Source organism: Caretta caretta, chromosome 2, assembly GCF_965140235.1.
Source record: "Caretta caretta isolate rCarCar2 chromosome 2, rCarCar1.hap1, whole genome shotgun sequence".
Classification (NCBI taxonomy): domain Eukaryota; kingdom Metazoa; phylum Chordata; order Testudines; family Cheloniidae; genus Caretta; species Caretta caretta.
This window is the reverse complement of record NC_134207.1, coordinates 120132748-120270588: the sequence shown is the minus strand read 5'-3', so window position 1 is coordinate 120270588 and position 137841 is coordinate 120132748. Positions and strand designations below refer to the sequence as shown.

Genomic DNA, 137841 nt, shown 5'->3' with positions numbered 1-137841 from the left:
CCTAAATTTTTCCTTTGCTAATATCATCCCTTTACTTTCATTTGTATCTACTTATATCATCTTCAAATAATTCCTCTGAAATCTCTGGTGTTTACAGCTGACAAATACCTGTACAAAGTTTGTACATCCTTCTCTTGCTTCCAGGATTCTGTCCTTTGCTTGTTCTTCTGTGACCTCTTTAATTGCTCCTTCTTAGCCAAACTATATGCATTTAGCTCTAATCTTTCCTGATAAATCCTCCCCTTAAACCACCTGATACTTGTTGCTCTTTTCTTAGTTCTTTTTAGTCCATCTAAAAGACCGGGAAAACCGAGAAGTCTGCTGCTTGCCAGGAGCTAGGATTCACGCTGTGACGGAGAGACTGCCGTGACTCATCAAGCCCTCGGATCGCTACCCCTTCCTGCTTCTCCATGTGGACACCAGTGATACTGCCAAGAATGACCTTGAGTGGATCACTGCGGACTACGTGGCTCTGGGAAGAAGGATAAAGGAGTTTGAGGCGCAAATGGTGTTCTCGTCCATCCTCCCCGTGGAAGGAAAAGGCCTGGGTAGAGACCGTCGAATTGTGGAAGTCAATGAATGGCTATGCAGGTGGTGTCGTACAGAAGGCTTTGGATTCTTTGACCTTGGGATGGTGTTCCAAGAAGGAGGAGTTCTAGGCAGAGATGGGCTCCACCTAACGGACAGAGGGAAGAGCATCTTCGCAAGCAGGCTGGCTAACCTAGTGAGGAGGGCTTTAAACTAGGTTCACCGGAGGAAGGAGACCAAAGCCCTGAGGTAAGTGTGGACGTGGGATACCGGGAGGAAGCATGAGCAGGAGAACGCGAGAGAGGAGGGCTCCTGCCTCATACTGAGAAAGAGGGATGATCAGCAAGTTGTCTCAAGTGCTTATACACAAATGCAAGAAGCGTGGGAAACAAGCAGGGAGAACTGAAGTCCTGGCACAGTCAAGGAATTATGATGTGATTGGAATAACACAGACTTGGTGCGATAACTCACATGACTGGAGTACTGTCATGGATGGATATAAACTGTTCAGGAAGGACAGGCAGGGCAGAAAAGGTGGGGGAGTTGTACTGTATGTAAGGGAGCAGTATGACTGCTCAGAGCTCTGGTATGAAACTGCAGAAAAACGTGAGAGTCTCTGGATTAAGTTTATAAGTGTGAGCAACAAGGGTGATGTCATGGTGGGAATCTGCTGTAGACTACCGGACCAGGGGGATGAAGTTGATGAGGCTTTCTTCCAGCAACTAACGGAAGTTACTAGATCACTTGCCCTGGTTCTCATGGGAGACTTCAATCACCCTGATATCTGCTGGGAGAGCAATACAGCAGTGCACAGACAATCCAGGAAGTTTTTGGAAAGTGTAAGGGACAATTTCCTGGTGCAAGTGCTGGAGGAACCAACTGGGGCAGAGCTCTTCTTGACCTGCTGCTCACAAACCGGGAAGAATTAGTAGGGGAAGCAAAAGTGGATGGGAACCTGGGAGGCAGTGACCATGAGATGGTCGAGTTCAGGATCCTGACACAGGGAAGAAAGGAGAGCAGCAGAATACAGACCCTGGTCTTCAGAAAAGCAGACTTTGACAACCTCAGGGAACTGATGGGCAGGATCCCCTGGGAGGATAACATGAGGTGGAAAGGAGTCCAGGAGAGCTGGCTGTATTTTAAAAGAATCCTTATTGAGGTTACAGGGACAAACCATCCCGATGTGAAGAAAGAATAGTAAATATGGCAGGCGACCAGCTTGGCTTAACAGTGAAATCCTTGCTGATCTTAAACACAAAAAAAAAGCTTACAAGAAGTGGAAGATTGGACAAATGACCATGGAAGAGTATAAAAATATTGCTCAGGCATGCAGGAGTGAAATCAGGAAGGCCAAATCACACCTGGAGTCGCAGCTAGCAAGAGATGTTAAGAGTAACAAGAAGGGTTTCTTCAGGTATGTTAGCAACAAGAAGAAAGTCAAGGAAAGTATGGGTCTCTTACTCAATGAGGGAGGCAACCTAGTGACAGAGGTTGTGGAAAAAGCTAATGTACTCAATGCTTTTTTTGCCTCTGTCTTCACAAACAAGGTCAGCTCCCAGACTACTGCACTGGGCAGCACAGCATGGGGAGGAGGTGACCAGCCCTCTGTGGAGAAAGAAGTGGTTTGGGACTATTTAGAAAAGCTGGACGAGCACAAGTCCATGGGGCCAGATGCGCTGCATCCGAGAGTGCTAAAGGAGTTGGTGGATGTGATTGCTGAGCCATTGGTCATTATCTTTGAAAACTCATGGCGATCGGGGGAGGTCCCGGATGCCTGGAAAAAGGCTAATGTAGTGCCCGTCTTTAAAAAAGGGAAGAAGAAGGATCCTGGGAACTACAGGCCAGTCAGCCTCACCACAGTCCCTGGAAAAATCATGGAGCAGGTCCTCAAGGAATCAATTCTGAAGCACTTAAGAGGAGAGGAAAGTGATCAGGAACAGTCAGCATGGATTCATCAAGGGCAAGTCATGCCTGACTAACCTAATTGCCTTCTATGACAAGATAACTGGCTCTGTGGATGAGGGAAAGCAGTGAACGTGTTGTTCCTTGACTTTAGCAAAGCTTTTGACACGGTCTCCCACAGTATTCTTGCCAGCAAGTTAAAGAAGTATGTGCTGGATGAATGGACTATACGGTGGATAGAAAGCTGGCTAGGTCATCGGGCTCAAAGGGTAGTGAGCAATGACTCCATGTCTATTTGGCAGCCGGTATCAAGTGGAGTGCCCCAAGGGTCGGTCCTCGGGCCGGTTTTGTTCAATATCTTCATTAATGATCTGGAGGATGGCGTGGACTGCACCCTCAGCAAGTTTGCAGATGACACTAAACTGGGAGGAGAGGTAGATACGCTGGAGGGTAGGGATAGGATACAGAGGGACCTAGACAAATTAGAGGATTGGGCCAAAAGAAATCTGATGAGGTTCAACAAGGACAAGTGCAGAGTCCTGCACTTGGGACGGAAGAATCCAATGCACCGTTACAGACTAGGGACCGAATGGCTAGGCAGCAGCTCTGCAGAAAAGGACCCCGGGGTTACAGTGGACGAGAAGTTGGATATGAGTCAACAGTGTGGCGTTGTTGCCAAGAAGACCAATGGCATTTTGGGATGTATAAGTAGGGGCATTGCCAGCAGATCAAGGGACATGATCATTCCCCTCTATTTGACATTGGTGAGGCCTCATCTGGAGTACTGTGTCCAGTTTTGGGTCCCACACTACAAGAAGGATGTGAAAAAATTGGAAAACGTTCAGCGGAGGGCAACAAAAATGATTAGGGGACTGGAACACATGACTTATGAGGAGAGGCTGAGGGAACTGGGATTGTTTAGTCTGCGGAAGAGAAGAATGAGGGGGGATTTGATAGCTGCTTTCAACTGCCTGAAAGGGGGTTCCAAAGAGGATGGCTCTAGACTGTTCTCAGTGGTAGCAGATGACAGAACAAGGAGTAATGGTCTCAAGTTGCAGTGGGGGAGGTTTAGGTTGGATATTAGGAAAAACTTTTTCACTAGGAGGGTGGTGAAGCACTGGAATGCGTTACCTAGGGAGGTGGTGGAATCTCCTTCCTTTGAAGTTTTTAAGGTCAGGCTTGACAAAGCCCTGACTAGGATGAATTAGTTGGGGATTGGTCCTGCTTTGAGCAGGGGGTTGGCATAGATGACCTCCTGAGGTCCCTTCCAACCCTGATATTCTATGATTCTATGATTCATCTACAATTAAACTGTCAAAATGTAAGGTACAGAGGGTATAGCCTTTTTTCAAATCCCAAAATTGTGCAAACTGTGAGTTAGTTGTAAAGCTGGCATTCTTTTATCATCTCATCCAGTGTTCCTGGAATAAATACTGCCCAGGTACAGACAGGAAGGACATAAAAAATGGATTAGAGCATTAGATGCATCCATACTCACAACTGAAAGGGAAAACGTTGCAGAAGATTCATTACTACAATCATTACTAATGCACAAATGTATGGTTTGAAATCTTGGTAACTAATGTGCTGGGATGGTAAGAGTGAGAGACTTTTCAATTTCATTCTCAGTCACTTCAGTTTAGTCTGACTGAAAGTATAGAAAATAATGACATGTTAGCAAAAGAAGTGGTTCAGTTGTTTGCTGTACGTGTGTGCTAGTTACAGTGATCTGAATGGCAGAAGAGAGCATAAGCACTTTGTCAATTCATAACAGTGGATTGTGCACAGCCTTACAACGCTGCCTGTCCTGCAGGGGATTTCACCTGCTGCTGAGTGAATTCCTTTAAATAACACGGTGTTCCTGTAAACATAAATACTCTTCTCTCACAACAGGAGACAGTAGACGGTGCATTATTTCATTTCCAGATACAAGCTTGTTTGTACCAAGGACATGATCCACTGGAAAGTCTCACTGTTGGAGTTCACCCAGCCTTCTCCTAAGCAGGGCCACTGAGAGAAAAAAACGAAGAGCAGAGTAGAGGTACTTTGACCAATATTTTTGATAGACAAAGCAAAAGAAAGAAATGTTGGTTACTATCATTCTCAGGCCAAAGGAGACCACTCAGCTCCTGTTACGCTCCCAAGAAAGAAAAGCCTAGCCGATGAAGTAGATGGTCAGCATGGGTTTCCATTATCTGATAATGAATTAACTTCTAAACTTTGGCTCACTCCCATCTAGTTGTGCACATTGCTGGCCTACACAAATGCCTGTTCTTATTACCATTTCTCTCATCCTTCCAGTGATGTTTGTTCCATCCATTTGTTGCATCTTGTAAGATCTTTGTAAGATCTTTGGGGCAGAGGCATCCTTTTACAATGTTTTTGAGTTGCACCTAGCATATTGAGGCCCTGATCCTCAATGAGGTTTACAGGTGCTACTGTAATATAAGTAGTAATAAAAAAAAAAGCAAAGCTACTCAGACAGTCACCGGCCATATACATGAAGTAATTCTTCCCCCTAATCACAGGCCCATCATACTGCATTTCAAGGAGAGTGCAAACACTAATGAAAACACATTTTCATACCACAAGTGCAGTACAGTTTGCTATTGCTTAAGCAGGACAAGAGGAGGAACTCAGCAACATAACAGGCTGGGCTGACTAATTGTCCATTCTGTCTTCTTTAACACGAATACAAACATTTATTGGTTGAGTAAAATTCTCATTTCCATGACAGCAATCACCTAGTGGGACAGCAACTAAACAAACTGAAACCTGACTTCCTACCTCAGTTTCCCTCCAGCTTCGAAGGAGCCAATATTGCTAGTATTGAGAGATTTATATTATGTGGTGTGGAGATTCAGGTTCACAGCCTTTACTACCAAAACAGGAGACTGTGGATCATCTTTCTGTAATCAGAAATACACCCAGGATTCTTTTGACCTCAGATTTGCAATTTATGTAGAAGGTGGTGGGTGGGGGTGGAAGTCGTTCTCTTTCACCTTTCCATCCTGGGTTTGTTCATCATCCTTGACTGCTGCACAGTAGGATGTTTCCTATCTTGATGCCCAGCATTTCAGGTTGAGATTTATAAACCACAGCAATTAATCACAGTACAAATTACTGTAGCTTGCGTGATTGAGTGAGACAAGAAGCTACGTGGGGATAGGTCAATGAAAAGGTCAAAAAAGACAAGTTGGGGGAAAAGGCCTCCGCAGGGTGAGTGCTGACAGAGGTGTGCTAGATAATGACGTAGATGAAAAGGGGCTTAGGAGATTTCTCAACGCTGCTCACATGCTTTGGGGGTTTGCAGGACTGTGGGCAGCACAAAGGAAATGCGGCGGGGGGGAGAAGAACCACGCAGATGTACATTAAGGAAGTAATTCTAAAATGTGCGAGTTCTGTTTAAAGCGGTGGTGGATCTGGAAGACTAGTTAGAGTGTTTCAGGGAAGTTGGTCTTCTGTGTGGGAGGGATGTGTACGGGGGGGATACCCCCACACTGGTGTAACAAAAAAATGAAAATGTGTGTGGCAGTATGTGATAAATGCAAAGAGTCTGTTCCACCTTGCATTTTGCTCTGAGGCTGGGAGTACCTGTCCCAGATCTGAAGATGAGCTGTGTGTGGCTCAAAAGCTTGTCTCTCACCAACAGAAGTTGGTTCAATAAAAAAGATGTTACCTCACCCATCTTGTCTCTCAAATGTTGTGGGACCAACACAGCTACAACTATGCTGCACACAACTTATCACATGGGCCATGCCTCTTTGACTGCCTCACTTAAGCTTTGCCAACTAACTAATTCACACAGACATGTGGCAGGATACTCACTCTGAAGCAGCAGATAACATTGACCAGACACAGTTTCGGTTCATTTTACACTGACAATGCTTCATCAGATAAGGGATACATTTCTTAAAACCAGAACTCTCAAGAGATGCACAAAACACGGTGCCCACACAATAATTCAGCCCACAATGACCTGCATCTATGCCATATCTGATTTTAAATCAACACAGTGTGGCCATATTCAGCCACATGCCAAAATCTAACTATAGTCCTAGATTTAGAAGGTTGTAATACTCTAATTTAGTTTCACCAGTAGTCATCCTAGGCTGTGTATTTAGAATGCAGTAATAAGTTATGCCTATCAAGAAGAAAACATCCCTCTGTAGGAGTGCTTTCTGGTGGAGGGCAGTTGGAATATTTCTGTTAAATCTACTCTTGAGAAGGCCCTGACTGCTCTTTTGTAGGGGATTGATGGGCATACGGCAGATCAAGCTAAAGCCCTAATCCTGCAAAAGATTTACACACATGCTTAATGTTAGGCACTGTGAATAGACTTCAAATGAGACACTCAGGGTGTACAATTAAGCATATGTGTTTAACTTTTGCAGGATCATGGCCTAAATCTCTGTGTCTCATTTTCCCCACCTCTAAAATGGAGATAATCATATTTCCCTACCTCACAGGGTGTTTTGAGGATAAATCCATAAATAATAGGGAAGTGATCAGATATTAGGGTGTGTAAGTATATAAATAATAGTTTATCTATATAGGTATTTCTGTGCTCAGCACCACAGTAGCTGAGTGCTTTTCATACATTAGTGGATTTACCCATAGTGCAAACTATCCATATTACAGATAATAGTAGCTTTGTCCTTCAAGAAAGGACCACTGAAGTAACTGCAGTTAGAGCAGGATGACATTTTTTTTCCAAAACTTGGGGGTGGGGATGGGCAATGTTTTGTAAATTTGTATCAGTTTTGCCAAACTGTATACCTTCTGGGGGGGGGGAGGGGGGCCTGAAAAAGTCAAAAAGTTACAACATTTCCTAAAGGAAATGTTTCCATTTTGTAGGTCTAAGTGATTTTGCATTTCAGAATTACCTTCTGTAATTCTGCAGAAAATGCAAAAACATGTTTAAAATCTAGAAATTGAAATGAAACATGTTGTTCAACCCAGAACGATTTTTCTTTTTTAATTTTTTGGATGTGATGCGGAATTGAAAACTCCATTATTCGCCCCCGGGGGAAGCAGGGAATGAAAGCACTAAAATGAGCCATATAATACATTTGAAAAGATGGCGCTCAGGTTCGTGGGAAGATTTATAAGGGGTCAGGCTAACACAATAAAAGCTTTGGATAATTGTTTATTTAGCCAGTTACTGCTGTAGGACAAAATAAGTGAGAATTTATTGGTTTGTGGACCCATTGTTGTATAACTACCCATTTTTTTAATGGCGTTCTTAGCTCTCTTCCTCCCTCTTGTGGATTTTCCTCAAGTAAGCAGAGCACTGTTCTCACTAGAACAAGATTCAGAGGAACAGCCGTGTTAGTCTGTATTCGCAAAAAGAAAAGGAGTACTTGTGGCACCTTAGAGACTAACCAATTTATTTGAGCATGAGCTTTCGTGAGCTACAGCTCACTTCATCAGATGTGATGAACATCTGATGAAGTGAGCTGTAGCTCACGAAAGCTCATGCTCAAATAAATTGGTTAGTCTCTAAGGTGCCACAAGTACTCCTTTTCTTTTTACTAGAACAAGAGTACTTTTATTTCAGTTGTTCAGAGCGGGGGCAAGTGTTGAAGACATAGATGTTTGTTTGTCCCTACTAAAGTCTTGAAGACTCTCTACTGCAGTAATTCAGAGACTTCTCTGAAATTGTCCGTGTTACCATTTATTCCATAGGACAATACAAAAGGTTTTGTGTCTATCTTGAAACTATCTGAACTTCATAGCTGCCTGCTGTCCCAGATACCAGGTTTTAACCTATATGGTATAGGGGAAAGATTGTGCTCCAAGTCACTTGTAACTATGGCCAGCCTTATGGGTGGGTGACATGGGTGACCGCCCAGGGCACAGTGGTCAGGGAGGTGCCATCCGAGTGCCGCAAGCTGGTGGGCCTGGGCTGCCAGAGCAGAGGTGAGTGCAGGTGAGCCCAGGTCTGGAGCCCCTGGCCAGCCAGGTGGGGGGTGGGAAATGCCACCCAGAGCTACCAGCCTGACGGGGAGGTGCAAGCAGCAGGGCTCACCCCTGTGAAGCCAGCGGGCCAGCCCCTTCCCATGGGCAGGAGCCACACACCCGCTCTCCTCCTGCTAGGTGGTCAGGGGGTGTATGGCCAGAGGACCCCTGGGCTCAGAAACTCCTCCCTGTGCAGCCTGACCAGGATCTGGGGCCAGAAGCTGGTCCTCGCTCCCTAAGGCCCACATTGCTGTTCTCAAACTCAAAGAAAGGGCACCACAATATAAGTTTGACCAGTGCATCATTTTCCCTAAATCATGGAACACTATTCTAGTGAGGGCTCTCTTGGTTTTTGGTTCCTCCTCAGCTGGCTTGCAGCTGGACAGACGTAGTATGAGCAGATGTTGCTCACCAACTAGTAGTAAACTGTTCAGTCCCCTAACCCCTTTCAACACAAAACCCACCACAACACAATGGAGAATCAGAACCCCCCTATAAACTACTGTGTAAGAGGAACCTGTGAAAAGCAATCTGGAAAGAATAACTAAAATTAGTTGTTTCTTAAGCACTTTTTGTCACACATGATTGACTCAGCAGGGGCAGCACCTTATGCACCTGGTGAGGTTTACTTAGAGTTCATTATTTTAGATGATGAAATTATAGTCTCCCTCAGCCTAATAGTTTACTAGAGCTCCCTCTTAAAGCTTTATTTTCCCTTCATATGTGTATTTATTTGCCTAGAAAGTCAAAGTCCCAACTTGACCCATAATTTTTACCCCTCACCAGATAGATGAGAACCGGACATCTATGGCAGCGAGTAACTATGAAGTCCAGTAGCTTAAAAACAGACATCCCCTACCCCCCCAAAGCCCTTTATTTTGTTCAAAGGTATGTGGAAAAAATCAAAGCTCCTTAATACTAAAATCCATCACAGAGCTAGAGTTTAAAACTAAATTGGCAAAGCCCTGGAAGTTATACAGGTGAAAAAAATCATTCTGAAAACAACCGCTCAGTCAGATACACATAGATTTTTTTCAAATGTCATAAGACTAACTTCTTGCATTCTGGGATTTAAAACTCATACAAAGTGTTTGCCATTAAAGTCAGTTTTGCAGCCATCACCACAATTTTTACATGAAGACACCTGTGGTAAGTAGGTGGCAATGGCTTAATCTGTTGACTTGTCAAGGATTCCTGCTGTAGGAGAATTCTTAATTGGGGAGAAAGGAATCAGACTAGCTTTAAAAAGAAAAGGAGGACTTGTGGCACCTTAGAGACTAACAAATTTATCTGAGCATAAGCTTTCGTGAGCTACAGCTCACTTCATCAGATGCATCCAATGAAGTGAGCTGTAGCTCACGAAAGCTTATGCTCAAATAAGTTTGTTAGTCTCTAAGGTGCCACAAGTCCTCTTTTTCTTTTTGTGGATACAGACTAACACGGCTGCTACTCTGAAACCTGTCATTAGACTAGCTTTAGGATCTGGTTGTCTTTTTTTTTTTTTGCAATGAAAAGTATTTTTACATTGAAATGGATATGTCAATGTAAAATCCTTATGAAGACAAGGCACTGTAATTTTTCCCTTGATGTAACTGGTTGAAGTAAACCCCAAATGGGAGTATAGGGTTCACTTCAATTTAGGGCTTGTCTACATGGGAAGTTAAACCAAATGCACTAAAGGTGTGAATTTAAGGTGCACTGAACCCTTGTATGGGTGCTCTCATTCAGAAGAAAGGTGACCAGATAGCAAGTATGAAAAAATCGGGACACTTCTGTTTTTCGGACGGGGCGGGGCATCCTTGCTTGTACAAGACAAAGCCCCTAATATCATGACAGTCCCGATATTATCGGGACATCTGGTTACTCTATTCAGAAGCAAAGACCATGTCTACAGGATGAGGACTAGAGTGGCATAACTATGATGCCATAGCTATGATAACATAACCCCGTAGCATAGTTGCAGCCCACAGGGGGGATTTTCGACTGATGTAGGAACACCTCCTCCCCAGGTGATAATAGTTACGGCGATGGAATCATTCTTCCATTGACCTAGCCACATCTACACTGAGGGTGGTGTTCCCACACCATGAAAAAAATGCTTCTGTCCCCTGCCTATACACTGCAGGGTTATTCACAGTGTGAGTGCTATAACTCAAGCAGAACTAAGTTTTAAGTGTAGACCAGGCCTTAGGGCTTGGCTACACTTGCGAGTTACAGCACAATAAAGGAGCCCCAGGCACACTAGCTCACTACCCGTCCACACTGGCAAGGCACGTAGAGGGCTCTGACTCCGTGGCTACAGTGCTGCTGGTTCTCCACCTCGGCGAGTGGAATAACATTTGCTGTGCCCCCGCTGGAGCGCCGCAGCACCAGTGTGAACGAGGTGTTGCATTACTGCGCTCTGATTGACCTCCGGAAACATCCCATAATCCCCTTAAGTCAAGTGGCCACTCTTGTCATTGTTTTGAACTCACGGTAGGAATGTGGATATGCCCTTTCAAAGCTCCGTTTCTGACAGCTGGCTGCTTATCTGCTCCGAGACAAAGGAACCATTACTGAGGAATGCTGCTTGCTGTGAGTGAGTGAAAGAGAGGCCGGGGGGAGGAGGAAGAGGGGGGTCTGCTGCTGTCTGAACTTACAAGACAGCATGCTGACATGCTCTCAGCCCCCCCAAAAACCCACTCTCTCTCCCTCGACATACACACAACACACTCCCTGTCACACTCCACCCCACTCCCCCACATTTGAAAAGCACGTTGCAGCCACTTGCATGCTGGGATAGCTACCACAATGCACTGCTCTCTGTGGCGTTGCAAGAGCTGCTAATGTGGCCACACCAGCGTGCTTCCAGTTGAGAGTGTAAACACTCGGCAGCGTTGTTCCTGCTGTGCTCTCCGAAGGCTGGTTTAACTCCCAGCGGTCTACAACTGCAAGTGTAGCCACGCCCTTAGTATCCCTTCAAAGGGAATTAAGCGAAAGTGAACTAAGGCCACTTTACCTCTGAATGACCATCCACACAGGATGCACTTTCAATCCACACCTTTAGTTGATTCGTCTTAACTTTCCTGAGTGTCCACAAGAGATATGCCCTAACTCCATAGAGGTAAAAACTACCTGCTGTGCCTGTGGGTCCACTAAGATTTTATGTTGGGATAGCTAATCCAATGTAGAAACATACCTTTTTGTAGTGAAACCAAAGCCTGCATCTTCACAAGTCAAAGGGTCTGTCTTCTACAATGAGCCAGCTACGTCATTGTAAAATCTTAGTGAAGACAAGGAAAGTGGTAGTTTTACGTCAGTGCAGCTGGTGTAGGCAAACCCCAGCCCTCTGCCCTCCAACTGCTTCCAATTACCTCGACTAGCTGCATCAAGATAAAACTAATAGTACCTTAAGGTTGCCTTTTCTACACTAGGATTTTACAACAAGGTAGCTAACTCTCTCTCTTAAAACACACCCCTTTATTGTAGTGAAGACACACTCTCAGTTGTGTCTGGTTTAACTTGACCCATGAAACTAACAACTAGGTAACATGGATGTTCTTGGAGATATCACATCTTTATATGGATGAAGATGCCTGCTGTTCCCATTTTGCTCCTCTCGCCCCACTTGGATCAGTTATATATTTAGGGTATAGTAGAATAGATAAAACTCTCATAAAATTCTTAATTCATGGAAATTCATCCACTTGGTTATTCCCTGGGATATAATTACTGCCTTGCTGCTGAGGATTTCTTACTCTTACTGAAAAACTTAGGGGCCAATCCCCTCACTTCTTAGTAAAGATTTAGCAGCAGAGGCTGTGAGAAGTTTCATATTATTAAGGCTTTTTAAAATGTGTAAAGAAATATACTACATCATATTTACTAGTCTGCTACAAAATATGACTGTAATTACAACTCAGTAGTTAAATAGGTGTTCCAAGATGCATTATCCTTGCAAATATTGTGTTTTACTTAGAGCTAGCATGAAGATTTCTCAACTTTAGTTGTTGCCATTGTTGTTCCTATTACTCGCTACTGACCTCAGAGACAGAGGGGAAAAAAGCCACATGTAAGTAGCTCTCTCAGTTACACACTCTTCCTGCTTCCTTTTCCTGTGTTACCCAGCCCTGCTGTCACCTCTGCTGCTCTAAAGATTGGTATCACTGAATGACTATGCCTCATTACTGCTACCTGAGAGGAAAATGTCAGGTACTGCCCAACATACCCTGTGGTGATACCAAAAGCGTCTCCTGTAGTGTCCTGATCCTCAGTTGCTCCTGCAAGCCCCGCTAGCCCAGCATGAGAGAATTCACTAGAATAGTCACAGAAAAGAAACATGGGAGGGGGATAGACAAGAGTGAAATTTTTCCCCTCCCCTCAGGATTCACTCAACTCTAATGAATAGGATTTGCCTTATGCATTCTTGTGGTGATGGGAATTCTCTTTGTTGAAATGTGTCCTGCCAGGGCCCATTGGCTACTTAAAACGCTTTCTTATATATTTACTTTGGGTCAGGATGTTTGTTCTGTTAAAAATGTAAACCCCACAGTCCTGTCACGTAGGACTTTGCAGCTTATATTATCAGGACATTCCCTCGCATTAGCCACTAGGTGGCACTACATGGACACGCTGAATAGATTTCAGAGTAGCAGCCCTGTTAGTCTGTATTCGCAAAAAGAAAAGGAGGACTCGTGGCACCTTAGAGACTAACCAATTTATTTGAGCATGAGCTTTCGTGAGCTACAGCTCATATGCTATTTTGAAAGCCCAAAAGATTTCAGCCCAGAGAGTGAACAATGGTTACAAAGACAGTTGGTCTTGTATTGCTGGTTTAAGTGACACAGGTAAGAAGAAAGAGTTGCTTTTGAGGGATAAAAGAAAAGGAGTACTTGTGGCACCTTAGAGACTAACCAATTTAGTTGAGCATGAGCTTTCGTGAGCTACAGCTCACTTCATCGGATGCATACTGTGGAAAGTGTAGAAGATCTTTTTATATACACACAAAGCATGAAAAAATACCTCCCCCCCACCCACTCTCCTGCTGGTAATAGCTTATCTAAAGTGATCACTCTCCTTACAATGTGTATGATAATCAAGTTGGGCCATTTCCAGCACAAATCCAGGTTTTCTCACACACACACCCCCCCCCCCCCCACACACACACAAACCCACTCTCCTGCTGGTAATAGCTTATCTAAAGTGACCACTCTCCTTACAATGTGTATGATAATCAAGGTGGGCCATTTCCAGCACAAATCCAGGGTTTAACAGGAACATCTGGGGGGTGGGGGCGGGGTAGGAAAAAACAAGGGAAAATAGGTTACCTTGCATAATGACTTAGCCACTCCCAGTCTCTATTCAAGCCAAAGTTAATTGTATCCAGTTTGCAAATGAATTCCAATTCAACAGTTTCTCGCTGGAGTATGGATTTGAAGTTTTTTTGTTTTAATATTGCGACCTTTAGGTCTGAGATCGAGTGACCAGAGAGATTGAAGTGTTCTCCGACTGGTTTATGAATGTTATAATTCTTGACATCTGATTTGTGTCCATTTATTCTTTTACATAGAGACTGTCCAGTTTGACCAATGTACATGGCAGAGGGGCATTGCTGGCACATGATGGCATATATCACATTGGTAGATGCACAGATGAACGAGCCTCTGATAGTGTGGCTGATGTGATTAGGCCCTATGATGGCGTCCCCTGAATAGATATGTGGACACAGTTGGCAACGGGCTTTGTTGCAGGATAAGTTCCTGGGTTAGTGTTTTTGTTGTGTGGTGTGTGGTTGCTGGTGAGTATTTGCTTCAGGTTGGGGGGCTATCTGTAAGCAAGGACTGGCCTGTCTCCCAAGATCTGTGAGAGTGATGGGTCTTCCTTCAGGATAGGTTGTAGATCGCTAATAATACGTTGGAGGGGTTTTAGTTGGGGGCTGAAGGTGACGGCTAGTGGCGTTCTGTTATTTTCTTTGTTAGGCCTGTCCTGTAGTAGGTGACTTCTGGGAACTCTTCTGGCTCTATCAATCTGTTTATTCACTTCCACAGGTGGGTATTGTAGTTGTAAGAATGCTTGATAGAGATCTTGTAGGTGTTTGTCTCTGTCTGAGGGGTTGGAGCAAATGCGGTTGTATCGCAGAGCTTGGCTGTAGACGATGGATCGTGTGGTGTGGTCAGGGTGAAAGCTGGAGGCATGTAGGTAGGAATAGCGGTCAGTACGTTTCCGGTATAGGGTGGTGTTTATGTGACCATCGTTTATTAGCACTGTAATGTCCAGGAAGTGGATCTCTTGTGTGGACTGGATCAGGCTGAGGTTGATGGTGGGATGGAAATTGTTGAAATCATGGTGGAATTCCTCAAGGGCTTCTTTTCCATGGGTCCAGATGATGAAGATGTCATCAATATAGCGCAAGTAGAGTAGGGGCGTTAGCGGACGAGAGCTGAGGAAGCGTTGTTCTAAGTCAGCCATAAAAATGTTGGCATACTGTGAGGCCATGCGGGTACCCATAGCAGTGCCGCTGATCTGAAGGTATACATTGTCCCCAAATGTAAAATAGTTATGGGTAAGGACAAAGTCACAAAGTTCAGCCACCAGGTTAGCCGTGACATTATCAGGGATAGTGTTCTTGACGGCTTATAGTCCATCTTTGTGTGGAATGTTGGTGTAGAGGGCTTCTACATCCATAGTGGCCAGGATGGTGTTATCAGGAAGATCACCGATGGATTGTAGTTTCCTCAGGAAGTCAGTGATGTCTCCAAGGTAGCTGGGAGTGCTGGTAGCGTAGGGCCCGAGGAGGGAGTCTGCATAGCCAGACAATCCTGCTGTCAGGGTGCCAATGCCTGAGATGATGGGGCACCCAGGATTTCCAGGTTTATGGATCTTGGGTAGTAGATAGAATATCCCAGGTCGGGGTTCCAAGGGTGTGTCTGTGCAGATTTGATCTTGTGCTTTTTCAGGGAGTTTCTTGAGCAAATGCTGTAGTTTCTTTTGGTAACTCTCAGTGGGATCAGAGGGTAATGGCTTGTAGAAAGTGTTGTTGGAGAGCTGCCGAGCAGCCTCTTGTTCATATTCCGACCTATTCATGATGACAACAGCACCTCCTTTGTCAGCCTTTTTGATTATGATGTCAGAGTTGTTTCTGAGGCTGTGGATGGCATTGTGTTCTGCATGGCTGAGGTTATGGGGCAAGTGATGCTGCTTTTCCACAATTTCAGCCCGTGCACGTCGGCGGAAGCACTCTATATAGAAGTCCAGTCTGCTGTTTCGACCTTCAGGAGGAGTCCACCCAGAATCCTTCTTTTTGTAGTGTGGGTAGGGAGGTCTCTGTGGATTAGTATGTTGTTCAGAGGTATGTTGGAAATATTCCTTGAGTCGGAGACGTCGAAAATAGGATTCTAGGTCACCACAGAACTGTATCATGTTCGTGGGGTGGAGGGGCAGAAGGAGAGGCCCTGAGATAGGACAGCTGCTTCTGCTGGGCTGAGAGTATAGTTGGATAGGTTAACAATATTGTTGGGTGGGTTGAGGGAACCATTGCTGTGGCCCCTTGTGGCAAGAAAGTTTAGTGTCCTTTTTCTTTTGTAGAGAAGCAAAGTGTGTGTTGTAAATGGCTTGTCTAGTTTTAGTAAAGTCCAGCCACGAGGAAGTTTGTGTGGAAGGTTGGTTTTTTATGAGAGTATCCATTTTTGAGAGCTCATTCTTAATCTTTCCCTGTTTGCTGTAGAGGATGTTGATCAGGTGAATCGAGATGGGTTTCTCTTTGGCAGAAGCTTGCTATCCCAATGCTGTAGACTCAAACATAACTTCAAACAAAAAGAATCTGCTGCATAATAATCCTGTGCCGAATGGGACGGAGATGGTGTTTACCATTTACTGGTGACCATAGGTCTGATCCAAAGCCTGTTGAAGCCAATGGGAATTACTCCCAGAAGACTCCAGCATGTGTAATAGGAGAATCAGGTTCACTGTATTGATGGTGGTTAGGTTGTGTCTACACTAGCCTCCCCCTGCCCCCCCAAAAAATCTTCCACCAATAGAAGCTTGGAAGGAGTAATCATAGAGCCAAGCTGACAGGAGTCTTCAGTTTTTAACCATTGTGTTGTCTAAGCCTGGGGCTAGATAACATGGTTGTTCAAATCCCAACTTGCCTTACTCTGGGGTACAAACCTAGATCCAAGAGGGAGGTATTCTTTTTTCATAGTTACAGTTTTCATTCAGAGATCTCAAAGCACGGCATAGAGGAAACCAGATGGGGAAGCTGAGTCAAAGAGGGGAAGTAACGTATTCAGGGTCACACAGCAGGCCTGTGATATTGGACTCCAGGAAGATTTTGTTACTAGCTACTTATATTCCAAATTGGTCATTAGTTTGTATCACACATGGGGTGGAAGCAATGATTAGACCACCTGGATCCCAGACAATTTTCTGGGTCAACTTCACATACCAGCTTGGCCTTATTTTGTAGTATTCCCAGGAACGGGCATAGTGCCCTTGGGAGCAAGCATCAGCACAAAGGTAATAGGAGCCAAACTGCCTCAGACCCACCCTGTTCAGCAAACAGGCTAGATGCACTAAATAGGGCATACCTGTGGAGTCTCTAGGCCCACTGAAGGAGGGATAAACACAATCTGGTCCCTGGTGTCATCAAACTTGCACCAATATTACATCTTTAAAGTGGATTCCTCTCGGTCTCTCAGCTCCTTATGCAGTCACACAATTCTAGCTGTTCCGCCGGTGATCAAGGGCAAGTTTTACAAACTCCGGCTGTTCAATCCACTAAGAGTACATTCAGTGGAGAGTTTTCTCAGGTCTCTCCAACCAGTGCACTCCAGCTCCTGCCTGGGTTAGAAAAACCATTTGGGACTGGGCTTTTATCATTAATCTCAACCCTGTCTCACTCAAGAAAAAAAGCCAGAGCTAAAGTTCAAATTTATTAATAAAGTCAGTGGAAGAGATTCTTGGTAGGAAGAGAGAGGATCTTCAAAAGGACCTTGAACAAAACAGAGCTTTGTTTAGATACTGTGGGGAATGCTGTTGAGTGGCTTAAAATCAATAAATGCTCATGAGACCAGACTGGAAGCCGTATAGGAGGTTCTTAACACACACATTAAGGAGGACAGCCCTTTGTGAAGATGCGTGGAATTCTTGGGAATAATCCAACCATGCCCTCTTGGAATACCACTTGACACCCCGAGTTGAGCAGTGACTCATTTGCCAGTCTTGTCTATGAGCTATTGGAGGAAGAGCAGGGAGAGATTCCACAGAGTCCTCTCAAACCAAGGATTTGCCCAACCAGAGGATCAGAGTAATTCCTGCCGAAGTCAGTGGAAGTTATTTCTAACCTGGGAAAAAGAATCAGGCCCAAGGCTTATATGAAAGACTGTCTCCCTCACGCATTACATGGGTCTTGGCATTTTGCATACAGCTTATTTTTGACAGTGGGTAGCCAAACTTTCTTCCTCACTTTACACTGCTTATTCTTTCCTTGTCCAGTTTGGGTTTGTTCTAGCCTCCTTCTTGCCCTGTCAGACTCTGCAAGTTTCTGTCTCCTGGTCACACTATATCCCAAGTCGTCTTTTCAAAAGACAACAGTAGTTTAGGGACTGGAATCGGTTTGCCTTTATTTCTCGAGATCAGATGCTACATTCTAGGCAAGATGAACAATTCTTTGTCCCCTCTGTAGAAGTATGGGGCCAGAGGAACAGCTGTAACATTTCCAGTGTTCTCCATTTGCCCATGCAGCCAACTAGAGGAATTCGGTGAGCTACTGTTGTGATGGGATCCCCAGGGTGCAACCTGGGACTGTGGGACCACAGTGCCCCCTGAACTCTCTCCAGCCTGGGCTGTCTCTCACAATGCCTTGCTAGTGACCAGCAGCAAACCCCTCCAGGAGCTGTGATCACTCAGCACAACCACAGGTGGAGACCCTCCACCCAGCTAGATTGCATGAATGCTCCCAGAGCCACTCATGAATCACACAGAGAAAGGCACCAGAGCCAAATCCCCCCAGCTCCAAGCACTGTACCTCAGGGATATACCATCTTGCAATGCTGAAGACGAGCAGTGCAAATTTATTAGTTGGTTCACCACTTCATCAATGGAAAGTGGATATACACCTGATCAGATTTACCACACACTTCAGGCAAACCCACTAGTAACAATAAACAGTTAAACAAATTTATTGACTACAAAAGATAGATTGTAAGTGATTATAGTGATAGGCAAAAAGTCAGAGTTAGTTACCAAAATAAAATAAAATATAAGCATGCAGTCTAAACTCTCAACTCTATTAGACGGGGCAACATCTAGATTAAGCAGTTTTTCTCACCCCACTGGATATTGTAGTTCATAGTGTGCAGATTTCACCCTTGAAACCTGGGCCAGTCTCCTCTCTTGGAGTCTTAAGTGTCCTCGGTACTTGCAGCATAGTGGGGGTAGGAGAAAGGCCAAGCATGAGGCCCAAGTGTTCTGTTTTATACCCTCAGTCACATGTGCTTGGAGAGCACAAGTCCAGGCATGTCTGGTGGGCACTGCTGAGTCCCCAGGCAAGGTTAAGCAATTCCCTTGGAGTGGCCTCATCCAGGTGAGTCATTGCATTGTAGCTCCCTTGCTGGACAATGGCTGGTGGTCTCTGTTCAACTGCACCTACCCAAGTATTGGTTACCTCCCTTGCCATTGTCTCTGTATAGCTAGTATCTGGGTGCCTCCCAAATCCACAGCATATTTTAGTGAAAACCATACAACACAATTCTTATAATCTCATATGCATTGGTGATACACATATTTAGATAGAACAATGTCTTTCAGCAGATCATAACCTTTCCCCTGATACCTCATAAGGCATGCTTTATATGCAAGATCACAATGATATAAAAATGAAGAATATGGGGGTTACAGGACGCTCCCCCAAGGTATAGAATGTCACAACCGTCCTTCAGGATGTCTTGCCTGAAATGTTTCAGTATAACAGTCATCCCTCTCTTTTGTCCATCCAGAAATGCCCCATTTTACCTATTCCTTAATCTTAATTTGAAGGTCTCCCACATACACGCTCTAACCACCAAGCAGCAGAGTCATTCTCATTCTGTCTTGGTCTCTGGCCCAGTGACTCTTTAATTATTTATCCACAGTGGATCAGCTCCAACAGGAGGCTTGAGAGAGCCCTACCACAAAATATCCCACCAGGATTACACATACTGCCTCCACTCATGCTGATTTGCTGTGAGTCCTTACAGCAGCACAGTTGGGTTATTGGGGTGATTGTGAGGAAATAGCTAACAGCCAGTCTGTGTCCCAAGTGGAAGAGAACAGCTGCTACTGTCACCCCAATGCAGGGGAAACCCTAAACCGATAATCCTCCCTTTACACAAGTATGGCTCCACTGAGTTCAGTCCTCCTGATTTACAGTGGGATGAGAGGAGAATCTCTGCCCAGCTCTAGCTGCGCGTGAGCTGCAACTATTCTGCATCACTCAGCAATTAACTCCTTAGGCAGAGCAATAAATAATGGAAAGAGAATGTCCTTTCTGCTCTGAGGGAGGGTTGGAGAGATGAATGTTGTCGAGAGAAAAGAGGATGAAGAAGACAGCCAGCTAATTACCTTATTGGCCCTGAATACACAAATTCTCAGTGCAGTGAAGGCGAAATGCCCGGGGAGGTGGGAGGGGAGGCCCATTCAAGAGATGCATATTCAGGGATCCTTTAACATAAAAAATAGGGAGGCAAGCAAGCAACTCTATTCTCTACCATACAGTTACATAAAAGGGGAGGAATAAATCAGTTCCTAAAACTGATTAGGCTGCTCTGTCCCAGAGTTCTGTTGAGAGCCTTGAAGAAGCGTTGATAGCTCTACCCAGAAATACATAGATGTTTCTGCTTAAAAAAAAAAATGAAATGGTGAAATGATTAACAATGCTGACATTTAACTCTTCACAGTTAATAGCCCAGAGAGCTGAATGGGGGCAGTTAATTATCTGAAAGGTCCCAGTCCTGCAAACATTTATGCACGTGCTTAATTTTACACGCATGACTAGTGCCATGGAGTTCAATGGGAATACGCACATGTGTAAAGTTAAACACACACTTATTGACTTATATATTTGCAAGATTGAGGCCTTGCGCTCTTCTTTGGATGTCTGTTTGCAGGGATGGAAGAAGTTAGTAAATACGTATTTAGCTCTCTTACCTTGCCTTCCTCATGAGGATTAATTATGTAATGCTTGTAATGGTTTTGTAGTAGAAATTTTTATTCTTGGTATTATTTACATAGCTCTAACTGTGCTGCGTGTGCTAGGGACAAATATAAAGACAAAGGCCCAGATGTTTGAAGGCACTTAGGGGGCACTCTGCCCAGCGTACCAACACCTAACCTCTAAGGGTACGTTTATACTGCAAATATATATCTATAGAAAATAAAACCTGCAGCAGCAAGTCTCAGAGTGTGGGTGTGTAGATTCAGGCTCGTGCTACAAAGCTAAAAATAGTAGTGTAGATGTTCCTGTTCGGGCTGGAGCTTGAGCTCTGACTGAAACCCAGCAAGCAGGGGGAGGGGTGTCTCAGAGACCGAGCTCCAACCTGAGTGGGAACATCTGTACTGTTATTTTTACCACCCACTATGATAATGATGCCAGAATGCATGGGAAGAATTAGGTGCCTAAGAAAGGGATCCTCAGAAACCAGCAAGCTGCATAGGGAGCTGCTAAAGCTAGCCAGGAGTGAAATACCAAGCAGAAGGGAAGGGAGAAGAGAGGGTCTTAGGCACCTAAGCAGCTGATCTAATGCAGCTGGCTGGTGGAACAGAGATAGGCACCTCTCACCACTCAGGATCTTCAGCCATGCACTCTCTCCTGGAGCTGGGCACTTAAGCCAGGTCAGCTGCTGAAGTAGCCCTGCCAGTGTCTGCAGAAAGCAGTTCATTATGGAGCCTGAATAGTAAATAGCACACATACAGTTCAGCCTCTCCCTAAGGCCCCCTTTGTCTGTGGAATTGGGAGCATGATGCGATCTAGCCCTAATGAAAAGTTGGGGGGGGCCTCCCAGTATCCTAGGGGTCCTTTCAGGGGGTGTGAGATCAGACAAAAATGTGGAAATTCACATCCTTGCCTTGAAAGTTGTGTCACGGCTGCTGAAGATCGTGCATCAGTACAGGAGGCTGTCTACAAAGTGAATCAACAGCATTCCCAAGGCCATAACAAGAGGGTGGGGAGGGCCTCCTCTGGCGAGCTACCAGGGGGCAGAGAGAAACAAGGTAGCAATCAGCAGAAGCATTAGGGAACCAATCATGTGGGTCCTTGGCACTCTTGAAGGTAGGGAGAGTGCTTCCAACAGTCTCCTATTGGTCTGACTCTGCAGCTGTAACAATGAAAGGAGGGAGGAGGTGGAGGGTGTCCACTAGGTGGGAGTTTCATTTGTCGGTGGAGCTAGTTACATTCCTCTCTCTCCCCGCCCTTCACACTGTCCTTTCCAACCCTGTAAAGAGCAGCAGCTTCCCTTTCATCCAGGAACAGGATTCTTCCCTTCTGACCCAGACAACAGGTAAAAAGGGCCCAGTCTGCAAAACACTGGGGGCATATCTACGCTGCTGACCTACCTTAGGCCGACTTACAACCGCTGCAGTAGTTACTGTGGTGGCTGATGTCCACACTGCCCTCCTGTCGGTGGTGTGTGTCCTCACCAGGAACGCTTCCACCAACTGAAGAGCGGCAATGTGGGGGGCTGGAAGCCAGGGCTCTCAGCTCCGCGCAGATCCCTGCTGGGAGCCCAGCTGCCCCCAGAGCTTTTTGCTTCCCTGAGTGGGCAGCTGGCTGTAGGGGAGCCAGGGCAGCAGCCCAGCTGGGAGTGGGGAGCTAGAATGGGGGGGAGCTAGGCTCCAGCTGGAACCCACCACCGGCCCAGGCATGGAGCCAGGGGCAGCGCATGACACCTGTATTGGGGGAGGCTGGTCCTGAGTGCCAGATGCTCCTTAGAAGGGGGGGCCGTCCGTGCCCGGACCATGACCCTGCCCCCCTGCTCCATCCCGAAGCCCACCCCCGCTCGGCCTCCTCCCCACAAACCCACCCGCATTCCACCCCCACCCTGTCCCGAGGCTCCTGCTCCACCTGTGGCTCGTGCCTCTCTCTATCCCCTCCTCTGAGGCCCCCCCACCTGCCGCTAGCTCCTCTCTGCCTCTCAGGGGGTGAAGAGGTGCGAGCGTTGGGTGGGCGGGGCGTGGAGGAAAGTGGCAGAGTGAGGGCGGGAAGAGGAGGAGCGTGGGCAGAGCCATGGGGGAAGAGCGGGATGCGGGAGCAGGGTCTCAGGGCAGATCGCGGGCGCCCTTTTGGCAGCGGTGCTCCTCCAAAAGGAGGTGTACCTCATCCTGTTTGGGGAGGCTTAGCCTCCCCTGGCCTATTCTACCCATTGTCCATGCATGGAGCCATGCAATTGACAAGTATGACAGCCAACAGCTGATGTGAATAACATAGTGTCTAGATGGACACTGCATTGCCCTAACTAGACTGACAGAAGCCCTTTGCCTCTCCTGGAGGTGGCACTATTATGGCGGGGTAGTGGGGCACTTACATGGGCAGCAGCAAGGCTGTAGTATAGGCAGTGACATAACAACATCGACGTAGGCTGCCTTACGTCGACCTAATTCTGTAATGTGTAGACCAAGCCTGAGATGCATGCAGCTTTCCTTGTGATGTGCTGCATATTGTAAAGACAGCTAGAGCCTACATCTTCACTGCAAAATCTTGTGATTTTTGACACTGAGACTAGGGTTGCTAACCCTCCAGGAATTTAATATTAATCTTTAATTAGAGATAGTTATGTGATGAAATCTCCAGGAATACATCCAACCAAAGTTGACAACCCTGACACCCCACCTTCGTGTAAAAGTACACAGTTTTTTTGCAGCGAAGACATAGTCTTTATGCCAGTGCAATAGGTTGTCTGGAAGTGGTGTTGATGGGTTTGAACTTTACACAGACGCTAAAGCAGCCAGGCAGCAGGGGACTTGCAAAGGTTCCACAACTATAGAAGTTGTCAGGAGGATGGTTTGAAAAACTCAGCAAAGACTCGGCAGTGCTAGGAAACAGATTTATTAGACTTATACTAAGTGTAGGGTGACCAGATGTCCCATTTTTAAAGGGACAGTCCCATTTTTGGGGACTTTTTCTTATATAGGCGCCTATTACCCCCCACTCCCTGTCCTGTTTTTTCCACAGTTGCTATCTGGTAACCCTAGCTAAGTGGCAAACCTCGCACACATATGCATGCCATGCCTCTTATTGTAACCTTTTAATGGGGAAGAAAAGCAGAGTGAGCAGATGTCAGAGCCCCATCTGCTTTCATGGAGATTAATTTAAAATGTTTTATTGCGGGCAATGACGACACTGGTAGTGTATACAGATTAGGACTCTCTGGGCCAGTCTAACTGTTACGCCTATTGAAAAGTACTTTACTCCGCCGGTAGTCCCATGGACTTCAGTGAGGCTACCTGCAATATAAGGCATCCTTCACCATAAATAGCATGCATTTAGCCTATGATTTTAATGAGAGGCAAACACAAAGGGGCATTTGGTGAAGCTCTTAACACACCTTGGTGAGCAGTTACAGCTATGAGTATGTGTGTGAGAAAATGCTCACCAGTGTGAGTAAGGGGTCACACTGTGACCCAAAGAGTCGTAACCAAAAGCACTAAGCTGCCTTCAGGCTGGGTTTGAGTGTTTTGAAGGCAGCTGTTTGAGGCTGAAATGCAGGTTTCAATGTTTGCCTGTGATAAACACAATTCAATGAGTATTTAATATAAATCTTTATAATGTATGCTGAGGCATGGAGAGTTGTGGATAGAGATGATTTTGAAGTGTGTTTTTGAGAAGCTATGAGAGGAATTAGCACCTTCCAAATTAGTAAAATTTGCTGTAGACATTGATGAAAGCAGCTGTAAATCCAGTTTAACCAGATAGTTAAGGTGAGTTTACAGATGTTTTGCTGGAGCAGTGTAAAGTAGCCAGAGCATACCAATGATTCTGGCCCAATATGTGTCTATACTTGTGTGAGATGATGTACATAACTTATGTGTCACTTCACCACTAGTGACTAAAGCAGCCATCCAAAATTTACATTGATAAAACCTTCATACCACAGTACACCATCATATGCTCCTTGTAGTTATAATGCAATCTGTATAGCGACACCACCTCTTGTTTCTTTAATTATTCTTTCGCAACCTGTCTCCTTCTGTTTCAGACTCAGTGTGCGCTTTCCGCCAGGTTGTACTGAAAGGGAAAGCGTGTCCTTTTCACTGTTATGGTGTTTCTCCAATGAGCACATCTCTCTTTTGGGAGTCTGTTATAGGCAATAGTGGATTTTCTAGAGAGGAAGACTATTAAAAAATGGCAGGTAAGAAGAGATCATTTTCCTTTGGTAGCGATAGAATGTTACTCATTTCAGAGCTGTGCACACTGGAATCAGAAATGTCCTAGCTCCATCAGTGCTTGGACGGGGCTGTGAGGTAAAATTTGCAAAAGCACCTAAGTCACTTACTTTCTTAAATCCCAGTGCACTTAGGTGCTTTTGCAAATTTTACCCCAAACCTACAGTGCTGAGTGCCTTCAGCTTGATGGGAATTGATGCTACTCAGCACTTTGCAGACTATTCAGCATGTAGTGTTTGCAGGAACAGGCTCTTAAGCAGCAAATGTGTGACTGTCCTTCCTTACTTTCTTGAATAAGTTACTGAGTGAGATCATAGTTGTTTCAAATGGATTTATATTCTTATTACATCAACCATATGAACACAATGCTTGAGGATTGTAATGACCTCTTGGCAGGGATGCTTTGTTACTTTTATGTGATGCTAGAATCAGCAACACACTTGGTTAATAGATCAACATCTGCTCTTTACAGTATTCTTTATATTGACTGATGATAAAGCAGAAAAGTGGTTGTTCAAGCCCTTAACTGAGATACTCCTGGCTATATTTGAAACTGCCAACTTAATTATCAGGCTGATGGAGACCTGGCATATCCATCCCTTGCTTCTACCACCAAAATTTAGTTAATCAGATAACCAAGCCTTTTTCTGTGTTGGCTCTTCAAAGATGCAGCTTTTCCTCCCTGCAGGTCTACCTCACCTCCGTTTTAAGCCGTGTGTGAAAGTTTCTCTCACTGCAGTTTTTATAAATAAACCACTGTCTTCATGTATGTAGGAACATCACCCACCCCCTCTTTGTGCTCAGTGAATCAAAAATACTGCTATGGTTCTATTAAAAAATTATATTGTATTATGGATGTTAACTATTTGTTTAGTTCCTTGAGTATACTGCCAGGAGACAGTGGGGCCATGCATAAAATAAGCAGAAGATTTTAACTTGTAACTCCAGGCACTTTTGGTTTTTTCTTTCCCCTCAGTCCACTGAGTTCCAGTTAGGGAAGCTCACTTCAGCAAAGATTAACTCAGTGGGCCAGATTCACCATTGCCCAGCACTTCACATAGTCTCTTACCAGTGGTAGGTGGATATAAAATGCTACCATTATGACCGAGTAGTGTTTTCCTCACTTTGCACTTGTCCGAAAGTAAACAAGGTGCTGAACAATGGAGAACGAGGCCCTGTCTCTGCATACTATTTTTAGATGTATCCATCACCACGGTATCTGGAGATTTTCTTTTCTTTTTAACTCCAGGGAGAAAAGTACTAATAATTTATGCACATCAAGAGCCCAAATCTCTAAATGGATCCTTAAAGAATCTTGCAGTAGAAGAATTGAGCAAACAGGGCTGCAACATCACCACATCAGATCTGTACGCAATGCAATTTGAGCCACGAGCAACAAGAAATGATATCATTGGTGAGACTAGTTGAAGTACATTTTTAAAATCTCTCTCTTTGGGATTGTAAACACAGTTTTACCAGTTTGACACACCAGAGCTGCATTGTTTGATGTAAGGGTCAGGTGCTCTATAGAGAAAAAACAGGGAGACTTTTGGTGTAAAGCCATAGCTAATTAGTAAGACTGAACTTTTTCTTCCTGTGGGCATTTACTAGAGCAGTAGTTTTCAATCATTTTCCATTTGCAGACCCTTAAAAAATGTCAAAAAGAAAGGTGTGGACCCCTTTGGAAATTCAACATGTGGTCCATGGACCCCTACTATAGAATCATAGAATATCAGAGTTGGAAGGGACCTCAGGAGGTCATCTAGTCCAAGCCACTGCTCAAAGCAGGACCAGTCCCCAATTTTTGCCCCTGATCCCTAAATGGCCCCCTCAAGGATTGAACTCACAACCCTGGGTATAGCAGGCCAATGCTCAAACCACTGAGCTATATAGAAGTCTTAGACTGAAAACTGGCTGAACGGAATTCAACTATAAATGTTGCACGTGCTTGGCCTGGCATTTGATACAGAGTGAGAAAGGGTGTTAGACATATCTATTCAGGGGACACCATCATAGGGCCTAATCACATCAGCCACAATATCAGAGGCTCGTTCACTGCACATCTACCAATATGATATATGCCATCATGTGCCAGCATTCCCCTCTGCCATGTACATTGGCCAAACTGGACAGTCTCTACGTAAAAGAATAAATAGACACAAATCAGACGTCAAGAATTATAACATTCAAAAACCAGTTGGAGAACACTTCAATCTCTCTGGTCACTCACAATTACAGACCTAAAAGTGACAATACTTCAACAAAAAAACTTCAAAAACAGACTCCAACGAGAGACTGCTGAATTGGAATTAATTTGCAAACTGGATACAATTAACTTAGGCTTGAATAGAGACTGGGAGTGGATGGGTCATTACACAAAGTAAAACTATTTCCCCATGTTTATCCCCCACCCCCCACCCTCCACTGTTCCTCAGACGTTCTTGTCAACTGCTGGAAATGGCCCACCTTGATTATCACTACAAAAGGTGTCCCACCCCCACCCCCGCTCTCCTGCTGGTAATAGGTCACCTTAAGTGATCACTCTGGTTACAGTGTGTATGGTAACACCCATTGTTTCATGTTCTCTATGTATATAAATCTCCCCACTGTATTTTCCACTAATGCATCTGATGAAGTGAGCTGTAGCTCACGAAAGCTTATGCCCAAATAAATTTGTTAATCTCTAAGGTGCCACAAGTCCTTTTTGTGAATACAGACTAACACGGCTGCTACTCTGAAACCTGTGGTAACAACAACACTTCCAGGTTTTGACCTGTAGATGGGGGTATTCGCATGCTTTTGATTGATCATAAAAACAGAATGCCTTTTCTTGGCTCTGAAACTTTATTTTCATAGTTACCTTTTGCAGATCCCTTAGACATAGGGCAAGTCTACACTACAGTGCTACATCAGAGCAGCTGCACTGATGCAGCTACGTCGCTGTAGCACATCTGGTGAAAACACGCTATGCCGACGGGAGACAGCTCTCCCGTCAGCATAATTACTCCACCTGGACGAGAAGCAGAAACTATGTTGGTGAGAGAGTGGCCCCTGCCGACTTAGTGCTGGTGTGGACAGCGTGAAACTTGCGTCACTTGCGGGGGGGGGGGAGGGGGAGGAGCTTTTTCACACCCCTTAGCAAGATAAGTTAGATCAACGTAATCGGTAGTGTAGACCTGCCCATAGTCTGCAGAGCCTCCAAGGGTTCAAGGACCACTGGTTGAAAACCACAGTACTAGAGGATATCACTTTAGGAATCCATCCTACACCCTTGAGTTTGACAGTTTTGCCATTGACTACAACAGTAGCAGGATTTGGCCCTTACGAGTAAGACTGGAGGTTTTTTAATAGCCCTGTGCCTTTGGGCCCAAATGTTTGTGTATTATAACTTACAAGTCTTTGTGTCTTCTTAAAGAGGCATCATTACAAAACACCTCCTCCCAAGGAGCAGTCTGGTTACAGATGCTTTCTGCAAATAATTCCCAAGTGTTCATTCGTGTATGTTTGGGGTTTGTGTCAGCTATTAAGTATGATTCACATTGATGGAATATGGTAATGCCATTGTCCATTTATTAGTTTAGTAAAAACTTGAGAGAAACCCAGTGGAGATCATATTAAATTTAAAACTGGTTTCCAAGTGTTTATCATAGTTAAGAAAGCCATTCACCAAGAGGTAGGTTTTTAATCCTGATGCTGTCCTAATTTAGGAAGTGAAAGCGCAAAGCCATTACACAATTTGGCAGAGTTGTCAGTGTCTGTTAAAGGAAAACGTAGAACCGAAAGACTGATGTTACAAGAGCACTGGCAGAAGTGGGCAAGGAAGGTTGCAGACTGTCTGATTCAAACCCATGCTCCGCGTCAGGTCTTTGAAAGTCCTCACCCACTCTGGTCGCATGGACTTCAGGAAGAGATGAAGCTCCTTAGCAGATGCTCAGGATCAGGCCCTAAACTCTGATGGCCTGATTTTCATTTACATTAAGGCCCTTTTACACCACTCTGGTAGCATAAAGGGGGACAGAGGGGCCTTAATGTAAACGAGTACTGATACTTTTGTAAGTACTAGATTCACCTCCACTTTAAAAAAAAAAAAAAAAAAAAAATCAGCAGTTCATCTATCACTCCTTACAATATGGTGCGGCTCGTGATAAATCAATGGGATGAAATATTCCAATCTAGGACAGCAGATTGTGACTTGTATTGAATTATCTTATGTGGATTTAATGCTAGAAGTGGGATAAACAATGTCCATGTTTTTTCCACAGGCTGTCTGCACAACTCAGAACACTTTGATTATGGAGTGGAATCATGGGAAGCTTACAAGAGAAGATGCTTGGCTAGTGATTTGATTGAGGAACAGAGGAAGGTTCAAGCTGCTGATTTAGTGATTTTTCAGGTCATGATTTTTCTTATTAATAATCTTATGGTCTTAATATGGCGTTAAAACAAATACAGTAATAAAGAAACTATAAAAAGCTGGAAAGTTTAGACACCTAATTCCCACTGTCATTTACTTTCAATGCACTGCTCATGCTGATAATGCAGATAAGGCTTGGGCTGTGATCTTACAAGGTCTAGCCCAGGGGTGGGCAAACGTTTTGGCTCAAGGGCCACATTAGGGTTGTGAAACTGTATGGAGGGCCGGGTAGGGAAGGCTGTGCCTCCCCAAACAGCCTGGTCTCTGCCCCCTCCCACTTCCCTCCCCTTGACTGCCCCCCTCAGAACCACTGACCCATCCAACTTCTCCCCCACTGCTTGTCCCCTGACTGCCCCCTCCTGGGACCCCACAGCCCCTAACTGCCTCTCCCCAGGACCTCCCCCCAGAACCTCCGCCCCTTCTACCCCCCCTGCTCCCTGTCCCCTGACTGCCCCTCCTGGGACCACCCGCCCCTGACTATCCCTCCCGGGACTCCACCCCCTATCCAACCCCCCTGCTCCCTGTCCCCTGACTGCCCCAATCCCTAGCCACACCCTCACCCCCTGACAGGCCCCCCGGGACTCCCATGCCCATCCAATCCACCCTGTTTCTTGTCCCCTGACCACTCCACCCCATCCAACCACCCCCTGTCCCCTGACTGCCCCCCAGGGACCCACTGCCCCTTATCCAGCCCTCTCCCCCACCCCCTAACCATGCCACTCAGAGGAGCAGAACTGGCTTATTGGAAAGGCTGGGAGGTGGGTGGGCGCAAGCCGCACTGCCCGCGTAACTACAGGGGAGGGGGGACAGCAGGGGAGGGGCCAGGGGCTAGCCTCTCTGGCTGGGAGCTCAAGGGCCAGGCAGGATGGTCCCGCGGCCAAAGTTTGCTCACCTCTGGTTTAGTCAATAGCAGAAATGAAAAAAAACAGGTGCTACAGAAAATTGACAGTCCCTCTGCCCCATGAATCCAGTGTCTGTCAGAAGGCTCATCTTTTGGTTGAGGTGTAAGAGATTCTGAAAACTCATGGACATTTGGAGATCTCATGGCATTTTTCAAAAGAATATTACAAAAAAAAACCCCACAACCATAAGCAAATATAGTTCCTCCATTCTCTGAATGATACGCTTTATTTACAGTGCTTGATCTGTGAATGGCTTGACTGATTAAGGTGATAAGATGTTCTTAGCATAGAAACAAGGCCAAAGGAAATGGTGTACCTCTGCCAATTACATCTCACTATTAACAGGAGCCTTTGCTTTGCTTTTCAGTTTCCCTTGTATTGGTTCAGCATGCCTGCCATCATGAAGGGCTGGATAGACAGAGTCTTGGTCCAAGGATTTGCTCACAATTTCCCACAGTGTTATGATGATGGCTTACTCAAGGTATGTTCCCTGGACTGTTACATTAGGCTAAACAATATTTTTTTTGTATAATTCTTGTCTGTTCCTATGCTGTAATTTTATTTTTAATCTAAGTGGATAAATGAGATTTAGGCTTTTTAGTGGCACTCAGTGATCATTCAAAATCCTTCCTAAAAACTTATTTCTTCTCTGTACCTTAGAGTTTTATACTGCCCTCTAGTATACAAGTGCCAACATCATGGAGTCTCAGGCACTTCTGCCTTTTCAGAATAAAAACTCTGCGTAGGGAAGGGGGTGTTGTTTAATTTTGGGTAAGAGTGGAAGGCTGGTAGTGGTTTGGGAATAGAAAGGGGTGTCTGTATAGCGAAAGGCTTTGCACCATTTCATATAGATGGTCAGACTCTCTACTCACCGAATATCCTCCTTCCATCTTGCCTAGGACAAGTGTGCATGGGGGAAAGATGATGCAAATAGGACTATCAAGATGCGTGCAAGCCTCAGCCATATGCTATTATCACCCTTCTCCTCTTCCTGGCTTGGCTGGGACCCTCACGTTAGGTTTTTCTGAAAGTGGATTGCAAAATCTGCAGGGGAGGGAAGATGTATTTGTTTTCTGGGGTGTGTAGTACATTCTTGGGCATGCAATTTATTTAAAATAACTAAAAATCCTCCTGTACTAGGCTTTAAGTACACACACATTAAGAAGCAATTCAAAATTTCAGCAGCATTACATAATCACTCCAGCAAGAATTTAGCCAGCCTGCCACCGACGAAAACTCCTTTCCACCGCTCCATCGTCTAGGAAGCACACCTTTGCCTTCTCCAAAAACACAAACGTGTCTTTTGCAGCATGCTTGAATGATCATCAAACGCTGCCAATATCAGAGCAAGGAGGATGGGGGGAGCAAGTTCCAGAGACTTGATCTTGTGGAGAATGCCTTGTGAGCTGCCCCTCTCTTTTACAACCATAGGATCCAACTTGAGCCCTCCTGCTAAGCACAGTTGTGGCAGTATGGCATAGAGAAAGAGGCAGTGCCTTAGGTAGGCTGCCCCCAGCCCATTCATAAAACCCTGGTGCTTTATTGGTCATAACTAACATCTTAATCTCCACCTAGAGACCAATAGGCAGCCAGCGCAGATCCTGCAGGAGCCCTCTATGCTTAGTAAGCTATCTGGAAGATACAATAAGCAGCTATAGCAGTCTCTGCCTTTTAAAATAGATGTATTTTAGCGCATTAGAAAGTTCTGGTGTAACAGGAAGAAATGCTTGACGTAGTTACTGGTGACAGACTATTCATTTTAATCAGCTGTTGCGTATTAAGCACAGAGGGGAAGCACTACCGCTTGTCAGCCCTAATGCATGTGTCTTTTCTTTTACCTTTCCCTGCTATTCTATGAAAATAAATTATTTAATGGGCAAGAGAGTAAGAAATACAAAAGAATAGGGAGTACGATAATTAGTTACAGGCAAGAAAAAACCCTATACCCATTGCAAACCTAAAAAAAAAAACAGTTTTTCATGGTAGAAAATACTTTTTAGGGTGTTTTTTTTTTTTTAATCCAGTAATGCGCACACATAGCTGAAGGAAGGAGGGGTGAGGAAATGAACAAGGATCTAGCATTTCAAGAAGACAAGTACAGTGGGACATGGAGCCAGATTGCATGGTCAGTCTGTAGTAAGTGGATCATTTCTGGGTCCCACCCGGTCCAAACCAGCTGGGTCTAGGTCATAACTAGTCACTGTTTCTAGCTCTAGGTCCCAAGGACACACTCCCAGGCTCAGACTTCTTGTCTGATGCCCTTCCTTGGAATATAGGATGCTGCCATCCCAATCCCTCCAGTCAGTTTACAAATGCTTCACCAGAGCCTCCCCTGGGCTGTGAGCACTCTGGGCTTCTAGTTTAACCTTTCTAGGAACCATGTGGCAGGCAAGCAAGAAGCACAGGCTGAGCAAAGGAATTTCTTAACCACAATCACTTTTCTCTTAAAAACATTAGAGAGTTACTGATCTTTGAAAAGGAAACAAGTCCTGAGACACAGCCTCCCCGCTTCTGATCTCAGCCCTTCTGTGAGTCCAAAGTACCTCACTGTTCAGGCTGGGCAGAGTCCTTCCTGCCCTCTGCCCTGCAACAAAGCCTCCTATGTGGTGATGGTCATCTTCCCCCCTTCCCCCCACCCCCCCCCATTCCAGATCAGTATCCGACGCCAAATAGACTTCTGTCTCTCTATTATATGCTCCAGTGGGGTGCTCCAAACCTTCCTCGAGTCATACTTGCCCCACCTGCATAGAGAGCTCATTGCTCTGTAGGAGTAGGCAAGTTGTTGAGTGACAAAGTAGGTGGCCGTAAATTGTAGTCTTGCTGGTCCTTTGAGGATTCAGTAAGCTTCCCTACCTGGGAAAGGTGTCTGGAATGCAGGACAATAGGCTCCCCTCTGCGTTCAACTTAGACATGTGTTCAACACCTAATAAAAAACGAGTTCATAATTTGATGCAAACAGATCCCACTCTGTCAAGGTCATCCGAATTTGTGACCAGTTTAAGTTGGTCCATAGCTCTAAATTGTTCAAACTGTGCCACCTTACTATGACATGAAGACTGAGATAATCTATAACAAATAGCGGTGAATTGGGTAGAAAGATTTCTGCTCCATGATTAATGCCAGAGGTTGGGCTCAGGCTATAAAATCTCATTTGGAGTATTATAAATGGAGTGCTCAGTATTATTTGTGGTTCGTGTGTGTGGATTTTCGTGACCTCCTGTCTTAGCTATTCACTTTTGCCCTTTTCAACTTTCTACCCTATAAATCAAGCAAGATTGGCATGTCCAGACACCAATTCATAACTTTTGAGCTGTTCTTGGCATTGTGAATAGCAGAGCTAGTCATTAGCTGAAGATTTGAAGATGCTTATTTCTCAAGTCCAATATCCCACAATGATGGATATGTAGATTACTTGACTATTTAATTTGCTGATCATTTTAACAATGCCAACATTTAAGTTTTCATTATTAGATTTCAGAAATAGTCCAACGAGACAAACACAGGTGATTCAGACCCTTTAAAAGCTGTCATTTTGGCCTGTTTGCAAATTTGGGACAACGAGGCTGCTGCATCCATTGTGTTCAGTTCACATTTGGAAGGTTCCCTTGGCAGCCATAAATAAGAGTTAGATGCTGGGGTACAAGTCTGTGTCAGATCCCATGGTTATAGAATCTGAGGAAACATGGTTCTGGTAAAATACTTAGTGCAAGGAATACACCTAAAGAACATAACAAATACCCAACTAATCTATTCTCAGGCAACTGAGAAGCTTTAAATGAAGACTACTATGTATACAGGATGCAGTTTCCATCTGGGGGAGAGGGAGGAGCATAAACACACTTAGCACTCAATTTTTCCAACCATAGATCTCAAAGCACTTTACAAGGAAGGGCAAGCATCTTCCCCATTTTACAGATGGCAAAAGGTAAGGGCCCAAGTAACATGCATTTTTATGTATGTTTTCCCACAGAGCTATTTTCACACACTTTACTACTCCATATATCAACAAGCTGTGTACCAGAGATGCAGTAAGTGGTACTGTGTGAAAAGGCCAGGGAATGAGGAGGACAGAAAAGGGGGTCAGCTTCCTCAGCCATCTCTGTTCTGCCAAGTTAATCTAGTGTTTCTGAAGTGTCCTTTTTGGCTACCGGGTCACTTGTTCTTAAACTAATGTGCCTAAGTCTTATTTTCTTCATTCCAGAATAAACTAGCCCTACTTTCATTTACCACTGGAGGAGATGAAGAAATGTTTTCAAAAGGAGGGGTCAGTGGTGACATTCGCTATCTCCTGTGGCCCATCCAGGTACAATATATGAATATTTGCTCAATAACTGTGCACCTTCATAGTACTGCCAACTCCAAGCATTCAAAGTCAGGAGACAGGCCCCACAGAAATCATGATTCCTTTTAAAAAAATCCATCCGATTTTGAAAGAGCAATGTTAGGTCTTTATTTTCCTTCTGATTTGAGACGTAGGTTTCATGTTTTCCAGTTTCTCTGCCGCTATTAGGGCAAAAAAAATTAAAGAAGAGATTTGCATATAATAGCATGACTAGGGAAGAGCCAGCTTGTTGGGAAATCTTTGTGTGGCTGGCATGGTGTGCTGTGACATCTACCTGCTGACATAAACTAGTTGAATCACTTGTCCTAGATCTTCCAGAAACACTTCCATCTTCTAACAAACTCTTCTGCAGTTTCTAGCTAGGCAGACTCATTAACATTACTAAGCCCATTTGGCTGCATCATTTAAAAGGCAACTAATGGAAAGGTGCTAATCGTAAATATATCCTGAAGTTCGGAAAAGAGGAAGGTTAGTGAATTTAGCTCACTCAGAGGGCATTAAAACTCATTCAGAACTGTGTGAATCAGAATTGCATGACTCAGCTAGATTCAGAAGTGCCTAAAACAAATGTAGAAGTACAGGGATGAAACATGAATTTCATTCAGGAACAATCCAAGAAGAGTCAATAGTATCCTAAATGTTCAGCCATCAAACGTGGAAGTGTATGACAGTTGAAAGGGTAAGTTAGTTATATAGCTTCAATAGCATTTCAAAACTGTTCCAGGAACTGGGGAACAACGTACACTAATCAAACTCAGAAGCATCATAGGCTAGCCTTCAACACTTGTCCACAAGTGTGGTTGCAAAGGTACATTCCCGCATCCTTTTGTCCTTCCACATGGATAGTTTAAAGCAATGCTGTTTTATCAAAGAAAACATGCCCCACATGGGGTAGGAGAAATATTTTAAAATCTGAATTCTTTAACTGTAGCAAAAATGGAGTTGAACCATTTTCTGACATGTGTCTCTTGTCCTTTGAATCTAGCATGGTATAATGCACTTCTGTGGTTTCAAAGTCCTTGCTCCTCAGATCTGCTTTGCTCCCAAGTACGTGACAGAAGAGAAAAGAAAGGAGATGCTGACCTCCTGGGCACAGCGACTGAAGACTATCTGGGAGGAAAAGCCTATAAACTGCACTCCTGAGTTGTATTTTAAGTAATGTTCAGGCACAACACTAGAGAGAGATGGGGGCGGGGAAGTTGCAGGAATTGTCTCAGTTGTATCTTTTCTCTTTCCTTCATGCTGTACCTTACCATGTATGGGGGGGGGGGAGGGAAGTCACAATGCATAATGTCAGTCTCATAAACTTGCTGGATTGTATTACACCTAAAGACAGCCAATTGGTAATAGCTCAGTTAGCAATATGGCCTCGATCTTCCTGTCTTCTTAGGAGTACAGTGTAATGATGAGTGGTGCAGCTCCTTGCTGTGTGGGACATGGCTCCCTAACTAGTAAATATTAGTGCCTAGTATACAATCAGGTTGTTTTTTTTTGTTTTTTTTTAGAATAGTGCCTGTTCATACAAGGATAGGATTGAATCACAGATAATGGCTATTGCCCTAAGACACAGGTGACCTGCAAAACACCTGAAAGATATTGCCAGATTTACTTCAACACTTTTGTGCACCAGCTGCCATTTTTGTTAAATTGACCTGGAAATATCCTGTGATAAATAAGATTTGTCACAGCCAGTTATCAGTCAACTCTGATCTCTTAAGCAAGTTTTGTCTACATTTGAATTATTGTACAGTTTGAGTATATAGGATATGCAGTAATTTAGGTTACATGAGAACTATAGCCAGCCTTAACCTTCAATACCAAAACAGATCTATGTGTCGGTTCCTAAATTCCTAAGATTATTTACAACTGAACTATAGTAAAGCAGCTTTAAGACAGTTTCAGATGCCAATAAAGGAAGCAAATTCAAAGTGAAGTATGAATATACAACACTGGTGCCTTCACCATTGCATTGTTCTGTGTGTACACAAGGAAGGGTACGTGAAGCCCCCTGCCATTTTTGCCTCCTCATACATTTTAATGGATACTTTTTTCTGAGTTCAAGGACTGATCCCCACTTACGCTGCCACTAGCTACCCCATTAGGAAGAGAGAGGAATCAAGGGCAATTGCTGTGGCCCCTCACACTAATCAGCAGAGCTATTCAGCCCTGGAGTTGAATGCCTGATGTACCTTCCCCTAAATACTATAGCAGCAAATGTGCTTCTCCGGGGGACTCTGGCACTGTGGCTGGCTTGGTGAGGCACATTGCCCACTACATCTGCCGTGGCCACTGTCCCAGTGTGGGTCAATGCCTAATAGGATACACCAGTAGGTGTGGGTTGGCTCTTAATGTTTGGGAATTTTGCCATGGACTTCAGTGGGATAATTTGGCTCTGGAAAGTAACTGATGATTTTTTTGTGGTAGATATATGGTATGTTTCATGCTTAATTGTGTATTTCCTGGCTCTGATCAGTCGCTGTCACAACCTTAACATACTGTTAAACGTACTATTATGCTTCTTTGTGAATGTTTACCCGTTGTATGCAAGATGTAGATACCAGATTACAATGTTTCCAGTCACCTAAATTCATGTTCAGACTGAAGAAGGTGGACATAGTAAGATACAAATGCAGTTGCTGTCCATGCATATTTACTTTTTCAGAATAAAAATCCTCAGTTTGTTTGGAGACTGATCAAAGGTGTTATTCAGAAGACAAATGCGTATTCTGCTCACAAAAAATTAAGAGGATGTATACAGAGAAGTCTTGCTCCTATAATCACTAAAGTCAACAGGAATTGATAGACTGCAGTCAGGGTAAAATTAGGCACATCTCTTAAATTCTATTACAGCACAACGCAGATGCTTGGAAATTCTAGCTAAGAGTATTTGTGAGGAAGTCACATGGGATTAATTCCACAAAACTGCTAATCAGTCTCCTATGATGCTTAGTGTCAGGATACACATACACTTTAAAAAAAAAAAGTGTCATGAAGCTAGGCATAAGGGGGTCTTGAAGGTTTAGAAGGAACTGTGCCGGGAAGAGAGAGCAATATAGAGCCGTATCAGCAACTGGGGAGAGATTATCAGGAGAGCTCAGCTCCGCACTAGGTACCAAAATTAAGTGGCCAGATATTTTTTTTAAAACTCAACATGTTAGGTACTGAGCTCTTCTGAAAGGCTCTCCCCAGTGATGGTGGTTGAGCTCTTCTGAAAATTTTGGCTTTAAGGGATACTATTTTTATTTATTTGACTAAAGTTTCTGGTTCAGTTGCATTAAATAAAATTCCTGAGTCTTTGCCACAGTTGTATGACACTTATGATTTCACATGCAGGGAATACATTTGCCACTTCTTTTTTTAATAACTTATTACCTGCATCCAAAGCTGTTATGTCCTCTCCAAGAGGGAAACCCCATTGACTCCAAACAGACTAGTGTGGAACATTAAAGAGCGTACAACTTTGTTGCTCTGCTTTTTCCCCATGAAGGTGAGTCATGCAAGTGGATTCTTCCACATCAGCTGAGTTTGCAGCTGAATGCATATGGTAGGAGGGGGAATAAAACCCCTAAACAGAAGGAAGTGAGGATCTCTATGCTACTTGGACTCTGGGAGGGCAAGGTTTTCTAGGTATAAACAAGAGGTCCCCAGCTGTTTAGCCTGGGTTAGCCCAAAGAGCCATATAGAGCTTGCTTGCTTAGTTATAGAAGCTTCTATTACCTTTCGTAACAAATTGTCATTCATTTGTGTATCCATGTTTACCTGCTTATACCTTATAAATAATTGTTTCCTTTTTCCTATTAATAAATCTGTATATAGTTTATTGTAGGATTGGCTACAAGCATTGTCTCTGGTGTGACATCGAAGGTGCGATTGACCTGGGGTAAGTGATTGGTCCTTTGGGACTAGGAGTAACCTGAATATTGCTGTGATACTTGGTATAAGGGACCACCTATCACAAAGGCAAGCTTACCTGGGTGGTGAGTCAGATCTGAGTATCCAAGGAGACTGACTGATAGTTAGCTGGTGAAATCTAAATTTAGAGCTCACAGCCAATTAGGGGTTTTTGTCTTGGTTCTTAACAGTCACTCTCTTGAGTCACTGGAGTCAGCTTGACAGTCCTCTTTACTGATATGTTGTTAGTAATTTCTCTCTTGGTTGTCTAACATATCTTGTATCCCTTAATCCAATTACCTCTCTAAATATTTCTGATAAAAGATTGACAATGAATTGACTGTGAAATGTGATCTTCAAGACATGGAGTAAAATAGAAATGGACGTTGTCTGATCATTAATCCAAGGACCACCGACATGTGGGAGGGGGAAGCATATAATATCCTCTACAGTATATTCCTTTCTTGATTTTTTACATTACTGATTTCTCAGGACAGCCCATAAGGACATTGAAGTGATAGGGCAATTTCTGCTAAAAAAAAATAGTAACTATTCATTTTATCTTTATTGGTTCAGCTCAGTAAGTTTAAATTTCTGTATTAGATGAAAAAATCATCCGTGATTCTGGTCCTTCTAATTTCTATTTCAAAGATTAAACACATTAGCCTTCCTACACCCAGCTTCACGCTAATGTTTATATTTGGTAGCCAGTGTGTGTGTTGTGCATAATACATATTATATGAACTTTAATATTGTACACCTTATCAGGTATAAATCCATGGTAGGCCCACACCTTGAATACTGTGTGCAGATGTGGTTGCCCCATCTCAAAAAAAAAAAATTGGAATTGGAAAAGGTTCAGAAAAGGGCAACAAAAACAATAAGGGGGTGTGGAACCACTTCCATATGAGGAGAGATTAATAAGACTGGGATTTTTCAGCTTGGAAAAGAGACAACTAAGGGGGGATATGATAGAGGTCTATAAAATCATGACTGGTATAGAGAAAATAAACAAGGAAGTACTATTTACTCCTCCTCATAACACAAGAACTAGGGGTCACCAAATGAAATTAATGAGCAGCAGGTTTAAAACAAACAAAAGGAAGTATTTCTTTACACAACGCACAGTCAACCTGTGGAACTTTGTCAGAGGATGTTGTGAAGGCCAAGACTGTAACAGGGTTCAAAAAAGAACCAGATAAATTCATGGAGGATAGGTCCATCAATGAATATTGGCAAGGATGGTGTCCCTAGCCTCTGTGTGCCAGAAACTGGGAATGGGTGACAGGGGATGGATCACTTGTTGATTACCTGCTCTGTTCCTTCCCTCTGGGGCACTTGGCATTGGCCACTGTTGGAAGACAAGATACTGGGCTAGATGGACCTTTGGTCTGACCCAGTATGGCCATTCTTATGTATGATTGCTGGGTAGTTATGCTAAGTTGCACACCTGTACTCTGTATTATGCTTTTCCCAGAATGCTGTTCACACTTGTTCACTCACACTAAGGTGTAGCCCATAACACTTTGCACAGCTGAATTCTGGTCTTGGCTCAAACAAATACATAACCTGACAGAAACAAGATGTATGACTAATAAGTCCTGGTACAATTAAGAGGTGCCTGGAAGGAGGTATCCAAGACAAAGATAAGAAAAGTACAGGACAGTGTAGAAAAATCAGTATAAAACTGCTAGAGACAAGTGGGGTTATGTATGGAGTGCCTTTAGCTTGTAAACAGCCACAATATAAATACACATAGTCTTGAGTGCATACTTTGAAAGCAGACCTATGTAAGGTGAATGCTATGAGATTACTTCTCTGAAAGGGTGGTATGTATGTCTCCTTTTTATGTTGCGCTGCTTTCCCTTTGACTAATAAGCTGACTATGCGCAGCTATTTGCGCTCAAATATTTTTGAACCGCAAGTGTAGTCAAGTAATTGGCTATAGCTAGTCAAATTGCAAAAGAGTGTAGAACTAGATCAATTAGGTACTTTTTGGACATAGATAATCTAGCTATAATAATAAGGGTGCAGACACTTTTTTTATATAAACAGATTAGAGTACATGCACTGATATTTTATTACCCTGCATTATTTTGAAAGCTGTTCGATTGGAGAGAACTCCAGACTAAACCTTTTCCTGGTTATATACAGGATAGATCGATAGAAAAGAAATTATTAGTTATTCACCGCCCCATGATGTCAGCCTTTCCCTTCACATTGCTATGTAAAGTAGCAAATATGGATGAATTCCTGGCCTATTGAGGTCTAGAATTTTTGCCACTGAAATCAGTGGAGTGAGGATTTCATCCAACCTTTTTAAAAGCAATCTTAACCAAGCGACTGTACTCTGAATCAGAATTTGGTAACTATATCCATGATGTCTCACAATTTGCTAACATGGCTATCAATAATTAGCTTGTATTAATAATGGCCTATTCCATCTGAGGATGCCTAGACCCACCAATCAGTTGAACTGCAAAAGTCAGCTCTAGAAATTATTTTGGGGATATTTCATGGTCTGTGTTATACAGGAGATCAGGCTAGATGTCACAATGGTCCCTTCTGGCCTTGGAATCTATGAAAACAAGACTTGTATTAACGCTACAGATTAGAGAGAATCAAATTTCAGTTTGACAGTGCAATTCTCTTGACATATTTTTAAAATACAATGCTAGTTATCTCTTTAAGAAAAGGAGTTCAAAACTGTCAGCTTTTTTTTTTTTTGAGGGGGGAGGGGAGGGTGAGAGCAGGTGTCTACTTGTAAGTTAAGTCAGCCACAACAAACAGTGGCAGAGAGAGCCATTCAGTTCCCCTGTGCCACATCCTGGCCAGGCAAGCAAAGTATAAAAGTTTTGCCTACAGATATTTCAAGGACATTGGGGGAACCAGAACCCTTGTATTCATCCTAGAGAAAGCCCAGGGCAGCTGTGCAGCCTTGTCATTCCCAGGTCTGGGAATTTCCTCTTTAAGATGATGACGATGTTTCTTAAGTCATGAGAATGGGTATCTAGCCTGTACTATAGTTTAGTACAACACCACCTGAAGATGGAAATTCAGATGCTTCAGTGCATATTCTTTGGTACTTAATATTTTTGTTGTTCAGAGAAACAATTAATACCTCACGATAGAATTTCTGTGTCAAAGTATTCTTTAGAGATTCTGATGCATACATAGCTATTTTACAAGTACTACGTGAACTGTAAATTTCCTTGAACAGGAGCTATTTAGTTCCTGGAATTGAGTAGCTCTGCTTTCATCATGAAAACTTTGTCAACTTTTATTTCTTGCCAACTATTTCCCCTCCAAGGAACTGATAAACTCCACCAGATTCACCAACAGAACTTTGAAGCTTCTTAAAGTACAGCTATACTAGGTTGTCCACAGACCTTCTCATCTCCTTGACCCCCACGCTACTTACCTGGTCCCAATTGCCATAGCGTTGGAATGCCTCACAAACTTGAGTGACTTTATCCTCGTAGGCATCCCTGTGTTGCAGTGTTCCCTCTTATTTTTTCCACGCATGTGCGGAATGAATTTTGTTATGTCACACATCACCTCCATATTGGTGCACATAACAAAATTAATGTGGTGGAGGTGGGGCCGATGGGTTCGGAGAGGGTTCCAGCTGGGGGTGCAGGCTCTGGGGTGGGGCCAGGGATGAGGGGTTTGGGGTGCAGGCTGCTACAGGACTCCCTGCAGCACTCTCTCTCCCCGCAGCAGCCCCGGGGCTGAAGGTGGTGGAAGAGGCGCCTCTCCCCCAGCCGCAGCAGGTCCATGCTGGGGGAGAGGTGCCTCTCCCCCGGCTGCGGAACTGAGCCCCTGTGTGGGGCTTAATAGGCAGCTGCACAGCCACGTAGTTTAGAGGGAACTTAATCTGTGAGGTAGGAAAGTATTCTGTGCACATGGAGGTTGGGCCACAGAGATTAACTGACTTGCCCAAGGTCAGCACCATAGGTTGCAACAGGTACCTCACCACAGCAGGTGCCTCACTACAGGATGAAGCTCTCTATAGCATAATGTGCAAAACTAAGGCTTTGTCTTCACTGGAGATTTAATCTGGGTTCAACCATGATTTTTCCCCTTAACATGTTCTGTGTTCACACAGCAATGCGCCTTTATTCCTGCTGCACAGTGAGGGGGCCACTGCACTCTGAGCTACAGCGTGGACTCCCAGTTAATTTATCTTGTGTATTGCTAACATAAGGTTAACTGCGATGCAAACAAGGGCCATAGCAAATCAACAAACCTTTGCAAATCCTTTTAAAAAAAAAATCTCGTGGCAGGTGGAGACAAGGTGGGTGAGGTAATATCTTTTATTAGATCAACTTCTGGTGAGGAAAGAGACAAGCTTTTGAGCTACCTACAGCTCTTCTTCAGGTCTGGGACAGGCAGTCTTATCATAGAATATCAAGGTTGGAAGGGACCTCAGGAGGTCATCTAGTCCAACCCCCTGCTTAAAGCAGGGCCAATCTCCAATTTTTGCCCCAGATCCCTAAATGGCCCTCTGAAGGACTGAACTCACAACCATGGGTTTAGCAGGCTAAGGCTCAAACCCCTTATGATTTTTGATCTTTTGGGGCTGTCAGTACACCATTTTACGCACTGACCTCCATGTGGCTTCACAGTCTGTAAATCCGGGCAGAACTTAATCTTTGAAACTAGAGAGTCCTGTAAGAATGGCACAGTTTTTCATTAGCTTGTCCAGGGGTTCCCCTCTCTTCCTCAGCCTGCTGGCATGTACGCAGCTGGGGATCCGGTTTTGTTGATGTGGTTTCACATGACTCCTCCCACTGCAAGGCGGGCGTCAGCGAGAAGGAATCAATCCAGGCTTGGTAAAAAGAGCTGAAGCCCAGACAGCAGTGGCTCGATCTTCCTGGAGTTAGTGCTCCGTGCACAGGCAGGTAAGAGAGCACTTTCACTCTGTGAGTCTTTAACTGGAGACTAGATTTTTGTTGGTTTGTTTGTACAGGTTCGTTGAGTTACACGTAGGTCTGCCTGGAACCCGCTTCCCTTTTATTTTCCGGGACGTTTGGGTATAGATACTGCATGTGTTAGGGTGTAATAATATTAATATCAAGGGCTTTTGGGGTGATGAAATGGGAGAGGAGGGGAAATATGTGATTCTTCGATTGTCTTTCTTCAGCAGACTTCCTTTGCTATTGCCGAAGAGGGAGAGTTAGTTTCAATTTCTCAACCCCATGTTGTGGAGGCCGATTTTTTGCAATCTCTTACCAAATGCTAATGGTGGAACAAGCCTTCTATATCCCCTCCCCCTGCTCCAGCTCCCAGCGCAGGTCAGCCTCCTAGACTATGGTGAATATCGTGTATAATATTTAGACAAACTTTCGCTCTTACAAACGCATCCGCTCCTGTCACAGGAGGTTTTCAGACGCGATTGTTGTGTCCTGATCCCTCGATTGACTTGCTTCTTCTGGTGTGCTTGAAGAACCGGCCCACCAACCCCCAGCCGAAGGAGGAAAGCGGATCCCCCCCGTCAGACGGGCCTTAGCCCCAGACAGCTGCCTGTCCTTCCCTGGGACTCCTTTAAAGCGGCTGGGTTCAGTGGGGAAGCGGGTCTGCAGGAGAGGAGACGGTCTCTTTAACAGCCACCTCGCCCGGGAGTGGCTCCGAACTGTGCGGCTCTGCTGTGCGGAACTGAAGGGGAGCGTGCGCACGGGGGAGCCCCCCCGTTTGTACCTGGGTCCCGGAGCAGACCTGGGGCCGTCTGTGCGAATGACGGTGTGATGCGAGGAAAGAGTTCTCGGCGCCCTGCCGGGGGTTGTTTGCCCAGACAGCGACGGGCATAGGTCATAAATCTCATCCACGGGGCTGCCTCCGCCACTGCTTCCTTTCGGTGACGGTCTCGGTCTGCACAAGGCAGTAGTAGAGGAAGAGGATTTTTGATCTCCTCTTGTCCCACCCCGGGCCTGAGGTGGGGAGCCCCCGGCCTGCTGCCAGCGCAGGGATCTGTCTGCTCATCCTCCCTGGCTGGGAGAGCAGTGGGGATTTCCATACCCCATTCCCACGCCCCGGGTGGAAGGGAGAAGTAGTGAGAATTTTCACCCCTGCCCCCGCTCTCCTAGCACTTGCTATGGGTACACCCTACCTCGGTTTTGGTAAAAAGGGCCCTCATTTATAGGGCTGCCAGCTGTCCGGTTTTCGATCACAACGCCTGGTCGAAAAGGAACCCTGGCATCTCTGGTCAGGCCGTTAAAAGTCCGGTCAGCAGCGCAGGCAGGCTCCCTACCCGGCTCCATGCAACTCCCAGGAAGCTGCCAGCATCTCCCTCTGGCTCCTAGGCAGAGGGAAGGCCACAGGCTCTGTGCGCTGCCCCTGCTCCCAGCACCAGCTCCGCTGCTCCCATTGGCCAGGAACCACGGCCGGTGGGAGGTGAGGGGGCGGTGCCTGCAGGCACAGGCAGCACAGAGAGCTATGTGCTCACGCCTCTGCTAAGGAGCTGGAGGGAGATGCCGGCAGCTTCCCTGGAGCCGCCTGAAGTAAGCACCACCCAGAGCCTACACCCCAAACTGTTCATCCCTGGCTCCACCCCCAGAGCCCACACCCACAGCTGGAGCCCTTGCCCTCTCCTGCACCCCAAACCCCTCATCTCCAGCCCCACGTCCAGAGCCCATATCTGCATCCGGAACCTTCACTGCCACTCCCCCGGCCACACCCCAACCCAGTGAAAATGAACGATGAGGGTGGGGGAGAGTGAGCAACTGAGAGAAGAGGATGGAGTGAGCAGGGGCGAGGCCAGGCAAGTTTGGTTTTCTGCCAATAGAAAGTTGGCAACCACACTTATTCAACACTTCAAGAAATGGGTGCAGGACACTAATGAAGCATAAAACATGGTTAATCCCCTGAAGGGGTGGGGCAGAACTCAGTGACCGGTGAAAATACTCAATACTCAAGATACTCAAAGGGAGATGTAACAGGCACTGATTTGTGGGTGAAATTAAGGCCACATGAAGGTACCGCCACCATTCCACCCACATGACCCAAGCAAGACTGGAGGACCTTCAATTTATGAAATAGGGAAGTCACTAGTGATCCCCAAGAAACAGAGAATTATTATTTTTCTTTTAGTGTTGAATAAGCTAAGTGGTTATTCACTTCTGGTGATTTCACTAGAAAGTAGAATAATTGACATATGCCAAGAAACCACCAGAAGTCCCTCAACATAATGAGCTCTAATCTACATCTAGTACATCCTTCATGAGGTTTCAGATTAGTTATATGAAAAATGTCATTTAAAAAAATAAATCAGAACTGAATTTTAAGTAATGACTTGAACACCCAAATAATTGCTTTGGTGACAGGAAATTTTAGCTTTGGATTTTACGTTTTAACAGGCTCAGTATACTGTTGTCCTAACAGAAAATAGATCACTCACCACTGAACATAGCACCAGTGAGAATCCCTATGAGGAGGACATTGTGCACGTCATCTCAGGGGGGAGGAGATAAGAAGTAGAGTTCAGACTGAGAGGAGGACAACTATACTGAGTTGTAAAACAAGGAACTGGGCTTACAGAAAAATAATCTTACAGTTATGCAGCATTACTCCTTGTGCAGCGACACCTAAATGTATAACTTGCATGTCCACCTTATGAAGTATTGTAGCATTGGGGTTTTTAATGTAATTCATTTATTTCTCCTGGAATTTTGCTTCCTTGGGCTGAAATTAATTCACATCTAGATGCTGGCAAAAGAGGCAAAAGTCTAATTTAAATCCACATCCTCAAAAAGGTATTTAGGTGTCTAACTCCTATTGAAATCAGGTGTCCACATACCTTTAAGGATCTGATCGTGTGTGCGTAATCCCAAAGGTGCTAAGTATCTCCCATGAGACACTGAGTACCCTGGACTCCCATTGCAAGAAGTCCTCAGCACTTTGCAGAATTTGGACCCTAGTTGGTGTTGGCCCTCAATCAAGATGTATTTCACGCTTACAATTTCATACGAGTCCTGTTTCAACATTTAGGATTGTTAATATTCAAAAATATATGCCCAGTGTTCTATTTTATCAACGTGACTATTTGCTGACCTGCAATTACTTACATTCATAAGTGATTTGGGACAGGATTAGGGCCTTAGATTGTAAGCTATTTGGGGCAAAAACTGTCTTCACTCAGGAAGTTTTACAGTACTTAATATAACAGTAATTCCAAATTTCAACAGAATTGGTGTAGTTTTAAAGGCCTGATTTTCAAAAATGTACATGCAGTTCTTGCATGTGCATACTGGCTATGTGGAAGAGAAATGACTAGTTAGTAATGTACTTGACCAATTGCATGTGCAAATGTCTGATTTAGAGAGGCAAGTTATAGTAGGTGTGCAGTTGTGTACATGCATTTTGAAAGTCGGGCTATAGGGAACTGCATAGGGAACTGCGTTCCCTGCATCACGTTAAGTATTAATTGTTCTGTTGTAGAAGGAAAAAGACGACCCTGAGGGCATGAATTCATTTCTTGGTAATATAAGACCATGAATAGTGTTTGTGTGTGTAGAACTGTATTTTTAGGTCTACTCATATATTGTCACTGAGTTAGGATCTTAATGTTATGGGTTTATAGATTTTAAAATGCATTTAGTCCCATGTTTACATTACATGGGATTTCTTTCATTTCAATTAAAGGATTCCAGTTTTCTCAGGGTGTTGGGTTTTTTAAGCTACACACTTTGCTATTTTCCTCCCATTGCATTCTTTGAAGTAAAACTTTAAAATATTACATCTGACTTCAAAAAGTTTAGCCTTCCAACACCTGTATGTGGTAGGGCAGCATCTTCACTCCATTTCATACATGGGGAACTGAGGCAAAGACACAATATTGCCAACCTTAAATGTTCAAAAGGCATGAGTCAGGGCTAGCTTTCTGCTCCCTGCCCTCCCAAAAGATATGATTTTAAAAAGATTCCAAAATTAACTTTCTATTTGCCTTCTTGTTTGAGTCTTTATGGGTCACATTTTCAAGCTTTTCTCGGCAACCATCAGGGCTAGGAACTATTTTTATTTTTAAAATGAAAGCTGAGATTTTCATGTAATCCCATTAGCCCACGATCTATCATTCTTATTTCTTGCTTACTTTCTCATTTTTACCACACCTTAAGAAAGGACACTAAAAGTGTCACAAGACTTGCAATAAAATCAAGTGTTAGCAACATTGCCGTTGGCACTTGCCCAAGGTCTAGGGCAGAACTTGGAATAGAACTCAGATCTTGACTTTCAGTCCCATGACATTATCTTCACAAGTGTGAAAATCCAGACTGAGGAAGATTTAGGGTAGGGTAAGAGCAGCTAGAGTATGATAGATAGATTTAGGTGTCAGAAATATACAATACAAATACTTTGTCTTCATATAGCAGGACCTTTTATTTAAGGATCTTAAAGTGTTTTTACAAGTTTAGTTAAGCCTCACAGCTCCCTGATGAGATCAATGACATGCATACCATATAGCCTAGCCCATGTACCAAAACTGATAGCCATGTATGGTAGGGGCTTACCTTCTGTCCATCTGAGTGCAGCCATTGCTCGAGTTTCCTTGCTTGTAGGATAGCTCTCCAACTAACTGAAACGATATCCTTTCAAAGTAATGACAAGTGAGAAGAGAAGAATCTGATGTAGATATGTTCTAGCTTCTCTTCTTGGGCCATGGGCTCTCCCTCAGGATTCCATGTCAATCCAGCAGCACCCTGCTGGTGGGCCCTCAGGGAATGATGAGCTCAAGCATGGGTCCTTTGACAAAAGAGCAGGCACTAGATGCAGCCACACACTCTCCCTTCTTCTCTTTCCCCAAGTTTACACCCTTTACCCTCCCTTTTCCCAGTTCAAGATGGCAGGTTTCAGAGTAGCAGCCGTGTTAGTCTGTATTCACAAAAAGAAAAGGAGTACTAACATCTCTAAGGTGCCACAAGTACTCAAGTTCAAGATGGGTTTTTCTAGCTCTGCAGTCAAAAAGTTCCTCCTCCAGGTTCCCTATTCAAAGGCAGGCCAGTTGCTATGGAACCTTGGTGTGCTAGTCAGTCAAGTAAAAGTTAAGCTCCATTACTGATTCTGCCCTTCCCCTGCTTGAGGAGGAGAAAAAGGCCAGACAACCACAGGCCAGCATTGTCAGCATTCACAGTTTGTTTAGCCACGTTCTAGACACTCACTTCTCCCACTCCTTAATGCAGTTATGTTTCCTGCTGCCTTAAAGGGCTAATCTGCTGCAGCTGCTAGCAGCCAACCCTTGACAACAATACCCTGTTCCCAGGTCTGTGTACTTGGGCTACTATAATCATCCAAACCTATTAATTAAGCCCCTGGCCAGGGTTTGAGGGAGAAGAAAGCAACCTAGCACAAACCCAGGTAGCCTCTTAAATCCTGTCTTCATTACAAAAAAGAAAAATAGGTGTGTTCCTAACTCGTTAGTTAAACGCAAGGTAAAATCCTAGTGAAGACGAGGCAGTTTGTAGTTTTCACACAAGTTAGCAGGTTGAGTTAAAGTTTAATGTGAAAATTCTAAACTGCCTTGTCTTCACTAGGATTTTACCTCTTCTTAGTTAACTCAAGTTAGCTAGCACAAATAAGAGCACACCCCTTTTTTCCCCATAGTGAAGACAAGGTCATAAGGTACACTTTTACTCAGCTGTCTTTTCAGGCCTTTTCGTCAGCTCTTACCTGGCTTTTTCCAAAGCCTCTCCCAGGCTGAAGAGACTAAGAACTCTGTGACTTTCTTTATGGTGTATGCAGGGATCCTCACAAGAATTCTTGCTCCTTTTGTACTCTCCCTTTGTTCTCAGGGAAAGGGGCTACTTATATTCCCTGGCACCCTCTGACAGCCTCTAACTCTTATCAACCTAAGACTACATTTTTCAGAATTCCAGCCATTCTGGATTGAAACTGGGGTAGGGCTGTCTCTAAGCATGTCTTAGAGAGCCAGGACACTCTGTTATACTGTGAGAAGAGAAATTTTCTTCTGTGCTTAACAAACCACAATCTCTGTTGAGGGTTCACACTGTTTACAGAGTGTTAGTTCATAATTCATGAGTGTGTTAAGGGAGGATCCTGAGGGACGTGAAGAAGCAATAAGAAACGGTGCAATTCTGCCACCTTTACTCACACTGAGTAATACCTTATTCTACAAGTAGTCCCATTGATTAGGCGCTAGGCATTTTTGAAAATCCCACTGTGTCTATCTGTATCTCTAGGTGCCTAAATACGTTTGAAAATCTGGTCCTTAACTTCTCTGCCCTTCAATAGTCTCGTCTATAAATAGGGGTAATAATACTCAACTACTGTACATTACAAGCTGAGAACTGATTCATCAATTTTTGTACAATGCATTGAGATCCTCCAGTAGAAAAAACAAGTACTATTATGATCTAAATGTTAGAGTGACAGTAAGTCACCATAAACCACCACTTGTGATTTTTGGACCTGATTTTATGAGATGCTGCTTAGTTGCCAACTTTCTAATCAGTCAAAACTGAACGCCCTTGCCCCGCTCCTTCTTCGAGGCCCCGCCCTCCTCACTCCATCCCCCCTCCCTCTGTCGCTTGCTCTGCCCCACTCTCACTCACTCGCTCAGTTTCACCAGGCTGGGGAGGGTCCCTTTTCGAGCGGATGTTCCAGTTGAAAACCGGACACCGCAACCTGAATCAGCTCTGAGTTGGGCCCACTTACCTATCATTTTGTGATGCTGATAAATAAACAAGATACTATGTGCCTGTGATGGGGTTCCCGGGTGCAACCTTAACTGTGGGACTGCTGAGCCTTCTTGTCCCACCAACTTGGATTATCCCTCTCACATTGTGATGCTGTGACAAGCCACAAACTTATGGCAGGTATTGTTCTTATACAGACATCCACAGACAGGGACACACCCAACTGAGTTACATGTATGCTTCTCCCAGCCACTCATGAATAAAACAGTAGAGAGGCTCCAGCCAATTCCCCCCATCTCGGCACCCCAAAACTGTACTGTCTTGCCCTAGTCAGAAGCCTGACTAGTGTAAGTTCATTATCCAGTCCACCCCTCCCTTGATGTGGAGAGGACACAAACTAGCCTTTGTAAACTGAGCTGAGATTTCCCAACCACTTCAACCAAAATACACTGTTTTAGGTAAAATATAAAACTGATTTAACAACTACTGAAAGAGAGATTTTAAGTGATTATAAGTAGTAAGTGTAGAGATCAAAGTTGCTTACCTAAGAAATAAAAGGAAATTCGCAATCTGATTTCTATAAAGTAAACAGGATTTGATTCAAGCAGTGTCTCACCCTGATAGATGGTATAAACAGGTCACAGATCTTCAATACACAGGCTGGGACTCTCCTCCAGCCTGGGGCTCCCTCCCCATTTCAAAATCTTTGTCCTCCCGACATGTTTCCAGGTGTTGAGATGTATAGGGGTGAGACCGAGTCATGTCACTTCCCTTCTTTATACTTTCTTCCAGCTTGCTGGAAAGATCTATGCTTGTGACATGGGGATCTGCCTCCATTGGTCAAGCATTCTACATTGTCTAAGTGCTACCTCCGAGAAGTCTCCATTGTATACAGTTCCTGGGATAGTGGATTTTCTTTAATGGACCATCAGCCTGTCTGGCTACTCCACTGTTGTACCTGAAAGGCTTGTTGTGAGTGTTCCCAGCCTCACAGCATATTTCAGTATCACACACATAGCAAAAATTCATAACTTCCTGTACAATGATAGCACATACAATCCAACAGGATCTTAATGTCCAACAGATCAAGGCTTTTAAAATGATACCTCCCCAGACATATTTTGTACAAAACATATCATAATTATATGACAGTGGTAAATACAGGAGTTCCAGGGTGTTTTGAGGTACACAGTGCCCCAGGGCCCAGATCCTCAAAGGTATTTAGGCACTTAAGTCCCATTTATTTCAGTGGAAGTTAGGCGTTGAAATGCTGTACCTTTGAGGATCTGGGCCTACCTGCATAACTAGATCTTCATTTACTGTGACAGATGAACGTTGGATGATGACGCTTTCTTTGTCTTCTCTCTTCATGTTACAGATCCAGGAGTATTGTATTTTTGTAAACCCTAAGCTCTTGGAGGCTACAAACATGTCACTGGAAGATATTCACATGAACACGCAGGACTTGCTGCAGAAGGAAGAACTAGATGCTGGAGGATTTGGAATGGTTTCTTTATGTTATCACAAGAAACATGGGCTTGTGGTATTAAAAACAGTGTATACGGGACCCCAGCGCACAGAGTAAGTTGGAGAGAGAGGGCTTGATTCTCATTTATATTAAGACCCCTTTACATCACTCTGACAGTGTACAGGGGCCTTACATTTACATCCATTCTGAGGCCCTTTTACACTGCCAAAGTAGTGTAAAGAGATCTTAGAGTAAATGGCATTTCAGTGCAGAGAATATTTTCAGGATGGATATAACATGTGCAGCACATTGCTGTATAGTGAACTTGCCAAACTGAAGATGATGAAGAATGTGTTCTACGTTAGGACTAAGAGTGATTTATGGTTATTATGTGGGTGGAATCTTTTACTAGCAAATTGCATTTAATTAGCGAAATATTGCATGGACTGTATAGAGAATTTGTCTTCACTAGCTGTCCTGAACTATTATGTACTATCTCTGTGTGCAGCATTGCTGTGTTGCACCCCAGCGGCAGTTGCTGTGATCCCTACATTGCACTTCTCTGCTTCATTGATTTGTCTGAAGCATATTTACTTTATTTTAAAGGGAGGCAGTGTTGCCTAGTAGATAGAGCACTGAACTCAGACTTGGATTCAAGTCCCTGCTTTGTCACAGATATGCTGTGTGACTGTGGGTAAGTCATTTCCCGCTCAGTGCCTCGGTTTCCCCATTTGTAAAATGGGGATGATGATACTGATCTCATTTATGAAGCAATTTGAGATCTGCAGATGAAGCGAGAGAGACTAAATACCATTTAAAATCTTTGGAAGAAAGATGTTGTATAAGGATATTGCAGGCACCAGTAAGACTTTCCACTAAGATTTTTATTTTTTCTCCAAAGCTAACCTTTCTAAAGCATTGCCTCATCTTTATAATGAAGTTCTCCATTACCTGGGAATTTAACCATTTCCACATGGGGTCCTTAAAAGCAAATAAATTCTTGTGTGCCTAAATGAGAGCAAAAACTCAACTGGATGGCACTTTTTTTTAAGCATGTAAATGAAAAACACAGTCAGGCACTTAACTGGAAATGTCCAGTTAGGAGTAACAGGAAAACAATTTCTGTTATTTTAACTAATGCTGCCCAGGCCAACAGCCGGGTTTGAACCCCAGCACTAAACCATGACGAGCAGGAGGCTCTGTCCCTTGAACTGAAGGACTAAGGGCTTGAGGTCAAGTCCACTGCATTTAATGCAAAGACTCCCATTAACTTTGGGTCAGGCCCTAAGTCCATTCGCTGGGAGCAGTAATAGAGTCGTAAACCTCTTATGTAGTTTACATAAAGGACACAAATACCCACATTCTTCTAGTTCGGTACAAAACCTGAACTGAGACTATGGAACGGTTCCCAATTTAGTTTTAAGAGCGGGAAGTGAATGAAGAGACTCTGATAGTCCACAGACTGCTGCCTGCAACGCTTTTCTCCCCTACCTTCTGGCTGCCTTTATTGTTTTTCTCTCCTCCTCTATCTCAAATCCTTACGTTTATTTTTACTTAAAATGTTGATCAGAAGCCTTTAAAAAGCTCCTAATTGAGCCTAGAGCAGCTGAAAGCAGCCCAGCCTCTTCTGTACTGCTGTAGAATGATATTCAAGGCTGGGAGGGGGCAGTTTCCCTTTGAATCACAGCCTGGGAGAGTGCTAGCACACAACATACTACAGAAAAGCTGCAACTTCCTCTTGCAGTATGGCCACAATTCCTTTTCTTCTCACTAACTTTACTTTGCCCCATTTAATCCAATGCTTACAGGGATTCCTTTTTTAACATTCTTGATGAGCTCCTAGCTGTGCACTCTTGAGCGATGGTGCAGATCACCAACAGGCCCAGCTGACCAAGCAGAATGTGGCATTGGACAATCAGTGTTGCAAGCCATTAATCCAGAATAACAAGGGTTATGAACATCCAGTATCCACAGCCAGCGCTTAATTTGTGCCTGGGCTTGCTGGGGCTAAGTCCTGGCACCGCCAGGCATGGCAGTTCATAGCCCTGGCACCTCTAGGCTCCCAGCCAGCAGCCACTGCTCTCTGGCCACCCAACTTTGAAGGCTGCATTGGCACCAGCAGCAGTCCAGAAATAAGGGTGGCAGTACCCATGCCATGACTCCCTTACCTCTGTGCTGCTGCAGCAGTGCTGCCTTCAGAGCTGGGCGGCCAGCCAGCAGCCGCTGCTCTCCTGCCTCCCAACTACTGTTTAATTTGTGCACCTCTTTCATGACAAATTAAACCCTGTCCACAGCCATGGTTGGATGATCCCTCTGTAATAAATCCTGTCTGAAATTAGCTTGTAAGTCAGTCCTGGAATACTAGCGCTTTACTAAAGAGTCCTAGGCCTTGTCTCCACTTACAGCACTGCAGCGGCCCTGGTGGAGCTGCTCCCCTGTGGCACTTACGGAAGATGCTACCTACGCCGGTGGGAGAGCTTCTCCCATCAGCATAGGTACTCCACCTCCCTGAGGCGCGGCAGCTAGGTTGACAGGAGAAGCCCTCCTGTTGGCATAGCGTGGGCTACACTGGGGGTTAGGTCGGTATAACTGTGTCACTCAGGGGTGTGGAGCAACAGTTATACTGACACAAATTGGTGACCAAGCCCTACATACCTCCATTCAAGTTCCTGCACTAACTATCCAAAGCCCTTTCATTTCTCTTTCTCTGTGTCTCCCTCTTTCGCTGTGTGTTTTAGGCATCTCGCTTACGGATCTTTCAACCAATAGGACAGTGTTTCACAAACTTTTGAAAACTGAGCCTCCTGTGGGAATATGAAACTAATTGTGCCTCCGTCAGCTCCACTGTCTATTGCTAAAGGCCTACCCTGATTTTATAATGTTATGAAGTTGGATTGTATTTCTAACTGCCTCCGTAATTTTTTTATATTAAGCAGTGGCTTACAAAGTATATTCATTGGCATCTGAGTTTGTGCCCACTGAGATGTTCATACCTTTCAGATCTATTGTTTCAGACTGTCTGCAAACTCCGGCAGATATAACTGCATCAGTTACACTTGGGTCATGGTTTGAAATTTCCTTCAAACCCGCAACAGCTAGAGGCTAACTTTTTTTTTAAATGAAAGTAGAGATTCTATAGAACAATTATGAGGTCTGTCTGTGTCTCCCCTTCCCCTGGCTAGTTCTTCATCCCCACAAGAGAGTATGTAGAACACTTTGTAAAATGCAATTTTAAAAGATTAACTTGCTTTGAGATTCTAACTACATTATTATATTTTTAGCTATAGAGAAGGCAATGACAAATCTAAAGTAGTCCGTGTTTGGTATCTTACATGTCCGTAATAAATTAGGCCAAATAATAGCCATGTCCTCAAAGATTAATGTAAACCATTTTCCAAAACTCAAAAAAAAGAAAAAAAAAACGCTATTGAAGGCCTAATTTTCAGCAAGTTTGTAAGCAGGCTAGCTACATACAAGTCAGGGATCTGCATACACAAATCCAGCACTGCATTCACAAAGCATGTATACCTGCACACTTACTGAAAATCAGGCCCTAAATTAAGAGTATGTGGACAGACTAAGTAGGGAACAGATATAAAAGTTACTAGGCCAGAGGCTCAGATGGTATAAACCGAATTCAGTGGATTTAAACCAACTGAAGATCTGGCCCACCTTACAGAGGTCATGAAGATGGACTTACTTTTCTGACCATCACTTTCACTATGAATCAACAGGATATTTATGCCTTACTATGCTCTTACCAGTCTGATACCTGTACACAATGTAATCCTGTAGTTTCCATTTCACAGATATAATGCTTCCCTTCTTGAAGAAGGCAAGATTATGCGCAAACTAAGTCACGATCGGGTGGTAAAATTACTAGGCATCATTCTGGAAGATGGAAACTACTCTCTGGTGATGGAATATGTGCACAAGGGAAACTTGATGAAAGTACTAAAAACAGTGAGTAGTGAAGTAAATAATCTCTCATATGTACATTCATCAGTTATTACTGTGGGAAGCTGATACTGCTGAATATCTTAAAAATCACTTAAAAGATGCAGGCCTTTTTAGAGATTTTACTCTCTGCTTTTATTTGGCAGAAAAAAAAAATCAGTGATTTGCTTGGTGTAAGCTTTGGTTTAGGAAGGTTACAGGTGAAATGTTGTTTATAGCTTATTCATAAGGGGAAGTGAAAGCAAACTTTCCAGTCAGAGTTGATAAGAAGTTTGAAAAGGACAGGATGTGGCTTTTGTTGCCAAAGGAAATAACTATGCATAGAATCTTCAATTTCTGATCCCCTTTTCCCTGCTGTAGGGCCAAATGCAGCCTCTGCCTCTACAGGTACAACAGATTCTAAAAGCAGCAGAACTGTTTTGGTTCTCACAGGGTGTGGGGGAAGGGATAGGCAATTGCCTGTGCACTCTAGGAAGTTTTTCTCCATGGCATGTGGAGGGGGTTGGAAAGGTGCCTGGGAATGGCTAATGAATCTGCCATTCTGTGGATCCAAAGGCCTACTATCCCTCTGGCTTATCCATATAGTGGTGCACAAGGTCCTAGAGAGGGCTAGAGTATTGGCAGCAGAGTATCCGAAATGTTGCTCTGGTACCATGCTGCTGGGTAAAATATTCTTTCCCACAACCACTCTGACCCCTGCTGTATATCCCCTTTAATTTACAGTGTGTGCAAGTAGGGCAGCATTTAACCCCTAGTGAGTTAGATCTTGGATCTAACATAGCAGTAGCCTTTGATAGACTCATTTGAGTCTTTTAATCATTGGGCCAAATTCTGCCCTCAGGTACATGCGTTCATTTCCCACTGAAATCTATGAGAGTTGTGTGGATGCATCACCCGCTGAGGAGTAATCCTAGAGGGCCGGTGTCTGATCTCAGTTCCACCAGTGTAAATATGGAGCTACTCTAGATTTACTCTGGTGCAACTGAGTGGAATCTAGTTCCAAGAAGGACTTCAGTGATTTTTAATTCCCACCTTGAGTAAACGTACTGTGGGAGGCTAAAAGGGGGAGCCTGTTAAAGGTAATTTGTTTCATTTTATGATGTACTATGCAATAGTTTTGATAATTTGTATTTCCTTTTCTTTATTTTAGTCCACTATTCCTTTGTCTGTGAAGGGGCGGTTCATCTTGGAGATCATTGAAGGAATGCTTTATTTAAATGAGCAGAGTTTGGTACACAAAGACCTGAAACCAGAAAACATCCTTGTAGATGACGACTTTCACATTAAGGTACTGTTAGAATTTAAACACAGAACACTTGTGATTTGGGCTGTAGGGTGCGGCTCCTGCTATATAGGCTGCAATTTATCAAGGATTAATAAACTAGTAGTTCAGTGGGCTGTCAAAAATCAAATTTTAGTAGCCCATCTTTAAAATGTGGTGGCTCACCGACAAGATGATCCTGAAATGTTCATTATCTGTCTCTGCCAAAAGTACATGGGATAGAAAGTAGAGAGAAAATACTGGCTTTGCTCACTTGATTATTTTATTCATTAATTTATTTACAAGTTTTTAATTTTAGACAAACACAACTTGAGAAAAAACAGAAATACCAGAACAGCACATAAAACTGCTTTGTGGCAAATATCACACCTTTGTTCCTGTCTCATCTGTGTTTTCTCTTCCTGCCCTTTCCCTCTTCCTGCATTTTCCTTTTTTAACCTTTTTTTGTGTGTGTGCTTTTCTTTCCCTCTCTTCCTTACTTTTAGATATCAGCCATCAGCTACAGAAGAAAAGCAGCGACACAGACCTTCACAGAAGTGTTTTGTAGGCCTAATCCAAAGCCCAGAGAAGTCAGCTGGAGTTTTTCTACTGACTTCAGGTGCTTTGAGTCAAATCCCCTAGGCACGGTGCCTGCTGCCGAGTAAAATCTGAGCAGGTTCTGCAGCAGCCCATGTCTTTTGGCCTGTGGACATATGTCCTGTGAAGATGAACTACTGAAACAGTCTCCTGTCATTACTTGCATTTATTGAATGAGCCCCTTGTAAGGAAACTCTGTTGCTTGATATATGTCACTTGTACGTTGTCAGTTCTTAACAGTTCCTGATCTGAGAGGGCATAGAAAAAGGCATCCGGGACAAAAACACGGAAAGCCATTTTGACCGTAAGTGGCAATACGGGTTACAATGTAATAAATAATGCCATAAGCCTCAGGGACAGAGGTGCCAGTATATCAGCTTTCTAAGTAAGCGGTCTTCATTGATTGAAAATGGAGAACTCTAATGGCCCTCCTTAGCAAGTTATTACACAAACTCTCTAAATATCTGGCATACCCAGGAGTCTTTTTAACAAGGAAGAACCAAGGTGACCTACTTGAAATAGAAATCACTACCAAATATATTTGCTTATTAATATCTTCTATTCTCGACCAGATTATGGATTTCACATTTTTAAACATAAATCTAATTATTTCCAATTCCGAGAAACCTAGAGAATGCAAATTTAAGTAAAAAAGTCCTACTGAACTGTTCTGCTAAGTCAAACCTTGACAAACGCTATGGGTGCATGCTATGAATGCAAAGTCAAATATTAATATTCCCATATTGCACTTTGGACAGAATAGAATTCATAACTGTCTCAGGTCTAAGAGCAGCAGGGGTATTATTTGGGAGACCAAGAATCTTCCTAAGAAATTTGTTCTGAATCACTTCCAGTCCCGGGGGCAGTGGGGATCATTCCATCCCCATATTTCTGTGCCATATAAAATCCAAGCGCCATACAAAATCCAAGACTCAAAATACTCTTAACGGGTGGTGCAATTAAGTGGCCCCTAGGAGTCCAGGAAAAATGTAACACAGCTTGCATTGAATTTGAGGCCCTCTTTTGTTACCAGAACACTTTTATCCCACAAACAATTTTGTGAGAGTCGGATACCCAGGTAGGAGAAAGAGCTAACTTGTTCAATATAGTGCCCATTGATCTTCCATTTATGAAACCTCTGTCTCTGACTAAAGACAGTTACTTTAGTTTTGAAATCTATCAGGAGGCCCTCCCGTTGACAGTATAAACCAAATGAGTTTAAATAAACGCTTCAGTCCCAATGGTGTTTGAGATATTGATGAATTGGAATTCATTTGCAAATTGGATACTATTAATTTAGGCTTAAATAGAGACTGGGAGTGGCTAAGTCATTATGCAAGGTAGCCTGTTTCCTCTTGTTTTTTCCTACCCCCCCCCCCCCAGATGTTCTGGTTTAACTTGGATTTAAACTTGGAGAGTGGTCAGTTTAGATGGGCTATTACCAGCAGGAGAGTGAGTTTGTGTGTGTATGGGGGTGGGGGGGATGTGAGAAAACCTGGATCTATGCAGGAAATAGCCCGACTTGATTATGTAAAGAGTTGTCACTTTGGATGGGCTAGCACCAGCAGGAGAGTGAATTTGTGTGCGGGGGGTGGAGGGTGAGAAAACCTGGATTTGTGCTGGAAATGGCCCACCTGTTGATCACTTTAGATAAGCTATTACCAGCAGGACAGTGGGGTGAGAGGAGGTATTGTTTCATATTCTCTGTGTGTATATAAAGTCTGCTGCAGTTTCCACGGTATACATCTGATGAAGTGAGCTGTAGCTCACGAAAGCTCATGCTCAAATAAATTGGTTAGTCTCTAAGGTGCCACAAGTACTCCTTTTCTTTTTGCGAATACAGACTAACACGGCTGTTCCTCTGAAATCTATACAGACAACATGGTTCTAACACAAAGTGATTCATATGGGGGGGGTGGTTGTGAATTCTGATGCCCTTTTAATGCTAAAACATTGATATAAAAGTTAAAAAGAAAAGGGGCTAAGAGACAGCGTTGTCGAAACCCCTTTGTAATTGGGATGGAATTGATTAATTCCCCATCTAGGCCTATCCTAATCTTAGCCACCATTTATCTGTGTTGACCTCCTGCACTGGGATGAATTTCACCCTGAACTTCTGTTCTCTAACATGATTATAGCTCAGTTTGGTCTCATACATATAAGCAAAGCCAATTTGTGTTATAACATGGTTGGGCTATAAGAGTGTCTCAACATGTTAAAATTCAGTGTGTCTCAGTTGGCAATATTTGATTCAGGCAACAAATTCACAGAGATCTTTAAAATATGATTTAATTGACCCTCTTTAGGTACACTTATTGAAGAGTTTGAGTTTCAGATAAGTCATTTCAATAAATATTCCCTCATATTTAACAAACCTTGAGTAATATGTGAAAACAATTTGCTCCATCTCTCCCCTTTATTAGCCACATCCTCCATTTTCAGTAGCTCTGATTTGACCTGTTTTACAGATTGCAGATCTTGGCGTCGCCTGCTTTAAAAACTGGAGTAGATTGACCAAAGAAGAGACCAGCCGGCAGAGGAAAATCAAGAGCACTTCCAAGAGCGCGTCCAGGAGTGCCGCTGGCACTCTTTACTACATGGCCCCTGAGCACTTACTCTCAGTTAACACAAAACCTGTGGAGAAGTCAGACGTTTACAGTTTTGGCATAGTGCTCTGGGCAATTTTTGCCAACAAAGAGCCATACGAAAGTAAGTCACTTGGAGAGGCTTGTATTGCTAAATGAGTTTGCTTTAAGGAAGCTATAAAATTAAGACTTATAATACTTAGCACATAACATTTTCAAAACATCCTATAAGCATTAAATAAATTCTTGTCTCTACTCAAGAATAGCTCCTGTTCAGCAATCGGTGACCAACAATTGGTACAGCTGCACCAGTACTGCCTTTTAAGGGTGGACAAGGACACGTAGAGGTTTATATTGATGGAGCTAATTGAAGTTTATCCCTACTGGAAGCAGCAGTAAGCCCCAATTAGCTCAGTTGGTGCAAACCCTGGCTTGCCTTTGTCCACACTTAAGGATCAGCATTGATGCAGCTACAGCAATTGTTGGCCACTGATTGCTAAATTAGGGCTATTTCCAAGTGTAGACAAGGCCTAATTAATCCTCACAGTGCACCTATGTTGTTGTCATTATCCTCGGGGGAAACTAAGGCAGATGGGTTACGTACTTGCCCAAGGCCATGGAAGGAGTTACTGTCCAAGGCCAGGATTAGAATTTAGAAATTCCTGACTCCCAGTCCTGTGCTTTGACCACTAGACCACTTCTCTTATCAGTCTTAAGATATATCGAAGATTTGGTAGAATCCCAATTTGTAACATCCATAACACACTTAAAATCAGTTCAGTTACAATATAGCAGACATAGGCACATCTTACTTTTCCATACTGTATTTGTTTCCTTTGATGAATTTCCTGTGAATGTTAGTGAGTGTTGGAAACTCAGAGCATTGCTTGGAGCCGATTAGGATTGGCCATCAGAGTACAAGCTTCTCCACATAATTTACCCAGTGGCACTCACACCTGACCTGCATCATCCCTGCTATTGCAATTCTGGATCTCATCTGAGCAGAAACTGAGATTTCTGCCAAACTGTGTGGTGGTTCTACATGTTGTGGACAAATAACCGCTAAGCTCATATTACTTGGAGGTTCAGTCACACTTGAATTCAGGCTTCCAGAGCTGAAAGCAGTACCTCTCATTAGGAGTGCTTCTCCTAACTGACCACGTACGATAAAGCTGGTGTTAGTTTCTGAAATACCTCACTTCCAGGCGGTGGTGGTGGTGCTCTGTCATCATCCTGAAATCCAAACAGACTGATTTCAAGTTTGGGAACCATTTCAATTTTAAACCCCTGTTGTTTTCCATTGTACTTAGGCCTTGCTAGATTAGTAAAACTCTAGACTCTGAATGAATGCCCTGGTTGGGGATGTTTACTAGTAAAATGACTGGTTTCTGTTGGATCCCCATGTGTCATAGATGCTACTAAATTTGTTAATTATTAATTCTTGTGCTACATAACTCCCTTCCCCATTCCACACCCAGTAACACCACCTTTGTTTTTCTCTCGCTCCTCCGCTTCTACATACTTCTGTTTTACCAATCACATTTCACCTGGGGGATTATAACCTTCTCTTGCCATACTACACTTCACTTGACTATACTACACTACACTCTGCATTAACTGCCTGTTACAAACCTGTTTGTGCTGAAACCTATACCAGATACTAAAATACTAAATACTGGCTGGGCCAGATTTTCAAAAGGCAGACAAGTTTTACCTGCAGCATTTGCACTTAGACCTGGTCTGCACTTACAAGCTAGGTCAACAGAGCTACTTCAGTCAGGGGTGTGAAAACTCTATGCCCCTCCCTGACGTAGTTATGCCAACCTAACCCCGGGTGTAGACACAGCTATGTCGAGGTAAGAATTCTTCCACTGATGTAGAGATTGTTGTTCAGGGAGTTGGTGTTCCTACAGCGACAGAGAGAACTTCTGTCAAGATAGGCTGCACCTACACTATAGGGTTATGTCTGCATAGTTGCAGCAACATAGTTATGCCAGTATAGTCTCTGAAATGTAGACATAGTCAGAGTGTTATGTGCACTAAGCTTGCGTTTGCTCACTGGTCACTTACTTCTTAGTTATGCTAAGTTCTGCCACTCTGGGCCTGAAAGGAACCAGAGAAACCCCCAGGAGAATCCTTCCAGTGCAGTGGGCCTCCTTTGCTGGTGGAGAGCTGGCTTAAGGGATACGTGTCAGACTTGCTCCCAGCCCCTGGCACAGAAGGGCCATGGGAAGCAGAGCAGAAGTTGGAGCAGGCTAAGGGCTGCTCTCACTTATATTGGTTGCCAACTAGGCCCCTGAACAGCCCTGGAATACAGGAACAGTAAGATGGCTTAAAGCTGCCTTTGGGGCCACATCCCGGTTTTTACTCCAAGCACTAGAACAAAGCAACTGAGAATCAGGCCCTAGGGGGTTCACTTCCATAACCCTAACTCCTATTGAGTAGGAGTTACTCATGCAAGTAACTGAACTCACAGTAAGTACTACTCATCACGAGTGAGGGTTTCAGAGTCAGATCCATAGAGTAAGCATTTTCATGTGCCAGCAGATTTGTGGTTCTAAATGAGGCACTTTCTTTGCTGTTTCTAGAAGATGACCTTTCATGGTAGCAAAACCCTGTGATTAGGAGTCTGATCTGAGATTTTGTTTTTCAGATGCTATAAATGAAACACACATTTGCTTTGGCATCATGAAAGGGGACAGGCCAAATACAGAAGATATTAAAGACAGTTGTCCAAAGGAAATTATCGATCTAATGAAGCACTGTTGGCAACAAAAGCCAGAGAATCGTCCAACCTTTTCAGGTAAAATACGGCTTCAGGATTATTTTTGTTTGGACATATCCAATGTTTTACAAAATATGGCAAAATGAGCTTAATCCTTCCTTTCAGAAAGTCATGACTTTTGTTTGTCACAGGTTTGTGTGTCTTAGGTTTCTTTTCAAAATAAAAATTAATCTCCTCACACACACAAGTCAAGTCCGTGATCTGAATTCTGAATAAACTCTGGACCACATATTCTGTAGATATACATTGGTATAGTTTCATTGACTTCAGTGGAGCTTTGCCAGCTTAAAAGTTCACCACACAAACATGCACCCCCTGCATTTTTTTTAAGCTCTTCAGTATCATGTTAGGGGCCTAATTGCTATCCCATTCTCAAACCTGCATATTCTGCTGCTAGTACATCAGATCTATAGAAGTACTGTGCCTCAGTTTCTCCTCATCAGGAAACTGGAGACAATGATAATAAAATACTTCTCAGAGAAGGTAAGTAGTATTATAAAGCTGTTAATAGCAGACCCAGTCAATGGGACCACTCATGGAGGAAGGCACTCCATTTGGGATATAGTTTGTATATGAGGTGCTTTACAGATTTTGACTCCCCATGGCACAGGTGAGATGAGGGGGATGGATGAGGTAGAAGGCTTATCCCTCTTTTTGCATGCCCAGCAAAAGGGCCAGTCCCAAATTGCAGTCCTTGTGCTCGGGGGAGCACAGAAACCTGCTCCCTCCATGCACCCTAGCGGGGGTCTCTCAAAGAATAGGGTTCCATTACGCAGCTGATAACATGGAAAGGGCATATGCTGTGGGTGACACCTGTTATCCAGAGCTCCCTGGCTCAGGCCAGTGATTATATAGCAGAGTTTGACCCTAAAGCTGGATAGAAGTGTTCCTTTGTCTTGCTAAGACACTACAGGAGCTTAGAACATAGGAAGCCAAGCCTAATGCTGTTGGAAGACCCTGGCTGTCCCTCACTATCTTTGTAGTCACCTGTCTTAAAGTCACAGCCTGTGCGGGCTTTGCAGTTGGGTAGGGAGGTGTTTATTAAATAGCCCAATGCAACTGAGTGTATGTAATACTTAAAAGTGAACAAGAATTCAGTTCTTATTACATTCTTTTTTAAGACTAAATCAGCCCTGCTAACATTGCTTACATTTTTATGAGCCCACTCCTGTTTATAAACTTATGTAACTAACTGGTTAATGTTTTGGTGGAAGTGAGCTAAGCAGCACAGTCCTTTATATTTGCTGTTTAAAACTACTTTCCTCAAATCTTCCTTTCCTGCAGAAATTAGTCAGAAATACAAGCCATTTTACTGTGAGCAACTAGAAAAAGATGTTGAAGATGACTTGAGAAAGATAAAGGTAAGTAGCATCCCAGATGTTTCCGAGCGTAACTTGTAAGTAAAAAAACCACACACATACATAGAGGGCCAAATTCTAACACCCTTACTCACACTAAGTAATACTATATTCAATAAGCACTCCCACTTATTCCAATAGGTCTGCTTGTGGAGTAAAGGGCTACTTAGTGTGAGTATGGATGGCAGAATCCAGCCCCTGCTAAATGTAAAAAAAGCCCTGTTAGCTAGATTCTGATCGCCAGTGAGTAGAACTTTCCTCCATTAGAAATCCTGCTGAAATCACATTTACATTAGTTTTTATACTGGTGTTACTGCATTGACGTTAATGGAAATTAAAAGAGACTATTTGTTGAGCAAGCTACTATTCAACATGAGTTAAGGTGACAGAATCTGGTTCATAGCTTATGAAGTGTTATTGCTGAGTTTTCTGAATACATACAATTTACTATATGTTTATATAGTACCTAGCACAGAGAGGCCTGAACCTGGTTAACCTGGTTGACTGGGAGTGACTAAGTCCTTATGCAAGGTAACTATTTCCCCTTGTTTTTTCCTTACCCCCCCCCCCCGACATTCTTGTTAAACCCTGGATCTGTGCTGGAGATGGCCCACCTTGATTATCATTACACATTGTAAGGAGAGTGATCACTTTAGATAAGCTATTACCAGCAGGAGAGTTGGGTGGAGGGAGAGAAAACCTTTTGTAGTGATAAACACCCATTTTTTTCATGGTTTGTGTGTATAAAAAGATCTTCTGTACTTTCCACAGTATGCATCCGATGAAGTGAGCTGTAGCTCACGAAAGCTTATGATCAAATAAATTGGTTAGTCTCCAAGGTGCCACAAGTACTCCTTTTCTTTTTGCGAATACAGACTAACACGGCTATTACTCTGAAACCTGAACCTGGTTGAGACCTCTAAGCATTACTGTAATCAAAACAAGAAAAAAAGTCAGGAAATTCAAAGTTTTGAGTCCTCTCTCAGCTGTAACTTGGTTCCCTGTTCCTCCCATTGGATGTAGCTTGCAAACTGTTGTGCAGAAGGACACTTTCCTGATCTGAAATAATAATGAAAGGCAAGTTACTTCCTGGCAAATGCTTTGGGCCAGATTGTGGAGCCCTTAGTCACACTAGAAAACATTTACTTATTGGAGTAGTCCTACTGACATTGAGGGCCTGATGCTGTGGCTGAACCCTGAAATGAAAGTACCATTTATATGCAGGTGACAAGGATTGCATCCCCAATATTTTAAACTAATAAGTGGAAGTGTCCCCATGGTGCCGCCGTTCTGCTACACAGCCATATTTTGTCAGGTGCTTTCCCTCTCCCTGAAATTGCGGGATGGGGAATTAAAACATTTCTGATTTGGGAAATCCATGTGGTGACTTTGAAGACGTGTCCAGTATTCTTTGGCAAGATAGCAAAGCTTTGCAAAATAAAGTTGACAAAACAGACAATAAATATTCTACTGGAACTGATTCTACCACCCATACTAATTCTGAGTAGTAAATATTTTATATTATGGGGCTTTTGGGTGCTACCAATCAGGATTGTGCTGGGTTCTGCAGAAGCACAAAAGAAACAATCGCTGCCCTCAATGGCTGAGAGTCTGAAGGCAGAAACAGACAAGGGGTAGGAGATAAGGATACAACATACAAGCAAATGAATATGGTCAAGTAACAAAGCTGTACCAATATGTTTTGAAGCTTTTTACTGTTTGATTTTTGAGTAGCACTTTTCTCTGAAAATAATCCCTTTTAAAAAAGACAAGGGTGGAGTATGCTGCACTCTTTACCAATGGGACTTTTCCTGGAGCAGGGTAATACACAGTTACATAAGCAGGGTGTCAGAATCAGGCCCTAACAGAAGGCCAAAATGAAGTTTTTAAACTTTGAACACCCGGGATCAAGATATGTTTACAGGAAGAGATTGTTGTTGGCTTTTAATTTGTGAAAAGACTTCCTGGTAAGACAGTGACTAATGACTTTCTGAGAAGTGCAAGTAAGAACAAGAGGTCAAATCCAGAAGTCCTTAATCTGGTAAAACTGCACTTGACATCAAGTTTTACTTGAGTAAGGACATCAAAAAGGCATGAATGGCTGGAACATCAAAATGCCAGGGTAAAGATGATTATTTCTTCGGCCTTGAGAAATAAAGACAAGGATTTGCAAAGGTGAAAGTGCAGTGAAACACTATGAAACATTCCTTCCAAGGATCTTCACCAAGCTCACTGTCCCCATATCCCACATATAAACAGTTGTCAGAACAAGGCCATAGCCGTGGATTTTTTTTTTCCAGTTAAGCTCTACATGTAAATACATAAAATAGGGCATGATTCTGCTACCCTTTAAGCAGCATCTTACTCTGCAAGCAATCCTATAGATTGCATTGTGATAAGTCTATGACTTGTAGGTACAGCCCTGAGGTGGAAGCAGTGCAGAGAGTCACTGTCTAGTCCAATGGGATTAGCTCATGGACTAAGATAGTAGTCAGTGTGAGTAAGGGCACAGCTTGGCCAGATCAGAGAATCATGCCCTATATTTACATCGTAATCATTCCTGCCTTCCTTGAAAGCAGATACTGCTAGTCTGTAAACTTAACCTCACTAGTAAGCAAGCCCCACAAAGCAAGGATCATGGTCCACCAGCATTCCACCAAAGAACGTGAGATCTATGCAAGCTGTTCACTTGGGCCACTCGCTGAGGGGATGCATTTGGTTTCTACAGTAAAGACACTTCCTTTGCTTAAACTTTCACCTGCTTCATGATATTTTTTTCCTGTATACAGAAAGTGTACCCTGGGCCAACTGAACTTGTGAAGAGGATGCAGTCCCTTCAGATAGACGCTGTCGCAGAATCTCCAAGTAACAGACATGCACAAACAGGTGATTACTACATCACTTCATAATACTTTATTTCATAGTGCCTGCTTAGGGCAAAATTGGGGACAAATAAAATTGATTCCATTATTATTAAAAGCTGTAACAAACAGACCCAGTTGTTCAGAACTCGGGAGAGAATCTGGAGTACTGAATAAAAAGATCAGATTTATCTGCTGTTCTAAAATGCAAGTCACAGAAACACTATCTCTTGATCACTATTTCCAGGCGCTACAGTTTGAAAAACCAGGTTATTTTTAAACTCTTGTGCTTTTGTTTTTCCATGCAGAAAGTATTTTCTCTTTCCATCTGTACTTCATTTGTTCAATGCTTGTTTTGTCCTTTACATTATATGTTCACTTTGATAACATCCTTAACCTTCCCTCTGTTGATTCACACCAACAAACTTTTGCTTGGTCTTTAGGCTTCAGTACCATGCTATATCAATTTTTGGAATCATCTCCCCTTTCCAGTCCAACCTTATCAGTGTCCTGAGAACAACTAGAGTGAAAAAAACTAGAATGTATCACTTGTTTTAAGATCTTGCTCCTTATTGATTCTGCCTTGGACACCATGGGACTGGTCGTGGGTTACTCCATTCATCTGTTCCCTCCTTTGTCACATATCAGCTCAAATCCTGGTTTGTTTCACAGCTTTGAGGAAGTATATAGTTGTAGATAATTATATGTGGCCATACCACTAGGTCTGTAGTGGAAGGTGTGTCTCTGTACTTCTTTCACCCAAGTGCCCTGTTAGCAGGGGTTCAAATCTGTAGCACTGTGTAACAGGTCCACCATCCTAGAGTGCCCCTATGGCCTTTCAGATGGTCTCTTGTGTTGGGACCTTGCCAGGTTCCCCTAGTGTCACCCTCCTTCCATGGTCACCACTGTCCTTAAAATCCCAAATAATCAACTCAAATGTCTTCTGTTCCTCCTCGGGTCTTTCTACAGTCCTTGTCTCTCTGCTAAGCAGTGACAAACAAAAAGAATACCATTAAACCACTCCCAGCAGTTTAGGGCATGTGATTATAGGCTCTCTGTCTAGTTCTCAGAATCCTTCATCCTGTTCTCAGGACACTGACTAGCAGAGCTAATCCTCCCTCTGCACTTTCCTGGTTTACCTCTCTTACTAGCGCTTGCCAGCCCTCTCCCACTCAGAGAGCACATTAGATGCCCTCTCTCCTGGGCCTCCTCCCAACTGCCCTGACCTCCTTCCTTCAAGGCCTCCTTGAGCTTGACTCACCCTTTCCAGGTGTACCCAGACAGTACTAATAGAGCTTTCGGGCTCCAGTTAATCCCTTTTCAGCTGTGGCAGTGTGACAGGGTGCTCTACTCACCGCAGGTCTGGCGCTGCCTCCTGGCTGTTCTGGGGAACAGTACACCGGGTCAACACCTTTCCCCAAGGCTGCAAACCATCCACCTGTGTGCAGCCGCTCTTTCGCTCTAGGAGTTGCTGTGGCCTCATTGTGACTCACCCCTCCAGCTAGGTCACTATTGTGGTTTCCCCTTCTGAGGGGGGAGGGAAGAGGTCTCTTCTGCCAAACAGACGCAGGCAGTCTTCCTATGCACTTCCCTAGTGGCTGGTTGGGAAACCTGGGCCCATTCTGTACTCCATGTTCTGGCTCAGGTACCCTCTAATCAGCAGTCAAGTCTTTTCCATCCCATACCTTACTGCATTTCCCTGAGTTGTCCTAACCTTTGGCTCTCCCTTCCTTCTCTGGGTCTGCCAGCTTCACCACTCTCTTCTCCCAGTGAGCAACTACAGGCTACCCATCTCTGCTACCTCCAAACACTCCTCCCTCTTCCCAGTCGGTGACTGTAGATTTTCTCAAGACCCCCCCTGTTTCCTGTATTTTATATACCCCCTGCCCCCATTCCTGCACAAGTGAGCCACTCTCCAATTATCTGCCTCCAGCCCAAAAGCTCCAGTTTGCAGCCTAATTAACAGATTGGGCTTACCTGGCCTAATTCAGCTCCTGCAGGGCCAGTGCGCGGTGCACACCCCATCACAGGCAGGTTTACACATTCCATCACACACACACACACATATAAGCGATGTTAGAAAATCCAGTAAAAACCTCCTGCAAAGTTTTCTTTTGCTCAGACCATTTTGAAGATAATCTAGTTCAGATAATACTATGTGATCAGTCTTGTCATCTGCCTGACAAACCTCACCCCCCAGACAGGTTAGCAGCAACTCACACCGTTCTTCAGCAGAGGTAATGAATTTTAATCGGGCAGCAGCAGGGCTACATGTTTAATGTGTAAGTTATGTTTTCTTAGGAAAAATATTAAAACGTAGCAGCACCATGTTACAAACTCTCTCATCCTTTAAAAAAAAAAACCTTTGGTGTGAATGTGGCATTTGTGAAAGGTGATCCACTGACAACCTTGTAGAGGACAATCAAAGTCCTCTCTTTATCCAGCAGATAGACACAGTGCAGCCCGTGGTAGTGTAAGGGCACGTATATGCTTGTGTTTTTAAAACCCAGGTTCTGAGACTCCCTGCTACGGGTGTACAGACCCAGGTTCATGCTAGATCATAAAGAACAGCGTAGACATTGCAGCCTCCCTAGGCTTCAGAGGCCAGGCTCCAGCCTGAGCCTCAGATGCGTTGCCCTGGGTTTTAAAACTCAGTGTAGACATTCTTGGAGGCTACGGCTACACTAGAGATCTGACAGGGGCACAACTGTACTGATGCAGCTGTGCCACTGTCAGATCTCTCATGTAGCTGCATTATGCCAATAGGAGAGAGCTCTCATATCAACATAATTAAACCACCCCCAATGAGTGGCAGTCGCTTTGCACACTACCGCTTATGCTGGCATAATTTGTGTCACTCAGAGGTGTGTTTTTTCACATCCCTGAGCGACACAAGTGGTATTGTAGACATGGCCTAAGAGTCCTCAAGCCTGCCCTGGAGGATCATTTGTAGAGACGGTCACAGTCCTTGACATTCAATCTAGCACCTGTCTGTTGAGTGCTGACAGTTGCCAACTATGGTGGGGTTGTTTTTTTCCCTGTTGCAGTGGTGATATTTATCCACTTGAAACCAGAGTAAGTCAACCAAGTCACATTTACCATGGAGCAGCCCTCAGAGAGTAACGGTTTTCATTCACCACCAACCTGGATTGGATTCAAACGTGTATTCTAGAGATAGGAAGGTCAACATTCCATACATCATTACCAACCCCCTGACTATCCAGTCCCATATAAGCTTTGTTCTAATGCTACAATGGCCTTTTTGAGCCCCATTATTTTCAGTGATGCCCAGCATCTACAAGACCATTTCAAAGCTCCATGTTGATGCTGTAATCCTTTTAAATCTCAATAGGAGATGCTCTTCAGCCCCATACTACAAAAAAAGCAGGTTTTGAACTATTTGTTCAGTCTTGCGATGCTATAGAATGATTAGAATTCAAACAATCCAGTTCAGACCACAAGCAAACCTTTCATTGTCTCTAAGGGAAGCTGTGTGCGCGCAACCATCCAAGGACAGAATTTATCTGTAAGGTTTAGGTGAAAATCATGGGTTACTTCCCTCTTCGCCCATAGACATTAAATGGATCTTTATTAAAATATATTCTCTGAACTCTAGAAGAACAAGCTAGACAGAGATTGAAAATCAAAGTTCATTAAAAATACAGAATGATGCATTCATGAAGGCTAATTTGAGATTTGCTGTGATAGGATCATTGAAAGAAACATGACTTTTAGTGCTGTTTAAAGTAGCACCTACAGTGAAATTCTGAGAGTCTGATTCTCCACTATCTCTCTCCAATTTTGTGCAATATAACTCCATTGGAGGTAAATTAGTGAACCAGGACCTCTAAAGTCCAAGACCTTTCATTCTTCCCTTCTTGGCCTGATGTGTTGTGTTGTATTTCTGTGCCATGTTCCGCTTAGAGGTGGCTGCATTTCAGTGGTGCTTGAAACATGTACTATCCCTATAGATACTGTCTATAGTAAAAAGAAAAGGAGTACTTGTGGCACCTTAGAGACTAACCAATTTATTTGAGCATAAGCTTTCGTGAGCTACAGCTCACTTCATTGGATAAATTGGTTAGTCTCTAAGGTGCCACAAGTACTCCTTTTTGTGAATACAGACTAACACGGCTGCTACTCTGAAACCTGTCTATAGCAGTAGTTCTCAAAGCCGGTCCACTGCTTGTTCGGTCCGGCCCGCCAAGGGCCTTCCCTGGTTTGTTTACCTGCCGCATCCGCAGGTTCGGACCTGGCCAATGGGGGCTGCGGGAAGCGGTGCGGGCCAAGGTACGTGCTGGCCGCACTTCCCGCAGCCCCAATTGGCCTGGAGCGGCAAACCGTGGTCAGTGGGAGCTGCGATAGGCCAAACCTGCGGACGCAGCAGGTAAACAAACCTGTCTGGCCCACCAGGGGCTTTCCCTGAACAAGCGGCGGACCGGCTTTGAGAACCACTGGTCTATAGGATCTGGTCTTGTAGCATTGAAGTCACTGAGCTTTTGCCATTGATTTCAGTATGGTCAGACCCACAGTTTATAAAGATAATTTCTGATGAAAAGGTCTTAAGTAAAATGTAAAATATATTATCTTTTCTGGAAGAGATTACCTTTAGTTATGAATTATTTAGCTGTTTTTAATATAAAAATGCTAGACTCTACCATAGTATTGTTGAGATGTAATTGAAAATGACAGGTATATCTTTGCATTATAGGCTAATTCAAGTATTAAATTTCCCTTCCCTGCTGCAGATCAGCCCAATTCCCTACATAGCTCTGAGGGTCTCATGACTGGCAATGTGGATGAAGCCATGTTTGCTCCCTTTCCGGTGAACCAGCCTGTCGAGAGCTGTGAGACCTCCTTTGAGGCCTCTGTGGGCCTAGAAAGAAAATTGCAGGATGAATTAAATTATCATAAGTATGGCAGCCGGATGGATAATTTTGAAAGCCAACCTCTAGTATACAGTGCTGAAAAGAGAGAGGAGGAAAGAAGACGAAGGGTGTCCTTTGATCCATTTACAACTCCACCTGCTGCTCCACAGATGAATGAATCATATCTGAAAGCTGAAAGCACAGGATCAAAAGCCAGTTGCTATAGTAACGTGACCAGTTACAGTCATTTAAAACAACCACCACCACCAGCTGCAACTCCTCCAATATGGGAAAATTTACCATACAATCCAAATATTATGTATGGGACAAGGCCTGTAGATCCAATAGCAGGATGTACAGAGGATCTCTATGGATCAAATTCAGCCAATACATTTAGTCTGAATAAACCTCCTGTGCCTGAATCTGGCCTAGACCAGCAGCCACAAGCATCCACACCTTGGATTCCAAAGAGTTTGAATACAGAGACAGGTAGGTGAGATATTGGTCTTACTACTTTTTTGTCTAAAACACAAACAGTACTCCTTTTGTCGTCTTCCAGAAGTAAAATGGCCACTGATCAATTTGTAGCTCACATACCAACAAGCAGCTGATTTCATACTCTTCAAGCTATGGTAGCAAAGGCTTTCCTTTAGACATATTATGGTCCACTGCTCTTCATTTTCCTGATACTTTTATATCACTTCAGTTCATTAAAATGCTGTGGGCTTGATTCTCCTCACGTGCTTGTTTTCATTGGTGTAACTCCATTGATGTCAACGTTACTCCTGATTTACATCAGTGTAAGAGAGAAGAATCAAGCCACTGACTGCATGCTATTATCCAGTTGGTACTCCTGGGGGAGTTCTGTGCCACTGCACAAAGCAGAATTTTGCAGAAATTAATGTTGTGCCTGCAGAATTTCCTTTCCCCCACAGAAATGGGCTGCAGTGCTGCTAGCCACCACTAGGGGCCACTGGACTCAGCAGAGCCCAGCTTGCACATAGAAGACACTGCTAGGGGGAGGAGGAGGGAGCTAGAGGGTTCCTGGCAGCTGCAGTTCCCAGCATGCCCTGAGGGAAGGAGAGGGTGGTATGCAGGAAACTCCATGAAAGTTTGGGACCAAGCATCAGGCTGTTTCTCCCTCTGGATCCCTGGGCTCTGGGGGAGGAGGGGCCCCCACGGTGGAGCTCTGGGGAGGAGGGGTTGAGGTATATTAGCAGAAGGGCACCACAGCTGGGCTCTGCAGTGGGGGCGGGAGGAGGTGTGAGTGTCTGGACCCCCGTCTGGGCTCTGGGGTGGGCAGAGAAACAGGAACTGGGTTGTCATAGGAGTTTCTTTAACTCTCTACTCCTGGGGTAATTTTTGTGTGTGTCTGTATTGTTACAGACATACTTGCTGACGGGTATTTTGAAATAAATTACCAAAATAATTGAAAAGGAGTACTTGTGGCACCTTAGAGACTAACCAATTTATTTGAGCATGAGCTTTCGTGAGCCACAGCTCACTTCATCAGATGTGTACCGTGGAAACTGCAGCAGACTTTATATACACACAGAGAATATGAAACAATACCTCCTCCCACCCCACTGTCCTGCTGGTAATAGCTTATCTAAAGTGATCAGCAGGTGGGCCATTTCCAGCACAAATCCAGGTTTTCTCACCCTCCACCCCCCCACACAAATTCACTCTCCTGCTGGTGCTAGCCCATCCAAAGTGACAACTCTTTACATAATCAAGTCGGGCTATTTCCTGCATAGATCCAGGTTTTCTCACTTCCCCCCCACCCCCATACACACACAAACTCACTCTCCTGCTGGTAATAGCTCATCTAAACTGACCACTCTCCAAGTTTAAATCCAAGTTAAACCAGAATATCTGTGGGGGGGGGGGGGGGTAGGAAAAAACAAGAGGAAACGGGCTACCTTGCATAATGACTTAGCCACTCCCAGTCTCTATTTAAGCCTAAATTAATAGTATCCAATTTGCAAATGAATTCCAATTCAGCAGTTTCTCGCTGGAGTCTGGATTTGAAGTTTTTTTGTTTTAAGATAGCGACCTTCATGTCTGTGATTGCGTGACCAGAGAGATTGAAGTGTTCTCCGACTGGTTTATGAATGTTATAATTCTTGACATCTGATTTGTGTCCATTTATTCTTTTACGTAGAGACTGTCCAGTTTGACCAATGTACATGGCAGAGGGGCATTGCTGGCACATGATGGCATATATCACATTGGTGGATGTGCAGGTGAACGAGCCTCTGATAGTGTGGCTGATGTTATTAGGCCCTGTGATGGTGTCCCCTGAATAGATATGTGGGCACAATTGGCAACGGGCTTTGTTGCAAGGATAAGTTCCTGGGTTAGTGGTTCTGTTGTGTGGTATGTGGTTGTTGGTGAGTATTTGCTTCAGGTTGCGGGGCTGTCTGTAGGCAAGGACTGGCCTGTCTCCCAAGAGCTCTCGTCCCCTAAAGCCCCTACTCTACTTGCGCTATATTGATGACATCTTCATCATCTGGACCCATGGAAAAGAAGCCCTTGAGGAATTCCACCACGATTTCAACAATTTCCATCCCACCACCAACCTCAGCCTGGTCCAGTCCACACAAGAGATCCACTTCCTGGACACTACAGTGCTAATAAACAATGGCCACATAAACACCACCCTATACCGGAAACCTACTGACCGCTATTCCTACCTGCATGCCTCCAGCTTTCACCCTGACCACACCACACGATCCATCGTCTACAGCCAAGCTCTGCGATACAACCGCATTTGCTCCAACCCCTCAGACAGAGACAAACACCTACAAGATCTCTGTCAAGCTTTCTTACAACTACAATACCCACCTGCAGAAGTAAAGAAACAGATTGATAGAGCCAGAAGAGTTCCCAGAAGTTACCTACTACAGGACAGGCCTAACAAAGAAAATAACAGAACGCCACTAGCGGTCACCTTCAGCCCCCAACTAAAACCCCTCCAACGCATTATTAAGGATCTACAACCTATCCTAAAGGATGACCCAACACTCTCACAAGTCTTGGGAGACAGGCCAGTCCTTGCCTACAGACAGCCCCGCAACCTGAAGCAAATACTCACCAACAACCACATACCACACAACAGAACCACTAACCCAGGAACTTATCCTTGCAACAAAGCCCGTTGCCAATTGTGCCCACATATCTATTCAGGGGACACCATCACAGGGCCTAATAACATCAGCCACACTATCAGAGGCTCGTTCACCTGCACATCCACCAATGTGATATATGCCATCATGTGCCAGCAATGCCCCTCTGCCATGTACATTGGTCAAACTGGACAGTCTCTACGTAAAAGAATAAATGGACACAAATCAGATGTCAAGAATTATAACATTCATAAACCAGTCGGAGAACACTTCAATCTCTCTGGTCACGCAATCACAGACATGAAGGTCGCTATCTTAAAACAAAAAAACTTCAAATCCAGACTCCAGCGAGAAACTGCTGAATTGGAATTCATTTGCAAATTGGATACTATTAATTTAGGCTTAAATAGAGACTGGGAGTGGCTAAGTCATTATGCAAGGTAGCCTGTTTCCTCTTGTTTTTTCCTACCCCCCCCCCCCCCCACAGATATTCTGGTTTAACTTGGATTTAAACTTGGAGAGTGGTCAGTTTAGATGAGCTATTACCAGCAGGAGAGTGAGTTTGTGTGTGTATGGGGGTGGGGGGGAAGTGAGAAAACCTGGATCTATGCAGGAAATAGCCCGACTTGATTATGTAAAGAGTTGTCACTTTGGATGGGCTAGCACCAGCAGGAGAGTGAATTTGTGTGGGGGGGTGGAGGGTGAGAAAACCTGGATTTGTGCTGGAAATGGCCCACCTGCTGATCACTTTAGATAAGCTATTACCAGCAGGACAGTGGGGTGGGAGGAGGTATTGTTTCATATTCTCTGTGTGTATATAAAGTCTGCTGCAGTTTCCACGGTACACATCTGATGAAGTGAGCTGTGGCTCACGAAAGCTCATGCTCAAATAAATTGGTTAGTCTCTAAGGTGCCACAAGTACTCCTTTTCTTTTTGCGAATACAGACTAACACGGCTGTTCCTCTGAAACCAAAATAATTGAAACTGGCATGATTATGTAGTGTTATTTTAACAAATAAAATTTGAAGAATTTTAAAATATTGTGCCAAAAAATAAAAAATTCTGCGCACAAAATTCCCCAGAGAGTAAGTTGGGCAGCTAAATAACTAATGACCTCTCCCAGCCCATCTAGGGTGAAAGAACCATAAACAAGAACAATCACCAGATTGTGCTAGAAGCAAATGGTAGTTGATTTTAGACTCACAAAGGTGTGTAAAATAAGTCAGAATCTTACTGCAGGTCAGTTGCAGCACAGAAACAGTGTTAGAGTGAGGATATTTCGTACCTTTCAGAAAATGAATCTTTGCCAGCTCTGGTGGCTTGATTGGGTAAATGCTCTACCAGATGGAAGATCCATGTTCATAAGTGTCCCTAAATTCAAGCCAACAGGAAGCTGATACTCTTAGCTGCACAGAGAGCAGGTTATATCTAATGCTGCTATGGCAATGCCTCTCAGCAATTGCAGGTGAGGTATGTATCCTTAGGAACAGAAGGCTATAGAGCTCAAGAAGGGAGAGAATATTGAGAGTTTAGCAAAAAACAAACATAAACAAACAGGTCAATAACCGTGTGTTCAGTGGAGGTTGTCCCATACCATTTAGGAAAAGGACAAGGTATTATACAGATTAATCATCTTACCCTAGAATGCTGGATTTTCCTGGTATGGCATTCCTTTTCAGTACTTTACACTAAGGGTATGTCTACACTACCCACCGGATAGCGATCGATCCAGGGGGGGGATCGATTTATCATGTCTAGTCTAGATGCGATAAATCGCCCCCCGAGCACTCTCCCGTCGACTCCTGTACTTCACTGCCGCGAGAGGCGCAGGTGGAGTCAACTGGGGAGCGGCCGCAGTCGGTGAAGACACCACGGTAAGTCGATCTAAGTACATTGACTTCAGCTACGTTAGTCACGTGGGCTAACCGCAGGTGCTACAGAGTTGACAGAATGCAAGATTTCATTGTCCAAAAAAAACCCACCAAAAAACCGCTGTATGGAGTTTGCGATTGCTGTCTATATCAATATATTGATTGCGAGGAGTTTGTGAGAGCTGTGACTGTCACATCTGCAGGTGGAAACTAACTCTCAGAATCACTAATGTTCAAATATTTGGATAGAAAGAAAAAAGAAATGCAGAAGAGATTACTGAGAAGCAGCATGATATAGTGGAGAAAGTACCAGACTACTAGCATGGCCACCCAGAGATTTGGTGCATGGTAAGCCAGGATGTGAATGTACAGCACACTAGCCTGCTGTGCCCTAAGTTGCCCTATGGACGCTGCTGCCACGTGCTAAAAATTCCATACTTAGTGTTAACAGCAGTAAGTCAAAGTGCACTATAGAAGTTAGTGCATGGCAGCAGGGTCCACAGGGTGACTTAGGGCATGGCATGCTAGTGTGCTGTATATTTATACCCTGGCTTGCTGCGCACTAAGGCTCCATATAGGCAAGCCCTGAGAATCGGATGACCTGCCAGCTCTTCTGTTAACTTGTTGTGTTACCTTAGACTGGAATTTTCAAATTTGTGTACCTAAAATTAGGTACCTAAATCCATATCTAGACTCTAATCCTGCACTGGAATCTGCTTGCAAAGGAACTCTTACATCTGTGTGGAATCCCACTGGTCACACTGGCACTTCGCAGACTCTGTATGGATGCAGGGTCTACGCTAGAGGATCTTGACACGGAGTAAGGTTGTTAGGCACTTCACTAAACTATTATTTGTTTAATTAAATATACTTTTATTGGATTTGTTAAAAAGCTTCTTAGCTTTTGGGGTAACAGCACCTTTCCCCCCTCTGTATTAGGAGCATTAACTGTGTTCTTATACTTTTATAAATATAACAGTTTTGAAGTATTTGTGCCTTTAGGTTTTTGATGACCAAATACTTTTGCATTTGTGTGTTTTGTAATTATTCAGGCAAAACGGAATCCAATCCTTTTAAGAAGGGGAATTTTGCATATACTCCTACTACACCTGTACAACACAAAATCACAGGTAAATGCTGTAGCATTGATATTTCCTAACGACTAACACTAAATGCATGCTAACCTTATTTCAAAAATTTTGGACCAGCTTTACCAAAAAGTGAAACTGAAATCTCTACCTCTAAAAACCGTTAATGAGATACCTCTCTTTGTTTTACAGGGTATCATTAAGCACCATGTAGATGTGTTATAAAGCACAGAGATATGAAATATCATGGCTCTGAGAGACAAACTGCATGATTTTCCAGGGCCTTACAGAACTGTGAAATCATGACTTCATACCTGGATTCACTTCTTTGAGAAGTGAAACTATAAGCCAAATCTGAGTCTTCAAAAGCTTCATTTTTCACTTGTATTTAGGCTTTGTTCAAAAAAGCATTTTTGACTAAAAATGAAGCTGTTGAAGTAGTTAGCGATAAACACATCTGTGGTCGGTTAATAGGGATGTAAAAGGTGAGAATTAGTCTCACCAGTTAACCCGCCTTAACCATTAACCCCTGGCCAGCTGGCCGATCCCAGCAGCCCTAGCTGCGTTGGCCGGAGCAGGCCCAGCCATTTAATCGGTTAACCATTTAAATGACATATTTTTAATCATTTAAATGGTTAACTTTTTTTAAACAGTATTTATATCCCTAATTGCTTCATATTCACCAATGGCAGGGACGTTACTCTTTAATTTTATATTTATCATGGTTAGTTGTTACTGATACTGATTGAAAATCATGTCTAAGGAAATGTAAATGTATGTGACACTTTACAAACTGAATATGACTGTTTTCAATAAAGTATGCAGATGTTACTGTGGATACACACACACAGCAGATCTGAAGGGGCCATTTATAGCCATTTTTCAGAGCAGGAATAGCATTTTATTGTCAATTCTGAACAAAAGAAAATTGTTCAACCTTGCTTTGCAGTCTTCTCACTCAAAGACAATTTATAATACATCTACCTAAGTATCTTCCAGAAACTATTGTCATGATATAAAATGAACTAATATGGTTGTAATCTAAACTAGCACTGATTTTACATACAAGTTAAATGCAAAGAACTACTAATTCAACATTGTGGTTCAGTTTTTACACCTATAAAAGATCTCAGAGATATTGTTTGTCTCCTCCTCATCTCTTAGCTTGATTACCGTAAGCATATTAAGGGACTGTGCCATTTTGAACTTCCTGATCTTTATGCACTTAGAATCTCAGCCGTGCCTATTGAGAAATGTAGTAATCTATTGTGCCTCCAAGGTACAGCCCCTCAGAGGGGACAGTACAGAGACACACTAACCATGGGGGAGCACCCAGAAGTTTTCTGCCCAGGACTTCTCTAAAGTGCAAGGGTTGTACATCTGCAGATTCATGGAGCACAGCATGCTTCTCCCCGAGAGCCAGTCCTGCTGTAATGGCCAGTAGATAGCTGGAAGTGAAGCCATATAAAGATAAGGTTCTGTATATATTAAATCTGATACATGTAATATTAAATCCAGTAAATATTTCACAAAAGATCTGGGGCCTGATCCTCAACTGATGTAAATCAGTGTAGCACCATTGAAGTCACAAACTCAGAACTCCCCATCTCTCTTAATCTTGCTTCCCCTGCTCCCCAATCCTCTGCACGCACACCTTTTTTTTTTTTTAAAGGAACATTGCCACCACTTTGATATTTTGAGATTGACTTTCATCTTTCACCCAGTGAATTATGTCTCTGAACTGTATCACCTATTCAATTCAGAACGTAAGATCCTAGGGGCAGGGATTGTGACTTCCTCTATTTGTACAACCCAAAGCACACCAAGAGCAGCCAGTACAGAAGTATCATAAATTAATAATGGCAAAGTTCCTGCAGTGGCCAAAGAAAGGCCGTTTCTAGTTTAAATACAAAATAATGATCATGGCTGTATTTGGTTTAAATACAAAATAAATCATTCTTCCTTGCCATCGTATCTCTTGAATTCTAAACTGCATGTACTTGATTATATATCAGTCTTAAACTGCCTTTACACAGATGAAGCTGCAAAATACACCATATATAACAGTACCGGAATTCAAATTGGAGCCTACAATCACATGGCGATTGAAGACCAGAATCTATATGTAAGCAGTGTTCCAGTCAACACGCAAAACTCTTATGCACATTATGAAAACATGGGTATATTTGGTAAGAGCAATCTCTCTCCGTTCTTTCATAATGTTCCTCTTTACAATCAGCTCTTTGTTCCTTGTGCACCCCACCCCTTAGTCCCTGCTCGCCTCACTCTTTCGGCACAATCTGAAGGCTGACAGTCTGTTTCTGAGAACCATCTTTGGGGAATGTACAGTGCATCTAGCTCCCTGTCGTATTTAGAAGTTAGCCATTTTGCGTCCTTTATTACATAGCATTACAGTTAAGCAATACCTAAGGTTATCATCATGAGTGGTGGTTTGTACTAACGTTGCTTTGTATTATTACACCATTCCCTCATCCACCCTGTTTCATCACCTCTTAGCTGATATTCTCCCGCAGCTGCCTCTACCAAACCTGAAGCTGACATTAAGCATGTCAACACAGTGCACTGTCTCATGAGTCACCAAGTCACAGCACCTGTGGATGTGTACATAAAGACAGAGAAAAAAAAAGAGCAGTGGAAGCAAAACTAGGATCAGTGGACCTGACTGAGAGTTCAAACATTTCAGTACAGGAGGGGCAGGACTATTTTAAAAGGTAATAGTTAGGGTGACCAGATAGCAAGCGTGAAAAATCGGGATGGGGGGGTAATAGGTGCCTATATAAGAAAAAGCCCCAAAAATCAGGACTGTCCCTATAAAATCGGGACATCTGGTCACCCTAGTCATAGTATTTGTATATACTGGCTTAAATCACTACTGCATATTTTTAATGTATTTAATTGAGAAGTCATAACAGTATCTTTCATCCAAGGATATCAAAGCATTTTATAAACATTAATTAAGCCTCATATCACCACTGTGAGGTAGTTTCTCAATTTTACATATGATTAAAGAAAGACACAAGGACATTGTGACATGTCCCAGGTCAAAAAAGCAAAACAGTAGTAGATCTAGGAGTGTCATAGAATCATAAAATATCAGGGTTGGAAGGGACCTCAGGAGGTCATCTAGTCCAACCCCCTGCTCAAAGCAGGACCAATCCCCAACTAAATCATCCCAGCCAGGGCTTTGTCAAGCCTGACCTTAAAAACTTAAAAGGAAGGAGATTCTACCACTTCCCTAGGTAACCCATTTCAGTGTTTCACCACCCTCCTAGTGAAAAAGTTTTTCCTAATATCCAACCTAAACCTCCCCCACTGCAACTTGGGACCATTACTCCTTGTTCTGTCATCTGCTACCACTGAGAAGAGTCTAGATCCATCGTCTTTGGAACCCCCTTTCAGGTAGTTGAAAGCAGCTATCAAATCCCCCCTCATTCTTCACTTCTGCAGGCTAAACAATCCCAGTTCCCTCAGCCTCTCCTCATAAGTCATGTGTTCCAGTCCCCTAATCATTTTTGTTGCCCTCCACTGGACATTTTCCAATTTTTCCACATCCTTCTTGTAGTGTGGGGCCCAAAACTGGACACAATACTCCAGATGAGGCCTCACCAATGTCGAATAGAGGAGAATGATCACGTCCCTCGATCTGCTGGCAATGCCCCTACTTATACATCCCAAAATGCCCTTGGCCTTCTTGGCAACAACAGCACACTGTTGACTCATATCCAGCTTCTCGTCCACTGTAACCCCTAGGTCCTTTTCTGCAGAACTGCTGCCTAGCCATTCAGTCCCTAGTCTGTAGCGGTGCATGGGATTCTTCCATCCTAAGTGCAGGACTCTGCACTTGTCCTTGTTGAACCTCATCAGATTTCTGTCTGACATCCAGTCCTCTTCTTTAATCACTAGACCAATTGCTTATATGAAAGCCACCTATAATCCTATCATTCATTACTAGTGACCATATTTTGGGGGGAGACATTCAAAGAGAAGTGGAGTTTAAACAATGCTGTCTTCTTACACTCGTCTTTCTTTTTGCAGATAGCACCTCTATCCTCTCTGAAAAACACCTGAATCTAGTGAGAGAGAACTTGGCTAAACAGTGGAAACACTGTGCTCGTAAACTGGGCTTTAGTGAGCCACAGATTGATGAAATTGACCATGACTACGAACGAGATGGACTCAAAGAAAAAGTTTACCAAATGCTGCAGAAATGGGTTATGAGTGAAGGCTACAAAGGACCTACAGTAGGAAAGCTGGCCAGAGCCCTCTATGACTGCAAGAGAATAGATCTCCTTAATGATTTGATAAAAATGAACCAGGAGTAGGCGAACTGGAAACTTAATGGAAATGGCTGTGATATTTTATCTGAAGATCCTCTTACTGAGAACATGAAACAATCTTGTAAAAGTGCTGCATGAAAGACGCCTGTCTAGAACATGCACATATTTCTGTCAAGCAGTATACAGTATCCTGTAGCTCAAAACATTTAATTTTTGAAGACAGGACAATTATGAAAAGCCTGTCCTGGGGGGGAGATGGCAGGGGGGAAGGAAGGGGAAAGAAGCTCTTCCTTTTACAGTGAAGATAATAGGTTTATCTAATAAGCTTTGTCCAAGGACAAAAAAAGTTAAAACAAAATCTGAATTGTGTATGATATGAAAAATAACATGGAAGGGATTGGCAAGGGGTGGTGGTGGGCATTTGGATCTAATTTTTTCACAGAACTTTTGGACTGCTACCTCAAAGCACGCACGTAGCTGTGTTTAAAGTGCCTTCATTCATTACTGCCTAAAAGAAGCATGGCATTTACGCAAAACTCACATCAATGAGAGCATATCATGGATTTTGTCACACCATATTGAAGCCCTGGATTGAAAACAAAACCAAACGCCTCAACTCTTCTAAGCACAGCCAATATCCACAGGAGATCGTCATAACTCGGATTGCCTTATAGATTCATCACCTTATTTTTTTAAAGTGTCCTTTTTATAACTTTAATAAAAAATAAATATTATAATAAAAATACAGAAGTATAAAAAGATACAAAGTATTGGTGTAAGAGCAATAATGATTATCAAGTATAGAAACCACTGTGTAAATTGACATTACAAGAACTGCCTTCTCACAGGATTATGATAATGTGTTTATTATTATTTAGTTTTCATTCTGTGATGGGAGTAAATTCGGGAATATATGCTTTATGAAAAGGGAAAGGAAAACTAATATGTACCTGAGCCAAAGAAAAGGCCTTGAAACTTGGAAAGTTTGGAAAATCAGTCAGGCATTTCATTTCAGGCTAATTAACCAGAAATGGAGGCATGAACTTTCTAGTCACACTAGAGATAAAGCGTACAAATTACAGACTTTCTTGGAGTACGGAACCCACAAGGAAAAATTATTGGCCCACAAATTTGCATCCACTAAGAATAATTAGGTCAAACTACTCCTTCTTTGGAGGGCAGTGGCTGTGACCTCAACCAAAACCACAAATATATGAACTTCCATCCAACTTTTTGGATCAGATAATTCTCCTTTTGGCTTTTGAAAAGTGGCAAAAATAATTATCCATCAGGACAAAAAAGCTAATACGAATTCTAATAAATCTTAACAGGCTTTGAACCCCACTATCTTTTAAATAAAAGGTGGACACACTCTGCAATTGGAGGTGTGATTGCAGCATGGCTAGGCTTACCCATGCTAGTTTTAAATCTAGCTAACCTAACTAAAAATAGCAGCGTAAATGTGGTGGCACAGGCTTCAGTGCAGACTAGCAATGCGAGTATGTACCCAAGTTCCCTGGGATGCTTGTACAGCCCACGCATCTTCACTGCTGTTTTTAGTCATGTTAGCAAAATTAACTTGTGCTGCAATCACACCTGATTGCAGTGTAGACATATCCTTCGCTACACAACCTTTGATTAGTAGCCCTGAAAATGTATTATGGTAATTTATAGTTTTCAACTGGCAATGTGCTGACTGTTCCTATTGTTTCTAAATAGAGCTCCATTCTTGGGTAAAGGAGAATAAAACTCATAGGAAACTCAAGTTTCAGAGTGGTAGCCGTGTTAGTCTGTATCAGCAGAAAGAACGAGGAGTACTTGTGGCACCAACCCATGAAGGCTTATGCTCAAATAAATTTGTTAGTCTCTAAGATGCCACAAGTACTCCTCGTTCTTTCTGAGGAAACTCAAGAATTTCAACTTGTGGCATTTCCTACCATCGTATTTGCTGGGTGTCGTTTGTCTAACTCCTATCCCTGCTAAAAAGGAGTAGTCTTCTATCCACTTAACCTTTAGCTTCTCTAGGGTCCACATGGATCTCCCTGGACTCTGTTCTGCTGTCCAGCCCCACCCATGCTAGCTGCCCTCCAACTTCCAGGAGCAGGATCCCTCCTAGGGACACAGGCAAGCCAAACCAACACAAGAGTGAATTTGTGCATTGTATCAAAACCAGGACAAAACTTTGGTTTCAGACAAATTATGTAAGGCTCAAAGGCTGACACTCAAAACAGGGACAACCCAGTAAAACCAGGATGTCCACTCAAGGAATCATTGGGGAAAATAAATAAAGACAATGGTACACTTCTACATTCTGCCCACAAACCAGACTCCTGTCGCCCAAAGGAAAACCACAGCAGTAGTTGTGCATAACAAGATAATTCCTTCTTTCTTGCACACACTAACCAATGCCAAAATATTTCTCCAGGTTTACATGTAAATGTCATTGTTAGGCTTCAGAGGTAACACATTGCACTGAATGGGGCAGTTCACTCCTCTGAGAGGTATTGTTTCAGTATCTCAACAGGCTTGAGCCGATATCACTGCATTGGTTACACTTGTTTTCAATCTTTGACTTTGCAACCATAAAGGCTAGGGGCCAAATTTTCAGGAGTGCTGAACATGAGATCTGGTTAAAAAAAAAACTGACTTCTTCATGAAAATTGTTCAAAGTTTTTTGTGGAAAAATTTAAGAGAAATTTTGAAAAAAAATAAATTAGCTCTTTGAGGCCCTGCTGCTTCTATTGAAGCCAGTAGGAGTCAGAGGGCATGCAGCACCTCTGAAAATTTGGTCCTCCAGGCTTCATTCTGCATTGGAAGATAATGTGAGACTTAGGGCTTGTCTAAACACAGAAGTTGCAGATATAACTTAAATCAGTTTTTAAAAAATGGTTTCATTAACCCCAGGCAAGCACCTGTGCAGACACTCATAAGACTAACTTGTGCCTGTAAATTTAGGACTTTTCTACACAGAAAGCTGCACCATTTAATTAAAAGTGTAGGTTTTAAACTGATTTAGTTACACGAATGCAAAAGGCTATGTGGAAATGCTTATTTCAGTTGACCTCAACTTATTTTGGTTTATCTACAGCCTGGTCTGGACAGAGGTTTTGTACCAGTATAACTATATCAACTAGGGGTGTGAGTTTTTACCAAAATAGTTATACCACTAGTGTGGATGCAGCTATACTGATATAGCTTATTCCCCTTCCCATATAAGGAATAAGCTATATCACTGAAAGCAGGAGTGGTGAGTTATATGAGCCTGTGGTGCCCATGCTCCAGCAATATTCAGTGCATGGGGAACCAGCTCCACCAATGTTCAGGACCCAGTCTCTCCTCCGGCCCCGCCTGCCATCCCCACACATCCCTGCCTGCACCCTTGGCAGCAGGCGGCTGTCCCCTGCACCTGCTTGCTACGCTCTGCTCTGCCAGCTCCCGGCACCAGCTGCCACTGCAGGGTCCTAGCATCCCCCACACTAGTGCCAGGGCAGGCTGACCCTGCCCTTCCGCCTCGGACGGACGGACCCTTCCCTTTTCTGGCAGGACCCTCCACCAGCACAGGGCCTTCCCGCAGTCACAACTCCTGCCCCATGCTAGGCAAGGGGCAGCCCCATCCCCCACCCCCAGTGAGGCTACTGGGAGGGGCAGTAGTAGGGGAGAAGGCGCACAATGGCAGCCCCCCTCCCCTGGCACCCACCACAGGGGAGGTGGCCTGGTATAAATGTGAGAGGGGCCCTAGGAGCATGTGCAGTGACAGTGGTGCGAAGTGAGTGTGCTGCCAGGGAGGAAGAGAGCTGGGGGGAGTCCTCTCTGTATGTATCAGCTTACAAGGCAGGTGTGTCGGGGGTGGGACTTAGACCCATTCTGGACACGACCAAAAATTATACAAACCTGCCACCCCTGAGTAGAAGCACATTTATACCAGTGTAGCTGTATCCTCACAACCCCCCCCCCCCCCCCCCAGACGTTCTTGTTAAACCCTGGATTTGTGCTGGAAATGGCCCACCTTGATTATCATACACATTGTAAGGAGAGTGGTCACTTTAGATAAGCTATTACCAGCAGGAGAGTGGGTTTGTGTGTGTGTGTGTGTGGGGGGGGGGGGGGGGGGGGTTTGTGAGAAAACCTGGATTTGTGCTGGAAATGGCCCAACTTGATTATCATACACATTGTAAGGAGAAAAGGAGGACTTGTGGCACCTTAGAGACTAACCAATTTATTTGAGCATGAGCTTTCGTGAGCTACAGCTCACTTCATCAGATGATGAAGTGAGCTGTAGCTCACGAAAGCTCATGCTCAAATAAATTGGTTAGTCTCTAAGGTGCCACAAGTCCTCCTTTTCTTTTTGCGAATACAGACTAACACGGCTGTTACTCTGAAACAAACTATACTGATACAGTTAAAGAGGTACAAACTTTTGTGGATAGACAAAGCCGAAGGACTTGTCTTTATGGGTGTGATACGGTCTTCTGGGGCTGGGCAGTCTAGTGGCTAGATTGCTGGTCTTTCAGTCTGTAAGGCCAGAGAGAGTGGTAGGGGGACCCAAACCCTACCTCTCTACCAAGTTCCACAGGGCCCTGTGTAAATCAGCCCCTGAACAGGGAAGATGGGCAGGGAGTCAAGACCTGCTTCCCTGGGCTACTTCCTACATGTCTCTTCAGTTTGGGGCATGACCCCACTAGTTCAGTTGTCCCAAGTGCTGGGGCTTATTTGCACCCTCCCCTTGGCAGGGGAGGCCTTACTTACCTCAAGTGGCTGTGCTAGCTGGCAGGTTATTGCTCTGTCCCTTCCGGCAGGCAGAGAACTCATACCTCATCACCAGTCAGCTCCCAGTGAGTTAGGCTCCCTTCTTTTCTCTCCCCCCCAGGCCTGGCACTGGCTCCAGGTATAGTGGGGCGGGGCTGGCTGAACCCAAAGGTTTTCTTTAACTCCCACTATGCTGGACCCAGGGAGAGGCGACTAGTGGGAGGGACACAAAGGGGGCACCAGCTAAAGGGGGCACATGACCTCCCCACGTGACTCCCCACATGACTCATCACCGTCCCCCCACATGACCCCCTCATGTGACTCATCCCCGCCCTGTTCCCCATGTGACCCCCCACATAACTCATCCCCACCCCACTCCTAGCTGGGGCGCCCCACGCTCTCCCCAGCGCCTCCCCATCCCATGTTACCTGCGGGTGGGGGCTCTGCTCCAGTCCTCCTGGCATCTGTGGCAGTCCTGGGTTTACAATGGCTCCAGTGGCTCCATGGAGCCGGGCCCATGCTCAGAACGGGCCCTGGCCTGCTCCGCTTGCACTGTGCCCTGAGACCCTTCTAGCTCCCCCTGCCCACCACTTGCTCCTCTTGGCCTGGCCACCTGCTGCCTCCTCAGCCCCACCCCCCTGCTCCTCTCTGCCCCCTGGCCGGACCCCAGTGCACTTCTGGCTCCGGGCAGTCTCTGCTTCCCACCACCTGTGGGGCCCCACCTGTCTCCCTAGAGCTGAGTCACCTGGGACTGGTGCAGAAGCCTGGCACAGTATCTAGCCTGTCTGACTCATGAAAAACACACCCCCACCCCCTCCCTGCTTGAATCAAAACCGACCAGAGAAAAGGCTTGCAGAGAGCAGTGAAGGGCGTTGGGAGACACACCTAGACCCCTCCTGACAAGGGTGACAAGATTAAGACATCTCCATTAGCATACAGAATGGAAAACAGAGACAACTCCCCTAGCCTCATCTGCATGAAAGATGGGACAGGGGGACATCTCAGTTTGCATACAGAATGGAGAACAGAGACCTGCACTGAACTCTGGGATCAGAAAAGCAGGGACGCACTGCATCATGGGAATCTCTGCTCCAGGTGTTAATGAACCTATGCCTGCACACACCCAGCTCAAGAATTATCAGACCAATTCTAGTAATAAATCCTTTATTGATATCCAAAATACTGAAGCAGCCTAGTTGCATTTTGAGCTCCCTGGAAGAAAACACCACCCAGAGCCAAGAGTGATCAGCTCCTATTATCTCGACTAAAGAAAACCCTTGAGTCATCAGTTTACCTATAAACAAATCTAGTGTTCTCCCTTGAACCATTGTATTTTCTCTACAAAAATCCCTACTCACCCTCCAGTCAGTGTTCTGATGCTTAGATCCAAACTATGCATCAGTTCCACTGGGACTCCATCTTCTCCTGACTGATCGTGCTGGGAACTCTGCCTGTCTCCCGCCCTCAGGACCCTGAGCTACCACCATCACCTGGGAACCCTGACCAGTCCAAGCCTCCTGGAGTGGGTGAGATCCCCCTCTTTCTCTCTCTCTGTCTTCCTTTCTACCTCAGGTATTAACCTTTAATAATTTCTTATGTTAGTTTAGGCTCTCCTTGTGTAGTTATCACTATTATTCAATAAATAACTTTTATGGTTAAGCTGGTTGCTTCTCTCTCTCTCTCTCTCTGAATGCTACTCTTTTGTGTTTGTAGCTTCCCCCATTTACTCTGCAGCAACGCTTCTTTTACCTAAGCTAAAGATCCCTGTAGTGCCCAACAATACTGTGGGGTTTGCTCATCAAGTGGATTACTATCAGTACAAGTGTAACGTGAAAGTGGGATAGGGACGTGTTAAACCTGTGGCACATAAGGGGTGGGCAGCTGAAATTGCTGCTCAGCCCAGCCTGTTGAGCCCAAGGGCACATGAGGGTGACAGCTTGAAAGTGCTGCTTGACCCAGCCCATTGAGTACACTGACAGATAAGGGGATCCGCTTGAGAGTGCTGATTGACCCGGTCCGCTCAGACTTGCTCTGTTAGTGTGTGTGTGTGTGTTCATCTAATTCTAGGGCTGGAGGGACCCAGTCCTGGGGAACCTAGGTCCTGCAGGATAGCTCCATTGGGAGGGAATTTGCAGAAGGAAGGAGTAGACCACACAAGTGACATAAGTAGTACATTAATAGAATTACAGAATCCTGCCCCCCCCCCCGGAAGAATAACCCTAATAAATGAGCATACCCCAAAGTAATGGGCATATTTGGTAACACCACCCCCTGCTCCTCTCTGCCCCCTGGCCAGACCCCAGTGCACTTCTGGCTCCGGGCAGTCTCTGCTTCCCACCACCTGTGAGGCCCCACCTGTCTCCCCGCCTGGGACTGGTGCAGAAGCCTGGCCAGTCTCATTTGGGGGGCGGGGACAATGCAGGGAGCTTGGCTGGGCCCCTCCAAGAGAAGTGTGTCTTGAGGGAGCCTGGCCTGGCTGATCACACCACTCCTGAGGGACTGGAGCGATTCCCCGCCCTGGTACCTGCTCTGGCTGCACTGCTGGCACACAGTTGCCTTCCAGCAGGGCCAGCGAGTGTGGCCAGAGGCAAGGCGTGGGGGAGTGGGTTTCTTGCAGGGACGGTGCTGGGCTGTGAGAGGGCAGGGAAGATCTATGTGTTGGGGCACTAGGGAGTGGGGGTTTTGTGGGGGGTGCTAGCCTGTCGTGGTAGGGCTGTGGGCAGGGGGGTGCTGAGCCGGGATGGTGTTGTGCAGGGCACTATGCATTTGTGTGGAGAGGGATTGGGGGGGCACTGGGCATAGTAGGTCTGGGGCGGGGGGCTCTGGCCATAGGGAGTCAGGAGGATGTTGGGAGGGGGGCTGCATGGCGTGGCATGGGTCCACCCCCGAGGGGAAGGTTCATGATGGCAGCACAGGGCCGGGCGAGCTAGTGTGTGTCTGGTACCTGCTAGTTTGTAAATAGCACCCTCGCTACTGGGCTGGGCGGAGCTGGGCCGCCCCTGCCATGCCATGCCCATTGCCCCTGGCTGGCCCCTCACTCTGGGAACTGACCTCTCTGTGCCATGCTCCATTACTCCCATGGGGGCTGTCAAGGTTCCTCCCCCACTCTGAACTCTAGGGTACAGATGTGGGGACCTGCATGAAAAACCTCCTAAGCTTATCTTTACCAGCTTAGGTCAAAACTTCCCCAAGGTACAAAATATTCCACGCTTTGTCCTTGGATTGGCCGCTACCACCACCAAACTAATACTGGTTCCTGGGGAAGAGCTGTTTGGACACATCTTTCCCCCCAAAATACTTCCCAAAACCTTGCACCCCACTTCCTGGACAAGGTTTGGTAAAAAGCCTCACCAATTTGCCTAGGTGACTACAGACCCAGACCCTTGGATCTTAAGAACAATGAGCAATCCTCCCAACACTTGCACCCCCCCTTTCCTGGGAAATGTTGGATAAAAAGCCTCACCAATTTGCATAGGTGACCACAGACCCAAACCCTTGGATCTGAGAACAATGAAAAAGCATTCAGTTTTCTTACAAGAAGACTTTTAATAAAAATAGAAGTAAATAGAAATAAAGAAATCCGCCCTGTAAAATCAGGATGGTAGATACCGTACAGGGTAATTAGATTCAAAAACATAGAGAACCCCTCTAGGCAAAACCTTAAGTTACAAAAAAAATACACAGACAGAAATAGTTATTCTATTCAGCACAGTTCTTTTCTCAGCCATTTAAAGAAATCATAATCTAACACGCACCTAGCTAGATTACTTACTAAAAGTTCTAAGACTCCATTCCTGGTCTATCCCCGGCAAAGACAGAATATAGACAGACACACAGACCCTTTGTTTCTCTCCCTCCTCCCAGCTTTTGAAAGTATCTTGTCTCCTCATTGATCATTTTGGTCAGGTGCCAGCGAGGTTACCTTTAGCTTCTTAACCCTTTACAGGTGAGAGGAGCTTTCCCCTGGCCAGGAGGGATTTCAAACGGGTTTACCCTTCCCTTTATATTTATGACAGGAGCCAACAAAAAAGTTTGGCGCCAGGCCCACAAAAGGTTAATCTGGCCCTGATGTGTGGAGCCACTAATGCACTCTCCTAGGCAGCCTCTGGCCACGCTGCCTGCCTGGGCTGTGCCAGGCAAGCAGTGTAGCCGCAGACTGCCTGGGAGAGTGCCGCACCAGGCAGCCTGGCCAGAAGAGGAGGCTGGACTAGGAGAGGCTCTGGCCCACCGTCTTCCCTTCCGGCTCTGGCCCTGCCCCTTCATCTCCCGGCTGCGGGCCTTGTCCTTCTCCCCCGGCATTGTGGGGAGGGTCATGTGACCCTTCAGGGCCTGCCCCCAGGGATCACCATTGCTGGACAGCAATTTCTCTACTCCCTCACAATGAGAAAGGTATACCAGTATAAGCTCAGATGTGAATTTAAACTGCTATAGTTATACCCATATAACTCCCACGTAGACACTCTTATTCCTATATAAGGCCGGGGCTATACTACAAAATTCTGCCAGCATAGCTATGTCATGTAGAAATGTGCAAAATTCACAACTCCAGGCAACATACCTATGTCAGCAGGACCTCAGTGAAGCATGCTGTCAGAGGTGCAGTTACTAAGTAGACGGAAGAACTCTAGAAACGTAGGTCAACCTAGCTACATCGCTCAGGGCGACAAATTCACCCCCTGAGACACGTAAGGAAGCCAACCTAAGTCCCAGTGTGGACAGTGCTAGGCTGATGGAAGAATTCTTCCATCAACCTAGCTACTGCCTCTCAGAGATGTGGATTTACTGCAACAACGGAAGAACCCCTTCCCTCTCCGTAGTAAGCACCACACTATGGTGGTGCAGCTACAGCACTGGAACTGTGACGCTGTAGTGATTGTAGTGTAGACATACCTGCAGTGTCTACGCTAGGGGACTATGGTGCCATAGCTATGCAGGCATGGGCTCTATAGTGTAGACGTAGCTCTACAGTGAGAATTTACATTGAATAGCAATGTCTCTCAGGGGTGTGAAACATCCACATCCCTGAGATTTAGGTATGCCAAGCACCTAACCCCCAGTGTAGCCAGTGATAGGTCAATGGAATTTCTTCTGTTGACCTAGCTACCACCTCGCAGAGAGGTGGATTACCTGTGCTCATGGGAGAACCCCGCCCATTGGCATAGGTAGTGTTTACACTGAAGCACTTTCAGTGCAGCCATACCTAAGTATCCCCATGCACAGATGGCTCAATTTAACTAACCTGGTTTAAAAAAATCACATCTCAAGGTAACCACTGCAACTTTGTGTGTGGCACAGGCCTCACTCTCCTTGGGGAGGGCCACCTTGGTATAGAGTGACCAGATGTTCTGATTTTAGAGGGACAATCCCGATATTCGTGGCTTTTTCTTAAAAAGTAATAGATGCCTATTACTCCCCACCCCATCCTGATTTTTCACACTTTCTCTCTGGTCACCCTATCTTGCTCTGGCTGTCTGGTGGCACAGACCACCTATCCCCGTGGTGTGAGTGATATGGGCACAGCACCATGCAATGGGCCCCAAAGCCATCACCGGAGGGTGAGCTGTTAGGTGTGGGGCAGTGGCCCCCAGAGCCATACACTCATTCCACCAATGGGCAGGGGCGCCAAGTCACCAGCACTGGGCCTTCCCAAGGCCAGCGAGGAGGAGAAGCATGCGGGGGTCCCTCAGGGGTAGTCCAGCTGCACCCGCGTGGCACTGTGGCCCGTGCACCAGGTCGCAATGCCACTCACTCAGCTTTGGGGCCCCCGTTCTGCAGGAGGAGCGGGCGGACGGGCGGACGAGCGAGGGAGCAGCTCCTGCACCAGGGCTCCCCCTGGGGGCCCGCCCAGCCTCGCCGTGCTTCCAGCAGCCCGGGGCCGCTCTGTTGCCGCAGGCCTCGCGCAGCCACCTGCGGCGCGGCGCTGGGGGCACCCTGGGCCAGAGCAGCTGGGGGCGGCCCGCCCGAGGCGACGCGGGAGCCGGGGGGGTCTTTGCAGCACCGCGGCCCGCCCTGCGCCCGAGGCGGGGCGGCTGGCAGCTGCGGGGAGGGGAATGGCTCGGCCGGGCGCTGGCGGGGCGCTGCTGCGGATTCTCCTCTCCCAGCTCCCGCCGGCCGCGCGGGAGGCGGCGCCGCTCGGCCTCCGGGGACCTGTTGCTGCTGCCTCCTACGGGTAAAGTCAGCCCCGGCCAGGCCGCGGCGCTGCCAGCGCGGAGCCGCCCCCGCCTCCCAGGGCGTCTCAGCCCGCTGCTGGGGAGCCTTGGGGCGGCGGGGGGTTGTGCAGTGGGGGGGGTGGTGTTTTGAGGAAGGGGTGGTGTAGTGCTTTGGGGAAGGCTGGGGGGGGATCGGACTGGGGCGGGGGGTATTTGTGGGTTGGGCTTTGGCAGTAAGCTATGTAGGGATATTTGGGGAGGGCGCTTCATTTCCTCAGCTTTCTTTTCTGGTGTAAGGAGCTGTCACTAGTGTCCACCCCCACTCTCCTCTTTTTGAGTTCTGGGCTGAGTCCCTGTCCCATCCGTCCCCCTGCCATAGGTGGCAGGCTGCACCCGTAGCCCCTCTACTAGGGGCCCGGCGGCCTGCTGGAAGCAGCCAGGGTTGCTAAGGGATGTGGTAGGGAAGAAAGACTGAGAAAGGAAACGGGAAGGCTGGCAGCTGAATTTAAAAGCTGCCCCTGCAAATCCATTTTTCATAGAATCATAGAATCATAGAATATCAGGGTTGGAAGGGACCTCAGGAGGTCATCTAGTCCAACCCCCTGCTCAAAGCAGGACTAATCCCCAATTTTTGCCCCAGATCCCAAATGGCCCCCTCAAGGATTGAACTCACAACCCTGGGTTTAGCAGGCCAATGCTCAAACCACTGACACAGTCCTTTGCCCTCAGCCAAAGCCCAGCTTGGATTTGTGGTGTAGCTGTAACTGAAGTGTCGTTCCCTTGTCCTTCACAAATTGCATCCCATTTCTGCAAAGCACAATGCTGCAGCATGATTTGTGGATACAGTACAAATGTGGTTTCAGCCTATGGAGGGTGCAAGGCTGAGCCAGGCTTTAGGGAGGCAGAAAACTACTGTTCTAGAAGTAGATGCACCAGCACAGGCTGCTGCGCACTACTGATTGAATGTAATTCCCAGTTCAGGACTATGGGCCTGTAGCCTTTGGCCCTCTCTACATTACAGGTAGGAAATGTTTTTAAACATTGTTTTAAAAACAAGTTTTCTGTATACATATATGGTTGTGTTGAGTGGTGTGAAATGAGGCATACATTCTTTAAAACAGGTTTCAGACACTGTTCACATCTTGTTCCAATGCCCTGTTTATGCTGACCAACATAACCAGGCAGAAAATTGACGTCTCAGCCTCCACAAGTTACGGTAGATGCAGTCAAGGGGATAAAATCTGTATTAGCATGATTCTAGCACAATTTCTGACCAGCATGGACTGAAATCTTATTTTTCTGAAAATTATGTTGTACAGACTTACCCTCTCTATAGTATAGTCATAAAACATACTTCGCAGTCCATACATTGCTGATTGCAGTTTCTCCATCCATTGTGCTGGATCCCTCCTAGTGACATTTCTGTCCCATTTAACACACACACACGGCAAATCATTTCCATTTCATTATCAAGCTACCATGGCTTTAGGGGGCACTGATCTATCTGATCTTGTGCATACTGTCAGCTTTTCCAAAACCAAAGACCTTTGTACCTGTCAAAATCAAGGAGGAAGATACAAGGAGCAGAGAATCTCTTAGATGCGTAGTCAGGACAAACAAAACTGCAAATTTTATTTTGGAAGTCATAAAAGACGTGCAAGGGCTTGTTTGGCAAAGGCAATAATATTGCTCTTATTTTTACATGCTTTAATAACATTTCTATACTATGCCTAATGTTTTTTGACAAACCGGTAACACTCTGAGTGTTACCTATTCTAAGTAGGGAGTGAAATGGGGTATCTCAGGCCTGCTGAAAAAAATAGAGTGGTTAATTTTTTAAGATTCACATTTTGATTTGCTGATTCTACAGCCTTTTTCCTAACTGATTACATATTAACTTCACAGAAATGTGGTGATTTGCTGAGTTTGTGGTGCAGCCCCTCACTTGGTCTTCATCCAGATAAAAAGGTCTGTATATATTGGCTATGAAATTCCAACAGTGTCTTTTTACATGGCTCAAGAGCAAGTGTGAGGCAGCATCACACATTCAGCAGAAGGTTACTTCACATGCAGTTAATAACTGGTCAGAGGGAAAGGCTACAGAATGTGTAAGTGCAACAGGAAAAAGGAAAGCAGTATAGTTTTCCCCCAGAGGTCTGTAAAAACACCACTTCATTGCCCACTTAAAAAAAAGGCAACAGGAGGGTAGTGATTGTGTTTTGTCAGTAAAGATAGACAGGGTTTTTTGCAATTTTTAAAATGGTTTCAAGCAATGGGATATTAAATGTTCCTACAAGGATTAGTTAAAATTGAGTTGAGGTGCTCATTTACCATGGTGAAGGATATAGTCAAATAACCTTCATGGAATGAAATTTTTAAATCAAAAGACAAGTGCTGTGTTTCACTATTTTTTTTTTAATATAGCTGTGCTTTCTATTAAGTGTTGTTCAAAAAGTGATCTAAGGATGTGCCATACTTCTTACCCTAAGCTCAAACATTTAGCTGCATCATATTTGGTTATGAAACTTGGTTCATATGCATAGATATTTACAGTAGGGTAGGTACAAAAAAGCTTGGTTGATCAGTTTTAATAGTCAAATTAATTTGTTAAAACGTATCCCCATAACAGATAGTCAAAATTCATTAAGTTATAAATGGCATAATGACTCTTCCAGTCTGAGCCATAGTCATGAAAACCAGTTCTGGACTTGCACCCCAATCTTCAAAGGATCTGTGTAGATGGATCATATAGATCTAATTGCAGGATCAGATCCTTAGTTTGGTAAGTGCCATTACCAACTACAGTATTGTGTTACATAAACACTTAGTTTATGTACAGTCTGGGCTGCCTTCTTGTGAACAAAGGGCTGCAATTTAATTCCCACTACCATAAATTAGGAATAGGAGTCTGTACAGCCATTGTTTGTTCATTTTGGGTTGCTTTATGAAACATGATTTAAAGTAGAAGTAATTCAGTCCTGAATGTAAACTATGTGGCAGGGGTTAAGTCAACCGCTTACCTCTGTGTTTAGCACAGAGATAAGCATAATGTCAAAGCTTAATAAATAACAGAACAATCTCACTAAATCATGAAGTTGTTTTGTGAGTGGCATAGAAAGAAAGTTTCTCTCAACCTTAATGCTTTAAAGTAACATTCCTACAAAAAAGCAAATAAAACTTTCATTGGCTTCAATGGGGCAAAGATTTCACCCATGATATTTAAGGCAATTAAAGTAGTAAAATGAATAAAGGTTAACCATTAGGTAACCAAATGGTGAGACGTCCATATGTGTTTTTTGTTTTTTAAAGTGAGATAAGTTAGTCAGAAGAGAACTGTAACTATTAGGTTATAAATTAATTGGAAGACAAAATGCAAACTCGTATGCCTGTTTTTGAATGAGGTAAGTGTGTAATACAGAGCTATGCCAGAAGATAAGAACCATACAGTGAAATCATAGAACAGTGTTGTATTTAAAGATTATTAACAACGTCAAAGTACAACATTCTGTAAGGAAAACAAAGTGTAGAAAAACATTAGTTTCACTGCTGTTTCATATTTAGTACAGTTAAAAGAATGGTATTAAACTGAGATTTAGAAATTGGTCTTTCATCCTCTTGAGCGAGACATGACTTACTGCCAAAAAAACAAAGACTTTTAAAATTATTTAAAAGTCCAGTTGCCAGGACTATTCTCGCAGCTCATTTTAATGATATCCATTGACATCATTTCACAGTGGATAAAATACGGAATTACAATAATGTCTCACTTCAGTCAACTGTCCTTTCCTACTTAGGTTAATACCTCATGTCTGATCTATCACTATCTCTAAAGTGCTTTCTCAGTCATCCACATGGTGACTATGTTAAAATTGCCCTTTGTTCAATTTTAACGAGTTGAATGAATGGTTGAAGTGATGTCCTTGCTTTTGGTGGTGTTCATCCTTTTATGGACACTGTTAGAAACATTGTAGACTGCATCCTTGAGGCTCATAAAATACTTCTGAAAAGCAGATTTTTTACAGGAATTGGCTTTTGGAATGCCCCAGATTGCACCAAATGGCAGGTATTTTCAAAAAACATTTCCTGATGAGGGTCCACCTCAGAGTTTACAACAATGTTATGGTGTAAATATACTCAGTATCCTTTTTAAATAACAAAGTGCAAATGGACTAATAGAAGTTTGTTTGCCTAATGGTGTTATCTCCCTCCTTGATTATGGCTTAGAAAAAACATTTTTGCTTAAATGGGAAAATGAATAAATATCTCAGTCTCTCACCCCATCTCTTTGCAAACACCCTGTGCCCTCTCCTCACCTTCCAGTACACAGTAGTAATGCCAGGTTAAAGTGCAGACTTTTTGAGAGATTATTGGCAGCCTGCCCTTGGATCCAAATATTCCTGTGTGCAGTACAGATCTGGTGCTATCATATCGTAACGTACGATTACGACTTTACACGTATTAACTAATAGAAGTACAATTAAGTAAATCTTATGGGCTATGGAGCACTGGGAGGCTCATGGAGAAAAAGCAAGAAAGAGGGTAGAGCGTCTGTGTATTTCAGACATGTCACTGAGGAAGCTGTCCTTGTAGTTTGGGGTGACTATTCCATTGACCTGGAACAGGAAATTACACAGGGGTGGAAAGAGGGCTCAGAAGTTCAGGGCCAACACTCATACTGGTCAGAAAAGTACTTAAATATTTAAGCCCCTGGAGTCAATGGGACTTACACGTATGCTTAAAGTTAAGCGTGTGTGTAAGTGCTTTCCTGAATAGGGATGGATTTAAGCACATGCTTGAATGCTTTCCTAAAAAAAGCACTTTTGCTAGTAACAGGTGCTCCCTTGATTGGCCAGGATTGAGAGTAGTAACATAGAGTAGAGAGTAGAACTGTGTCTTCATTGCAAAATAAAAGGTGTGATATTACGTGGAGCTAGCTAACTTGAATTAGCTTTCTAGATATGAAATCCTAATAGAGACATGGCACAGGTAAGTGTTACCTTGATGAGGCTAGTTGAGATAAAAGACTACCTGTACCTTGTCTCCACTAGGATTTCACATTGACATCGCTAATCTGGGTTAGCTCTCTCAATGTAAAAACACACCTTTTTCTACAGTGAAGATGTAACCTGGAAGGGTAAAGCTCACCTGTGCAGAGCTTTCTCAGGGACTGGTCTGTAACTGTGCAAAGAACTCCCACAGGAACTAAGCATCGTCATAAACCTCATCACCTTCCACTCCAAGTGCAAGGTTCACCTCTTTGGTCTTGCCTTCTCCAAACGCAACATATAGTGATACAATAAAGAAAAAGAAAATCAACTACCCTGCACACACAATTCTCCCCCTGAGGAGAGGATGTGAGAGAGAGAGAAAAAAAAACAAGTGACCAATGTTACTCACGACACTTAATGCACTACTATAAGGTGCTCGGGTACTACAGTGATGAGAGCTGCATAAGAACCTAGAGAGAGTAGAATAGAAGAAAACTCCCATGCTTACATATTTGAGTTCTCACGTGGCTGGAATAGAAGTTTACACAAAAGTAAAAGTAATGAACTTATCTTGCCTCTTCAATGGGAAATGGGTTTGTACTTCATTTCCTCAATATCCAGCAAGATTTTTGCTATTCAGAGCAGAAAAATGACTCAAAATGGCACTAATACCTCCTTTCTCTGCTCCAGCCACTTGAAATGGACAGGCTTCAACAGTCAGTTGAAAGAGACTCAAGGGGAAAAAATAATCACTTTTCTGGATAAGTCAAATTCTACTGCACCATGTTCCTGTGTTCCCGGATTACACTTTGGAAACATTTAGGGTCTAAAACCAACTAATATTCCAAGTAGTAATATATATTAAAAATCTAATTAATTTACATTTTCATAAATATGTAGCGGGTTAGCAAAGGCCTAACAGTCAATGTAACAATGATCCCTCTAAGAATTATCTGATGATGGTATAAGAATTCCAAACTATATAAATACAAGTATCTTTACCATTAATTTTCCTCCGCTTGTGACTGACTTTTGTGTAATCTTGAAGGCTTACTTTGCTACTTCTTCCTGTTGGAACATTTTACACAGTAATGTATTTTCTAATTGAACAATACCCTCTGCTCAGATTACATTGAATTGAATTGTATGATGTGATTCTCCCTGACCCCAGCTGTAGGTTTTTTCATTACACAACTTGTGAATCATAAGTAACCATACACCACATTCTGTTATGTAGCAGCAGAAGATGAGGTTCAGTGCAACAACAGCAGCCATTTGGAAGCAGTTCAGCAATACAGTGATATTTCTTTTTAATGTTTGTTTGTTTATTTTTAAACACTTCTGTAGGCACTTAAAGCTGTAGTTACACTGATTGTTTCTTAAAATCTCCTATTATTGTGCTACCATCAGTATCATGTGACATACCGAAGCCACCAAAGTTTAACATGATTATGATACAGTAGTTTAAAAAATGCCAGCCGCAAAGGCTACACAGGAACCATACAAGTGGAGGTGTTACCTCCTTGCACTTAGGGGAGATAATGTATTCCTAACCCTAGGGTGCTGGCTTACCTATACTGGCCAGTTCCTAGGAGGTGCAAAGCTAAGGCTCTCTGCCTAGTCTCCAGGCCCACCTACTCAAGGGGCAAGGCAGGGTAGTAAACAGGAATGCAGTGCCCCTTTAACCTGCATGCCTGGACTCAGGTAGTGTGGTCAGGGCAGCAAGGGGAGTGCCTTATTCCCCATTTACTTCCCTATGTGGATGTGCACAAACTAGACCTAACCATTTTTCTGCTTTTATTCCTACTGTATCTGTCACTTCATTTGGGTACTGTATAGAACGAAGTGCTGAAAAGTGATATACCAAGGATTTTAACAAAATTCCAGTAACTTTAGTAATGTGCTACACACCTCCAATAGCCAGGCTAAGAGAGTCATTCAGAACTGAGAACTTACCTCTTTTCTTTTTTGGTTTCAGAGGAACAGCCGTGTTAGTCTGTATTCGCAAAAAGAAAAGGAGTACTTGTGGCACCTTAGAGACTAACCAATTTATTTGAGCATGAGCTTTCGTGAGCCACAGCTCACTTCATCTGATGAAGTGAGCTGTGGCTCACGAAAGCTCATGCTCAAATAAATTGGTTAGTCTCTAAGGTGCCACAAGTACTCCTTTTCTTTTTTCTTTTTTGGATCTCCCAGTGTCTTTGGGACTGGCCACAGAGTACTGGCTCCTGCTCCAAGCATTGTCCTATCATCCTCTGTGCTGGGGAGGGTACACAGTATTACTTCTGAGGTTTTTTTGGGGGGTGGGAGGAGGTGTTCAGTAAGAGGTTTCTTTTTATAATGTTATGCAGGTTTGCAACATTTTGTTTTATTCCAAAAGATACACGTTGTTTTAAAAGACACTTTGCAGACCCACACAGTATTATAAAGTAAAAATGTCACATCCCTGACTTCCTATGTAGTCTGCCTCTGTTTTCCCGTAGCACTCTGTTTGATTCTTTCTCTCTCACACACACACACTCAACACGCCCCCCTCCCAGAAAGGCAAATAGAACCCTTTAAATATGACTGTGCTGTCAGTGTCTAGCATTAGTAATTACTGCATAGTCCATTGAATGACTGCACTGTAATGAGATATTAGCATGTTGAATAATTTTCTTTCCTTCTAGTACTTCAATAACATCTGCTAAAATCAAAGTGAATGGAGTGCCCCTGCATTATCAACAGACAGGACAAGGGGATCATGCAGTTCTGCTGCTTCCTGGGATGTTAGGTCAGGAGCTTTTGTCATATTACGACTTGATATCGGAATCTTTTTTCTTGATTTTTCTAAAGCTATTTTGTACTCTTTTTGTAAGATCTTTTTCAGCAACTTTTTACTTTGTTTATGCATTACGTTTTAAAAACTAGAATTTGGTACATGTAATAGAGTTAGGAAAAATCAGTTATTTTAAACATTTACCAGTTTTACAAACTCATTTAGAACACCAGAGACCTTCTAAATGCAAACATTCTAGGCCTGAATCTCCATTGCCTTGCACTTTCTGTAGACACTCATACCACCACAAAGTGGATGTAAAATGCTACCATTATGATTTAGTAATGTTGTACATCCACTTTTCACAGGTGCAAATGACTATGCAAGGTACAAACAATGGCGAGTCAGCTCCGTTGTTTTATATTTTAGTATATAAAGACTGAATGAATGATCATCTCTAAAAAGAGTATAAGTGCCTTCCAATTCCAGCTATAATAATGAACAACACTGATGGCAGCATTTACATCTTGTTTAAAGAAGAGCTTTCTCATGAAGGGGGAAAATAGCAGAGATGATATTGGTTTTTCTTTAATAAGAGTGTATGTTCACCTTTTGGTTATTCAGTTTCATAATGCATCAGTTATATTCGATTCTCAGCTGCTTTTGGAGACTGAGTGTGCCAGTGGCCAGGAATGTCTAGCTAGTGGTTGCATCCTCTCTTTTTGGATACTGACCTTGCCACAGTAATTGCTACCTTTGTCGTCTCCAGAGTGAGTCACTATGGTGCAGCCCAGAAAATACATACAGTTGATGCAGAATGCAGCTGCTCATTTGCTTAGTGCCACTTTTTGCCAAGAACTCATTAGATCTACCCAGGTGCTCAAAATTATGCATATGCATATGCATAAGTAGGTTGCTGGCTCAGGGCCATAGATTGTTGAGATATGCAAAGTGGGATGCAGTTTTTCTTTTTGACATGAAAATATTTTGTTATAAAATACTTTAAAAATACATAAATTTGGAAGACATTTCTGGAGAGATGGCAAAAAAATAGGAAGAAAAGGGAATATCTAATTCTAATGGTGTCTGAGAAATAATAATTCTTAAATTGTTCATTATTGATATTCATCCTGTTTCTGAGAGAAGTCAAGAAAGGCCCACTTATGAATTCAAAATTGATTTTTTGCAATGTATACATTGTTTTATTTTGAAATGTACACTGCTATAGTTTAATTACCACCATTAAAACACTAGTTGCCAGATTTTGTTGTCTTACCAATTTTAAATGTCTTTGGGCTGAAGCTTGGTGTATAATGTGTTAGTACAGGCATGTTTTAACATTTAGTAAAAAAAATAAATGACTATTATATACTTTTTGGTGTCATTTTATAAAATGTTAAATAATTAGTAGCATATTAGAGACATGGACTTTGTGTTATAGATGGTTATAAGCAACCTATTGACCCACGGAGTCAATTAATTAATAGTTGTTTTAATAAGTGGTTAATCATTTATCCTTTATAGACTAGTCATAAGGTGCCCTTAAAAATAAAGTAACCCACTTTTTAATGGTATCAAGCACTGGAATCACAGCACTATCTACTAATAAAATTAGTAGCTGATTTATAATACCAGGTCAGTGTCCAATGCTTCTCCATCTAGCCTGGTATTCTGCTTCTGGATGTGGCCATTAAACATTATTGCAAGGGAAGAAAACTCATCCCTTAATATAATCACCTAATTGCACCATGCTGTAGATGATGGAGGTATTGGGATTCTTTTTCAGAGCCCATGTGCTCCCACAAACTTCCACTGGTTTTGTTATGTCTCCAGTTACTATTACTGATGTAAAAGGAGGAATTTGGGGTATTCTAATCGGAATGTTAAAAGTATTTTAACAGCCCCTTTTAAATTCTAGAAGAAGTGTAGAGCCATTATGGGACAAGATTTTGATTTACATTCTTTCAATACATTATACTAGGGCTAAATAAGTTTGATCACAAAACTGCTATCTCAACCCTTGTGTTCATAGAGATTATAGTCCAATAGAATCCTCTATACTCAGACAGCCCAACTGATTTGCTGACACCCCACCAAATTTAAAAAATGTCTGAAAATGTAAGTCTGAAAAATATTGCCAAATCAAGGCCTTCTTAGATCCTACAGTAGTGGGTGCTCTAAAAATGGGTATATTACCTGCTTAACCAACACTTACCTATTGATACCACTTAGAAGAAAACATCTTAATTCAGCAAAATTTTTATTCATACTGTTGTGATTAAGCAGTGGTCCTGGTCCATACCATTTATCTAAATCTCTTCACTGGTAGGTGTCCCAACTAAGTGAATTTATGAAGTCCTACTGATTCGGTGAGATTGCATACTTTTGAGCAGTAATTTCCTTTAAATGTATTAGAATACTACTAAAGGTTTTTAATGCACAACTGATCCTCTGCTAGTTGCAATTCCTACTTACAATAAGGCTGAGAAAGGTACCTCACTTTTGTGGATTGGTCTCAACTTTCACATTATTTGAAGGTAGGGGTTCCCTCACCTCCATTTGTAGCATGTATAGGGTAGTTGTATAATGTGGTGATTAATTTATCAGGACATAATGTTTTTTAGGGAGTAGTCAAACTGATTTTGGACCACAGCTCAAATCTATGAACAAGCAGCTGTTCACAATAGTTGCTTGGGATCCTCGGGGCTATGGACATTCCATCCCTCCAGCTCGAGATTTTCCTCCAGATTTCTTTGAAAGGGATGCAAGAGATGCTGTTGATCTGATGCAGGTAAATCTGTTCTGAGATAAAGTCTGGTTTTCCTTAATGATGGTGGGGAGGGATGAAGTCAAGGATTATATGTTTACAGTAGTAATTGCTGATATTAAATTATGCAAAAGTGCTTAAAATGGATGGAGATACATTCTGCTTCCTTCTCCCTTTTATCACACAGATGATTTAGCCATGGAATTAATTATGTAAGGAAGCAGCACGTTCTTATTCCAAATATTTTGTCCGAGGATGTTTGTGACTTTATAGTTGAATGAAGTCCAGGAAAACTATATATTAAAAACAAGACCTACAGTTAATGATTGTAGCTGACAGGTTCTCCAGTGGGTGATAGGTTCTTGCAAAATGTCTTAGCTACGAGTTTAACATCTGATCCCTGCAAACTAAACTGACATTTCCATTGTAAGGTCTATTCCTGAAATAGTTAGAATGGGGAGTCAGAGGCTTCCTAAATCCACACCAAATATAATTTACACACATTGTGAGTACAAAGAACATGACTCATGTCTGTCATTGTTTTTCCTGCTTTTTAAGCCTGATTTGTAGAATCATAAAGTGAAAAATATGTTGTCCCGTTGTTTTGTTAATGATTGTGCCAAATTAATGTTAAAGGAAAGCCTGACAATAAAATATTAACTACCCCATATTGGCAACTTGTAAATGGAATTCCTTATGTTAAACTACACAGAATCTTTGGTCATGTTAAGAATCCTGACAATGCAATATGTTCCAGAAATATCAGATAGGGTTTGGACAGCAAAGCCAGTTATTTCTTTTAACAGCAGCAACTTTGCAGACCCATGGGAAATTGAAAATGCAGCCTTCTTAAAGTACGCTGCATAAGGAGATTAGTTGATCCAAAATAAGTCTGACAAGAAACACAGGAGAAATGTTTTTCCCTAGTCATGAAATCTGGTTGCCCCTTGATTTACAGTATATGCAGACTAACGTACAAAGCCAGTACCACTCTGGCTAACCAAGACAAAAATGCTATCATGAGCAGGTGACGGGCTTCCAAATGCGAAAGGTTGGAACTCCTTTTACCTGCTTCTCTTCAAACAGTTAATGAATGCATGACAGAAAAAAAAGATGCTGTCCTCAAAAGGAGTACATAATCCAATACTTTATACTCAATTGGGTAGAATGCAGGGCAGCATCCCATTCACATTTAATCAGTGCTAAAGTTAAAAGTATAACTGACTAGATTTTTTGGCAACAGAAAACTGTGTAGCATATCTTCTGCTTTTGAAGATTTGTATGTTTATAAGTACGTATATTAAAGGATTATTGAAATCTCTCTTATGAATAGGCTTGGAAGGATTAGGGTTGGGTTTTTTTTTATGGAATGTCAAACATTGATTTCACTTTATACAAACTGATGAAAAAAATTATTTCAATCAACAGAAATTTACAGATAGGCAAAGAAAAAAATGCTGCTTGAGAACTTATTAGAGTTTTAATTCAGGCTGTTTACTTTGTATATTTTGACATGTGATGTTGACAATTTGTGTTTTAATGGCTGTAAAGCTTTATCTTTTTGAATATCAACAACCACTGTCATTAAATAATTGTCTGACACCCCCCTCGCATAATTTCCCACAACTGAAAATTTAAGTTGATAAAAATTAAAAAATGCTTAAAACAAACATTATCCATTGAAATTATTTTAAAAAAACAAACAAATTCTGCCAAGCCTACTTATGAAGCATGGGTTAACTTGTTTATACATTCTCACAAATACTGTATGATAGCACAGTAGCTAAAGACTCAGCCCTAGTAATGAAGATTAGGATTTCCAGAATAAGTGTGTCCACATGGGGAATCATAAGGTATATCAGTTTAAATTTTCATCTTAGCTTATACCAGTATAACTTTCCTGTGTGGACAAGCCCTCAGACCTATTGGCTTTCTACAGACTTGTATTGACTACACTATGAATCCTTTGGCACATAGTGGTTTAGCTATTCTGACAAGCCCCCTTGTGGAGATGCAGTGTATGCCAACAGAGTTCTGCTGGCATAGATACACCATCTCCCCAAATGACATTAGCTGTGCCAACAGAAGCACTCTTTTGCCAGCGTAGTTGTGGCCAGCCTGGGGGTTTTGCAGGAATAGCTTTGTTAGCTTGCATCTGTGTCTGTTAGACTTGGTTCATATTTTTTGAAATTTTCTTCCCAACTCACTGCTATAAGCTTTTCTTAATAAAATGAAAGCTGAGATTCTGAAGAACAAGATAACAGTGCAAGACAGGTGTCACCATCTACCATCTGAATTAAATCTCTTTTTGAAATAAAGACCTCTTTATAACTACTAGCAGAATTTAATATGGGAAAAGAACATTTTAAGCCTGCTTCACTGCACCCTGCTCCGATGCCTACCACTACATCCAGCAATGACCAATAAGCACGTTAGCATTGCTTCTAAAATTTTCAGCAATGAGATAGTTAATATTGATATTTAAAACCTTCTGATACTTCCGTTTTAACATCCCATTGAGCCAAAAGGGATCAGTTCACATGTCTCTGAATTATTGTTTCAGGCTGACTGCAGACTCAGGCAGACATCACTTGTGTTGATTTACATTTGACTCAAATGAAAGCTTATTTTATACAGCAACTTAAAAACAATCTGCAATTGTGTCAGACCGTACATGGCCACACTACTTATGGGGCCCTGGACGGAGGTAATTTCAAGTGAAATGCTGTCATACTACAGGACCGGAGCCAGCACAAGATAGCCCACAGAAATAGGAAGCCGTAACTGGCTCCGTGGTTGTCCCCACTACTCTCTTCCTGCTGTTAGTGGATCTTGGTGCAGCAGAGAATGTGACCTAGAATCTGCCAAGTTCTAGGGGAAAGTAGTACATAGGATAAATTAAGGTCTTTGTGGGCTACAATCTTGCTTCCTTAGGGGAAGGCAATCATTTCAACATAAACATTTTTAATTGAAACTCATCATGAAGCAGTATTTAAAGTATACGGTTATAACCAAGAACAGTTCAAATTTCAGATCATGTTTTCTAAGTGGCTTCAATCCAGCTTCACATTTAACAGGCCAAAATCATGCCTCTAAGCACAAAAAAAGGTGGATTTGTACCAAATTGCTTAGATCAGGGGTCGGGAACCTTTCAGAAGTGGTGTGCCGAGTCTTCATTTATTCACTTTAATTTAAGGTTTTTCATGTCAGTAATACATTTTAACATTTTTTAGAAGGTGTCTCTCTATAGGTTATATATTATATAACTAAACTATTGTCATATGTAAAGTAAACAAGGTTTTCAAAATGTTTAAGAAGCTTCATTTAAAATTAAATTAAAATGCTAATCTTATGCCGCAGGCCTGCTCAGCCCGCTGCCAGCCTGGGGTTCCATTCACCTAGGCTGGCAGCTGGCTCAGTGGGGCCTGCGGCCGGGACCCCGGCTGGCAAAGGGGCCAGCAGCCAGAACCCCAGACCGGCAGTGAGCTGATCGGGGCCAACGTCCGGGACCCCAGACGAGCAGTGGGCTAAGCTGCTCAGCCTGCTGCCACTCAGCCCGCTGCTGGTCTGGGCTCCCGGCCCTGCCCACATAGAGTGGGTACCTACCATCTCCCTGGTTCTAGCCCATTCTCTTCCTCTCTCTCTGCACTGCGCTGAGGGTGGGAGTACACTGAGCACAGGGCTGGGGGTGAAGGAGCAGGCTGAGGGTTGGGGTGCAGGGTCTAGCCAGGAGCTAGAATGAGGGAGGGGGCTCAGGGTTGGGGCAGGAGGTTTGGGTGTGGAGTGCTTACCTGGGCAGCTCCCATTTGGTGCGAGGGTGCAGGTGGGAATGGAGTTGGGGGGTGCAGGAGCTCCTGTTTGATGCTCAGGGTGGGGTTGGGAATGTGGGGGGGGGAAGAGTCAGGGCATGGGGAGGGGCTGGGGTCCTGGGGGGATGCAGGGGTCAGGGTAGAGGGCTGGGGGTGTGGGCTAGGGTTGTGGGGGTGCTCCCAGCCTCCTGCCCAGCGGCTCATGGCAGGGGGCTGGAGGGGATATGCCCTGATTCCAGCCCCCTTCCCTACCTCTTCTCCGCCTCCTCCCCGGAGCAAGCGCACTACAGCTCTGCTTCTCCCCCTCCCGCACAAGGGCCACCAGCTGATTGGAGGCAGGGAGGAAGAGGAGGAGGGGCAGGAACCCAGCATGCTGGGGGAAGAGATGTGGGAGGGGAGAAGCTTGCCAGCCCTGCAGCAGCAGCTGCGGACCAAGCTTCTTCACCCTGTCCCCACGGGGGGCGGAGAAGAGCGGGCTGGGGCAGGCAGGATTTTGAATGGCACATGGCTGCCTGCTGGGGTCTTGGCTGCCGGCCCCGCTCAGCCCACTGCCGGCCTGAGTTCGACAGCGGGCTGAGCGGGGCCGGCGGCTGGGACCCGGCAGGCAGCAGCATGCCATTAAAAATCGGCTCACGTGCTGTCTTTGGCACGCATGCCATAGGTTGCCTACCCCTGGCTTAGATATTGAAGTACTCAGATTTTGGGTGCACGCAATTGCAGGAACAAATTTACTGGTTACTTTTAAAAACTTGGACCCTCTAAGCCTAGTTTTGAGTGGTGAAATGCACCCACAGCTACTTACATTGACTCTAGCTGATAATCTGAGCACTCAGCACCTCATAAAATCAGGCCCTAGCTGTTTCAAGTTGGACACTCAAAATTTGAAGCACTGTAAATTAGTGGATGCTTTTAAAAAGTTCAGCCAGTTTAGGTAGCTCTCACACATGTACACTCTCTAAAACCCACAATAGATATTTAACAAGTGTCAGCAAACCAGCTCTTGTTTTCCAGGTTTTATTAACCTTTATTTTTTCTAAGACTCTTTAGTAACTGCTTCTCAGGGCTTGTCTATACTTAAAATGCTACAGCAGGGGTCGGCAACCTGCGGCACGCGTGCCAAAGGTGGCATGTGAGCCAATTTTTACTGGCACACTGCTGACAGCCAGGGTCCCCACTGCTGACCCTGCTCAGCCCGCTGCCTGCCTGGGTGAACAGAACCCCAGGCCAGCAGCGGGCTGAGCGGGGCTGGCGGCCAGGACCCCGGATGGCAGAAACCGGTGGACAGAATCCCAGACCGGCAGCAGGGTGAACCACTCAGCCCGCCACCGGTCTGGGGTTCTGTCTGCCGGCCCCACTCAGCCTGCTGACGGTCTGGAGGTCCGGCTGCCGGCCCCTTGCCAGCTGGGGTCTTGGCCTCCAGCCCCACTCAGCCCGCTGCTGGCCTGAGTGAACGGAACCCCCAGCCGGCAGCGGGCTGAGCGGGGCCGGCGGAACCCCAGATCGGCAGCGGGTGAGCCGCTGCCAGTCTGGGGTTCTGTCTGCCACGCAACTCAGCCCACTGACAGTCTGGGGTACCGGCCACCGGCCCCTTGTCAGCCGGGGTCCCGGCCATCTGCCCCGCTCAGCCTGCTGCAGGCCTGGGATACCAGCTGCCGGCCCCGCTCACCTCACTGCTGGTCTGGGGTTCCAGCTGCCCGGCCCCCTGCCAGCTGGGGTCCGGGCCTCCAGCCCTGCTCAGCCCTCCTGCTGGCTTGGCGTACCAGCAGCCAGCCCAGGGCTCTGCTCCTGGCCGGGGCCCAACACTCTGCAGCCCTTATCAAAAATTACACTACAATTAGCTTAAAAACTTGAAAAAACTTTGTATATTACAGTAATAGTTAAAAAATGTATAATGTTAAGAAATACATAGGTTTGATGAAACAAAGTAGTTGTACTTATGTGCCTGTGCTTAATTTGTGTTTTGTATGGTTTACCTTCTAAAAAAATCTCGCATGTTTCACACCCCCAGAAAGGGCATCTCGCATGCCTAGGGGGTGCGTGCCCCAGATTAAGAATCATTGCACTAAACTGATAAGATCTGCATTTTAATTTTAAATAAAGCTTCTTAAACATTTTAAAAACCTTGTTTACTTTACATACAACAATAGTTTAGTTATATAATATAGACTTATAGAGAGAGACCTTCTAAAAATGTTAAAATATATTACTGGCACGCGAAACCTTAAATTAGAGTGAATAAATGAAGACTTGGCACACCACTTCTGAAAGGTTGCCAATCCCTGTGCTACAGTCTAGACAGTCTAGAAGGGGTTCACCCACTGGTATTGGTAATCTACCTCCCCGAGAAGCGGTAGCTAAATTGTTCTTCTCTGTCTACTGCTGTCTAAACTGGGGGTTAGTTCGGTACAGTTACATCTCTCAGGCATGTGGATTTTTCACACCTGAGAGACTTACTTTACCAGTGTAAAATCCCAGTGTAGACCAGGGCACAGTCTCATCTAAGATGCAGTCACCCACTGCCATACAGATTCTTCAAATCTACAGGAAGGCAATCCAAGAATCTCTAGCAGCGTCACACTCACTTTTACTTTAAATAGGGTTTTTTCAATTGCTGCCCATTTTAATGTAAAATCTACTGTCAATGTAATTAGCCTTTACTCCATTAAATAGCCCAAACCATAGTGGAGGGAAATATAATTTCTAGGTATTTGAACTTGTCCTTAAGTCTTCCACCATTCAGCAAAGGAGTCTGTATTTCCATTTTAGTTGTGTGTGTTAATTGTAATTTAACTAAATTTGAGATTTTGGTTGAAGTTGTTAGTTTTCAAGAAACAGTTAACTGCAGGTAGATACAGCTGTTTAGTAGTGAAGGCCAGTGATTTTTACTGTGATTTTGTCACACCAATCAAGGCATTGAAGTTTAAGAAGTTCTCTTTGCTGGGATGGAGTGATGGTGGGATTACTGCTCTCATAGCAGCTGCAAAATATCCAACCTTTATCCATAAGTTAGTTGTTTGGGGAGCAAACACCATTGTTACTCAAGAGGATCTGAAGCTTTACAATGGTAAGTATTAATTGTGAATGGAGACATGTCTGATGGCAAATAACTTAGTCTCTTCTTGTATCTTTGTATTGATCCTTTAAAATAATTACAAACACATAACAATTTAAAGGAAATAACACATCACAGAATTCCCTATTTTAGTAAATACAGGAATAGATAAAAAATCTTAATGACACAAACCCTCCTCCCCCAAACCACCATAGGTGCAATAAAACAGAAGGAAAAATGTTCCTTAGGAACGAGAGCAAAACTTTTTAAAAATGTGTAATATCTAGTATTCTAGCATATAATGAACAAGAACTTTTCCCCTCCTGAGGTCAGAATACACAATCAGAAAATAATGACAAATAAAATTCATTTGTGTGTAGGAAAAAATGAATCACCCATGTTTCCTTTTCCACTTTAATTCCCTTGAAATTCTTTGCTCTATTGACAAAAAAAAAAAGCAGCTTTATAAAGAGACCCTGGATTTCTGGCTAACTGCAACTTTTCCAGCAAAACAAAAGCTGAAAAACCTAAAGAAAGAAACTTAGCACGCAGAAAAAAAATCTGATTTCAGTGACCTGAGAAATGTCTGGGAAAATTATTTCTTCTAGAAATTGCATATTGCTGTTTATTGAAAATTATTTGTAATTTGCTTTGTATCCAAATTTGATGCTGTATGGTAGTTGTCACTCTTGGGGACATTTGCTTTATGGGCATTATTGTCAGCTGGAGAGATACAAAATTTCTAAACCTGGCAAACAGGGGAGTAAAGTAGAATTCCAGATTATTTGTACAGCTTTGAGTAACATGCAGTGAGTCAGCAGGACTCCACTGAGTAGGCAGATCCTGGTTTCCTCTAAGAATGTGGCAAATGTACTATAATGTCAGCATACTGGAACGCCTTAGTAAAGACTTCCTGACATTGAACACTAGTGAATAACTCAGGTGCCAGCTTCCATCCAGAGGCCAGAGCAGAAAGCTGTCCTAGAGCAGGGCATTTATACCCTACCCATTTTCTATAAAAATAGATACGATTTGAACTTTGACTCTAGATAAACACTCTTCTCCCTCAGCTCACCAAAGAGACTCTACATGCTTTGGGGTCTCATCCTGCAAGCACACCTCCCTCCTCCTTTCCTCCCACTGCAGGCAGAGAGCGTATTTGTCCACCCCTTGCAAACACAGTAGCAACAATTTGCAGCTTGAACTCAGAAAGGACTCTGATACAGACATTGAAATTAATTTGTTATTTTTTCCCCCTTCCACGGATAGTTTTTTTTAAAAAAAACCTTTGACAGAATTTTGCATCTGAAATGTAAATTTGTAATTGGCTCTTAAAATGCACACTCAAGTATTTATGTGAATGCTATTTGTTTATTGAAAAGGGTCTAATGTATTCAATGCCATTTTACATAGCTATCCGAGATGTTTCAAAATGGAGTGAAAAGATCAGGAAACCAATGGAAGAAGTGTATGGACATGAATATTTTGCAAAAACTTGTGAGGCCTGGGTGGATGGAATCTCTCAGTTTGCTGACAAGCCAGATGGTAAGATTCCTGCAACTGCAGCAGCAGCAAAGTTGCAGCTAAAAATCTCTCAACATTGCTCTTAGCAGCCAGCAGAGGAAGAACGAACGAGTTGCACACACCGCACAGTGTTATGAACCAGCAGACTCGCGCTCATGAATACAGCAGACACTTCACAGAATCTAAGTGATGAACAGGAGGAAAGAGCTTTTGGAAGTCATTAGCTGAGACTTTTCTCTGCCTTTGCTTTGCCACAAGCCTAGAATAGAATCATAGAATCTCAGGGTTGGAAGGGACCTCAGGAGGTCATCTAGTCCAACCCCCTGCTCAAAGCAGGACCAATCCCCAATTTTTGCCCCAAATCCCTAAATGGCCCCCTCAAGGATTGAGGTCACAACCCTGGGTTTAGCAGGCCAATGCTCAAACCACTGAGCTATCCCTCCCCCCCAAGTTACTAAAAATATCATTTTTAAATAGATGTAGTTGGAGAGTTTCTTCTCAGGTTCCTTTTCAGTTCTCTTTCAATGAGGAAATATTTTCCACTTGAGAGATATGACATAGCCCAAAAGAGCATTCGTTTTATGGTTTCTACAGGTAGCAGCAGGTATTGAAAGCAAGGGAGGGAAGATTGATTTTTAAAGATTTGTGGTTCAGATTTAACAAAGCATATTTAAAATAATGCAGCCAAAGATAAAGCATCTAAAATAAGTCAGTTACAATTCAGGAACAACTATGTTATTTTTAAGCTTGACTCTTAAAAATCTTTGGGAATAAACTCTTCCTATAGACTTTGCAAATAAGATTGACCCTAAATGCTAAACAGCAATTTTCTGTTTTAATTCATAGCAAATTTGCTTTTAAATTGCTGAATGCAAACAATATATACAGTACATATGGTGCACACAAGGCAAAAAGCCCAAGATTCCCTTATGTGTATGTTCCTTTAGTCCTTAAAACCAAAATAGTAAATATCTGACAATGGTTCTGAATAGACAGTAGGCATCAAATGACTGCAAGGAAAGTGTTTCCTTACATTTTACTTCTTCAAATCCAGAGACAGACTTGTAAGAAAGATGCCAGTCAGCTGGTACCATAATTTCTCCCAGTAGGGAGGCATCTTAACAAGTTGTATTCCAGTTCTTTTGTCATTTTTTTTTAAAAATAGCACCCCCTTAGATAGGGGTAAGTATAAGTCTGGGGTATATATGCAGTGAAACCTTGGCTGACAGCCATCTGCAAGCAGTAGTCACATCCTTTAGTGGCCACAATTTTCAGCACGTGTGAAAATAAGTCTCCCTGGAAAAAGACCACCTGGAAACATTTAACAACTAGCTGACTTGCCCAGGTGCTGTAACTGGACCCAGCACTGGAAGGTGCTGAGCATTCTCATCTCCCTCTGTAGTCAGCAATAGTTGGCAGCACTCAGCCATCAGCATCTTGCACAATCTGATCCAGTGTACGCTAGGTCATCTGTGAAAGGCAGTTAGCTACTTTTGTACTGAGAGCCAGTCATGCATCAAGGTACCAGTGGATGAAATCAAGAAAAGGGACAAATAAAAACACTAGATTTTCTTTCATTCAAACTGGAATTAATCATGCATGAACATGATTTAAGTAGAATAGCAAAAACTTGTGCTCAAGCACAGCCTGTTGCTTAAAATTTCTCAAGACTATTTGCCATGAATAGGCAGGAAAGCTGATGGCGCAAGAAACTCTAAAAAATAAATTCTAAACTCACTGAGGATGGTGACTTTTAAGGCGATGCTGCATGAGTGGCTTAAAGCTGCAGAACTGAAGAATGTTCCTGCAAAGCGTACCAACTGTGCTAAGGGAGGAAGTACAATCTGGTGATTAAAGCAGAGGACGGTTGTGTCTATTTCTTGACTCTCTAACCTTGGGCAAGCGACTTCACCTTTCTGTACTTGCTGTTCTGAAGCTTAAACAACATTGAAAAGGTGCTTTAAGATCCTTGGATGAAAAGTACCAAGTGAAAATGATTACTGGGCAATAATTGAAAAAAAGTAAGGTAATGGGTGAGGTGGAGGCATCATTATTTAAAACTAGCAACGAGTGACTTGAGAGCTGGGACAGCATGAATATATACACTTGAACTGGGTTCTAAGGCTGCCGATATCTGTGAGGAAAGCCTTGTAAATTGAAAGCAAAAATTGTTTGAGAATGTCTGGAATATCAAATGAAAGTTTCTCCCCTCCTTGATTTACCCACAAACTCACTCATGAAAGCAAGAGTCAAAGCCAAGAATGGAAAGCTAGCCAAAAAGAGTGCATAAACTGTATTGCTGTGTGGCAGTATAATGGAGATGTGTGGAAAAGGGAAGCAGAATGCACATTATTTTCAGGTTTACATTAAATGAAAGAACAGAAAAAAACCTTTGATTGGTTTGGTTAATTCTAGATTAGGTGGACACCTATTACAAAGAGAAATGTCCATTATGAGCAGATATTACTGTATATTTATATACTTAATTTTTATACCGTAGGTTTAAAAAAATTGTCAGGTAACCTGCAGCTTGATAACCTAGAATAACCAACAGTAGCATAAACATGAGATGGCATAGACCTCAGAGACGGAAGAGATGAATTATAGCCAAGCAATCCATGCATTGTCTAGTTATGTGCAGTTAGAATGTTTAGAAAAGTGCGTGCCACAAATATTTCATGCACTGGCTTTGCTATGTAGTGATAGTTCATTAATCAACAGCTCATCACACAGAAGTAGAAATATATTATGTATTTCATCTTTGGGGAAAGAGGTTTGTGTACTGATGCTAGGCAGCGTACGTTTGGCACTTGCTTATTATCCCTCTGTGGCAGGGTGACTACATTGTATATGCCAATGGGTACTAGTGATCAGAGCTACAATAGAAGTTCCTAGTTTCTAACAGTTTTTTCAGTTTTAAACTTTCATATTTAAACTTTTCAAATTTTTCAGGTAACATTTGTCAACACTTACTGCCTCACATAAAGTGTCCAACATTTATAATACATGGTGGAAAAGACCCTTTGGTACCACAGTTTCACGCGGACTATCTTCATGCACACATCAAAGGGTCACGGTGAGTCATGCCTTCAGCTGCACAGTTTTGAAGCACCTTTTGGGAAGGGAAGAAGTGAACACACAATATGGAAATGGAAAATCTTTAGGCAGAATTTCTCAGACACGGATGGAGTTGTTTGTAAGCATCCCCAGAATGGTACATTGAGAGCAGCGCAGACTATCCTTTTTACATTATAGTACTGTTTTAAAAAGGAGTAAGGAGCCAAAAGGATTAAAAGCTGGCTGATAGGTCTCAAAATGTCTGAGAATGGAGAATCATTATTGAACAGATGCATTTCTAGTGCATCCCACAGGGATTGGTTCTTGCCCCTATGCTATGAACATTTTTATCAATAACCTGCAAGAGAACAAAATCACTACTGATAAAGTTTGCAGGTGACAAGGATTTGGGGAGTTGCAAATAATGAAGAGGACGGGTCACTGATTAGAGCAGTGTGGGTGCAAACAGTACCTATTTTAATGTGGCCAAATGTAAAGGTGCATATCTAGGCAGGGCCAGATTAACTTTTTGTGGGCCCGGCCCCAAATATATTTGTGGGCCCTCATTGGAGAAATAGGGCATGTGATGGGGGGGGCAGTCTGCAGAGCGAGGGGCCAGTTGGGGGCAATTAGGTGCAGCACAGCCGGAGTGGTCCCTCTCAGCCAAGCACAAGGGCAATGTTTACAAACCCAAAATTGCTAGACGCACCTTGGCCCGCCCAGCCCTGTGCTGCCAGCATGCCCCTTCCACACTGCCCCCTGCCCAGCGCCCTGCCCTTATGCCCAGCATCCCCCTCACCAAGAGACTTCCCCCACAGATCCCTACGCCCAGCGCCCCCTCGCCCAGACCTCCCCTACAGATCCTTATGCCCAATGCCCCCAGACCTGCTATGCCCAGCACCCCCTGCCCAGAGACCCCTCCCGCTGACCTCCCACCACAACTGCACAATACCCCCTGCCCAGCTCCCTCACTCGCAGATCACCTATTGTCCAGCACCCCCTTCACAGTCCCACCATTACAGCACCACATATTCCTGAGGGAATTCCGAATCAAATTCTGTGCATAATATTTTAAAATTCTGCAATTTTTGTTTAACAATAAATAAACGTGGAAGCTCCATCATGGCAGGGGAGAAGCACCGGCCACCAAGATGAGAGAATACCCTGCAGCCTCCCCCAGCCCCCTGGGACCGGGACTTGGTAGTGAGGCTGAACCTGACCCTGACACAGCACAAGGGCCATGTCTGCCACAGAAACTCCTTGGGGCCCTGCCCCTTTTGCACCAGGCACACCAGATGCGGGCAGGGAGGCTCAACCTGGCAGCAGGATCCAAGTACGGAGGGACTTAGTGTGGGGGGATCCAGATAGGAGTAAGAGGGTTCTGTGTGGGGCAGTCTGGGTGCAGGCAGCTCAGTGGGGGATCTGGATGCAGAGGGAGGTTCCAGGTGCAGGGGCAATGGGAGTCTGCAAGGGAGACCAAGTGAAAGTAGTTAGAGCTCAGCAGCTGGGGGAAAGGGGGTGGAGGTGTGCAGTCTGGGTGCAGGGGAGGTGGGGTTCATCTGGGTGGGGGTGTCTGATCTCTGGCGCCATTGTAAACCTGGAACTGCATCTAGGAACAAAGAAGGCAGGTCATACTTACAAGATGGGGACTCTATCCTGGGAAGCAGTCACTTTGAAAGAGTTGGGAGTGGGGGCAGATAATCAGCTGATAATGAGCTCACAGTGTAACACCAAGGCCAAAAGGACTAATGCTATCCTTGGATGCATGAATAGAAGAATCTTGAATAGGAGTAGAGAGATTATTTACTTCTGTATTTGATACTGGTGCAACTGCTGCTTGAATACCATGTCCAGTTCTAGTGCCCATAGTTCAAGAAGGATGTTGATAAATTGGAGAGAGTTCAGAGAAGAGCCACAAGAATGATTAAAGGATTAGAAAACATGTCTTGTAGTGAAATTGTTTAAGATAAATAGACTCAAGGAGCTCACAGAGAAGGTTGAGGGGTGACTTCATTACAGTCTAAATGGGCTGTGCAATCTAGCAGAGAAAGGTGTAACATGATGCAGTGGCTGGATGTTTAAACTAGACAAATTTAGACTGGAAATAAAGGTGTAAATTTTTAACAATGAAGGTAGTTAACCACTGGAATAGTGTTCCAGGGGTTATGGTGGGTCCTCTTATCACTAGCAATTTTAAATCAGTACTGGATTTTTTTTTATTTTTATTAAATAAAAGGATATATGCTCTAGGAATTAATTTTAGGGAAGGTCTGTGGCCTCTGAGCTATATACCATGGTGCCTTCTCACCTTGGAATCTGTTAATCTAAAAGTGAAACCATGTAGTTAAGATCACTTCCACCCATCTGAATTACTGCCCCTGCACTCCTTGTGCCATATGATATCTAATCGCTATCCCCTTCAGCGGAGCTAACAAAGCCCTGAAATACTACAGCTGGAGCAGGAAGCCCAGTTAGCACTGAATGCTAAGGTCATAGCTGCTCTATCTACACCTTTACTGAGATTTTACTACTGGGCACTGGTCTCATAATAAACATGAAGTGACAGTCAACTATTTTGCTCAAGTGCATCAGTGTTTTTGGAATAATAAACAGTACAGAATACAAATATGTCCAGAGATATTACTCTCAACCCCTTTACCCAAAGTCTTGAAGCAGTGCTCACCTCATCTAGAAACTGTGGCCAGGCATGCTCTTAGCACGTGGAATAGAGCTGTTCATTCTCTTCCTAGCTGTGACTAGTCTGTCAACTACCGCTCCATTTCATTACTATTTCCAACACACAGTGCACACTAGCAGAAGAGTAGGATTAGGAAAACAGAAGCCATCTTTATGAAGACAAAACAGGGAAATTCTGTTCAGTTAGCTGGTTTAACCTCCGTCAAAATGAAAATCAGAGTTTACTTTACAGGCTTCCCTGTTCATACAGAATTCATACAGGTTTGCTCCATTAGCAAAACTTAATACCTAGCCCAACCCATTAGTTACTTAGCAGGCACACTTAGTGTCGCACTGTCCTCACCACAAGTCTCCTCCATCCACTCCAGCATTGTTACTCCCTCCCCTTTTTCAGAGGATCACTTCAACTCATGACCATTACCCTGCTCTTTTCCCTGAAGGCAAGTACTGTAGATTCTATTCCAGTGTTGCCTCATAGGAGACATTAGTGAGATGTTGTAACATCTCATGCTACCTCTGGAATCAGAGGAACAGCCGTGTTAGTCTGTATTCGCAAAAAGAAAAGGAGTACTTGTGGCACCTTAGAGACTAACCAATTTATTTGAGCATGAGCTTTCGTGATGAAGTGAGCTGTAGCTCACGAAAGCTCATGCTCAAATAAATTGGTTAGTCTCTAAGGTGCCACAAGTACTCCTTTTCTTTTTACCTCTGGAATGTTAACCCTCTACAGCCGCTAGTGCAGGCATTTGCCAACTGGGGGTCAGAAGGTTATTACATTGGGGGGGCCACAATCTGTCAACCTCCACCCCAACCCACACTTTGCCTCCAGCATTTATAATGGTGTTAAATATATTTTAAAGGGGTTTTAAGTTTATAAGGGGGTGAAGGGGGGGGTCGTCACACTCCTATGTGAAAGGGGTCACCAGTACAAAAGTTTGAGAACCAAGTATCTGGCTTCTGGCAAGTAGCTGACTTAAAGAGAAAATTTCCCAGAGATTCACAATTACAGCTCATCTAACACATTTTTCCCTGATCCAGCACCAATTTGTCTTCCCCAGAGATGGCATTTAGATTTGTAGGCAGTAGCTATAGACTGTCAAGGTTTCAATTTTAAGAATAACTCAACTAATTATTAAATGGAGGAGCCAGATTCTGACTTTACAGCAAAGGAAATCTAGATAGTGTTTAAAAAGAAAAAACCACAGGAGTTGCTTCAGATTTTGCACTTGGTTACCATGGTCATACAATGGCCCTATGTGTTTTATATGCAAGTATATGTTTAGCGTTTACATGAATATCTTTTTTTAGGTTGTTTCTGATGCCAGAAGGAAAGCACAATCTACATTTACGCTTTGCAGAAGAATTCAACAGATTAGTAGAAGATTTCCTACAATAGAGTTAAAAATATTAAGTATGTATCTTAGTATCTTATCTTAGTATATTTAATGATTATATTCTCCCTCTGTGGCCATCCCAGTCATGTCACTGACTTATTGGCCGTTTGATTCTCCATTATAAGAAACTGTAAAAGGAAATTGTTTGCATTTATGCCAGTTAGAGGTAGATTAAGATCCTTACTATATCTTGCTTGGTAAAAAAGTAGTGCATGGCAGAGATGCATCTGTCTGTAAAAAAGTAACTAGTGAAGCAGCATTAAATGTGTCTGACTGGATCAAGATTGTTATCTAGCAAGTACTTAACTCCATATCAGGAAGCACTGAATGTGCGGTTAACAAGACTATATATAAAGAGATATGCTGGATGAGAACTGGAGACTTATTTTAAACAAACAAACCAGGAGACATTTTGAACACATGCCTTTATGTGTCTTAAAGTTAAGATCAAAGCCATCAAACTTGACTTTACAATTATTACATAGAGAACTTTGTTAAGGTTACATAATGCCGACAGAGGATAATCAAGTACACGGCCAAGAAGAACATGCTTTATCACCATTATCAGAGTTCATTCTGACCACATGCCTGGTAGAGTACCTCTGGTACCAACTGCCTTAAGCCTCATCCTCCTCTCCTTCCTCTTCAAATTCCCCTTGCTCATCAGCAGTGGCATCTTGGTATTGCTGATATTCTGATACCAGGTCATTCATGTTGCTCTCTGCTTCAGTGAACTCCATCTCATCCATGCCCTCACCAGTGTACCAGTGCAAGAAAGCCTTACGCCGGAACATGGCCGTGAACTGCTCAGAGATTCTCTTGAACAGCTCCTGAATGGCTGTGCTGTTCCCAATGAAAGTGGCAGACATTTTGAGGCCACGGGGGGGAATGTCACAGACAGCTGTCTTGACGTTATTGGGGATCCATTCAACAAAGTAGCTGCTGTTTTTGTTCTGGACATTGAGCATCTGCTCATCCACCTCCTTCATGGACATTCGGCCACGGAATATTGCTGCCACAGTCAGGTAGCGGCCATGGCGGGGATCACAGGCTGCCATCATGTTTTTAGAATCAAACATCTGCTGCGTTAGCTCTGGCACTGTCAGAGCCCGGTACTGCTGGCTGCCACGGCTAGTTAGCGGGGCAAACCCTGGCATGAAGAAGTGCAGACGGGGGAAAGGCACCATATTGACTGCCAGCTTGCGGAGATCAGCATTCAGCTGTCCGGGAAACCGGAGGCAGGTCGTCACGCCGCTCATAGTGATGGAGACCAGGTGGTTGAGGTCCCCATAGGTAGGGGTTGTGAGTTTCAGCGTGCGGAAGCAAATGTCATACAAGGCTTCATTGTCAATACAGTAGGTTTCATCTGTATTTTCCACCAACTGGTGGACAGAAAGGGTGGCATTGTAGGGTTCAACCACAGTGTCTGACACTTTCGGAGATGGCATTACACTGAAGGTGTTCATGATACGGTCCGGGTACTCCTCCCTAATTTTGCTAATGAGGAGAGTTCCCATCCCAGACCCCGTGCCACCACCTAGAGAATGGGTCAGCTGGAAACCCTGTAGACAGTCACAGCTTTCCGATTCCTTCCTTACCACATCCAGGACAGAGTCCACTAGCTCAGCTCCCTCTGTGTAGTGGCCTTTTGCCCAGTTGTTTCCAGCACCACTCTGACCTGGAAGGCGGAATGGAATATGCTGATTTAGTCACCAGTTTAGTTTCACATACTCTGTTTAGGATATGGTGTACAAGGCACAAACGCTATTAAATCTTAATTTATGGACAAAGGGGAATAGTTTTACCAAGCTATATCAATTTACTACAATTAATGGACTATTGTGTATACTGTGATTCCATTTATGTTTGGACTTTACAAGTCCACAAGTTAAAAGCTAAATTATTCCATTTAAGTTTCATGCAAACAACCCAAAAACAGAGGGCACACTGAATGTATGCAGTAAGAGATGTTAATATAAGCAGCTCTACAGGGATGTTTCAAATTCATTGTCTCAACACAGGAGCCAAAGACTACTGCAGCTGCAGCTATACATAATGTTACATACCAAAGACAAAGTTGTCAGGTCTGAAGATTTGGCCAAATGGTCCAGATCTGACAGAGTCCATTGTACCAGGCTCCAAATCAACAAGGATTGCACGGGGTACATACTTGTTACCTGTAAAAGGAACAAAAACCAGTATAACTGACTTGCAGTCAGCAGGCTGCTTTGCTCTGAGCAGGCTCAACACAGCTCACTGGAAAGACTGCTGCAGTGACAGAAGGGAAAGAGTATTAAGTAGAGCCATCTTGGAAAGACTCAGTGTCCTTTAACAAAGGGTCAATAGCAAATTCCTTTACAGTAGCTGTCCCAGCTATAATGAACTGTACATCTATACACCTGACTTATTTTGGCTTACTTAGTAAAATTATGAAGGTCTGAAGAAATAAGTGGTGTATAATTACCAGCAGCTTCATTGTAGTAAACATTGATCCTTTCTAGCTGCAAGTCACTGTCACCATGGTAGCTGCCAGTGGGGTCGATGCCATGCTCATCACTGATGACCTCCCAGAACTGAAATAGGGTTTTGAAAAGGGCACTTAGTAATTGCATTAGGCTGTCAGGGGTGATCCAACATGCTGCCAACATGTCTGTTCTAGTTCCATGGACCTAGCCCCTGCCGAGGGCCCTAACCAATAACTGCACCTTGATGAGACAAACACAGACAAGGTGTTTACCCCCTGCCCCCGAAGCAGTTAAGAACTGGTAGAGCTGCAATTATGATTAGGAAGGAATAGCAGGAAACTGCAGCATCAGGCAGTAAGCAAATGCTTGTTACAATTAGGTTAATGTATCACTTTGAGAAATGCTACCATAGGCTTTAAGAATTACAGTATCTCTAATCAGTTGTAGTCTTCAAAGTGATTTATGTTGCTAGACACTAGAAAGGAAATTTCCCCCATTAGGAATCCAGTTAGATACTACAGGAAAGAACCTACACAGATGTGACACCCTTGAACCATCTCTGACGCTGCTCCAAGCACAGCTACCTCCCCGTGTAAGGGGGCGAGGCATCCGGAGCCTACAGGGAGTTGTCTGCTGCATCAGCAAGGAACTGAGCGCCATTGTGCATTCAGAGCACGGCAATCAGGCTGTCGTAATACGCTTCCCCACGCCCGGCCGAGACAATGCTCAATCTTCCCTTTATCTTTTATGTAGTAGAAGTGGCGACTCAACGGAGAGCTGAAACAGGTGCGCTGATGCACTGATTCAAAGGGGTCAGCTGAAGATTATTTTAGGTAAACATGGAGTTGTTCCCAAACCTCCAGCACCACCCCCACTTAGCGACCTCGCTTTTACACCGCAACAGCATCTGTCCAGCCCCCGCGTGCGCACCCCACTGAGCCGCCCCCTGCCAGCGCCAGGGACACAACAAGCGGGGCCCCCGACCGGGCCCCGATCTTTACCTTGGCTCCGATCTGGTTCCCGCACTGGCCAGCCTGGATGTGCACGATCTCACGCATGGCGCCGGAGTCACACGGCCACAAACACGCTCTGCCTCCGGCTGCTCCCTGGCTCTCTCAGGCACTTGCAGCTGTGAGCTCTGAGCCGCGCGGCCCCCCCAGCTCCTCCTTTTATGGGGGGGGTGCTGGCCCCGCCCCTCGCGCCACGGAGCCCCGCCCCCTCCCGTCACAGGCCCGCTCCCCGCAGCGCTTCTCAAGCGGGTGATGTAATGCCGGGGCGGGGCCTCGCCGTGCGCTCGGGGGATGCTGCTGCTGCTGCTCCATTGTCTCCTGGGCGCGGGGGGCGCTAGGCGGGAGCCTTCGCGGGCGGCGGAGTGGGGAGCCGCAGCCTCAGCAGCTGGGAGGGGGCTTGTCACAGCCTGAGGGGCAACGAGCGTCTCCTGCTCCCCCAGGGCCCCCCGTGCAGAGCGAGAGTAGCGCTGTACGAGCAGGGTGAGGAGCAGCGCCCTGCTCTCCCCCAGCCCTGGCGAGACGGCCCCAGCCGCTGCACCCTCCGCGGAGAGTCCTGGGCATAACAGTCAAGAAGGATCCTGCTGTGTTCAAAAATAAGAAGTGAAGGAGGACAGATTTCCCTTCTGTAACAAGCTGTGTCAGCTAAGTGACATGCCTTATATGAGCTGAGCGCCTGTATGTATGTAAAGACAAGGTGGGAGGGAGGTAACTTGGTTACTGGACCAACTTCTGTGAGTGAGAGAGACAAGCTTTCGAGCGCCACAGGGCTCTTAAGTATAATGTGTTAAAGGTAGAGGGGAGTGTGACACTGCACCCCATATTCTTCATGGTGATATTATGATACGATTATGACACAATCATAATGCATTTTATGCAAGGTAAGTCATATCAGATGTCATTGGAAAGGTTATGATTTACTGAATATGATTATCCTCTTTGTATGCATGTATCATTTTTGTATCTGAAGTTAGGAATATTGACTATATATCTGTATTACAAATGTGTTTACACCTTTGTGTACGCTCACTAGGCAAAAAGATCTCAGTCTAGATCAGGGGTGGGCAAACTTTTTGGCCTCAGGGCCGTATCTGGGTATGGAAATTGTATGGCGGGTCATGAATGCCCGGTGGGGGAGGGGGACTCTATGGGGTGTAGCATGGGGAGGCCTCTATAAGAGATGTTAGTGAGGTGGGGGGGGGGACTTGTGTGGCGCGATGGGGAGGCTCTACAGGAGTGGTACCGGGGACTCCTAGGGGCCTTGCCCTTGACACCAAGGTGCCGTACCAGGCACTGCCATGGGCAGAGACACCCTAGCTGGGACAGGTGCAGCCCCTGGGTGATTTCGAGGCTCTCAAGGTTGGGGTCATAGGAGACTGGGAGGGGATTGGGTGCGCTGCCGTGTGGGGGGGAGCTGCCATGTAGGGGCAGGATTCCGATCCTAGAAACAGTGCGGTGCCTGCTGGAAGATGGTGCTCGCAAAAGAAATTGTGAGTCAGGGGCTGGGGAGCGCCGGGCGGGAGGAGTGGGGCAAGCCCCCAACCCCACTCGCTGGCTGGAACGCTGGGCAGGCAGAAAGAAAAGGAGGACTTGTGCCACCTTAGAGTCTAACAAATTTATTTGAGCATAAGCTTTCGTGAGCTACAGCTCACTTCATCGGATGCATGCAGAGCGACACAAGCCCCCAATCCTGCTCTCTGGCGGGAGCTCGAGACCCAGATAAATATGTCTGATGGGCCGGAAGCGGCCCACAGTTTGCCCACCCCTGGTCTAGATGGCTGGCTGGGAAGGACCCATTCAGGTTGAGGGTCCATTAGAGAGAATAATAGGCCTTAGCAGAAACTTATTTCCCACCCCGGGGGCTTTCCTGAGGATGCTGCAGACAGCCTTCAATGCATGGCTGCTGTGACGCTACAGGGACATGTGCCCTGGTCACCTTGTACTGGTCTCCATCTTGGGATATCAGGTTTTTTCCACTGACTGGTGTGGAAACCAAGCTTTGAAACAAAGGGTTCCTGCCCTATGCAAAAGCTATATAAGGGAGGGGAGTGACATCAATGTGCTTCTTCACTGACTCCACACCCAAAGAGACTCCTGGAAACACCTGAGAAACAAAGACTGAACTGGGGAAAGTGCTGGACCTAGGCTAAAGGGGTTTTTAGCCTGTGAATGGAACATCTGGGAATTCTAAGCTGTAAGCAAGTGCAGCTTGCGCCTTAAGAATCTGCAGCCTGCTTGTATCATCACTTAGATCAGATACGAATACTACATAGGGTGAGGATTTGCTAAATTAAGCTTAGTTTGCATGTTTTGTTTATTTGCTAGGTAATCTGCTTTGATCTGTTTGCTATCACTTAAACTCTGTCTTGTGTAGTTAATAAACTTGTTTTTGCTTTTGTCTGAAACCAGTGTGTGGGAGTCATAACTCGGGACAGAAAGCTATTGTAGATTTCTCTCCACATTGAGGGGGGGGGGCGAATTTCATGAGCTTGTGCTGTACAGTTCCCTGTGCAGCGCAAGACAGTATAACTTTAGGTTTACATTTCGATGGGGGAAGGGGATGCCTGAATAGTTGGGAAGCTCCTTAACTGGAGCCCTCCCATGCAGAGCTGATCACAGCATCTGCATGTAACTGCAGCTGGATGTGTCCCTACCTGTACGTCTGCTGGTGAAAGTGCAAGCTGGTCACAACAGTACAGTGTAAAGGGAGCCCAGGCTGGTAGGGGGTGGGGGTGTCTCAGTGGTACCGCAGTTCCTGGTGGCACCCCGGCAGGAACACATCACAGGGATTATTAGGTAAACAAGAGTAATGTCTTTTGTTTCTTCTTTTGTATCATGAGTAAATACTGCAGGATAGTGGGGGGAAGGGGACTGGAAAGTCTTTATATCACCAGATTCCTCTATCCCCTACAATCTCCTAATTCAGAGGCAGGATAATGCCTTTGAATGACCCAGTTGTTTATCCTAAATTTTATTTTCAACTTTTCTTCTTCTTGTGCTTTTTATTAAGGAAGAGACTCTAAAAGCAGGTTGGATGAGGGGTTTTTTTATTTGTGTGTTTTTGGACCAGAAAAATCAACCAGAACATTTACACCTTTTGATCCCTTGGGAAATATTTTTTAAGAAACAGAAAACCTCCAACTTGCTGCATACTATTAAATTCAGTCTAAAAATATTGGACTTGTTTCTTATCTGTACCTATGTAATGGACAGATTTTTCACTGATACACCACTTTTCATACAAAAATGGACATGTTTTTATCCCCATTTTATAGATGGGGAAATTGAAATCATGCAACAAACTTGCCTAATACCACACAGTGAGCAAGTACCAGACCCAGAACTAGAACCCAGGTCTCCTGACTCCCCATCCTGTACTCTAACCAGTAGTCCCCACACTGTCAAAGATATTTAGGTGCCTATCTTCATTTGAAATCACTGAAATCACATAAATAATCTTTGGTTTCAGAGTAGCAGTCATGTTAGTCTATTCGCAAAAAGAAAAGGAGTACTTGTGGCACCTTGGAGACTAACAAATGTATTTGGGCATAAGCTTTTGTGAGCTACAGCTCACTTCATCAGATGCATTCAGTGGAAAATACAGTGGGGAGATTTATATACATAGAGAACATGAAACAATGGGTGTTACCATACACACTGTAAGGAGAGTGGTCACTTAAGGTGATCTATTACCAGCAGGAGAGCCGGGGGTGGGGAGGGGGGGGGCAGGAGCCTTTTGTAGTGACAAGCAAGGTGGGCCATTTCCAGCAGTTGACAAGAACGTCTGAGGAACAGTGGGGAATGGGGGAGGTATAAACATGGGGAAATGGTTTTAACTTTGTGTAATGACCCATCCACTCCCAGTCTCTATTCAAGCCTAAGCTAATTGTACCCAGTTTGCAAATTAATTCCAATTCAGCAGTCTCTCGTTGGAGTCTGTTTTTGAAGTTTTTTTGTTGAAGAAAAACCTTCAAAGACAAAAAAAACTTCAAAAACAGATTCCAATGAGAGACTGCTAAATTGGAATTAATTTGCAAACTGGGTACAATTAGCTTAGGCTTGAATAGAGACTGGGAGTGGATGGGTCATTACACAAAGTTAAAACCATTTTCCCATGTTTATTCCTCCCCCACCCCCCACTGTTCCTCAGACGTTCTTGTTAGCTGCTGGAAATGGCCCACCTTGCTTGTCACTACAAAAGGCTCCTGCCCCCCCTCCCCCCCCCGGCTCTCCTGCTGGTAATAGATCACCTTAAGTGACCACTCTCCTTACAGTGTGTATGGTAACACCCATTGTTTCATGTTCTCTATGTATATAAATCTCCCCACTGTATTTTCCACTGAATGCATTCGATGAAGTGAGCTGTAGCTCACGAAAGCTTATGCCCAAATACATTTGTTAGTCTCTAAGGTGCCACAAGTCCTCCTTTTCTTTTTATAAATAACCTTTGAGGCTCTGGATTTAGACCTCTCTTGATCCTAATTAATTGAAGTATGTTGCAGGTAGGCCTCCTGTACTAGAATAGGTTTCTCGCAATTTAAACTCACAGCATGGTCATCTGGAATTCTGCAGTCAGGCTCCCATTTTACATCCAATATATAATTTGAACACAGCATTGGGAACCACTGAACTTGGACGATATGCGTAGGCTTGCTGCAACTGATCACAATTTTTTTAAATATGCATAGATTTTAAAGGGAAAATTCAGGCACTCACCAGAAAGCTATCACATCTCCTACACTGGATGGCAGAGACCAGTAGGTTGAAAACATCAGTCTTAAGAAACTCAAGTGCACACTGCTTTCCTGAATAAATTGCTTATTATATTTTGCATAAATTATAATAGATTCGTTCCAATTGTTAAATTGTGATTTTTAGTGATTTATTATTTCCTGCTTAGCAAATTAATGATAATACTAAAGGCTTACATCGCTTTTTTTATTTTCAAAGCAATTACAAGAACAGGTAATTCGTTTAATCTAGGAATAATATAAATAGTTCAAGTTGTACTTAAAAAAACAAACAAAAAAAATCACACAACGTTGTTGATACGGAGTTGTGTAGAAATGACCTCATTTTGCATGGCCAGGTGATTGGGGAGGGATCAAGTGACCTAGATGTGGAGAAAGTCTTAAATCTGTTTGCTTCTTTTAGAACAGTGCTCAGATTGTGGGGGGAGAGGGGTTAGATGGGAATATGTCGTACGGCCACTGCTACTGTCGAAAACTGCAGCATAGCAGTAGAGCATGTATTGCCTTTTTTTTTTTTTTTAAATTGTTCCACCCACATAGGTTTCCAGGTCTTACATGATTAACGTTGGTTGAGGCTTGCTTCGGTGAAAAGACCAATTTTTCCTATTTCAACCACAAGTAGGATGAATCTGCTTCTTGTTAATGGCAGCACCTACAGCTGCCCAAGCCTGCAGACATGAGGCCCTTGCATCATGGAGACTGACCACACATAGGAAAAGTAGAAATGCTAGCAGGAGATTTGCTACCTGCGCTGTGTGATATAGAGGTGTAGAGCTGATTTGTGCTCAGAGAGGTCTCTGTGATGATGATATTTTATCCCCCTGGGATAACAGGATTTCTTTGTTGTGCCCAACCAGTGCTAACATACACAGATTCTGTCCACAGTTAGCCCCCACCCACCCAGCGATGTGCTCCTGTTCTAACTATTTCACAGATCCTCCCCTCACTCCTTGTGGCACTAAACCCACCAGAAGACATGGCTCAAGATTTGGGGGTAATTTAAAGACTTGATAGGGAGCCTCAGATTTGTTTCAACCACCCCAGAGATACTGACCCAAAATTTCCTCCAACTGCTCTATTCTTCATATAAGAAACATGGAATGATTTTCAATTTGATAAGTCTAAAATGAATTGTGCAGAAACCATCAAGTCCACTTATAAAATTGATGACAGATACACAGTGCTGAAAGTAGGGCTTGGGGGAAGGAGATGGGAATCTGGGGCTAACTGTATCATCAGATTGATGGCCTGTTGGTCACAGTATCACTATATCAAGAGTAATGGTGAAGTTACAAATGTAATAAATTACAGAGCTGTCAGATGGGGCCAGTGAAGCAAAGGACTCAGTCATTCACAATAATGTGTTCTGTTTTTTTTTAAACAATAATATAAAATGTATTGTAAAGTTGTTGAGTTCACCTCAAATCTTGTTTTGGTGTTTACACCTAAAGGAAGGAGCATTGCCTAATGGTTGGAGGATAAAACTGGGAGTCGAGACTTCTGAGTTTTGTCCTTGTCTCTGACACTGGTTTGCTCTGACCTTGGGTAGATCACTTAGGCACAAATTTTCAAAAGCGGCCACTAATCTAGAGTCTCTCAGTTTGCTCCAGTGGAGCTTCCTCCTGGCAAGTTGGGGATCTTCTAGGAGGCTCCTGGACAGATCCTCAGCTGGTGTAAATTATCATGGAGCTGCCCCATGATCTTTGCCACACTATTATTATTATTACCACATTTGCAGTAGCAAAACACACAGTCAGGTTATTATCAAGGGATTGTGCTTGCTCAGAGATCTTTGCATCAGCTTGAGAATAGACTTTTTGAATGCTGAAGCCTTTATACATTCGAGGTTGTATTATTAATTTTTCCTCATAATGTTCAATATATTTCTATGGTACTTAACAATATTTGCTTAACAATAAGCAACCTCTGCGATAGGTAATTTAAAATCTGTGAATTTAGCATATTCTAATTGTGTGGTTATACCTACAGCTAGAGTGTTTGCTTTATGTTGCCAAGATTATGATTTTGGTCCTGTGAGGACTGGAAGTTTAAAAAGCTGTTTAAGGAGATATGATGCTGCAATGGTTACAGCACGGGTCTGAGAGTCAAGAAATCTTCATTATATTCCCAAATTTGCTAGACACATGCTTTTGTAATCTTGAGCAGTCTTTTCATTGTAACCTTTTTTTCCCCACTTGTTCCATATATTATATATAACTGGGGATAGTATCAAGGTGTTTTAAAAACTTATTTAGATGCCTGAAAATTTGGCCTGATTTTCAAAAGTGCTTAGCCCCCCAACAGCATCCATAGTGGAACACTTTTGAAAATTGTTTAGGTATCTAAATATGGCTATAGGAGCCTAATTTTAAGCACCCACTTTTTTAAATCTTGGCCATAGACTGTGTTTAGATAGAAAAATATAATAGCTGAGATAACATCATGAATGTTCAGGATTCTTTGATATTACAAATTAAAAAAACAAACAAACAAACAAAAAACCAAAGACCCAGATCCACAAAAACCTTGAAATCAGTGGAAGTTAGGAGCCTAAATACCTTCGTGGATCTGGGCCATAGCATCCAGCGTATACATTGTGGGTGTGCACACACATACACGTCTATCAATTGACACTGCCCACAATGCTGATGTTCAGTCTGGGAGCACATTCAATCGAATTCCTCCTTCAGCAGTTTCCTAGGCAACCAACACAACCTCAGAAACAGTCTGCACAAGGAAGAAGGAAACAAAAACCCTTGTAACATTTTGACAATTCTTGTCAATTATTCCGCATCGTTTGAATATATTGCAAAAATGAGTATGGAAATTGCTGCAGCATAAACAATAGACCAAATATCTGGCCATGGTATTAATCTCACTGGGGTACACATAGAGGACAGACTACATAACTCACTGGAGACTTTTCCTATTGGAATCCTCATGATTAGGGCCATACCAATTTCACGGTCATAGGATTTTTAAAATAGTAAATTTCATTATTTCAGCTATTTAAATCTGAAATTTGCCAGTGTTGTAATTTTAGGTGTCCTGACCCCTAAAGGAGTTTGGGGGGAGGGGAGGGTTTGGCAAGGTTATTATAGTAAGGATTACAGTACTGCTACCCTTACTTCTGCACTGCTGCTGGCTACGGCACTGCCTTCAGAGCTGGGCAGCTGGAGAGTGGCAACTGCTGGCCAGGAGCCCAGCTCTGAAGGCAGAGCTGCCACCACCAGCAGCACAGAAGGATGGCATGGCATGGTATGGTATGGCCACCCTTAGTTCTGCGCTGCTGCCTGCAGAGCTGGACCCTCAGTCAGCAGCCGCCACTCTCCAGCCTCCCAGCTCTGAGGGCAGCAATGCAGAATTAAGGGTGGCATGGCATGGTATTGCCACCCTTTCTTCTGTGCTGTTGCTGGCAATGAGCTGCCTTCAGAGCTGGGTGCCCAACTAACAAATGTCACACTCCAGACACGCAGATCTGAAGGCAATACTGCGCCCCACCCCCTAAAATAACCTTGTGACCCCCCCGCAACTCCCTTTTGGGTTGGGACCCCTAATTTGAGAAATGTTGGTCTCCCCCCTGTGAAATCTGTATAGTAGAGGGTAAGAGCACCCAAAAGACCAGATTTCACAGGGGGAGACCAGATTTCACGATCCGGGACATGTTTTTCATGGTTGGGAATTTGGTAGGGCCCTACTCATGATCAATCTATTTTTATTCATTTTGTCTTTCACCCTTTACCCCATGGCCACCATTCTTCCAGCTGATGAAGCCTGCCTGAGATCACCTTTTGGACCTGCTGCAATTCAAGTACTGTATGCACTGCTGAGAAACACAAGACTGTTCCTCTCAGCAAGGAGCTGGGAAACTTTATGAAGGTGCTTTTACGTCATGTAATAAAAGTTCATAAGAAGAATCAATATTCCTACTTCCTAATTACAGCCCACTATGTGCTAGATAGGTAATCAGACACAACAGTGATGAGCAATATACAGATCGATTAAATAAACTTCTTTGTTCATAACATCTTTGTGCTGAGCCAAAATTCAGGATCTATTAAACCTGTGTACTACCTGTATTTCTACGAGTTAGAAACCTGGACCAGCTTACAGGCAGACTTGGAGCGGCTAGAGGCATTCCATGCAGTCAGTGCCAAATCCTGAGTATAAAATGGTTTCACTCTGTGCTAAATGTCATAGTCTCACAGCGATCTGGCCTTACTCCAGTCACTCATTATATCTAAAAGCTGTGTTGCGTGCCTTTTGGCCATGTCACCAGGATAGACAAAAACACCCCAGCACACCGTGCTCTCAAACTTTCCATTGAGGTACAAAGGGGTGCATGCCCTAACCCTACCTGGTGCCAGCTGTGGGGCTGCTGCATTGATTTGTGGATTAACAGGATTGAGCCAGATCTGAGAACTTCACTACACAATGCCTGCTGTGACGCCATCACTTGTGGTCACTCTGGCTAGGGCATCGGTCTTTCATACGCTTTCTGTGTTTGATGCTGATTTGTTCATAAGTAAAAAGGGCATTAGCATATAGTCTCCTGTACTTGTATTTTACACTGTCTAAATCCCATGTGATTGGCTAAGGATAAAATAGAAAGTGTGTGTGTGTGTGAGAGAGAGAGAGAGAGAGATGCAGCACAATTTGTGGGCATAGGGCGATGTTATTTCTACAAAGATCCACTTTCCTTCAATGGGAACAGCTGTCTTTGAATGAAACTCATGTTTTTCCCTGACCCTGTGTCTCTCTTATCTATTTAGATTGTAAGCTCTTTGGGCAGGGACTGTCTCTCCTATTCTATATTTATACAGTACCTAGCATAATGGGGCTTCATTCTCATTTGGCCTCTAGGCACCACCGTAATAAACATAATAACCAGGAGCATCATTTTAGAAAAATTGGGGGAGGGAGGGCGGCGGGGAGTTATGTCAGCATCCCCGTGGCTGCTCATAGGTGTCCCATCCTGGAGGAAGGTGGTGTGCCAGTCCTATCCCAGGGAGTGAGGGGAGCAATCTGGGGGTCACGTGTCTCAACCATGACTGGCCTGGGGCAGATTCAGGGCCTAGCTCACTCCACACTCAGCTCTTGCCCAGGCCACTGCTGCTGCTTCCTGTCCAACCAGCAGAGAGAGGAGAGCGGCACCAGAGGCTGCTCAAGAAAATCTACTTAGGCAAAACTTCAGTGTGCCGACCTCTTCCTCATAGGCCTAGGATAGCAGGTTTGGCCCAGCTGCCCCTGTCATGATACAGAGGCAGCCGGGCCAAGTGTGCCACACTAGGCAGCTGTGCAGAAATTTACTGCCCTAGGCAGCTGCTTAAAAGTCTGGGCAATCAAACCCAAGGCTGGGGGAAGGAAGTGTCCTCCTACCCTATAGCAAATGCTGCCCCTGATGATAAATATACATTATGCCATGAATATTGGACTCAGCAAATAACGATACTGATGGGGTGCCATCCAATAGATTAAAATGTATTTGTTATTCCTGTGAGCAGTGCTCTTTTAGTATAAATGTTAATAAGGTTCCAATATCAATATACATGAGATGCCGATACAACTATTTCTAGCAAAACAAATGTGCCGTATGCCAGCAAGAGCAAGGTATGAATTGTAACAATCACATGCCAGTCAGAGTTGCTCTTGTTCCTTAGTCTCAGTGCTTTATCTTGCAATTAGATAGTTACTTGCAATTTAACTATAGACTTGGCAAACGCAAAACCTTATCCATTGGCTTGAGAAGTTGGTTCTAACTTGTAGTATCAGAACAGAGCTATAAAAGTACCATTTTGACTAGGTGACAAATTTCTTTTTTCCAAATAAACTTTCAGACATTGCTAATTATAATGGGTTTGCAAGTAGAAATTACAGTTACACCCTGAGTTCAGAACGAAAGTAGTGCCTTGGGGCAAAATTTGTCTGGAGTTCATCTAGTATTCCTCTCAATTAAAACATTTTTGAGTTCTCATTTTTCTCACGGTCCTGCAGCTGCTTAATCCAAGCCTGCTTTACTGAGCATCATAATTACTCTGAAATTTTTTGCTGTAGTATTTAATTGCTTGAAAGATTATGCTCAATCTGGGTAAGACTGGATGAGAGGATGTGTAATCCAGTGGATAGGATGCTGGACTGAGACTCAGGAGAAATGGGTATTTTCTTGGCTCTATCATTAATTTTCTGTGTGACCTGGCAAGTCATTTCACCTTTCAGTGCCTTGTTTCCCTTAAACCTTTTGTCTGACTTGTCTATTTAGTTTGTAAGCTCTTACAGCAGGAATTGGCTCTTACTATAGGGATGTACAATACCTAGGACAAGGAACATCTAGATGCCTCTGTAATACAAATAATAAGACAGAGATTATGCATTTAGCAAAGAAGCAAAATTTAACAGATCAATAAACCAGAATTCCATTCTATATATGTAGGTCTTAGTTTGAGCTTAACGCCGCCACTTGGATCTTTTCATTATTAATTTTAGGGATAGGCAGTATATTGCGATTGTATAAACAGAAAAATGTGAGAACCTGCTTGAAACCAAAACAATGGACACTCAACAAAGATGGCATAGCTTGGTGCCTAAAACATCTGTCTCAGCTTTCAGTATAAGTGTGTTCAGAGTCCATTTGAGATGGAGTATTGTTAACACTTCCATCACTTCAATTATAGATGAATTATGGCCAAAAGAAAAAATAATGCCTTTGACTAATCCAGGAAGCCAAGTGCAAAAATATTGCTAAACTGAGGTACATTAGGAAATGGTAAGCTACTGCACAAAAGTCAACGATTAAATAAGAAACTAGTAGGGCTAACTCAGTTCTCCTTTCCTTAAATTCAGAATCCCACTGTAATGATGCTGGCTTTGGTGGGACCCAACTGAGCACACCAATTCAGGACAAATTGCTTAAAGCAGGGCAGTTACAGCCCAAGGCTAGGTACACCAAGGCAAACCAAACCAGACAGATAGAGAGGACTTTGGTTTTATCCCACTGGCTAACCATAAGTCACACAAACAATTCCCTTAGACACTCCAGTTTTCCAGTATCACCACCAGTGCCACTCATTATGGGGACAAATAGTTATGAAAACCAATACCCCAGTAAAAGAAAAAGGGTTCTCCCAATCCCAAAGGACCAAGCCCCAGACCCAGGTCAATATACAAGTTAGATCTTACCGACAAATCTAAAGGTTTATTCATAAAAGGAAAAAGATATAGATGAGAGCTAGAATTGGTTAAATGGAATCAATTACATACACTAATGGCAAAGTTCTTGGGTCAGGCTTGTAGCAGCGATGGAATAAACTGTAGGTTCAAATTAAGTCTCTGGTGTACATCCACAGCTGGGATGGGTCATTTAATCCTATTTTCAGAGCTTCAGTAGCAAAGTCTCTCCAGAAGCAAGAAGCAGGATTGAAGAGAAAACGGAGGAGCTGCAGCAGCCTTTTATATCCTCTGCCTTGTGGAGGATCCCAGCAGCAAGAAGGAGCCTGGAGTCACATGGGCAAGCCACATGTCCATGCATGACTTAGTTCTTTACAGGCCAACACCATTGTTTACATGTTAGTTTGAATGTTCCCAGGAAAGCTCAGATGTGGATTGGCATCTCCCAAAATCCATTATCAGTTAAGTGTTTCTTGATTGGGCACTTACTGAGAATAGTCCCTTCTCAAGAAGCTGACCAAATGCTTCAATGAGGCTACTTAGAATCAAAACACATTGATATAGAAGTACATAGCCAATATTCATAACTTCAACTGCAAAAATGATACACCCATACGGATAATATAATCATAACCAGCAAATCATAACCTTTCCATAGACACCTTACACAACAACCTTTGTACAATATTTGCTGCAAGTATATAACAGTGGTTGCAACAATGATCTATACAGTCACAGGTTATGTCAAAAAAAGAACAAGAGTACTTGTGGCACCTTAGAAACTAACAAATTTATTTGAGCATAAGCTTTCGTGAGCTACAGCTCACTTCATCGGATGCACACAGTGGACGTCAGTAACATCACACCCACATTTAAAGGTTTTGAGGAGGGGCGGGTGAGGAGAATAGGCTAACCTTAAACTGTGTCTTGCTTGCTTGGAGAATGTAAGCTGGTAACCTTTTGACAAGTGTTTGAATAGCTATCACTTCTCTTTCTACTAGCATGACTTTATGGAGAGTGAAATAGCTTGCATCAGATTGAAACTAATGGTGAGAAACCAATTTCCTTGTTAAACTGCTGGAGGATACAGAAAGGTTATCACCTGCACTATTTCTCTTGATTGCTTAGTCCCTGGGAGGTAGTCCTTTCAGAACTCTCCCATGACCCCAAGCCCCCACTGGCTTGTATTCAGATGAGCATTCCAGGGGCTCCACTTGTAATAGTGTCCAATGGGGGAGGGGTCTAATCAGTCTCCTTCCTTTCCCAAAATGCATTGCGTCCTGTAGCACCTTGCTAGCCCCATGCCACAGCCCAGGTGCCTCTATTTTGAATTTTCATACAGCTGAGCATGCTGTGCACTTGGACTGTGTTAGAAAGAATCCAAATGGCGGTGTCTGAGGCTCAACACAGGAGCAGCTAGGTCCAGGTGCTGCCACTCCCACTTGTACAAGGAGAACACACAGCGCAGGTAGTGATGGATGGATTTCAAGGGTCCTTAACTGTAACTGAATCTTATATTTGGGACATACTGCAGAAAGAAACCTTTGATATAACCAGCTGCAGAGTTGGCTCCTAATATATTTTTTTAATTGTGTAAATGCTGCAGAATTGAACAAGGGGGTGAAAATGGCCTTAACTGGCTGGACTGACAACAACTAGTACTAGCTGGAATGCATCATAATTGGTTCCTACAAAAAAAAAAAAAAGCACATATTTAGAGAGAACCGGGGAATATTGCATAGAAAGAGTGTGTGGTGGGGTTTGTGTTTCTAAGTAAGAAACCAGCCATATACAAGGTGGATTCAGGGGGACAATTGACCCACAGCTTCAAGGTGAGCCAGAAAAATACAAGCAGACCCTCAAGCTGTGGAGCCACAAATACAGGTGGAAGAGGAAAATAAAGAGTCCCTTGAGGAGAAAGGGTGTGAGCCAAATACAAGTGAAAGTCCTGGAATCCCTAAGGGAATGTTTTATCTGGTAATTGGGGCAAACAAAAAAGCCAGGGCTCATTAAATCAAAAAATCATGTAGCAAATGAGACAACACCAATTGTTTAATTAGAGGCTAGAATAGTTTACACAACAGTAGGTATGCAAATGTTAGTATAAACCTATTTAGGCCCCTGAGATTACCTTTCTTATGGAAAAGTTAATCCTATACAGTATTCCTGGAGCATGCCATATAGGCAAATAGCAATGGGATTTGTCCTCACCCCTAACCCTCTACGGCAGGGGTCGGCAACTTTTCAGAAGCGGTGTGCCGAGTCTTCATTTATTCACTTTAATTTAAGGTTTCGTGTGCCAGTAATACATTTTAACGTTTTTAGAAGGTCTCTTTCTGTAAGTCTTTAATATATAACTGAACTATAGTTGTATGTAAAGTAAATAAGGTTTTAAAAATGTTTAAGAAGCTTCATTTAAAATTAAATTAAAATGCAGAGCCTCCTGGACCAGTGGCCACAACCTGGGCAGTGAGAGTGCCACTGAAAATCAGCACGTGTGCCATAGGTTGCCTACCCCTGTTTTAGGGTTTGGGCAGGGAGGGAAAAATGGAAAAGTTTTCCTCTACGTGCCTCAAATCACCAGACGCTCCAACACACCCCTTTACTTCTTCCCTGAAAGTTCTAAACTGGCTTCCTCTCTTGACACTGCTCTCCCACAGCTCTGCAGTGGGAGCTGAAAAACAGTGGGGAACTTAAATAAAAGGTATGGGTTTGACAACACCCACATAGAGAGGAGCTGAAGATTATGGGGTCCCTCCTTTCCTTCTCCACGTTGCTAATCCACATTGCCATTTTCATTCTCTGTGACCCCAGTTTAACATCCATTAGAAAGATTGACATTGACTTCAATGGAACAGGCCATGTGGGTTTGAGTCCTGGAGGACACACACAGCACCAGCGCTATCGTCTATCTAAGGTACTTATCCATTCCCATAGTATCTGAGCATCCCACGCTCTTTAACATGTTGATCCTCACTAGTACCCCTATTTTACAGAGGGAAGACCAGAGGGCTAGATCCACAAAGGTACTGAAGCACCTAAGTGCCATCTTACGTGTGTAAGTTTAACATTTAGGCACCACTAAGGGCTTCAAAAAAACCTCTGCTCAGCTGCCACCTAACCCTGTAGGTGCTGAAAATCCCTAGACACCTAAGTCTCCACTGGTAAATTCCCCTAAGTTTCTGCTTGTAAGCATGTGCAAAGCTACCTAAGTTTTGACATCACCAAGCTGCCTTAGCTCATGCCTCAGTACAGGTGGGGTTCTCAAACGAGGTGTTCCCCCGCCTGAGTGCCTTTGTGGGGCCCGGTCGTAGGTGTTCTCAGAGCACACTGAGTCCACATAAAAGGCAACCAAGGAGGGGGAGTTGCCCCCTTTATATCCAACAGCTGGGGCACTAACCCGGAAG

General features: G+C 43.8%; 4 protein-coding genes across 9 annotated transcripts; 3 read left to right on the top strand and 1 right to left on the bottom strand.

Moving 5' to 3' along the window:
• The first annotated feature begins 21825 nt into the window (after window positions 1-21825).
• NQO2 (N-ribosyldihydronicotinamide:quinone dehydrogenase 2) lies at window positions 21826-35710 on the top strand. The gene is made up of 7 exons (XM_048839747.2): window positions 21826-21902; window positions 24597-24749; window positions 26033-26197; window positions 29046-29176; window positions 30467-30580; window positions 34301-34402; window positions 35427-35710. Exons 2-7 carry the CDS (start codon window positions 24743-24745, stop codon window positions 35598-35600), a joined length of 693 nt encoding a protein of 230 aa, XP_048695704.1. The 5' UTR covers window positions 21826-21902; window positions 24597-24742; the 3' UTR covers window positions 35601-35710.
• Window positions 35711-43139: 7429 nt separating this feature from the next.
• RIPK1 (receptor interacting serine/threonine kinase 1) lies at window positions 43140-82873 on the top strand. 4 transcript variants are annotated; one of them, XM_075125396.1, is made up of 13 exons: window positions 43140-43236; window positions 43479-43648; window positions 51359-51561; window positions 55258-55411; window positions 56556-56693; window positions 59732-59972; window positions 62502-62651; window positions 63918-63994; window positions 66781-66877; window positions 71601-72209; window positions 77773-77850; window positions 79845-79997; window positions 81865-82873. In XM_075125396.1, exons 2-13 carry the CDS (start codon window positions 43646-43648, stop codon window positions 82149-82151), a joined length of 2190 nt encoding a protein of 729 aa, XP_074981497.1. In that variant the 5' UTR covers window positions 43140-43236; window positions 43479-43645; the 3' UTR covers window positions 82152-82873. The 4 variants fall into 4 exon arrangements, with proteins under 4 accessions (XP_074981497.1, XP_048695705.2, XP_074981496.1 ...); XM_075125395.1 differs by having other exon boundaries at window positions 43142-43236; window positions 43482-43648; XM_048839748.2 differs by lacking the exon at window positions 43479-43648.
• Window positions 82874-92575: 9702 nt separating this feature from the next.
• On the top strand, window positions 92576-119325 carry BPHL (biphenyl hydrolase like). 2 transcript variants are annotated; one of them, XM_048839756.2, is made up of 7 exons: window positions 92576-93021; window positions 100659-100762; window positions 103372-103538; window positions 110234-110387; window positions 111789-111920; window positions 114852-114975; window positions 118962-119325. In XM_048839756.2, exons 1-7 carry the CDS (start codon window positions 92591-92593, stop codon window positions 119047-119049), a joined length of 1200 nt encoding a protein of 399 aa, XP_048695713.2. In that variant the 5' UTR covers window positions 92576-92590; the 3' UTR covers window positions 119050-119325. The 2 variants fall into 2 exon arrangements, with proteins under 2 accessions (XP_048695713.2, XP_048695714.1); XM_048839757.2 differs by lacking the exon at window positions 92576-93021 and adding an exon at window positions 95011-95109.
• Window positions 119326-119457: 132 nt separating this feature from the next.
• Window positions 119458-122673, bottom strand: LOC125632094 (tubulin beta-1 chain). Of its 2 annotated transcripts, XM_048839753.2 has the most exons (4): window positions 122514-122673; window positions 121512-121620; window positions 121114-121224; window positions 119458-120725 (listed from the first exon to the last, which is right to left on the bottom strand). In XM_048839753.2, exons 1-4 carry the CDS (start codon window positions 122568-122570, stop codon window positions 119665-119667), a joined length of 1338 nt encoding a protein of 445 aa, XP_048695710.1. In that variant the 5' UTR covers window positions 122571-122673; the 3' UTR covers window positions 119458-119664. The 2 variants fall into 2 exon arrangements, with proteins under 2 accessions (XP_048695710.1, XP_048695711.1); XM_048839754.2 differs by lacking the exon at window positions 121512-121620 and having other exon boundaries at window positions 122514-122662.
• Between the last annotated feature and the right edge of the window lie 15168 nt (window positions 122674-137841).

Bases quoted from the DNA above. Each gene is read 5' to 3' on its own strand.
- NQO2 (XM_048839747.2), top strand. The intron at 29,177-30,466 runs GTCATGATTTTT...TTTGCTTTTCAG, and splicing joins CTGATTTAGTGATTTTTCAG to TTTCCCTTGTATTGGTTCAG. The intron at 34,403-35,426 runs GTACAATATATG...CTTTGAATCTAG, and splicing joins ATCTCCTGTGGCCCATCCAG to CATGGTATAATGCACTTCTG.
- RIPK1 (XM_075125396.1), top strand. The intron at 56,694-59,731 runs GTACTGTTAGAA...CCTGTTTTACAG, and splicing joins ATGACGACTTTCACATTAAG to ATTGCAGATCTTGGCGTCGC. The intron at 77,851-79,844 runs GTAAATGCTGTA...GCCTTTACACAG, and splicing joins TGTACAACACAAAATCACAG to ATGAAGCTGCAAAATACACC.
- BPHL (XM_048839756.2), top strand. From the start codon at position 92,591: ATGCCACTCACTCAGCTTTGGGGCCCCCGTTCTGCAGGAGGAGCGGGC. The intron at 110,388-111,788 runs GTAAGTATTAAT...CATTTTACATAG, and splicing joins GGATCTGAAGCTTTACAATG to CTATCCGAGATGTTTCAAAA. The intron at 111,921-114,851 runs GTAAGATTCCTG...CAAATTTTTCAG, and splicing joins GTTTGCTGACAAGCCAGATG to GTAACATTTGTCAACACTTA.
- LOC125632094 (XM_048839753.2), bottom strand. From the start codon at position 122,570: ATGCGTGAGATCGTGCACATCCAGGCTGGCCAGTGCGGGAACCAGATC. The intron at 121,621-122,513 runs GTAAAGATCGGG...ACCCTATTTCAG, and splicing joins GGAACCAGATCGGAGCCAAG to TTCTGGGAGGTCATCAGTGA. The intron at 121,225-121,511 runs GTAATTATACAC...TTCCTTTTACAG, and splicing joins TTACTACAATGAAGCTGCTG to GTAACAAGTATGTACCCCGT.